This window comes from Salvelinus fontinalis, chromosome 30, assembly GCF_029448725.1.
Source record: "Salvelinus fontinalis isolate EN_2023a chromosome 30, ASM2944872v1, whole genome shotgun sequence".
Taxonomy (NCBI): Eukaryota; Metazoa; Chordata; class Actinopteri; order Salmoniformes; family Salmonidae; genus Salvelinus; species Salvelinus fontinalis.
In genome coordinates, this window is record NC_074694.1 from 398,012 (window position 1) to 542,190 (window position 144,179).

At 47.0% G+C, this 144,179-nt stretch overlaps 1 protein-coding gene across 2 annotated transcripts; it reads left to right on the forward strand.

Annotated features, from left to right (window-relative positions):
• Positions 1-17,090: 17,090 nt before the first annotated feature.
• LOC129828538 (uncharacterized) lies at positions 17,091-110,532 on the forward strand. 2 transcript variants are annotated; one of them, XM_055889555.1, is made up of 4 exons: positions 17,091-20,875; positions 25,759-25,847; positions 26,345-26,510; positions 107,938-110,532. In XM_055889555.1, exons 1-4 carry the CDS (start codon positions 19,249-19,251, stop codon positions 108,054-108,056), a joined length of 2,001 nt encoding a protein of 666 aa, XP_055745530.1. In that variant the 5' UTR covers positions 17,091-19,248; the 3' UTR covers positions 108,057-110,532. The 2 variants fall into 2 exon arrangements, with proteins under 2 accessions (XP_055745530.1, XP_055745531.1); XM_055889556.1 differs by having other exon boundaries at positions 17,094-20,875; positions 25,759-25,835.
• Positions 110,533-144,179: the final 33,647 nt, after the last annotated feature.

Below are 144,179 nucleotides of genomic sequence, written 5' to 3' on the forward strand. Positions count from 1 at the left end.
AGCAATCAGTCTTTAGGTTCTAGAACACAGAACCTTGAGCAATCAGTCTTTTAGGTTCTAGAACACAGAACCTTGAGCAATCAGTCTTTAGGTTCTAGAACACAGAACTTTGGGCAATCAGTCTTTAGGTTCTAGAACACAGAACCTTGAGCAATCAGTCTTTAGGTTCTAGAACACAGAACCTTGAGCAATCAGTCTTTAGGTTCTAGAACACCGAACCTTGAGCAATCAGTCTTTAGGTTCCAGAACACAGAACTTTGGGCAATCAGTCTTTAGGTTCTAGAACACAAAACCTTGGGCAATCAGTCTGTTTTTAGGCTTTCCTTGTAGCCTGGTCCCAGATCTGTTTGCGCTATCTTACCAACTAGAACAGTTCCTGAGTCAAGTCCAATGGCTGTTCTCTGCACAGAGTTCTTAACACGCAGAAGAGCAGGACAGACACACATTGATACAACATTTATTTAAAAAATCTATAGATATCGATTGATAGCCATAATATTGTCAAGATGGCCGACATAAGGAGTACAATCTTTATTTTCATTGCTTTACCCATTATGCATTTCACATACAGTATAATTTAGAATATGAAAACAAATATTCTGTGAAAAATAGTATATACCTCAATAACCTGAGATCGACAGTAATGTTCTTTGATATTTCCCTGACTATTTCCTGTTGTACTCATAAAACCGTTGATATACCTCAGTGGATAAAATGTCAGGATGCGATTTTTTTTTCCTTTTTTGCAAAGTTGTTTGCAATTCTCTGAAATTCAAACTGTTTTTGTAAAGAGCTGAGGGATGGGGCTGGAGAAATGTAACCACTCTCAATATAAGCAAAGACAGCTATATATGCAAGGACTGACCACCCATGATATGAAAATGATAGTATTAGACCTGTTTTTAGGCTATACAGTAAGATAAGCTACAATTTTGAGTTCTGAGGAGGGTACTACAGTTGAAGTAAACTCATGAGCCATTTACAACTAATATTCGTAAAGGATCAATGTATATACAGTGGCTTCGGAAAGTATTCAGACCCCTTGACTTTTTCCACATTTTGTTACGTTACAGCCTTATTCTAAAATGGATTAAATAAATAAAAAATCCTCATTAATCTGCACACAATACTCCATAATTTAAAAGCAAAAATATTTTTTTTTACATTTTTGAAAATGTATCAATAATACAAAACAGGAATAGCTTATTTACCTAAGTATTCAGCCCCTTTGCTATGAGACTCAACATTGAGGTCAGGTGTATCCTGTTTCCATTGATCATCCTTGAGATGTTTCTACAATGTGATTGGAGTCCACCTGTGGTAAATTCAATTGATTGAACATGATTTGGACATCCTTGTAAGGTCCCACAGTTGACAGTGCATGTCAGAACAAAAACCAAGCCATGAGGGACAGGATTGTGTCGAGGCACAGATCTGGGGAAGGTTACCAAAACATTTCTGCAGCATTGAAGGTCCACAAGAACACCGAGGCCTCCATCATTCTTAAATGGAAGAAGTTTGGAACCACCAAGACTCTTCCCAGAGCTGGTCACCTGGCCAAACTGAGCAATCGGGGGAGAAGGGCCTTGGGGGAGGTGACCAAGAACCAGATGGTCACTCTGACAGAGCTCTAGAGTTCCTCTGTGAAGATGGGAGAACCTTCCAGAAGGACAACCATCTCTGCAGCACTCCACCAATCAGGCCTTTATGGTAGACTGGCCAGACGGAAGCCACTCCTCAGTAAAAGGCACAGGACAGCCCGCTTGGAGTTTGCCAAAAGGCACCTGAGAAACAAGATTCTTTGGTCTGATGAAACCAAGATTGAAGTCTTTGGCCTGAATGCCAAGCGTCACTTCTGGAGGAAACCTGGCGCCATCCCTACGGTGAAGCATGGTGGCTGCAGATCCATGCTGTGGGAATGTTTTTCAGCAGCAGGGACTAGAAGACTAGTCAGGATCGAGGGAAAGATGAACGGAGCAAAGTACAGAGAGATCCTTGATGAAAACATGCTCCACAACCTGATCGAACATCTCTGGAGAGATCTGATCAGCAACACTCCCCTTCCAACCTGACAGAGCTTTGAGAGGATCTGCAGAGAAGAATGGGAGAAACTCCCCAAATACAGGTGTGCCAAGCTTGTAGCATCATACCCAAGAAGACTCGAGGCTGTAATCGCTGCCAAAGGTGTTTCAACAAAGTACTGAGTAAAGGGTCTGAATACTTATGTAAATGTGATATTTCAGTTTTTAGAATTTTTTATAAATTAGCAAAAAAATAATGTTTGTCATTATGGGGCATTGTGTGTAGATTGATGAGGGAAAAAAACGATTTCATCAATTTTAGAATAAGGCTGTAAAGTAACAAAATGTGGAAAAAGTCAAGCAGTCTGAATAATGTCTGAATGCACTGTAGATCAATATTTTAAATGTCCAAAAATGGATGTATCAATTACAGATTGCGCCTTTAAACACATAATTGGGAGGCTACTTGATCACAAATGGTAATTGACAATTAAATATTGAGGAGATGATTTGAAGCCAAATAGATGCATTACCACCACCATCACCACTACCACCATCACCACTACCACCATCACCACCATCACCACTATTACCATCACTACCACCATCACTACCACCATCATCACTACCACCATCGCCACTACCACCATCGCCACTACCACCATCACTACTACTACCACCATCACCACCATCACCACTATTACCATCACTACCACCATCACTACCACCATCATCACTACCACCATCGCCACTACCACCATCACTACTACTACCACCATCACCATCATCACTACCACCATCACTACTACCACCACCACCACTACTACCACCACCACCACCACCACCACCACTACTACCACCATCACTACCACCACCATCACTACCACCATCACTACTACCACCATCACTACCACCACCATCACTACCACCATCACTACTACCACCATCACTACCACCACCATCACTACCACCATCACTACTACCACCATCACTACTACCACCATCACTACTACCATCACCACTACCACCATCACTACTACCACCATCACTACCACCATCACTACCATCACTACTACCATCACCATCACCACCATCACTACCACCACCATCACTACCACCACCATCACTACCACCATCACTACTACCATCACCACTACCACCATCACTACCACCACCATCACCACTACCACCATCACTACTACCACCATCAGCACTACCACCATCACTACTACCACCACAACCACCATCACTACCACCATCACTACTACCATCACAACCACCATCACCACTACCACCATCACTACCATCACCACCATCACTACCATCACCACCATCACTACCATCACCACCATCACTACCATCACCACCATCACTACCATCACCACCATCACTACCACCATAACTACTACCACCACCACCACCACCACCACCACCACCATCACTATCACTACTACCATCATTACCACCATCACTGCTAAAGTTAACTAGCTAGCTAGCAGCTCAGTGTGCCTACAAAGTGGCCTACTAAAGCCAGCAAGCTAGCTGGCTAATAATAAATCGTTTTTTAATTAACATTAAAAAAATCTATTTAATTACTTGAATAGATTCTCCCACTGCCTCTGTTTTTTGGGGTCCTTACAAAAATAAAATAATGGGTAATATTCAGAATATTTTCGGTGGTAACAAAGTGCAGCCAGCAGCCATGTGGACAAATGGAGAAAAGTATTTGTCACCAGAGTGGTTTAAAACATGTTGAGACGTTTGACTTCACCAGCATAATCCACTTTAAATTGTATTAAATAAAAATTGCAGACTGTCGGCCACACTTGATAAATTGAAAACGAGCACTTGAAACCAGCATAGGCAACAACTACCCTGACGGAAAACAGGGACGCACATAAACCACAGCACTCCTTCTACGGGCGTGTAGGGGGAGGGTTCTTGAAGTGTACCGTCCAATCAAAATCTTGCCGCTGGGAGCCAGCAGCCCATTTAAACCGTTTTTGCAAAATAAAATTATCCTGACCTTCGAGGGAGGCACGATAACAAAATGATTATGGAGGTATGGCAACGCATGCCCTTGTACTCTACATCAAGTGTCCTTAATTGGACAATGATTTACTTGATTCTGGGCAGCTTTTAGCAGTGCAGAAATGCCAATTTGTGTTGGCCATATCACTTTCACGCTCATAAATCTGGTGGTTTAGCTCCCATTTTAGGCTGAGTCCCATTTGTTGTCACAGTGAAAGATTTTACAGTAATTTAAATCAGAATGACAGCAGCATACTGTAATTTTATAGAAATACCACATTCAAGTTATTTACAGTAACAGTCAAATGTTTGGACACACCTACTCATTCAAGGGTTTTTCTTTATTTTGACTATTTTCTACATTGTAGAATAATAGTGAAGACATCAAAACTATGAAATAACACCTATGGAATCATGTAGTAACCAAAAAAAGTGTTAAACAAATCAAAATATATTTTATATTTGAGATTCTTCAAAGTAGTCACTCTGACTTGATGACAGCTTTGCACACGGTTGGCATTCTCTCTTAATAATGAATCCAAACACTTGGATTCATTATTAAGAGGACAAGGTGACATCACCTTAATAGACCAATGGAAACATGATATTCTCTTACCTAATTTAAATAAGTACTGCCTTGTAACCAACATCGGAGAAGGCGTGTTTGCAAAGGGGCGTGGTTTATATAGCTAGATAGCTACTCTACTGTTGACAAAATTTGACTGTAGGATGTCAGCAAATATAATTAAAAGTTAACCCTAAAACATGGGGTGGGGGGGTTGTTCAAAACTTAGATTTAGCAGTTGTCAGGTCAACACATCCGTCAGTGAACCGCACCAAACGGGAGACGTATAAAAAAAACAAAATAATTTTAAAATGTATGTAGGTTTTGATGTTGATGTTGAGTTGCTTCACCAAATTTGTTAGAGATGATTTTACTGCATCTAAGTTGCTTTAAGTTGAGCTGTCAGTCAAGGAGAGCTCATGAATATAAGCTCCCCGCCCACTCAGCCTGTCTTTTAAAACGAGTTAGTCCGTGAGAGAAAAGGTTATTTTCAAAATGACTGTTCAGGACCTTTAAAACTCAAAATAACTTAAATTATGTTCTAAATGACACGTGACACCTGCGTTTTCACGTGCTCAAATGTTGTCGTGTGTAGTGTCATGGTATCACGTGTTGAAATTCTGCAGCTCCATGTTGTCACATTTATTTCACATGAGATCGTGCTTTCACATGTTATCACATTAACTTCACATTAAATCACAGTGATCACGTGAGACCACGTGTTCTGTAAGGAACTTCACTCTCTGTTGAGCTGAGATGAGGGCAATTTGACTCTGTTGAGCTGAGATGAGGGCAATTTGACTCTGTTGAGCTGAGATGAGGGCAATTTGACTCTGTTGAGCTGAGATGAAGGCAATTTGACTCTGTTGAGCTGAGATGAAGGCAATTTGACTCTGTTGAGCTGAGATGAAGGCAATTTGACTCTGTTGAGCTGAGATGAGGGCAATTTGACTCTGTTGAGCTGAGATGAGGGCAATTTGACTCTGTTGAGCTGAGATGAGGGCAATTTGACTCTGTTGAGCTGAGATGAGGGCAATTTGACTCTGTTGAGCTGAGATGAGGGCAATTTGACTCTGTTGAGCTGAGATGAGGGCAATTTGACTCTGTTGAGCTGAGATGAGGGCAATTTGACTCTGTTGAGCTGAGATGAGGGCAATTTGACTCTGTTGAGCTGAGATGAGGGCAATTTGACTCTGTTGAGCTGAGATGAGGGCAATTTGACTCTGTTGAGCTGAGATGAGGGCAATTTGACTCTGTTGAGCTGAGATGAGGGCAATTTGACTCTGTTGAGTTGAGATGAGGGCAATTTGACTCTGTTGAGCTGAGATGAGGGCAATTTGACTCTGTTGAGCTGAGATGAGGGCAATTTGACTCTGTTGAGCTGAGATGAGGGCAATTTGACTCTGTTGAGCTGAGATGAGGGCAATTTGACTCTGTTGAGCTGAGATGAGGGCAATTTGACTCTGTTGAGCTGAGATGAGGGCAATTTGACTCTGTTCAGCTGAGATGAGGGCAGTAGAAGGGAGGCCCCCCTAAATGGCAGGTAAATCCAAGAAAGAAACCAAGTAGGTGGCCAGTACAATGTGTACAGTCAGTCGCCACTGTTCTGTTCCTCCTATGAACATCTTCCTTTCCAAAAACCCTGAAATACCCGCTAACGTACTTATGGAAAGAGTAGTACTACTGTTGACCCAAAGCTGTGATTGAATGTACATTGTAATGAATGTTATTACGATGATAAATATATGGTTAATGATTCCCGGTGGTCTATATATCCTGATCCCAGATCTGTTCACCGGTATGCTGTCTTGCCTACTCCAATAGTTACTCTCCCATTGTCACACCAGCACAAACAGATCTGGGACCAGGCTAATGTGCAATAGGTGTTAAGACACCCATCAACTACAGAAACCTGCTGCGTTATAGCCTGAGTGCCAGTCTTTTTCTGTGCTATCATGCCAACTCCTGGTCAGTCGTTGTCATGCGACAATGAGCAATGGAGTTGGCATGAGCAACAAAACAAACAGATCTGGGACCAGGCTAGTAGCTGCGTTACTTTTCAGAAACTGCTTCCAGGACCTTTCAACCAAGAAGATCCACATCAATAGAATGGCTAGACCTAAACTGAACTGTAATGTTGGTCAGAGTTGGGGTCAAGTCCATTTTTGAATTCCAGTCAATTTAGGAAGCAAGCTGAAATGTCAATTCCAATTGTCTTCAATGCTATTCAAGTAGAAACATGTGGAATGGGAATTTGGTTTACATTTCTGAATTGACTGGGATTGCATTGGAATTGACCCCAGCGCTGTTTCTTATCTGATTTTAAATTTACACATTAATACGTGTATAATGGTGATAATGATTTTACACATTAATACGTGTATAATGGTGATAGTGATTTTACACAGTAATACGTGTATAATGGTGATAGTGATTTTACACAGTAATACGTGTATAATGCTAATGATTTTACACAGTAATACGTGTATAATGATAATGATTTTACACAGTAATATGTGTATAAATTGTGATAAAGATGATTTTACATTTACACAGTAATACGTGTATAATGATGATAATGCATACATGCTAGAATTGAATTAGGACAAAGTCCGCTGTATGCTTTATATGGTGCTAACTCACAACGGCAGTCATGCACTTTCTGACTCTGTGTACGCGTGTCTGTGTGTGTGTGTGTGTGTGTGTGTGTGTGTGTGAATGAGCATGTGTGTGTGTATGAGCATGTGTGTGTGTATGAGCATGTGTGTGTGTGTGTGTGAGCATGTGTGTGTGTGTGTGTGAGCATGTGTGTGTGTGAGCATGTGTGTGTGTGAGCATGTGTGTGTGTGTGAGCATGTGTGTGTGTGTGTGTGAGCATGTGTGTGTGTGTGTGAGCATGTGTGTGTGTGTGAGCATGTGTGTGTGTGAGCATGTGTGTGTGTGTGAGCATGTGTGTGTGTGTGTGTGAGCATGTGTGTGTGTATGAGCATGTGTGTGTGTGTGTGAGCATGTGTGTGTGTGTGTGTGAGCATGTGTGTGTGTGAGCATGTGTGTGTGTGAGCATGTGTGTGTGTGTGAGCATGTGTGTGTGTGTGTGTGAGCATGTGTGTGTGTGTGTGAGCATGTGTGTGTGTGTGAGCATGTGTGTGTGTGTGAGCATGTGTGTGTGTGTGAGAATGTGTGTGTGTGTGTGTGAGCATGTGTGTGTGTGTGTGTGAGCATGTGTGTGTGTGTGTGTGAGCATGTGTGTGTGTGAGCATGTGTGTGTGTGAGCATGTGTGTGTGTGAGCATGTGTGTGTGTATGAGCATGTGTGTGTGTGTGTGTAAGCATGTGTGTGTGTGAGCATGTGTGTGTGTGTGAGCATGTGTGTGTGTGTGTGTGAGCATGTGTGTGTGTGTGTGAGCATGTGTGTGTGTGAGCATGTGTGTGTGTGTGTGTGAGCATGTGTGTGTGTGTGTGTGAGCATGTGTGTGTGTGAGCATGTGTGTGTGTATGAGCATGTGTGTGTGTGTGTGAGCATGTGTGTGTGTGTGAGCATGTGTGGGTGTGTGTGTGAGCATGTGTGTGTGTGAGCATGTGTGTGTGTATGAGCATGTGTGTGTGAGCATGTGTGTGTGTGTGTGTGAGCATGTGTGTGTGTGTGTGTGAGCATGTGTGGGTGTGAGCATGTGTGTGTGTGTGAGCATGTGTGCATGAAAAAGTGTGTTTTGAGCTTTTGACTGCCCCCCCCCCCCCCCCCACCCCACACTCCCTCCCTCCACCCCCACGTTTTGTAAGTCGGTGAGGCCTCACTGCACTGTCCCTCCTTGCTTCCCCGAACCATCATCTACATCGTCTGTATCCCAAATGACACCCTATCCCATAGGGCTCTGGTCAAAGGTAGTGCACTATGTAGGGAAGAGTGTTCCATAGGGCTCTGGTCAAAGGTAGTGCACTATGTAGGGAAGAGTGTTCCATAGGGCTCTGGTCAAAGGTAGTGCACTATGTAGGGAAGAGTGTTCCATAGGGCTCTGGTCAAAGGTAGTGCACTGTATAGGGAATAGGGTTCCATTTGGGATACACAGCCTATTTCTGTTCAGTTTTTATCATCATTATTATCAATGTTATTATATTATTATTGCTATTGTTATTATGACTGTTATTTTCTTAGAGTTAAACATTTCAATTAACTTATATTTTTTTATACGAATAAATTGTTTTAAATGTTGGCCTTTTGGTTTTGTACAAAGTGAACATGAAGAGAAGCAGAATGGTCTAGACATGTTATAACTGTTATACGAATGGTCTAGACATGTTATAACTGTTATACGAATGGTCTAGACGTGTTATAACTGTTATACGAATGGTCTAGACATGTTATAACTGTTATACGAATGGTCTAGACATGTTATAACTGTTATACGAATGGTCTAGACATGTTATAACTGTTATACGAATGGTCTAGACATGTTATAACTGTTATACGAATGGTCTAGACATGTTATAACTGTTATACGAATGGTCTAGACATGTTATAACTGTTATACGAATGGTCTAGACATGTTATAACTGTTATACGAATGGTCTAGACATGTTATAACTGTTATATGAATGGTCTAGACATGTTATAACTGTTATACGAATGGTCTAGACATGTTATAACTGTTATACGAATGGTCTAGACATGTTATAACTGTTTTAAAAGAATGGTCTTAGATGTGTTATAACTGTTAGAATGGTCTAGACGTGTTATAACTGTTATAAGAAGGGTCTCAGACGTGGTATAACGGAGGAATGTCTCAGCTGTAAATGTAAGAGAGTATTAATGATGATGAGTTTTATAAAATATTCCTGAAAACACCAATGTATTCTACCTGTGTGAGCTTCCATGACTGTTTCACAGTGCTTCGGCATGGTATGTCTGTTTTAGCTACTAAAAGCCTAGAATGAGGCTGATAACAGCCTAATAGAAGAAAAAAACGAATTCCTTTCTGAGGACAATGAAGTCTCTATAAAGTATCCATTTTTAATTTCAGATTTGCTTATCATGGGGTGCTGCTCCTTTTAGGTAGGGGAATATTTTTTCCCTATGTTTGCCAGTAACGAATACAGAAAGACATACAAAGTACCATATCAATTATTTTACTTCTTGATTATAAATAATAGTTGATCCTCTGCCAAATCAATAGTTGTGTAAACCTTAGGAGGTGTTGTTGGCTAGCTTGTTGCGATGGCACGCATGGGTTCCTTCCGCCTCCGTGTGTTGACGCACGGTATCCCCTGACAACCATCTGGGGAAAAAACTATTTTCTTTTAAAGTTTATCTTTTGTCCTCCGGGAAAACAGGCGAGGGTGAATAGATTATGCTTCGGCAATATACTGATGGTGTGGTTATTTCTAGCGATGTATAGGATTCATATCATCTCTAGAAACGTTTATTATTGAAGCGCAAATAAATAGTAAACAAACGATATACGATAGCCTACACGTCAAAGAGTTGTGCGTAGCCCACATGGTCTGAATGTAGCTAAATGATGTAAACTCAAATCCATTTCACATGACCTGTATTACTGTGCTTGTTAGACAGTAACATCTACCATGAAAGATACTGTATTTATTGTCAGAGCAAAATTATAATAATGTTTCTATGTAGAGCTTTCAATAAGTTAGGCTACGTTATTTTTAATGAGGTATACCCTGGAGAAAATCTGACTCTCAAATGAAAATGGATGGCATTCCCTTCAGTAAAATATATGTTTACCCGACGCTCCCTGGATGCTTAAAAAAAAGTGACCCTCCCCTTACCCAAAATAATATTTAAAACATAAAGTGGATAGCAGAGAACATGCATACCGTTTACCCTCACTCCTGGGACAGACCAGAGCCTTAGATATGCAGTTTCAGAAACGTTTTGTAAGCGTTACATGGCAACCAGAAGGTTGTGGATTCTCAGACCACTGAGGACGAGGGTAGGGGTGAAAATATTTCCTTTATTATGATAAAAACACTGCATGAATCTATCATCTTATTTGCTGTCCGAGAAAATATATCCTTTTATAAATGCATTTCGTGCAGTTCTACCTTATTTTACATGCCTTGAGACAAGAGGAATCTTTAATACCACACAGAGCATGACAACGAATGAGGCATGCTGCAGCACCAGAGATGTTTTGATTTCGACACAGGCTATTCTACAAACTATACAAGTAGAACAGAATGGGGTTCACAGGATGACAGAATGGGGTTCACAGGATGACAGAATGGGGTTAACAGGATGACAGAATGGGGTTCACAGGATGACAGAATGGGGTCCACAGGATGACAGAATGGGGTCCACAGGATGACAGAATGGGGTTCACATAATAACAGATTGGGGTTCACAGGATGACAGAATGGGGTTCACAGGATGACAGAATGGGGTTCACAGGATGACAGAATGGGTTTCACAGGATGACAGAATGGGATTCACAGGATGACAGAATGGGGTCCACAGGATGACAGAATGGGGTCCACAGGATGACAGAATGGGGTCCACAGGATGACAGAATTGGGTTCACATAATAACAGATTGGGGTTCACAGGATGACAGAATGGGATTCACAGGATAACAGAATGGGGTTCACAGGATAACAGAAAGGGGTTCACAGGATGACAGAATGGGGTCCACAGGATGACAGAAAGGGGTTCACAGGATGACAGAATGGGATCCACAGGATGACAGAATGGGGGTCACAGGATGACAGAATGGGATTCACATAATAACAGAAAGGAAAGAGGATCAAGTTGGATGACAAAGCAAGCACTCATTCATATAGGAATTATCTTAATTTGCAATCAGTGAAAGTATTACGATGTTTATCTCTCAATAGCGCAAGTGAAGTTTAGTCTAGTGCTGTAGGTAGGTTATCTTTTTCAAAGTCATTAGAGGACATTTCATTGAGTCTCTATGCCAAATCTGGAGTCAATCTGATTTAGGGTTCACTAAAATATTTTTTAAGTATTTCTTTCATTAGCGTATAATAACGTGCATCTATAGGTACAGTACGTTCATATTTGAATGCAGCAATAATTGTTTCTCAAATATTTATTTTTTGCAGGTTCGCAACTGTCGGCCAGCATGCCGAATTTGGCCTGCGGTTGGTTTTACTTGGTTCCCCCCCTCCCCAAGTTTACTGGCAAAATAAATAAATATTTGTTGTTGTTGTTGTTGTTGTATATTACGGCTTTTTCCTCCCCAATTTCGATCTTGTTTCATCGCTGCAACTTCCCAATGGGCTCTGTAGAGGCGAAGGTTGAGTCATGCGTCCTCTGAAACATGACCTGCCAAACCGCGCTTCTTAACACCGGCTCGCTTAACCCGCAAGCAAGCCGCACCAATGTGTCAGAGGAAACACTGTTCACCTGACAACCGAGGTCAGCCTGCTGGTGCCTGGCCCACCACAAGGAGTCGCTAGAGCGCAGTGAGCCAAGTAAAGACCCCCCCGGCCAAACCCTCCCTTAACCCGGACGACACTGGGCTAAATGTGCGCCGCCCTATGGGACTTCCGATCACGGCCTGTTGTGACACAGCCTGGGATCGAACCCGGGTCTGATCCATGTAAGCTAACAGTACCCACAGTACCCTCAGTACCCTCGTATACCCTCACATACACCCTCAATTAAAACACTGGTTTTAACCTAACACAACAAGCCCTTCACTGACACTGAGACATTTAAGGAGTGGATGGTGACTGAAGGAATTGGCAGACAAAATCTATGGATAGTAATTTAGTCTGTCAAACAGGAAGGCCTACCTCTTATTTCTTGAACAGGAAGACATTACAACCAACACAAAGCCCTCCTGTTGTTAGTAGCCTAAAGTAAAATAAGCTTTAAAAAAAGTAAAAAAAAAATTAATTAATTAATTAGGCCTTCTCGAATTTGCTAACTTAACTTAACATAATGTAAGTTATGGAAATTATTTGAATATGGCTTATTGTCAATAACTGATAAATAGCTTCATTATGGGCAATGAAACATCTATATATTTTATTAAATATAGCAGTAGCAAGCTTACCTCCGTTCCTCCTTCCTCATCTCCCTCTCAAACTGAACAGGACATTGGTATAGCCTATAGTACAGGCGATGGATCATATGATTGAGACCATACTAGGCACACTTGATATTGCACTCCCAGCAGAGAATCGGGGATGAGGGGCAGCATTGGGGCATATATAAAAAGCAACTAATTCTCAAACACCGGGCGTAATGGCATTTAATCAATTACAAATTTACATGAACCTCCCCTTGACTAAATACAGAAAAAATACTAAACCCTCCCCTTGACTGAAATTGAAAAAGCATGACCCTCCCCCATTTTCAGTCTGGCGGAAAGCTCTGTAGGCTCATGGCAGACGGGCGGCGCTTGGCAGACTCTGGCCGGCTGAGACGCACTGTAGGCCTGGTGCGTGGTGCCGGAACTGGTGGCACCGGGCTGAGGGCACGCACATCAGGACGAGTACGGGGAGAAGGAACAGTGTGTACAGGGCTCTGGAGACGCACAGGTGGCTTAGTGCGTGGTGCCGGAACTGGAGGCACTGGGCTGGAGATACGCACCATAGGAAGAGTGCGTGGAGGAGGAACAGGGCTCTGAAAACGCACTGGAAGCCTGGTGCGTGGTGTAGGCACTGGTGGTACTGGGCTGGGGCGGGGAGGTAGCGCAGGAAATACCGGACCGTGCAAGCTTACTGGCTCCCTTGAGCATTGAGCCTGCCCAACCTTACCTGGTTGAATGCTCCCCGTCGCTGACCAGTGCAGGGAGGTGGAATAACCCGCACCAACCGGGGACACCATGCGTAAGGCTGGTGCCATGTATGCAGGCCCAAGGAGACGTACTGGTGGCCAGATATGTAGAGCCGGCTTCATGGCACTTGGCTCAATGCTCAATCTAGCCCTACCAGTGCGGGGAGGTGGAATAACCCGCACCGGGCTATGCACACGTACAGGAGACACCGTGCGCTCTACTGCGTAACACGGTGTCTGCCAGTACTGGTTAGCCTGGGAAGTGGGCGCAGGTCTCCTACCTGCCCTCAGCCCACTACCTCTTAGCCCCCCCCCCCCCCCCCCAAGAAATTTTTGGGGTTTCTTCTCGGGCTTCCTTGCTAGCCGTGTACCTTCATATCTCCGGTCTTGAGCTTGATTCTCCGGCTTCCAGCCACGTCTCCTAGCTGCCTCCTCATACCACCGCTGTTGGGCTCTGCTGCCTCCATCTCCTCACGAGCGCGGCGATATTCCCCAATGTGCGCCCAGTGTCCTTTTCCCTCTAATACTTCCTCCCAAGTCCATGAGTCCTGATCTCTTTGCCGCTGCTCGAACTTGCGCTGCTTGGTTCTGGAGAGGTGGGTGGTTCTGTAAGGAGCCTCCTCCTTCTCTTCATCCGAAGAGGAGGAGCAGGGATTGAACCAAACTGCAGCGTTGTGAAATGACATGATATTTATTCAAACAAGACAAAAAACGAACTATACTTGATAATAAACAAAATAACAAAACGAATGTAGACAAACCTGAACATACGAACTTACATAAAACACGAAGAACGCACAACAGGAAAAATGACTACATAAAACGATGAACGAACGAAACAGTCCCGTATGGTGCAACAAACACTGACACAGGAAACAACCACCACCCACAAACAAACAGTGTGAAAACACCTACCTTAATATGACTCTCAATCAGAGGAAATGAAAACCACCTGCCTCTAATTGAGAGCCATATCAGGTACCCATTAACCAACATAGAAACAGAAAACATAGACTGCCCACCCAAACTCACGTCCTGACCAACTAACACATACAAAAACTAACAGAAAACAGGTCAGGAACGTGACATAAGGTCAATGAATAGAATATGTGCAAGTTATAGGCTAGATATCCTGAGTAGGAAATATTTACTTTTATGTGTTAGTCATTTCTGCAAAAAGAGTGGATTCATCTGAAAGAGGCATTATCTACAGTGGATTCATCTGAAAGAGGCATTATCTACAGTGGATTCATCTGAAAGAGGCATTATCTACAGTGGATTCATCTGAAAGAGGCGTTATCTACAGTGCATTCATCTGAAAGAGGCATTATCTACAGTGGATTCATCTGAAAGAGGCATTATCTACAGTGGATTCATCTGAAAGAGGCATTATCGACAGTGGATTCATCTGAAAGAGGCATTATCTACAGTGGATTCATCTGAAAGAGGTGTTATCTACAGTGGATTCACCTGAAAGAGTCATTATCTACAGTGGATTCACCTGAAAGAGTCATTATCTACAGTGGATTCACCTGAAAGAGGCATTATCTACAGTGGATTCATCTGAAAGAGGCGTTATCTACAGTGGATTCATCTGAACGAGGCATTATCTACAGTGGATTCATCTGAAAGAGGCATTATCTACAGTGGATTCATCTGAAAGAGGCATTATCTACAGTGGATTCATCTGAAAGAGGCGTTATCTACAGTGGATTCATCTGAAAGAGGCATTATCTACAGTGGATTCATCTGAAAGAGGCATTATCTACAGTGGATTTGGAAAGTATTCAGACTCCTTCCCCTTTTCACACATTTTATTACGTTACAGCCTTATTCTAAAATGGATTCAATAAATTGTTTTCCTCATCGATTTACACACAATACCCCATAATGACATCACAATACCCCATAATGACATCACAATACCCCATAATGACATCACAATACCTTATAATGACAAACAGAAAACTGGAGTTTGCCAAAAGGCACCTAAAGGACTCTCAGACCATGAGAAACAAGATTCTCTGGTCTGATGAAACTAAGATTGAACCCCTTGGCCTGAATGCCAAGCGTCACGTCTGGAGGAAACCTGGCGCCATCCCTACGGTGAAGCATGGTGGTGGCAGTATCATGCTGTGGGGATGTTTTTCAGTGGCAGGAACTGGAAGACTACTCAGGATCGAGGGAAAGATGAACGGAGCAAAGTACAGAGAGATCCTTGATGAAAACCTGCTCCAGAGCGCTCAGGACATCAGACGGGGTCAAAGGTTCACCTTCCAACAGGCCAACGATCCTAAGCACACAGCCAAGACAACGCAGGAGTGGCTTTGGGACAAGTCTCTGAATGTCCTTGAGTGGCCCAGCCAGACCAGGGACTTGAACCTGATCAAACATCTCTGGAGAGATCTGAAAATAACTGTGCAGCAACGCTCCCCATCCAACCTGACAGAGGATCTGCAGAGAAGAATGGGAGAAACTCCCCAAATACAGGTGTGCCAAGCTTGTAGTGTCGTACCCAAGAAGACTCAAGGCTGTAATCGCTGCCAAAGGTGCTTCAACAAAGTACTGAGTAAAGGGTCTGAATAGTTATGTAAATGTCATATTTCATTTATTATTATTTTTGTTGCAAAAATGTAAAAAAAAACAGTTTTTGCTTTGTCATTATGAGGTATTGTGTGTAGAGTGATGAGGGGGAGAAAAACATATTTAATACGTTTTAGAATAAGGCTGTAACACAAAAATGTGGAAAAAGTAAAACGGTGTGCTGTCTGAATGCCACTGTATACCCCACCTGTTGCTGTCTTGGCCTGTATTCACAGAGCGTCTCAGTATAGGAGTGATAATCTTATTCATTTACGATCCTACTCTAACAGACGCTTTGTGGATACAGCCCAGGTCTCTCAAAGACATTTATTATCTCTACCGCTGAGACTATCTTGGTTAAATACATTTTTAAAAAATGGCCTAAATGATTAGCAAAGCCAGTCTCTCATTGTTGTTCTGTGATCTGGTTCTATTCACATGGAGGTGACAAAATATGGAGCACCCTAAGACACAACCACTAGTAAATTAGTCGTTTTTGGAACAGTGCTGCCTTTTGTCCACTAGGGGGTGCTCTCTGACAAGTTTATCTGAAGACCACTACTACACATTTTTATATTTATTTAACTAAGTCAGTTTAAGAACAAATTCTTATTTACAATGACGGCCTACCCCGGGCGACGCTGGGCCAATCGCGAGCCGCCCTATGGGACTCCCAATCACGGCGGGATGTGATGCAGCCTGGATTTGAACCAGGGACTGTAGTGACACCTCTTGCATTGTGATACTGCGCCACTCAGGAGCCCGTCTTCCATTCATGCTGGAAGACAGGATGATTAGCATTATCCAAGATGCACATCATCACTCTAAATCATTGTTATTCAATCTGACATTTTAATTCCTCTGATGATAACAGAAGTACAATGGCATTAGTTACACCAGCAACAACCACACATTAAAATGTAACATAGTCCGTCCAAGAGTCAAATACGCTGTATGACAAAATTGAAATATCTTATTTGACTTATACGACTATTTACCAGTGATATAATTGAGGCTTTTGTTAAGTATGGTGAGGATTATATTACAAGCAAACCACACAACCAGAAGTCCAAATATGGATTGAGGCACATTAAAGGCCCAGTGCAGTCAAAATTCAGTTTAACCTGTGTTTTAGATCATATGATGAAACTAACACTGTAAAATTGTGAAAAGATTTGATCAGTGTTATTTCCTGATAGCTGCTGGTTGAAAATACAGTCTACATAGGACTTTCCATGGCAACGTCAACATGGTTAATAGACCAATAAGAAAGAGAGTTCCAAACCTCTCTTGGCCAATAACAGCTAGTTTTCAGTTATCCCCTCCCCACTCAGACCACTCCCAGACAGTCCCAGCTAAGATCTTGCTTGAGAAGTCTGTTTTTTTTGTCTCTACTTTTACCTATTTTAATAGAAATCAATTACAGTAATGTACTTAACTGTTACCCAGAAATGATTTGATATTTATATACAAAATGGCTGCATTGAGCCTTGAATTGTTTTTATTTTATTTGATTGTTTATCCTTTTAATATATAAAGTAGATCACCTTCTTTGGCTCCCACCAGACATGACCTGTCCACGTCACCACACTTATCACTACCTGCAACCTACTACTGTACACAACACACACACACAACCAGACTTTACCCTCCCATATCATATCTTTCTCCACAGGAGCAGCATCTTGATACACTGTACTGTTGTCAAAGGTCTGCTATCTGACGTTCTGTCACCAAGGAAGCACCGAGCTGCTTGTAGATTCTAGGAATAAAAAAGGAATACAAATCATGTGTTAAATAATAGATATATGGGAATAGAAAGTACATACAGAATTAAAAAAACATTTTCAGAATGCCTGAAACCAAATGCAGTGAAGGACTATGTCTTAAACATAGAAATACACTGAGTTTACCAAACATTAGAAACACCTTCCTGATACCGAGTTGCCCTCAGAACAGTCCCAATTTGTCGTGTCGAAAGCGTTCCATAGGGATGCTGGTCCATGTTGACTCCAATGTGTCCCACAGTTGTGTCAAGGTGGCTGGATGTCCTTTGGGTGGTGGACCATTCTTGATACACACAGGAAACTGTTGAGTGTAAAAAACCCAGCAACGTTGCAGTTCTTGAAACAAACCGGGTGCGTCTAGCACCTACTACCATACCCTGTTCAAAGGCACATAAATATGTTGTCTTGCCCATTCACCCTCTGAATGGCACACATACACAATCCATGTCTCAATTGTCTCAAGGCTTAAAAATCCTTCTTTAACCCATCTCCTCCCCTTCATCTACACTGATTAAAGTGGATTTAACAAGTGGCATCAATAAGGGATCATAGCTTTCTCCTGGATTCACCTGGTCAGTCTATGTCATGGAAAGAGCAGGTGTTCCTAATGTTTTGTCCACTCTGTGTATAATCTAGTCATTCTACCTCTATGTTCTCAAAGACGTTGTGATCAGCTGCTCAGCTGATCTGAGATCACCTTATAACAAATGTGATTTTAGCACTGATGAATCTAAACATCTTAATTAGTTCCCTCTGATGACGTTTAAGCGATGGGATTACTGGTTAGATGAATTAAATATTTTCTAGGAGATGGAGTGAGCACTTGGTAAGAGGGGTTACCAGCAGAGGAGAAGATAGGATGTAACAGAGACAAGAGCTATGGTGAGCACGAACGTTCTCTCTCAACGGGAGATAACACGATTAGCAAAAAAAGGTGATTATGCACATCCCAAACTTGCTGAGCAAAAATATACCGTAGATAAAGAACAGAAAGACCTGGAAAAACCATGGTATCTAGGCTATGCAGTCATACAGGACAGCCCACTATACCAGCCCACTACAGTCGGTCCAGGCAGGCCGTTCCTTATCAACAGACCTTTGAACCTGGTGTCGATACTCCGTGCCTCGCTGTCTCCCTGGCCTAGTCAGCAGCCAAAGTCCTCTCTGTCTCTTACACAGCCTCAGTCAGTACTCTTGAGTCTTATTGATCCTCAGTGCCTCTCGTTCTCACACCTTGTCAACAACAGGCACCCTGATCCTCTCCTGTCCAGCTGTCCCAGAATCCTCTCCTGTCCAGCTGTCCCAGAATCCTCTCCTGTCCAGCTGTCCCAGACCTCCAGCGGAGTGTGAACGTCTTTCTCTGCCTACCAACCCCCCCCCCCCCCCCCCCTTCTGCTTCTGACTCCGTCTGCCTGGCCTGGAACCAAATGTGGATGTTTTCCTCTTAGACCTACCCGTCTAGATTGTGCTGTGACTTTCTCTCTGTCTATCCCGCCACCATGCTGCCTCGCATCTCAGCCTATCTCCTGCTTTCTCTCTGCCTCTCCTGGGGGATGTCTGCTTCTCTGGTCAGGAACATCACTCCTGAAGAGGAAGTCCCAGAAGCAGAAACCTTGTTCAAGGATGACACCGTTGCTGCTGCTGTAGATATCCGGGTGGAGGCTGATACCGGGGTGGCAGATAGCCTGGTTGTTGATGACACTCCTGCTGCTGTAGATATCCGGGTGGAGGCTGATACCGGGGTGGCAGATAGCCTGGTTGTTGATGATACTCCTGCTGCTGTAGATATCCGGGTGGAGGCTGATACCGGGGTGGCAGATAGCCTGGTTGTTGATGATATACCTGCTGCTGTAGATATCCGGGTGGAGGCTGATACCGGGGTGACAGATAGCCTGGTTGTTGATGATATACCTGCTGCTGTAGATATCCGGGTGGAGGCTGATACCGGGGTGACAGATAGCCTGGTTGTTGATGATACTCTTGCTGCTGTAGATATCTGGGTGGAGGCTGATACCGTGGTGGCAGATAGCCTGGTTGTTGATGATATACCTGCTGCTGTAGATATCCGGGTGGAGGCTGATACCGGGGTGACAGATAGCCTGGTTGTTGATGATACTCTTGCTGCTGTAGATATCCGGGTGGAGGCTGATACCGTGGTGGCAGATAGCCTGGTTGTTGATGATATACCTGCTGCTGTAGATATCCGGGTGGAGGCTGATACCGGGGTGACAGATAGCCTGGTTGTTGATGATATACCTGCTGCTGTAGATATCCGGGTGGAGGCTGATACCGGGGTGACAGATAGCCTGGTTGTTGATGATACTCTTGCTGCTGTAGATATCCGGGTGGAGGCTGATACCGTGGTGGCAGATAGCCTGGTTGTTGATGATATACCTGCTGCTGTAGATATCCGGGTGGAGGCTGATACCGGGGTGACAGATAGCCTGGTTGTTGATGATACTCTTGCTGCTGTAGATATCCGGGTGGAGGCTGATACCGTGGTGGCAGATAGCCTGGTTGTTGATGATACTCCTGCAGTGGAGGAACCTGTAGAAGACACCCCAGTGGCCGAAGACCTGGTGGCCAACAAGCCTGTTGCAGATACCGTTGTAGCTGGGGCATTTGTAGCCAAGGAACCAGTTGTGGACTCCCCTGTTGCTGATGCTCCACTAGTAGACGCCCCTGTCATGGCAGACGAAGTCCCAGATACAGAGGCCCTCATGGCGGACATGCCAGTGGTGGAAGACCCTGCTTACATGGATCTGGAGACCCTTGTTAAAGAGTCCCGGATAACAGAAGCCATGGTTAAAGAGTTGTCTGCCCAGGAGGAGGAAGACCTCATTAAAGAGACTGAGATTCAGGACGCCATCTTGAAAGATTTGGCTGACCAGGAGGCCCTTGAAAAAACGACGGAGCCCATTGAAGAGGCAGCAGAGGCAGAAGCAGAAGCTCCAGCGGAGGATCCAGCCAGCCCTGTGGTACCTGTCGTCGAAGCCCAGGAAGAGGACTCTGACTGGGGCTTGGTTTCCATCAGAGAGAGTCTTCAGACAACCAATGGATACTTTGGCTGCCTGGTAGAATTGATGGGGGGACGCAACGGATTGTGTCAGTACAAATGCAAATACGGTAAGGATGAGACCCGGGTTGTGTGTGTCTATCAGTGATTACAGTAACTTCTCAGTATGACTCCATGCTGTTGCCATGTCAAGCCTGGCTATAGACACCTAGGGCTCGATTCAATACGTATTTGCGGAAGTTCAGGGCTATAGCGCATTCTAAATGTAAAGGTAATTTCCGATTGAGCCGGCATATGCAGCCTGTACAGTAAATGCCATCTCCGCGAAAGCGACGACATTAAACTGAAATGCAGCTATAGCACTGAACGTCCACGATGTGGAATGAATCGAGCTCTGAACGGAACAGAACCTAGATACTGAGTGTTATCCTGAATGTAACAGAACCTAGATACTGAGTGTTATCCTGAATGTAACAGAACCTAGATACTGAGTGTTATAAGGAATGTAACAGAACCTAGATACTGAGTGTTATCCTGAATGTAATAGAACCTAGATACTGAGTGTTATCCTGAATGTAACAGAACCTAGATACTGAGTGTTATAAGGAACGTAACAGAACCTAGATACTGAGTGTTATAAGGAACGTAACAGAACCTAGATACTGAGTGCTATCCTGAATGTAATAGAACCTAGATACTGAGTGTTATCCTGAATGTAACAGAACCTAGATACTGAGTGTTATAAGGAACGTAACAGAACCTAGATACTGAGTGTTATCCTGAATGTAACAGAACCTAGATACTGAGTGTTATAAGGAATGTAACAGAACCCAGATACTGAGTGTTATCCTGAATGTAACAGAACCTAGATACTGAGTGTTATAAGGAGCGTAACAGAACCTAGATACTGAGTGTTATAAGGAATGTAACAGAACCTAGATACTGAGTGTTATCCTGAACGTAACAGAACCTAGATACTGAGTGTTATCCTGAATGTAACAGAACCTAGATACTGAGTGATATCCTGAATGTAACAGAACCTAGATACTGAGTGTTATAAGGAACGTAACAGAACCTAGATACTGAGTGTTATAAGGAACGTAACAGAACCTAGATACTGAGTGTTATAAGGAACGTAACAGAACCTAGATACTGAGTGTTATCCTGAATGTAACAGAACCTAGATACTGAGTGTTATCCTGAATGTAACAGAACCTAGATACTGAGTGTTATCCTGAATGTAACAGAACCTAGATACTGAGTGTTATAAGGAACGTAACAGAACCTAGATACTGAGTGTTATAAGGAACGTAACAGAACCTAGATACTGAGTGTTATAAGGAACGTAACAGAACCTAGATACTGTGTGTTATCCTGAATGTAACAGAACCTAGATACTGAGTGTTATCCTGAATGTAACAGAACCTAGATACTGAGTGTTATAAGGAACGTAACAGAACCTAGATACTGAGTGTTATCCTGAATGTAACAGAACCTAGATACTGAGTGTTATAAGGAATGTAACAGAACCTAGATACTGAGTGATATCCTGAATGTAACAGAACCTAGATACTGAGTGTTATCCTGAATGTAACAGAACCTAGATACTGAGTGTTATAGGGAACGTAACAGAACCTAGATACTGAGTGTTATCCTGAATGTAACAGAACCTAGATACTGAGTGTTATCCTGAATGTAACAGAACCTAGATACTGAGTGTTATCCTGAATGTAACAGAACCTAGATACTGAGTGTTATCCTGAATGTAACAAAACCTAGATACTGAGTGTTATCCTGAATGTAACAGAACCTAGATACTGAGTGTTATAAGGAATGTAACAGAACCTAGATACTGAGTGTTATCCTGAATGTAACAGAACCTAGATACTGAGTGTTATAAGGAATGTAACAGAACCCAGATACTGAGTGTTATCCTGAATGTAACAGAACCTAGATACTGAGTGTTATCCTGAATGTAACAGAACCTAGATACTGAGTGTTATCCTGAATGTAACAAAACCTAGATACTGAGTGTTATCCTGAATGTAACAGAACCTAGATACTGAGTGTTATAAGGAATGTACCAGAACCTAGATACTGAGTGTTATCCTGAATGTAACAGAACCTAGATACTGAGTGTTATAAGGAATGTAACAGAACCTAGATACTGAGTGTTATCCTGAATGTAACAGAACCTAGATACTGAGTGTTATCCTGAATGTAACAGAACCTAGATACTGAGTGTTATAAGGAATGTAACAGAACCTAGATACTGAGTGTTATCCTGAATGTAACAGAACCTAGATACTGAGTGTTATCCTGAATGTAACAGAACCTAGATACTGAGTGTTATAAGGAATGTAACAGAACCTAGATACTGAGTGGTATCCTGAATGTAACAGAACCTAGATACTGAGTGTTATAAGGAACGTAACAGAACCTAGATACTGAGTGTTATCCTGAATGTAACAGAACCTAGATACTGAGTGTTATCCTGAATGTAACAGAACCTAGATACTGAGTGTTATCCTGAATGTAACAGAACCTAGATACTGAGTGTTATCCTGAATGTAACAGAACCTAGATACTGAGTGTTATCCTGAATGTAACAGAACCTAGATACTGAGTGTTATCCTGAATGTAATAGAACCTAGATACTGAGTGTTATAAGGAACGTAACAGAACCTAGATACTGAGTGTTATCCTGAATGTAACAGAACCTAGATACTGAGTGTTATAAGGAACGTAACAGAACCTAGATACTGAGTGTTATAAGGAATGTAACAGAACCTAGATACTGAGTGTTATCCTGAATGTAACAGAACCTAGATACTGAGTGTTATCCTGAATGTAACAAAACCTAGATACTGAGTGTTATCCTGAATGTAACAAAACCTAGATACTGAGTGTTATCCTGAATGTAACAGAACCTAGATACTGAGTGTTATCCTGAATGTAACAGAACCCAGATACTGAGTGTTATCCTGAATGTAACAGAACCTAGATACTGAGTGTTATCCTGAATGTAACAAAACCTAGATACTGAGTGTTATCCTGAATGTAACAGAACCTAGATACTGAGTGTTATAAGGAACGTAACAGAACCTAGATACTGAGTGTTATAAGGAATGTAACAGAACCTAGATACTGAGTGTTATCCTGAATGTAACAGAACCTAGATACTGAGTGTTATCCTGAATGTAACAGAACCTAGATACTGAGTGTTATAAGGAATGTAACAGAACCTAGATACTGAGTGTTATCCTGAATGTAACAGAACCTAGATACTGAGTGTTATAAGGAATGTAACAGAACCTAGATACTGAGTGTTATAAGGAATGTAACAGAACCTAGATACTGAGTGTTATAAGGAACGTAACAGAACCTAGATACTGAGTGTTATAAGGAATGTAACAGAACCTAGATACTGAGTGTTATCCTGAATGTAACAGAACCTAGATACTGAGTGTTATCCTGAATGTAACAGAACCTAGATACTGAGTGTTATAAGGAATGTAACAGAACCTAGATACTGAGTGTTATCCTGAATGTAACAGAACCTAGATACTGAGTGTTATAAGGAATGTAACAGAACCTAGATACTGAGTGTTATAAGGAATGTAACAGAACCTAGATACTGAGTGTTATAAGGAACGTAACAGAACCTAGATACTGAGTGTTATATGGAATGTAACAGAACCTAGATACTGAGTGTTATCCTGAATGTAACAGAACCTAGATACTGAGTGTTATAAGGAATGTAACAGAACCTAGATACTGAGTGTTATAAGGAACGTAACAGAACCTAGATACTGAGTGTTATAAGGAACGTAACAGAACCTAGATACTGAGTGTTAACCTGAATGTAACAGAACCTAGATACTGAGTGTTATCCTGAATGTAACAGAACCCAGATACTGAGTGTTATCTTGAATGTAACAGAACCTAGATACTGAGTGTTATAAGGAACGTAACAGAACCTAGATACTGAGTGTTATCCTGAATGTAACAGAACCTAGATACTGAGTGTTATCCTGAATGTAACAGAACCTAGATACTGAGTGTTATAAGGAATGTAACAGAACCTAGATACTGAGTGTTATCCTGAATGTAACAGAACCTAGATACTGAGTGTTATAAGGAACGTAACAGAACCTAGATACTGAGTGTTATCCTGAATGTAACAGAACCTAGATACTGAGTGTTATCCTGAATGTAACAGAACCTAGATACTGAGTGTTATCCTGAATGTAACAGAACCTAGATACTGAGTGTTATAAGGAACGTAACAGAACCTAGATACTGAGTGGTATCCTGAATGTAACAGAACCTAGATACTGAGTGTTATAAAGAACGTAACAGAACCTAGATACTGAGTGTTATAAGGAACGTAACAGAACCTAGATACTGAGTGTTATCCTGAATGTAACAGAACCTAGATACTGAGTGTTATAAGGAACGTAACAGAACCTAGATACTGAGTGTTATCCTGAACGTAACAGAACCTAGATACTGAGTGTTATCCTGAACGTAACAGAACCTAGATACTGAGTGTTATCCTGAATGTAACAGAACCTAGATACTGAGTGTTATCCTGAATGTAAAAGAACCTAGATACTGAGTTCCCTGGCATGTTCTACATATAGGTGGAAAGGTCCTATACACTCTTAGAAATAAGGGTTCCAAAGGGGTTATTTGGCTCTCCAAATAGGAGAACCCTTTTTTGTTCCATGTGCATTAGAATCCTCTGTGGAAGGGGACAACCCAAAGTGATTCTACCTTGAACCATAAAGGGTTCTTCAAAGGGCAGAAACCCCATGTTAGGTTCTAGATAACACCTTTCTTCCAGTTTCGGTTGTTGTCAATAAACTTCACAATCGGGTGTTGAATGTTCAATTTGTGCTGATGGATAACAACCTATTGATTGATCTGTGGAGCTACGTAATTAACTGTGAATGAGTCTGAATTAGAGCTGTTCACCTTTCCTTCTCAGGTAAGACACCTGTGCATCGCGTTGGTTATGTGACCCCAGAGCCCAATGGTTGCAGCTCCGACCTCCTAGGATTCCAGGTACCAGATAGTGTATGTTTTAACTATCACTAACTATAGACAGCATATGATACTGTACTAATACCCAACTACCTAAACTGCAGACTGTTTTCTCATATAGTACATGCTATACTTATAGGGCCCTTATATATATCCCTCTATGGAAAGGGTTCTACATGGAACCCAAAAGGGTTCTACCTGGAACCAAAATGGTTCTACCTGGAACCAAAAGGGTTCTACCTGGAACCAAACGGGTTCTGCCTGGAACCAAAAAGGTTTTACCTGGAATTAAACGGGTTCTACCTGGAACCAAAAAGGTTTTACCTGGAACCAAAAGGGTTCTACCTGGAACCAAAAGGGTTCTACCTGGAACCAAATAGTGTTTTTCAAAGGGTTCTCCTATTGGGACAGCTGAAGTCCTTTAGGTTCTATAAAGCACCTTTTTTTTGTAAGAGTGTATATAAATCCTATGTTATATTATCCTATAACCTATTATATCTTTCTGTATTTGTATTATTATCCCAACACAGTTTGACATGGGCATCCCAGCCATGACTCAGTGCTGTAACCAGCTGGACAGTTGCTATGACACCTGTGGCTCCGACAAAAACCGCTGTGATTCCAAGTACCGCTCGTGTCTCCACGCTATTTGCTCTGACCTGAAGAAGAGCCTGGGGCTTGTGTCAAAGGTCAAAGGTGAGATAGCTACTGAATTATACTCTGTGACACTTTACCGTAGGTGCAGTGCTTAATTTGAGCCGGATCCTACCACAGGTTCTTATAAAATAAAAAAGCCTAGCTGTGTGTATCCCAATAACAAGGCCGGGAACGAGCGGCAAATCCGTCAATGAACGTATGCAGACAAAACAGGCTTTTCGCAATATTTCAAATACAATTGCGGGAAAACACAGGTTGGAAACCAAATGGCTTCTGTTGAAAAGAGAAGAGTCTAATCTGCTATAGGCCAACAAAATATTTTATCAACTTCCAAATATTGTTTTACAAAGTAAGAAAAGAGTGAGATATAGGATTTTGGCACGAACGCGCCGGCGGCGAGTGAGATGCAGATAATTATTTTTAGGACAATAATTTCCTCCTCATACCGTAGCCTACAATATGTGTCTCCACACACCTTGGCCTAGGTAGGATATTGATGGATTCAAGACAAGGTGGTTTTTATGGATCTCAGTTTGTCAAAGTAGCCTGTCATTTTGATAATTTGTGTGGTATTTTTTACATTTATTCTGCCAAAGCCTCCAGTCATGTAAAATGATGTAGAATTGCATGAAATGCGTTTATAAAATGCCAAATTTTTGCCGGACTTGAGGCTAATAAAATGTTCCCCATGTGTAAGTGCCTCTACTGCGCTATGTCACTATGTGATAATGTATGTGATGATAATACATGTGACGATAATGCACGTGGCAATAATGCATTTGACGATAATGCATACAGCGATAAGGCATGTGATGATAATACATGAGATGATAATGCATGCGACGATAATGCGTGCGACGATAATGCGTGTGATGACAATACATGCAGTGATAATGCATGTGATGATAATGCGTGTGCCGATAATGCATGCGACAATAATGCATGTGATGATAATACATGCGATGATAATGCATGTGATGATAATGCATGTGACAATAATACATGTGATGATAATGCATGCAATGATAATGCATGCAACGATAATACATGCGATGATAATGCATGCGATGATAATACATGCGACGATAATACATGTGACGATAATGCGTGCGATGATAATACGCAAAACGATAATGCATGCGCCGATAATGCACGCACCGATAATGCGTGCGACGATAATGCATGCGACGGTAGTGCATGTGATGATAATACATGCGATGACAATGCATGTGCCGATAATGCATGCGACGATAATGCATGCGACGGTAGTGCATGTGATGATAATACATGCGATGACAATGCATGTGCCGATAATGCATGCGACGATAATGCATGTGCCGATAATGCATGCGACGATAATGCATGCAATGCTTTATCATAAAGGTGATTTGTAATTTTCATGCGTTCTGGTACCTCAGAGCTCCCAAGGTCAAACCCCCCCCCCCCCCTCTCCCGATTTACAAATTAAGCACTGCATAGATGTTATTCTTTCTTGACTTGCTATAAGCATGTATGAACCTTTATAATGTCTTGTAATGAAGCATAACAAATACTGTACGGTGAGACTACAGGAGTAGGCTCAGACTCCACTATCCCTTTACTGTCCTCTTTGTAGCTAACTATCACGTTCCTGACCTATTTCTGTTAGTTTGTTATGTGTGTTAGTTGGTCAGGACGTGAGGTTGGGTGGGCATTCTATGTTTTCTGTTTCTGTGTTGGTTTTGGGTTGCCTGGTATGGCTCTTAATTAGAGGCAGGTGTTTGGCGTTCCTCTAATTAAGAGTCATATTTAGGTAGGCGTTGTCACAGTGTTCGTTGTGGGTGATTGTCTTCCGTGTCTGTGTCTGTACACCATGCTGGACTGTTTACGGTTTGTTCGGTTTGTGTAGTCTATGTTTCCTATTCGTGCGTTCTTCTTGTTTTATGTAAGTTCGTCGTTTAGGTCTGTCTACACCGTTTGTTGTTTTTGTTAGTTTAGTCAAGTTCGTGTTTTTTCGTTAATAAAATATGTCATTTCACTACGCTGCGCCTTGGTTCCCTCAATACTCCTCCTCTTCAGATGATGATGACTGCCGTTACACTAACCCGAACAGTATAACTGTCCTCCACTCTTCCCTTTCCTGTCCTCTTTGTAGCTAACTAGGACAGTATAACTGTCCACTCTTCCCTTTCCTGTCCTCTTCGTAGCTAACTAGGACAGTATAACTGTCCTCCACTCTTCCCTTTCCTGTCCTCTTCGTAGCTAACTAGGACAGTATAACTGTCCTCCACTCTTCCCTTTCCTGTCCTCTTCGTAGCTAACTAGGACAGTATAACTGTCCTCCACTCTTCCCTTTCCTGTCCTCTTCGTAGCTAACTAGGACAGTATAACTGTCCTCCACTCTTCCCTTTCCTGTCCTCTTTGTAGCTAACTAGGACAGTATAACTGTCCTCCACTCTTCCCTTTCCTGTCCTCTTTGTAGCTAACTAGGACAGTATAACTGTCCACTCTTCCCTTTCCTGTCCTCTTCGTAGCTAACTAGAACAGTATAACTGTCCTCCACTCTTCCCTTTCCTGTCCTCTTTGTAGCTAACTAGGACAGTATAACTGTCCACTCTTCCCTTTCCTGTCCTCTTCGTAGCTAACTAGGACAGTATAACTGTCCTCCACTCTTCCCTTTCCTGTCCTCTTTGTAGCTAACTAGGACAGTATAACTGTCCACTCTTCCCTTTCCTGTCCTCTTCGTAGCTAACTAGGACAGTATACTGTCCACTCTTCCCTTTCCTGTCCTCTTTGTAGCTAACTAGGACAGTATAACTGTCCTCCACTCTTCCCTTTCCTGTCCTCTTTGTAGCTAACTAGAACAGTATAACTGTCCTCCACTCTTCCCTTTCCTGTCCTCTTTGTAGCTAACTAGGACAGTATAACTGTCCCCCACTCTCCCCTTTCCTGTCCTCTTTGTAGCTAACTAGAACAGTTTAACTGTCCTCCACTCTCCCCTTTCCTGTCCTCTTCGTAGCTAACTAGGACAGTATAACTGTCCTCCACTCTCCCCTTTCCTGTCCTCTTCGTAGCTAACTAGGACAGTATAACTGTCCTCCACTCTTCCCTTTCCTGTCCTCTTCGTAGCTAACTAGGACAGTATAACTGTCCACTCTCCCCTTTCCTGTCCTCTTCGTAGCTAACTAGGACAGTTTAACTGTCCTCCACTCTCCCCTTTCCTGTCCTATTCGTAGCTAACTAGGACAGTATAACTGTCCACTCTCCCCTTTCCTGTCCTCTTCGTAGCTAACTAGGACAGTATAACTGTCCTCCACTCTCTCCTTTCCTGTCCTATTCGTAGCTAACTAGGACAGTATAACTGTCCACTCTCCCCTTTCCTGTCCTCTTCGTAGCTAACTAGGACAGTATAACTGTCCTCCACTCTCCCCTTTCCTGTCCTATTCGTAGCTAACTAGGAAGGTATAACTGTCCTCCACTCTTCCCTTTCCTGTCCTCTTCGTAGCTAACTAGGACAGTATAACTGTCCTCCACTCTTCCCTTTCCTGTCCTCTTCGTAGCTAACTAGGACAGTATAACTGTCCTCCACTCTTCCCTTTCCTGTCCTCTTCGTAGCTAACTAGAACAGTATAACTGTCCACTCTCCCCTTTCCTGTCCTCTTCGTAGCTAACTAGGACAGTATAACTGTCCTCCACTCTCCCCTTTCCTGTCCTCTTCGTAGCTAACTAGGACAGTATAACTGTCCACTCTCCCCTTTCCTGTCCTCTTCGTAGCTAACTAGGACAGTATAACTGTCCTCCACTCTCCCCTTTCCTGTCCTCTTCGTAGCTAACTAGGACAGTATAACTGTCCACTCTCCCCTTTCCTGTCCTCTTTGTAGCTAACTAGAACAGTATAACTGTCCTCCACTCTTCCCTTTCCTGTCCTCTTCGTAGCTAACTAGGACAGTATAACTGTCCACTCTCCCCTTTCCTGTCCTCTTTGTAGCTAACTAGGACAGTATAACTGTCCTCCACTCTCCCCTTTCCTGTTCTCTTTGTAGCTAACTAGAACAGTATAACTGTCCTCCACTCTCCCCTTTCCTGTCCTCTTCGTAGCTAACTAGGACAGTATAACTGTCCACTCTCCCCTTTCCTGTCCTCTTTGTAGCTAACTAGGACAGTATAACTGTCCTCCACTCTTCCCTTTCCTGTCCTCTTTGTAGCTAACTAGAACAGTATAACTGTCCTACAATCTCCCCTTTCCTGTCCTCTTCATAGCTAACCCGAACAGTATAACTGTCCTCCACTCTTCCCTTTCCTGTCCTCTTTGTAGCTAACTAGGACAGTATAACTGTCCTCCACTCTTCCCTTTCCTGTCCTCTTCGTAGCTAACTAGGACAGTATAACTGTCCACTCTCCCCTTTCCTGTCCTCTTTGTAGCTAACTAGGACAGTATAACTGTCCTCCACTCTTCCCTTTCCTGTCCTCTTCGTAGCTAACTAGGACAGTATAACTGTCCACTCTCCCCTTTCCTGTCCTCTTTGTAGCTAACTAGGACAGTATACCTGTCCTCCACTCTTCCCTTTCCTGTCCTCTTCGTAGCTAACTAGGACAGTATAACTGTCCTCCACTCTTCCCTTTCCTGTCCTCTTCGTAGCTAACTAGGACAGTATAACTGTCCACTCTCCCCTTTCCTGTCCTCTTCGTAGCTAACTAGGACAGTATAACTGTCCACTCTCCCCTTTCCTGTCCTCTTCGTAGCTAACTAGGACAGTATAACTGTCCTCTCTCTCCCCTTTCCTGTCCTCTTTGTAGCTAACTAGGACAGTATAACTGTCCACTCTTCCCTTTCCTGTCCTCTTCGTAGCTAACTAGGACAGTATAACTGTCCACTCTCCCCTTTCCTGTCCTCTTCGTAGCTAACTAGGACAGTATAACTGTCCTCTCTCTCCCCTTTCCTGTCCTCTTTGTAGCAAACTAGGACAGTATAACTGTCCACTCTTCCCTTTCCTGTCCTCTTCGTAGCTAACTAGGACAGTATAACTGTCCTCCACTCTTCCCTTTCCTGTCCTCTTCGTAGCTAACTAGGACAGTATAACTGTCCTCCACTCTTCCCTTTCCTGTCCTCTTTGTAGCTAACTAGGACAGTATAACTGTCCTCCACTCTTCCCTTTCCTGTCCTCTTCGTAGCCAACTAGGACAGTATAACTGTCCTCCACTCTTCCCTTTCCTGTCCTCTTCGTAGCTAACTAGGACAGTATAACTGTCCTCCACTCTTCCCTTTCCTGTCCTCTTCGTAGCTAACTAGGACAGTATAACTGTCCTCCACTCTCCCCTTTCCTGTCCTCTTTGTAGCTAACTAGGACAGTATAACTGTCCTCCACTCTTCCCTTTCCTGTCCTCTTCGTAGCTAACTAGGACAGTATAACTGTCCACTCTCCCCTTTCCTGTCCTCTTCGTAGCTAACTAGGACAGTATAACTGTCCACTCTCCCCTTTCCTGTCCTCTTCGTAGCTAACTAGGACAGTATAACTGTCCTCTCTCTCCCCTTTCCTGTCCTCTTTGTAGCTAACTAGGACAGTATAACTGTCCACTCTTCCCTTTCCTGTCCTCTTCGTAGCTAACTAGGACAGTATAACTGTCCACTCTTCCCTTTCCTGTCCTCTTCGTAGCTAACTAGGACAGTATAACTGTCCTCCACTCTTCCCTTTCCTGTCCTCTTTGTAGCTAACTAGAACAGTATAACTGTCCTCCACTCTCCCCTTTCCTGTCCTCTTTGTAGCTAACTAGGACAGTATAACTGTCCTCCACTCTTCCCTTTCCTGTCCTCTTTGTAGCTAACTAGAACAGTATAACTGTCCACTCTCCCCTTTCCTGTCCTCTTTGTAGCTAACTAGAACAGTATAACTGTCCTCCACTCTCCCCTTTCCTGTCCTCTTTGTAGCTAACTAGGACAGTATAACTGTCCTCCACTCTCCCCTTTCCTGTCCTCTTTGTAGCTAACTAGAACAGTATAACTGTCCTCCACTCTCCCCTTTCCTGTCCTCTTTGTAGCTAACTAGAACAGTATAACTGTCCTCCACTCTCCCCTTTCCTGTCCTCTTCGTAGCTAACTAGGACAGTATAACTGTCCACTCTCCCCTTTCCTGTCCTCTTTGTAGCTAACTAGAACAGTATAACTGTCCTCCACTCTCCCCTTTCCTGTCCTCTTTGTAGCTAACTAGAACAGTATAACTGTCCTCCACTCTCCCCTTTCCTGTCCTCTTTGTAGCTAACTAGGACAGTATAACTGTCCTCCACTCTTCCCTTTCCTGTCCTCTTCGTAGCTAACTAGGACAGTATAACTGTCCACTCTCCCCTTTCCTGTCCTCTTTGTAGCTAACTAGGACAGTATAACTGTCCACTCTTCCCTTTCCTGTCCTCTTTGTAGCTAACTAGGACAGTATAACTGTCCACTCTCCCCTTTCCTGTCCTCTTTGTAGCTAACTAGGACAGTATAACTGTCCACTCTCCCCTTTCCTGTCCTCTTTGTAGCTAACTAGGACAGTATAACTGTCCACTCTTCCCTTTCCTGTCCTCTTTGTAGCTAACTAGGACAGTATAACTGTCCTCCACTCTTCCCTTTCCTGTCCTCTTTGTAGCTAACTAGGACAGTATAACTGTCCTCCACTCTCCCCTTTCCTGTCCTCTTCGTAGCTAACTAGGACAGTATAACTGTCCTCCACTCTCCCCTTTCCTGTCCTCTTTGTAGCTAACTAGGACAGTATAACTGTCCACTCTTCCCTTTCCTGTCCTCTTCGTAGCTAACTAGGACAGTATAACTGTCCTCCACTCTTCCCTTTCCTGTCCTCTTCGTAGCTAACTAGGACAGTATAACTGTCCTCCACTCTTCCCTTTCCTGTCCTCTTTGTAGCTAACTAGGACAGTATAACTGTCCTCCACTCTCCCCTTTCCTGTCCTCTTCGTAGCCAACTAGGACAGTATAACTGTCCTCCACTCTCCCCTTTCCTGTCCTCTTCGTAGCTAACTAGGACAGTATAACTGTCCTCCACTCTTCCCTTTCCTGTCCTCTTCGTAGCTAACTAGGACAGTATAACTGTCCTCCACTCTCCCCTTTCCTGTCCTCTTTGTAGCTAACTAGGACAGTATAACTGTCCTCCACTCTTCCCTTTCCTGTCCTCTTCGTAGCTAACTAGGACAGTATAACTGTCCACTCTCCCCTTTCCTGTCCTCTTCGTAGCTAACTAGGACAGTATAACTGTCCACTCTCCCCTTTCCTGTCCTCTTCGTAGCTAACTAGGACAGTATAACTGTCCTCTCTCTCCCCTTTCCTGTCCTCTTTGTAGCTAACTAGGACAGTATAACTGTCCACTCTTCCCTTTCCTGTCCTCTTCGTAGCTAACTAGGACAGTATAACTGTCCACTCTTCCCTTTCCTGTCCTCTTCGTAGCTAACTAGGACAGTATAACTGTCCTCCACTCTTCCCTTTCCTGTCCTCTTTGTAGCTAACTAGAACAGTATAACTGTCCTACAATCTCCCCTTTCCTGTCCTCTTCATAGCTAACCCGAACAGTATAACTGTCCTCCACTCTTCCCTTTCCTGTCCTCTTTGTAGCTAACTAGGACAGTATAACTGTCCTCCACTCTTCCCTTTCCTGTCCTCTTCGTAGCTAACTAGGACAGTATAACTGTCCACTCTCCCCTTTCCTGTCCTCTTTGTAGCTAACTAGGACAGTATAACTGTCCTCCACTCTTCCCTTTCCTGTCCTCTTCGTAGCTAACTAGGACAGTATAACTGTCCACTCTCCCCTTTCCTGTCCTCTTCGTAGCTAACTAGGACAGTATAACTGTCCTCCACTCTCCCCTTTCCTGTCCTCTTCGTAGCTAACTAGGACAGTATAACTGTCCTCCACTCTTCCCTTTCCTGTCCTCTTCGTAGCTAACTAGGACAGTATAACTGTCCACTCTCCCCTTTCCTGTCCTCTTCGTAGCTAACTAGGACAGTATAACTGTCCACTCTCCCCTTTCCTGTCCTCTTCGTAGCTAACTAGGACAGTATAACTGTCCTCTCTCTCCCCTTTCCTGTCCTCTTTGTAGCTAACTAGGACAGTATAACTGTCCACTCTTCCCTTTCCTGTCCTCTTCGTAGCTAACTAGGACAGTATAACTGTCCACTCTCCCCTTTCCTGTCCTCTTCGTAGCTAACTAGGACAGTATAACTGTCCTCTCTCTCCCCTTTCCTGTCCTCTTTGTAGCTAACTAGGACAGTATAACTGTCCACTCTTCCCTTTCCTGTCCTCTTCGTAGCTAACTAGGACAGTATAACTGTCCTCCACTCTTCCCTTTCCTGTCCTCTTCGTAGCTAACTAGGACAGTATAACTGTCCTCCACTCTTCCCTTTCCTGTCCTCTTCGTAGCTAACTAGGACAGTATAACTGTCCTCCACTCTCCCCTTTCCTGTCCTCTTTGTAGCTAACTAGGACAGTATAACTGTCCTCCACTCTTCCCTTTCCTGTCCTCTTCGTAGCTAACTAGGACAGTATAACTGTCCACTCTCCCCTTTCCTGTCCTCTTCGTAGCTAACTAGGACAGTATAACTGTCCACTCTCCCCTTTCCTGTCCTCTTCGTAGCTAACTAGGACAGTATAACTGTCCTCTCTCTCCCCTTTCCTGTCCTCTTTGTAGCTAACTAGGACAGTATAACTGTCCACTCTTCCCTTTCCTGTCCTCTTCGTAGCTAACTAGGACAGTATAACTGTCCACTCTTCCCTTTCCTGTCCTCTTCGTAGCTAACTAGGACAGTATAACTGTCCTCCACTCTTCCCTTTCCTGTCCTCTTTGTAGCTAACTAGAACAGTATAACTGTCCTCCACTCTCCCCTTTCCTGTCCTCTTTGTAGCTAACTAGGACAGTATAACTGTCCTCCACTCTTCCCTTTCCTGTCCTCTTTGTAGCTAACTAGAACAGTATAACTGTCCACTCTCCCCTTTCCTGTCCTCTTTGTAGCTAACTAGAACAGTATAACTGTCCTCCACTCTCCCCTTTCCTGTCCTCTTTGTAGCTAACTAGGACAGTATAACTGTCCTCCACTCTCCCCTTTCCTGTCCTCTTTGTAGCTAACTAGAACAGTATAACTGTCCTCCACTCTCCCCTTTCCTGTCCTCTTTGTAGCTAACTAGAACAGTATAACTGTCCTCCACTCTCCCCTTTCCTGTCCTCTTCGTAGCTAACTAGGACAGTATAACTGTCCACTCTCCCCTTTCCTGTCCTCTTTGTAGCTAACTAGAACAGTATAACTGTCCTCCACTCTCCCCTTTCCTGTCCTCTTTGTAGCTAACTAGAACAGTATAACTGTCCTCCACTCTCCCCTTTCCTGTCCTCTTTGTAGCTAACTAGGACAGTATAACTGTCCTCCACTCTTCCCTTTCCTGTCCTCTTCGTAGCTAACTAGGACAGTATAACTGTCCACTCTCCCCTTTCCTGTCCTCTTTGTAGCTAACTAGGACAGTATAACTGTCCACTCTTCCCTTTCCTGTCCTCTTTGTAGCTAACTAGGACAGTATAACTGTCCACTCTCCCCTTTCCTGTCCTCTTTGTAGCTAACTAGGACAGTATAACTGTCCACTCTCCCCTTTCCTGTCCTCTTTGTAGCTAACTAGGACAGTATAACTGTCCACTCTTCCCTTTCCTGTCCTCCTTGTAGCTAACTAGGACAGTATAACTGTCCTCCACTCTTCCCTTTCCTGTCCTCTTTGTAGCTAACTAGGACAGTATAACTGTCCTCCACTCTCCCCTTTCCTGTCCTCTTCGTAGCTAACTAGGACAGTATAACTGTCCTCTCTCTCCCCTTTCCTGTCCTCTTTGTAGCTAACTAGGACAGTATAACTGTCCACTCTTCCCTTTCCTGTCCTCTTCGTAGCTAACTAGGACAGTATAACTGTCCACTCTCCCCTTTCCTGTCCTCTTCGTAGCTAACTAGGACAGTATAACTGTCCTCTCTCTCCCCTTTCCTGTCCTCTTTGTAGCTAACTAGGACAGTATAACTGTCCACTCTTCCCTTTCCTGTCCTCTTCGTAGCTAACTAGGACAGTATAACTGTCCTCCACTCTTCCCTTTCCTGTCCTCTTCGTAGCTAACTAGGACAGTATAACTGTCCTCCACTCTTCCCTTTCCTGTCCTCTTTGTAGCTAACTAGGACAGTATAACTGTCCTCCACTCTTCCCTTTCCTGTCCTCTTCGTAGCCAACTAGGACAGTATAACTGTCCTCCACTCTTCCCTTTCCTGTCCTCTTCGTAGCTAACTAGGACAGTATAACTGTCCTCCACTCTTCCCTTTCCTGTCCTCTTCGTAGCTAACTAGGACAGTATAACTGTCCTCCACTCTCCCCTTTCCTGTCCTCTTTGTAGCTAACTAGGACAGTATAACTGTCCTCCACTCTTCCCTTTCCTGTCCTCTTCGTAGCTAACTAGGACAGTATAACTGTCCACTCTCCCCTTTCCTGTCCTCTTCGTAGCTAACTAGGACAGTATAACTGTCCACTCTTCCCTTTCCTGTCCTCTTCGTAGCTAACTAGGACAGTATAACTGTCCTCCACTCTTCCCTTTCCTGTCCTCTTTGTAGCTAACTAGAACAGTATAACTGTCCTCCACTCTCCCCTTTCCTGTCCTCTTTGTAGCTAACTAGGACAGTATAACTGTCCTCCACTCTTCCCTTTCCTGTCCTCTTTGTAGCTAACTAGGACAGTATAACTGTCCACTCTCCCCTTTCCTGTCCTCTTCGTAGCTAACTAGAACAGTATAACTGTCCTCCACTCTCCCCTTTCCTGTCCTCTTTGTAGCTAACTAGGACAGTATAACTGTCCTCCACTCTCCCCTTTCCTGTCCTCTTCGTAGCTAACTAGAACAGTATAACTGTCCTCCACTCTCCCCTTTCCTGTCCTCTTTGTAGCTAACTAGGACAGTATAACTGTCCTCCACTCTCCCCTTTCCTGTCCTCTTCGTAGCTAACTAGGACAGTATAACTGTCCACTCTCCCCTTTCCTGTCCTCTTTGTAGCTAACTAGGACAGTATAACTGTCCTCCACTCTCCCCTTTCCTGTCCTCTTTGTAGCTAACTAGGACAGTATAACTGTCCTCCACTCTCCCCTTTCCTGTCCTCTTTGTAGCTAACTAGGACAGTATAACTGTCCTCCACTCTCCCCTTTCCTGTCCTCTTTGTAGCTAACTAGGACAGTATAACTGTCCTCCACTCTTCCCTTTCCTGTCCTCTTCGTAGCTAACTAGGACAGTATAACTGTCCACTCTCCCCTTTCCTGTCCTCTTCGTAGCTAACTAGGACAGTATAACTGTCCACTCTCCCCTTTCCTGTCCTCTTCGTAGCTAACTAGGACAGTATAACTGTCCACTCTCCCCTTTCCTGTCCTCTTTGTAGCTAACTAGGACAGTATAACTGTCCACTCTCCCCTTTCCTGTCCTCTTCGTAGCTAACTAGGACAGTATAACTGTCCACTCTCCCCTTTCCTGTCCTCTTCGTAGCTAACTAGGACAGTATAACTGTCCTCCACTCTCCCCTTTCCTGTCCTCTTTGTAGCTAACTAGGACAGTATAACTGTCCTCCACTCTCCCCTTTCCTGTCCTCTTCGTAGCTAACTAGGACAGTATAACTGTCCTCACTCTCCCCTTTCCTGTCCTCTTCGTAGCTAACTAGGACAGTATAACTGTCCTCCACTCTTCCCTTTCCTGTCCTCTTCGTAGCTAACTAGGACAGTATAACTGTCCTCCACTCTCCCCTTTCCTGTCCTCTTTGTAGCTAACTAGGACAGTATAACTGTCCTCCACTCTTCCCTTTCCTGTCCTCTTCGTAGCTAACTAGGACAGTATAACTGTCCACTCTCCCCTTTCCTGTCCTCTTCGTAGCTAACTAGGACAGTATAACTGTCCACTCTCCCCTTTCCTGTCCTCTTCGTAGCTAACTAGGACAGTATAACTGTCCTCTCTCTCCCCTTTCCTGTCCTCTTTGTAGCTAACTAGGACAGTATAACTGTCCACTCTTCCCTTTCCTGTCCTCTTCGTAGCTAACTAGGACAGTATAACTGTCCACTCTTCCCTTTCCTGTCCTCTTCGTAGCTAACTAGGACAGTATAACTGTCCTCCACTCTTCCCTTTCCTGTCCTCTTTGTAGCTAACTAGAACAGTATAACTGTCCTCCACTCTCCCCTTTCCTGTCCTCTTTGTAGCTAACTAGGACAGTATAACTGTCCTCCACTCTTCCCTTTCCTGTCCTCTTTGTAGCTAACTAGAACAGTATAACTGTCCACTCTCCCCTTTCCTGTCCTCTTTGTAGCTAACTAGAACAGTATAACTGTCCTCCACTCTCCCCTTTCCTGTCCTCTTTGTAGCTAACTAGGACAGTATAACTGTCCTCCACTCTCCCCTTTCCTGTCCTCTTTGTAGCTAACTAGAACAGTATAACTGTCCTCCACTCTCCCCTTTCCTGTCCTCTTTGTAGCTAACTAGAACAGTATAACTGTCCTCCACTCTCCCCTTTCCTGTCCTCTTCGTAGCTAACTAGGACAGTATAACTGTCCACTCTCCCCTTTCCTGTCCTCTTTGTAGCTAACTAGAACAGTATAACTGTCCTCCACTCTCCCCTTTCCTGTCCTCTTTGTAGCTAACTAGAACAGTATAACTGTCCTCCACTCTCCCCTTTCCTGTCCTCTTTGTAGCTAACTAGGACAGTATAACTGTCCTCCACTCTTCCCTTTCCTGTCCTCTTCGTAGCTAACTAGGACAGTATAACTGTCCACTCTCCCCTTTCCTGTCCTCTTTGTAGCTAACTAGGACAGTATAACTGTCCACTCTTCCCTTTCCTGTCCTCTTTGTAGCTAACTAGGACAGTATAACTGTCCACTCTCCCCTTTCCTGTCCTCTTTGTAGCTAACTAGGACAGTATAACTGTCCACTCTCCCCTTTCCTGTCCTCTTTGTAGCTAACTAGGACAGTATAACTGTCCACTCTTCCCTTTCCTGTCCTCTTTGTAGCTAACTAGGACAGTATAACTGTCCTCCACTCTTCCCTTTCCTGTCCTCTTTGTAGCTAACTAGGACAGTATAACTGTCCTCCACTCTCCCCTTTCCTGTCCTCTTCGTAGCTAACTAGGACAGTATAACTGTCCCACTCTCCCCTTTCCTGTCCTCTTTGTAGCTAACTAGGACAGTATAACTGTCCACTCTTCCCTTTCCTGTCCTCTTCGTAGCTAACTAGGACAGTATAACTGTCCTCCACTCTCCCCTTTCCTGTCCTCTTTGTAGCTAACTAGGACAGTATAACTGTCCTCCACTCTCCCCTTTCCTGTCCTCTTTGTAGCTAACTAGGACAGTATAACTGTCCTCCACTCTCCCCTTTCCTGTCCTCTTCGTAGCTAACTAGGACAGTATAACTGTCCTCCACTCTCCCCTTTCCTGTCCTCTTCGTAGCTAACTAGGACAGTATAACTGTCCTCACTCTTCCCTTTCCTGTCCTCTTTGTAGCTAACTAGGACAGTATAACTGTCCTCCACTCTCCCCTTTCCTGTCCTCTTCGTAGCTAACTAGGACAGTATAACTGTCCTCCACTCTTCCCTTTCCTGTCCTCTTCGTAGCTAACTAGGACAGTATAACTGTCCTCTCATCTCCCTTTCCTGTCCTCTTCGTAGCTAACTAGGACAGTATAACTGTCCTCCACTCTCCCCTTTCCTGTCCTCTTCGTAGCTAACTAGGACAGTATAACTGTCCTCCACTCTCCCCTTTCCTGTCCTCTTCGTAGCTAACTAGGACAGTATAACTGTCCACTCTCCCCTTTCCTGTCCTCTTCGTAGCTAACTAGGACAGTATAACTGTCCTCCACTCTTCCCTTTCCTGTCCTCTTCGTAGCTAACTAGGACAGTATAACTGTCCTCCACTCTCCCCTTTCCTGTCCTCTTCGTAGCTAACTAGGACAGTATAACTGTCCTCCACTCTCCCCTTTCCTGTCCTCTTCGTAGCTAACTAGGACAGTATAACTGTCCTCCACTCTTCCCTTTCCTGTCCTCTTCGTAGCTAACTAGGACAGTATAACTGTCCACTCTCCCCTTTCCTGTCCTCTTCGTAGCTAACTAGGACAGTATAACTGTCCTCCACTCTCCCCTTTCCTGTCCTCTTCGTAGCTAACTAGGACAGTATAACTGTCCACTCTCCCCTTTCCTGTCCTCTTTGTAGCTAACTAGGACAGTATAACTGTCCACTCTTCCCTTTCCTGTCCTCTTTGTAGCTAACTAGGACAGTATAACTGTCCTCCACTCTTCCCTTTCCTGTCCTCTTTGTAGCTAACTAGGACAGTATAACTGTCCTCCACTCTCCCCTTTCCTGTCCTCTTCGTAGCTAACTAGGACAGTATAACTGTCCACTCTCCCCTTTCCTGTCCTCTTTGTAGCTAACTAGGACAGTATAACTGTCCACCCTCTCCCTTTCCTGTCCTCTTCGTAGCTAACTAGGACAGTATAACTGTCCTCCACTCTCCCCTTTCCTGTCCTCTTTGTAGCTAACTAGGACAGTATAACTGTCCTCCACTCTCCCCTTTCCTGTCCTCTTTGTAGCTAACTAGGACAGTATAACTGTCCTCCACTCTCCCCTTTCCTGTCCTCTTTGTAGCTAACTAGGACAGTATAACTGTCCTCCACTCTCCCCTTTCCTGTCCTCTTTGTAGCTAACTAGGACAGTATAACTGTCCACTCTTCCCTTTCCTGTCCTCTTTGTAGCTAACTAGGACAGTATAACTGTCCTCCACTCTCCCCTTTCCTGTCCTCTTTGTAGCTAACTAGGACAGTATAACTGTCCTCCACTCTCCCCTTTCCTGTCCTCTTCGTAGCTAACTAGGACAGTATAACTGTCCTCTCACTCCTTTCCTGTCCTCTTCGTGGCTAACTAGGACAGTATAACTGTCCTCTCTCTCCTTTCCTGTCCTCTTCGTAGCTAACTAGAACAGTATAACTGTCCTCCACTCTCCCCTTTCCTGTCCTCTTCGTAGCTAACTAGGACAGTATAACTGTCCACTCTCCCCTTTCCTGTCCTCTTCGTAGCTAACTAGGACAGTATAACTGTCCTCCACTCTTCCCTTTCCTGTCCTCTTCGTAGCTAACTAGGACAGTATAACTGTCCTCCACTCTCCCCTTTCCTGTCCTCTTCGTAGCTAACTAGGACAGTATAACTGTCCTCCACTCTCCCCTTTCCTGTCCTCTTCGTAGCTAACTAGGACAGTATAACTGTCCTCCACTCTTCCCTTTCCTGTCCTCTTCGTAGCTAACTAGGACAGTATAACTGTCCACTCTCCCCTTTCCTGTCCTCTTCGTAGCTAACTAGGACAGTATAACTGTCCTCCACTCTCCCCTTTCCTGTCCTCTTCGTAGCTAACTAGGACAGTATAACTGTCCACTCTTCCCTTTCCTGTCCTCTTCGTAGCTAACTAGGACAGTATAACTGTCCACTCTCCCCTTTCCTGTCCTCTTCGTAGCTAACTAGGACAGTATAACTGTCCTCCACTCTCCCCTTTCCTGTCCTCTTCGTAGCTAACTAGGACAGTATAACTGTCCACTCTCCCCTTTCCTGTCCTCTTCGTAGCTAACTAGGACAGTATAACTGTCCTCCACTCTCCCCTTTCCTGTCCTCTTCGTAGCTAACTAGGACAGTATAACTGTCCTCCACTCTCCCCTTTCCTGTCCTCTTCGTAGCTAACTAGGACAGTATAACTGTCCTCCACTCTCCCCTTTCCTGTCCTCTTCGTAGCTAACTAGGACAGTATAACTGTCCTCCACTCTCCCCTTTCCTGTCCTCTTCGTAGCTAACTAGGACAGTATAACTGTCCACTCTCCCCTTTCCTGTCCTCTTCGTAGCTAACTAGGACAGTATAACTGTCCTCCACTCTCCCCTTTCCTGTCCTCTTCGTAGCTAACTAGGACAGTATAACTGTCCTCCACTCTCCCCTTTCCTGTCCTCTTCGTAGCTAACTAGGACAGTATAACTGTCCTCCACTCTCCCCTTTCCTGTCCTCTTCGTAGCTAACTAGGACAGTATAACTGTCCTCCACTCTCCCCTTTCCTGTCCTCTTCGTAGCTAACTAGGACAGTATAACTGTCCACTCTCCCCTTTCCTGTCCTCTTCGTAGCTAACTAGGACAGTATAACTGTCCACTCTCCCCTTTCCTGTCCTCTTTGTAGCTAACTAGGACAGTATAACTGTCCTCCACTCTTCCCTTTCCTGTCCTCTTCGTAGCTAACTAGGACAGTATAACTGTCCACTCTCCCCTTTCCTGTCCTCTTTGTAGCTAACTAGGACAGTATAACTGTCCTCCACTCTCCCCTTTCCTGTCCTCTTTGTAGCTAACTAGAACAGTATAACTGTCCTCCACTCTCCCCTTTCCTGTCCTCTTCGTAGCTAACTAGGACAGTATAACTGTCCACTCTCCCCTTTCCTGTCCTCTTTGTAGCTAACTAGGACAGTATAACTGTCCTCCACTCTTCCCTTTCCTGTCCTCTTTGTAGCTAACTAGGACAGTATAACTGTCCTCCACTCTTCCCTTTCCTGTCCTCTTTGTAGCTAACTAGGACAGTATAACTGTCCTCCACTCTCCCCTTTCCTGTCCTCTTTGTAGCTAACTAGGACAGTATAACTGTCCTCCACTCTTCCCTTTCCTGTCCTCTTCGTAGCTAACTAGGACAGTATAACTGTCCCCACTCTCCCCTTTCCTGTCCTCTTTGTAGCTAACTAGGACAGTATAACTGTCCTCCACTCTCCCCTTTCCTGTCCTCTTCGTAGCTAACTAGGACAGTATAACTGTCCTCCACTCTCCCCTTTCCTGTCCTCTTCGTAGCTAACTAGGACAGTATAACTGTCCTCCACTCTTCCCTTTCCTGTCCTCTTCGTAGCTAACTAGGACAGTATAACTGTCCACTCTCCCCTTTCCTGTCCTCTTCGTAGCTAACTAGGACAGTATAACTGTCCTCCACTCTCCCCTTTCCTGTCCTCTTCGTAGCTAACTAGGACAGTATAACTGTCCACTCTCCCCTTTCCTGTCCTCTTCGTAGCTAACTAGGACAGTATAACTGTCCTCCACTCTCCCCTTTCCTGTCCTCTTCGTAGCTAACTAGGACAGTATAACTGTCCACTCTCCCCTTTCCTGTCCTCTTCGTAGCTAACTAGGACAGTATAACTGTCCTCCACTCTCCCCTTTCCTGTCCTCTTCGTAGCTAACTAGGACAGTATAACTGTCCTCCACTCTTCCCTTTCCTGTCCTCTTCGTAGCTAACTAGGACAGTATAACTGTCCTCCACTCTTCCCTTTCCTGTCCTCTTCGTAGCTAACTAGGACAGTATAACTGTCCTCCACTCTTCCCTTTCCTGTCCTCTTCGTAGCTAACTAGGACAGTATAACTGTCCACTCTCCCCTTTCCTGTCCTCTTCGTAGCTAACTAGGACAGTATAACTGTCCTCCACTCTCCCCTTTCCTGTCCTCTTCGTAGCTAACTAGGACAGTATAACTGTCCACTCTCCCCTTTCCTGTCCTCTTCGTAGCTAACTAGGACAGTATAACTGTCCTCCACTCTCCCCTTTCCTGTCCTCTTCGTAGCTAACTAGGACAGTATAACTGTCCACTCTCCCCTTTCCTGTCCTCTTTGTAGCTAACTAGGACAGTATAACTGTCCTCCACTCTCCCCTTTCCTGTCCTCTTCGTAGCTAACTAGGACAGTATAACTGTCCACTCTCCCCTTTCCTGTCCTCTTTGTAGCTAACTAGGACAGTATAACTGTCCTCCACTCTCCCCTTTCCTGTCCTCTTTGTAGCTAACTAGAACAGTATAACTGTCCTCCACTCTCCCCTTTCCTGTCCTCTTCGTAGCTAACTAGGACAGTATAACTGTCCACTCTCCCCTTTCCTGTCCTCTTTGTAGCTAACTAGGACAGTATAACTGTCCTCCACTCTTCCCTTTCCTGTCCTCTTTGTAGCTAACTAGAACAGTATAACTGTCCTACACTCTCCCCTTTCCTGTCCTCTTCGTAGCTAACTAGGACAGTATAACTGTCCTCCACTCTTCCCTTTCCTGTCCTCTTTGTAGCTAACTAGGACAGTATAACTGTCCTCCACTCTTCCCTTTCCTGTCCTCTTCGTAGCTAACTAGGACAGTATAACTGTCCACTCTCCCCTTTCCTGTCCTCTTCGTAGCTAACTAGGACAGTATAACTGTCCTCCACTCTTCCCTTTCCTGTCCTCTTCGTAGCTAACTAGGACAGTATAACTGTCCACTCTCCCCTTTCCTGTCCTCTTCGTAGCTAACTAGGACAGTATAACTGTCCTCCACTCTCCCCTTTCCTGTCCTCTTCGTAGCTAACTAGGACAGTATAACTGTCCTCCACTCTTCCCTTTCCTGTCCTCTTCGTAGCTAACTAGGACAGTATAACTGTCCACTCTCCCCTTTCCTGTCCTCTTCGTAGCTAACTAGGACAGTATAACTGTCCACTCTCCCCTTTCCTGTCCTCTTCGTAGCTAACTAGGACAGTATAACTGTCCTCTCTCTCCCCTTTCCTGTCCTCTTTGTAGCTAACTAGGACAGTATAACTGTCCACTCTTCCCTTTCCTGTCCTCTTCGTAGCTAACTAGGACAGTATAACTGTCCACTCTCCCCTTTCCTGTCCTCTTCGTAGCTAACTAGGACAGTATAACTGTCCTCTCTCTCCCCTTTCCTGTCCTCTTTGTAGCTAACTAGGACAGTATAACTGTCCACTCTTCCCTTTCCTGTCCTCTTCGTAGCTAACTAGGACAGTATAACTGTCCTCCACTCTTCCCTTTCCTGTCCTCTTCGTAGCTAACTAGGACAGTATAACTGTCCTCCACTCTTCCCTTTCCTGTCCTCTTTGTAGCTAACTAGGACAGTATAACTGTCCTCCACTCTCCCCTTTCCTGTCCTCTTCGTAGCTAACTAGGACAGTATAACTGTCCTCCACTCTTCCCTTTCCTGTCCTCTTCGTAGCTAACTAGGACAGTATAACTGTCCTCCACTCTTCCCTTTCCTGTCCTCTTCGTAGCTAACTAGGACAGTATAACTGTCCTCCACTCTCCCCTTTCCTGTCCTCTTTGTAGCTAACTAGGACAGTATAACTGTCCTCCACTCTTCCCTTTCCTGTCCTCTTCGTAGCTAACTAGGACAGTATAACTGTCCACTCTCCCCTTTCCTGTCCTCTTCGTAGCTAACTAGGACAGTATAACTGTCCACTCTCCCCTTTCCTGTCCTCTTCGTAGCTAACTAGGACAGTATAACTGTCCTCACTCTCCCCTTTCCTGTCCTCTTTGTAGCTAACTAGGACAGTATAACTGTCCACTCTTCCCTTTCCTGTCCTCTTCGTAGCTAACTAGGACAGTATAACTGTCCACTCTTCCCTTTCCTGTCCTCTTCGTAGCTAACTAGGACAGTATAACTGTCCTCCACTCTCCCCTTTCCTGTCCTCTTTGTAGCTAACTAGAACAGTATAACTGTCCTCCACTCTCCCCTTTCCTGTCCTCTTTGTAGCTAACTAGGACAGTATAACTGTCCTCCACTCTTCCCTTTCCTGTCCTCTTTGTAGCTAACTAGAACAGTATAACTGTCCTCCACTCTCCCCTTTCCTGTCCTCTTTGTAGCTAACTAGGACAGTATAACTGTCCTCCACTCTCCCCTTTCCTGTCCTCTTCGTAGCTAACTAGGACAGTATAACTGTCCACTCTCCCCTTTCCTGTCCTCTTTGTAGCTAACTAGGACAGTATAACTGTCCTCCACTCTCCCCTTTCCTGTCCTCTTTGTAGCTAACTAGAACAGTATAACTGTCCTCCACTCTCCCCTTTCCTGTCCTCTTTGTAGCTAACTAGGACAGTATAACTGTCCTCCACTCTCCCCTTTCCTGTCCTCTTCGTAGCTAACTAGGACAGTATAACTGTCCACTCTCCCCTTTCCTGTCCTCTTCGTAGCTAACTAGGACAGTATAACTGTCCACTCTCCCCTTTCCTGTCCTCTTTGTAGCTAACTAGGACAGTATAACTGTCCACTCTCCCCTTTCCTGTCCTCTTTGTAGCTAACTAGGACAGTATAACTGTCCTCCACTCTTCCCTTTCCTGTCCTCTTCGTAGCTAACTAGGACAGTATAACTGTCCTCCACTCTCCCCTTTCCTGTCCTCTTCGTAGCTAACTAGGACAGTATAACTGTCCACTCTCCCCTTTCCTGTCCTCTTCGTAGCTAACTAGGACAGTATAACTGTCCTCCACTCTCCCCTTTCCTGTCCTCTTTGTAGCTAACTAGGACAGTATAACTGTCCTCCACTCTCCCCTTTCCTGTCCTCTTTGTAGCTAACTAGGACAGTATAACTGTCCTCCACTCTCCCCTTTCCTGTCCTCTTTGTAGCTAACTAGGACAGTATAACTGTCCTCCACTCTCCCCTTTCCTGTCCTCTTTGTAGCTAACTAGGACAGTATAACTGTCCACTCTCCCCTTTCCTGTCCTCTTTGTAGCTAACTAGGACAGTATAACTGTCCTCCACTCTTCCCTTTCCTGTCCTCTTCGTAGCTAACTAGGACAGTATAACTGTCCACTCTCCCCTTTCCTGTCCTCTTTGTAGCTAACTAGGACAGTATAACTGTCCTCCACTCTCCCCTTTCCTGTCCTCTTCGTAGCTAACTAGAACAGTATAACTGTCCTCCACTCTCCCCTTTCCTGTCCTCTTCGTAGCTAACTAGGACAGTATAACTGTCCACTCTCCCCTTTCCTGTCCTCTTCGTAGCTAACTAGGACAGTATAACTGTCCTCCACTCTTCCCTTTCCTGTCCTCTTTGTAGCTAACTAGGACAGTATAACTGTCCTCCACTCTCCCCTTTCCTGTCCTCTTTGTAGCTAACTAGGACAGTATAACTGTCCTCCACTCTCCCCTTTCCTGTCCTCTTTGTAGCTAACTAGGACAGTATAACTGTCCTCCACTCTTCCCTTTCCTGTCCTCTTTGTAGCTAACTAGGACAGTATAACTGTCCACCACTCTCCCCTTTCCTGTCCTCTTTGTAGCTAACTAGAACAGTATAACTGTCCTCCACTCTCCCCTTTCCTGTCCTCTTCGTAGCTAACTAGGACAGTATAACTGTCCTCCACTCTCCCCTTTCCTGTCCTCTTCGTAGCTAACTAGGACAGTATAACTGTCCTCCACTCTTCCCTTTCCTGTCCTCTTCGTAGCTAACTAGGACAGTATAACTGTCCACTCTCCCCTTTCCTGTCCTCTTCGTAGCTAACTAGGACAGTATAACTGTCCTCCACTCTCCCCTTTCCTGTCCTCTTCGTAGCTAACTAGGACAGTATAACTGTCCACTCTCCCCTTTCCTGTCCTCTTCGTAGCTAACTAGGACAGTATAACTGTCCTCCACTCTCCCCTTTCCTGTCCTCTTCGTAGCTAACTAGGACAGTATAACTGTCCACTCTCCCCTTTCCTGTCCTCTTCGTAGCTAACTAGGACAGTATAACTGTCCTCCACTCTCCCCTTTCCTGTCCTCTTCGTAGCTAACTAGGACAGTATAACTGTCCTCCACTCTTCCCTTTCCTGTCCTCTTCGTAGCTAACTAGGACAGTATAACTGTCCTCCACTCTCCCCTTTCCTGTCCTCTTCGTAGCTAACTAGGACAGTATAACTGTCCTCCACTCTTCCCTTTCCTGTCCTCTTCGTAGCTAACTAGGACAGTATAACTGTCCACTCTCCCCTTTCCTGTCCTCTTCGTAGCTAACTAGGACAGTATAACTGTCCTCCACTCTCCCCTTTCCTGTCCTCTTCGTAGCTAACTAGGACAGTATAACTGTCCACTCTCCCCTTTCCTGTCCTCTTCGTAGCTAACTAGGACAGTATAACTGTCCTCCACTCTCCCCTTTCCTGTCCTCTTCGTAGCTAACTAGGACAGTATAACTGTCCACTCTCCCCTTTCCTGTCCTCTTTGTAGCTAACTAGAACAGTATAACTGTCCTCCACTCTTCCCTTTCCTGTCCTCTTCGTAGCTAACTAGGACAGTATAACTGTCCACTCTCCCCTTTCCTGTCCTCTTTGTAGCTAACTAGGACAGTATAACTGTCCTCCACTCTCCCCTTTCCTGTTCTCTTTGTAGCTAACTAGAACAGTATAACTGTCCTCCACTCTCCCCTTTCCTGTCCTCTTCGTAGCTAACTAGGACAGTATAACTGTCCACTCTCCCCTTTCCTGTCCTCTTTGTAGCTAACTAGGACAGTATAACTGTCCTCCACTCTTCCCTTTCCTGTCCTCTTTGTAGCTAACTAGAACAGTATAACTGTCCTACAATCTCCCCTTTCCTGTCCTCTTCATAGCTAACCCGAACAGTATAACTGTCCTCCACTCTTCCCTTTCCTGTCCTCTTTGTAGCTAACTAGGACAGTATAACTGTCCTCCACTCTTCCCTTTCCTGTCCTCTTCGTAGCTAACTAGGACAGTATAACTGTCCACTCTCCCCTTTCCTGTCCTCTTTGTAGCTAACTAGGACAGTATAACTGTCCTCCACTCTTCCCTTTCCTGTCCTCTTCGTAGCTAACTAGGACAGTATAACTGTCCACTCTCCCCTTTCCTGTCCTCTTTGTAGCTAACTAGGACAGTATAACTGTCCTCCACTCTTCCCTTTCCTGTCCTCTTCGTAGCTAACTAGGACAGTATAACTGTCCTCCACTCTTCCCTTTCCTGTCCTCTTCGTAGCTAACTAGGACAGTATAACTGTCCACTCTCCCCTTTCCTGTCCTCTTCGTAGCTAACTAGGACAGTATAACTGTCCACTCTCCCCTTTCCTGTCCTCTTCGTAGCTAACTAGGACAGTATAACTGTCCTCTCTCTCCCCTTTCCTGTCCTCTTTGTAGCTAACTAGGACAGTATAACTGTCCACTCTTCCCTTTCCTGTCCTCTTCGTAGCTAACTAGGACAGTATAACTGTCCACTCTCCCCTTTCCTGTCCTCTTCGTAGCTAACTAGGACAGTATAACTGTCCTCTCTCTCCCCTTTCCTGTCCTCTTTGTAGCTAACTAGGACAGTATAACTGTCCACTCTTCCCTTTCCTGTCCTCTTCGTAGCTAACTAGGACAGTATAACTGTCCTCCACTCTTCCCTTTCCTGTCCTCTTCGTAGCTAACTAGGACAGTATAACTGTCCTCCACTCTTCCCTTTCCTGTCCTCTTTGTAGCTAACTAGGACAGTATAACTGTCCTCCACTCTTCCCTTTCCTGTCCTCTTCGTAGCCAACTAGGACAGTATAACTGTCCTCCACTCTTCCCTTTCCTGTCCTCTTCGTAGCTAACTAGGACAGTATAACTGTCCTCCACTCTTCCCTTTCCTGTCCTCTTCGTAGCTAACTAGGACAGTATAACTGTCCTCCACTCTCCCCTTTCCTGTCCTCTTTGTAGCTAACTAGGACAGTATAACTGTCCTCCACTCTTCCCTTTCCTGTCCTCTTCGTAGCTAACTAGGACAGTATAACTGTCCACTCTCCCCTTTCCTGTCCTCTTCGTAGCTAACTAGGACAGTATAACTGTCCACTCTCCCCTTTCCTGTCCTCTTCGTAGCTAACTAGGACAGTATAACTGTCCTCTCTCTCCCCTTTCCTGTCCTCTTTGTAGCTAACTAGGACAGTATAACTGTCCACTCTTCCCTTTCCTGTCCTCTTCGTAGCTAACTAGGACAGTATAACTGTCCACTCTTCCCTTTCCTGTCCTCTTCGTAGCTAACTAGGACAGTATAACTGTCCTCCACTCTCCCCTTTCCTGTCCTCTTTGTAGCTAACTAGAACAGTATAACTGTCCTCCACTCTCCCCTTTCCTGTCCTCTTTGTAGCTAACTAGGACAGTATAACTGTCCTCCACTCTCCCCTTTCCTGTCCTCTTTGTAGCTAACTAGAACAGTATAACTGTCCTCCACTCTCCCCTTTCCTGTCCTCTTTGTAGCTAACTAGAACAGTATAACTGTCCTCCACTCTCCCCTTTCCTGTCCTCTTCGTAGCTAACTAGGACAGTATAACTGTCCACTCTCCCCTTTCCTGTCCTCTTTGTAGCTAACTAGAACAGTATAACTGTCCTCCACTCTCCCCTTTCCTGTCCTCTTTGTAGCTAACTAGAACAGTATAACTGTCCTCCACTCTCCCCTTTCCTGTCCTCTTCGTAGCTAACTAGGACAGTATAACTGTCCACTCTCCCCTTTCCTGTCCTCTTTGTAGCTAACTAGGACAGTATAACTGTCCACTCTCCCCTTTCCTGTCCTCTTTGTAGCTAACTAGGACAGTATAACTGTCCACTCTTCCCTTTCCTGTCCTCTTTGTAGCTAACTAGGACAGTATAACTGTCCTCCACTCTTCCCTTTCCTGTCCTCTTTGTAGCTAACTAGAACAGTATAACTGTCCTCCACTCTCCCCTTTCCTGTCCTCTTCGTAGCTAACTAGGACAGTATAACTGTCCACCCTCCCCTTTCCTGTCCTCTTCGTAGCTAACTAGAACAGTATAACTGTCCTCCACTCTCCCCTTTCCTGTCCTCTTTGTAGCTAACTAGGACAGTATAACTGTCCTCCACTCTCCCCTTTCCTGTCCTCTTTGTAGCTAACTAGGACAGTATAACTGTCCTCCACTCTCCCCTTTCCTGTCCTCTTTGTAGCTAACTAGGACAGTATAACTGTCCTCCACTCTCCCCTTTCCTGTCCTCTTTGTAGCTAACTAGGACAGTATAACTGTCCACTCTTCCCTTTCCTGTCCTCTTTGTAGCTAACTAGGACAGTATAACTGTCCTCCACTCTCCCCTTTCCTGTCCTCTTTGTAGCTAACTAGGACAGTATAACTGTCCTCCACTCTCCCCTTTCCTGTCCTCTTCGTAGCTAACTAGGACAGTATAACTGTCCTCTCACTCCTTTCCTGTCCTCTTCGTGGCTAACTAGGACAGTATAACTGTCCTCTCTCTCCTTTCCTGTCCTCTTCGTAGCTAACTAGAACAGTATAACTGTCCTCCACTCTCCCCTTTCCTGTCCTCTTCGTAGCTAACTAGGACAGTATAACTGTCCACTCTCCCCTTTCCTGTCCTCTTCGTAGCTAACTAGGACAGTATAACTGTCCTCCACTCTTCCCTTTCCTGTCCTCTTCGTAGCTAACTAGGACAGTATAACTGTCCTCCACTCTCCCTTTCCTGTCCTCTTCGTAGCTAACTAGGACAGTATAACTGTCCTCCACTCTCCCCTTTCCTGTCCTCTTCGTAGCTAACTAGGACAGTATAACTGTCCTCCACTCTTCCCTTTCCTGTCCTCTTCGTAGCTAACTAGGACAGTATAACTGTCCACTCTCCCCTTTCCTGTCCTCTTCGTAGCTAACTAGGACAGTATAACTGTCCTCCACTCTCCCCTTTCCTGTCCTCTTCGTAGCTAACTAGGACAGTATAACTGTCCACTCTTCCCTTTCCTGTCCTCTTCGTAGCTAACTAGAACAGTATAACTGTCCACTCTCCCCTTTCCTGTCCTCTTCGTAGCTAACTAGGACAGTATAACTGTCCTCCACTCTCCCCTTTCCTGTCCTCTTCGTAGCTAACTAGGACAGTATAACTGTCCACTCTCCCCTTTCCTGTCCTCTTCGTAGCTAACTAGGACAGTATAACTGTCCTCCACTCTCCCCTTTCCTGTCCTCTTCGTAGCTAACTAGGACAGTATAACTGTCCTCCACTCTCCCCTTTCCTGTCCTCTTCGTAGCTAACTAGGACAGTATAACTGTCCTCCACTCTCCCCTTTCCTGTCCTCTTCGTAGCTAACTAGGACAGTATAACTGTCCTCCACTCTCCCCTTTCCTGTCCTCTTCGTAGCTAACTAGGACAGTATAACTGTCCACTCTCCCCTTTCCTGTCCTCTTCGTAGCTAACTAGGACAGTATAACTGTCCTCCACTCTCCCCTTTCCTGTCCTCTTCGTAGCTAACTAGGACAGTATAACTGTCCTCCACTCTCCCCTTTCCTGTCCTCTTCGTAGCTAACTAGGACAGTATAACTGTCCACTCTCCCCTTTCCTGTCCTCTTCGTAGCTAACTAGGACAGTATAACTGTCCTCCACTCTCCCCTTTCCTGTCCTCTTCGTAGCTAACTAGGACAGTATAACTGTCCTCCACTCTCCCCTTTCCTGTCCTCTTCGTAGCTAACTAGGACAGTATAACTGTCCTCCACTCTCCCCTTTCCTGTCCTCTTCGTAGCTAACTAGGACAGTATAACTGTCCTCCACTCTCCCCTTTCCTGTCCTCTTCGTAGCTAACTAGGACAGTATAACTGTCCACTCTCCCCTTTCCTGTCCTCTTCGTAGCTAACTAGGACAGTATAACTGTCCTCCACTCTCCCCTTTCCTGTCCTCTTCGTAGCTAACTAGGACAGTATAACTGTCCTCCACTCTCCCCTTTCCTGTCCTCTTCGTAGCTAACTAGGACAGTATAACTGTCCTCCACTCTCCCCTTTCCTGTCCTCTTCGTAGCTAACTAGGACAGTATAACTGTCCTCCACTCTCCCCTTTCCTGTCCTCTTCGTAGCTAACTAGGACAGTATAACTGTCCACTCTCCCCTTTCCTGTCCTCTTCGTAGCTAACTAGGACAGTATAACTGTCCACTCTCCCCTTTCCTGTCCTCTTTGTAGCTAACTAGAACAGTATAACTGTCCTCCACTCTTCCCTTTCCTGTCCTCTTCGTAGCTAACTAGGACAGTATAACTGTCCACTCTCCCCTTTCCTGTCCTCTTTGTAGCTAACTAGGACAGTATAACTGTCCTCCACTCTCCCCTTTCCTGTCCTCTTTGTAGCTAACTAGAACAGTATAACTGTCCTCCACTCTCCCCTTTCCTGTCCTCTTCGTAGCTAACTAGGACAGTATAACTGTCCACTCTCCCCTTTCCTGTCCTCTTTGTAGCTAACTAGGACAGTATAACTGTCCTCCACTCTTCCCTTTCCTGTCCTCTTTGTAGCTAACTAGAACAGTATAACTGTCCTACAATCTCCCCTTTCCTGTCCTCTTCATAGCTAACTAGAACAGTATAACTGTCCTACAATCTCCCCTTTCCTGTCCTCTTCATAGCTAACCCGAACAGTATAACTGTCCTCCACTCTTCCCTTTCCTGTCCTCTTTGTAGCTAACTAGGACAGTATAACTGTCCTCCACTCTTCCCTTTCCTGTCCTCTTCGTAGCTAACTAGGACAGTATAACTGTCCACTCTCCCCTTTCCTGTCCTCTTTGTAGCTAACTAGGACAGTATAACTGTCCTCCACTCTTCCCTTTCCTGTCCTCTTCGTAGCTAACTAGGACAGTATAACTGTCCTCCACTCTTCCCTTTCCTGTCCTCTTCGTAGCTAACTAGGACAGTATAACTGTCCACTCTCCCCTTTCCTGTCCTCTTCGTAGCTAACTAGGATAGTATAACTGTCCACTCTCCCCTTTCCTGTCCTCTTCGTAGCTAACTAGGACAGTATAACTGTCCTCTCTCTCCCCTTTCCTGTCCTCTTTGTAGCTAACTAGGACAGTATAACTGTCCACTCTTCCCTTTCCTGTCCTCTTCGTAGCTAACTAGGACAGTATAACTGTCCACTCTCCCCTTTCCTGTCCTCTTCGTAGCTAACTAGGACAGTATAACTGTCCTCTCTCTCCCCTTTCCTGTCCTCTTTGTAGCTAACTAGGACAGTATAACTGTCCACTCTTCCCTTTCCTGTCCTCTTCGTAGCTAACTAGGACAGTATAACTGTCCTCCACTCTTCCCTTTCCTGTCCTCTTCGTAGCTAACTAGGACAGTATAACTGTCCTCCACTCTTCCCTTTCCTGTCCTCTTTGTAGCTAACTAGGACAGTATAACTGTCCTCCACTCTTCCCTTTCCTGTCCTCTTCGTAGCCAACTAGGACAGTATAACTGTCCTCCACTCTTCCCTTTCCTGTCCTCTTCGTAGCTAACTAGGACAGTATAACTGTCCTCCACTCTTCCCTTTCCTGTCCTCTTCGTAGCTAACTAGGACAGTATAACTGTCCTCCACTCTCCCCTTTCCTGTCCTCTTTGTAGCTAACTAGGACAGTATAACTGTCCTCCACTCTTCCCTTTCCTGTCCTCTTCGTAGCTAACTAGGACAGCATAACTGTCCACTCTCCCCTTTCCTGTCCTCTTCGTAGCTAACTAGGACAGTATAACTGTCCACTCTCCCCTTTCCTGTCCTCTTCGTAGCTAACTAGGACAGTATAACTGTCCACTCTCTCCCCTTTCCATTCCTCTTTGTAGCTAACTAGGACAGTATAACTGTCCACTCTTCCCTTTCCTGTCCTCTTTGTAGCTAACTAGGACAGTATAACTGTCCTCCACTCTCCCCTTTCCTGTCCTCTTTGTAGCTAACTAGGACAGTATAACTGTCCTCCACTCTCCCCTTTCCTGTCCTCTTCGTAGCTAACTAGGACAGTATAACTGTCCTCTCACTCCTTTCCTGTCCTCTTCGTGGCTAACTAGGACAGTATAACTGTCCTCTCTCTCCTTTCCTGTCCTCTTCGTAGCTAACTAGAACAGTATAACTGTCCTCCACTCTCCCCTTTCCTGTCCTCTTCGTAGCTAACTAGGACAGTATAACTGTCCACTCTCCCCTTTCCTGTCCTATTCGTAGCTAACTAGGAAGGTATAACTGTCCTCCACTCTTCCCTTTCCTGTCCTCTTCGTAGCTAACTAGGACAGTATAACTGTCCTCCACTCTCCCCTTTCCTGTCCTCTTCGTAGCTAACTAGGACAGTATAACTGTCCTCCACTCTCCCCTTTCCTGTCCTCTTCGTAGCTAACTAGGACAGTATAACTGTCCTCCACTCTTCCCTTTCCTGTCCTCTTCGTAGCTAACTAGGACAGTATAACTGTCCACTCTCCCCTTTCCTGTCCTCTTCGTAGCTAACTAGGACAGTATAACTGTCCTCCACTCTCCCCTTTCCTGTCCTCTTCGTAGCTAACTAGGACAGTATAACTGTCCACTCTTCCCTTTCCTGTCCTCTTCGTAGCTAACTAGAACAGTATAACTGTCCACTCTCCCCTTTCCTGTCCTCTTCGTAGCTAACTAGGACAGTATAACTGTCCTCCACTCTCCCCTTTCCTGTCCTCTTCGTAGCTAACTAGGACAGTATAACTGTCCACTCTCCCCTTTCCTGTCCTCTTCGTAGCTAACTAGGACAGTATAACTGTCCTCCACTCTCCCCTTTCCTGTCCTCTTCGTAGCTAACTAGGACAGTATAACTGTCCTCCACTCTCCCCTTTCCTGTCCTCTTCGTAGCTAACTAGGACAGTATAACTGTCCTCCACTCTCCCCTTTCCTGTCCTTTTCGTAGCTAACTAGGACAGTATAACTGTCCTCCACTCTCCCCTTTCCTGTCCTCTTCGTAGCTAACTAGGACAGTATAACTGTCCACTCTCCCCTTTCCTGTCCTCTTCGTAGCTAACTAGGACAGTATAACTGTCCTCCACTCTCCCCTTTCCTGTCCTCTTCGTAGCTAACTAGGACAGTATAACTGTCCTCCACTCTCCCCTTTCCTGTCCTCTTCGTAGCTAACTAGGACAGTATAACTGTCCTCCACTCTCCCCTTTCCTGTCCTCTTCGTAGCTAACTAGGACAGTATAACTGTCCTCCACTCTCCCCTTTCCTGTCCTCTTCGTAGCTAACTAGGACAGTATAACTGTCCACTCTCCCCTTTCCTGTCCTCTTCGTAGCTAACTAGGACAGTATAACTGTCCACTCTCCCCTTTCCTGTCCTCTTTGTAGCTAACTAGAACAGTATAACTGTCCTCCACTCTTCCCTTTCCTGTCCTCTTCGTAGCTAACTAGGACAGTATAACTGTCCACTCTCCCCTTTCCTGTCCTCTTTGTAGCTAACTAGGACAGTATAACTGTCCTCCACTCTCCCCTTTCCTGTTCTCTTTGTAGCTAACTAGAACAGTATAACTGTCCTCCACTCTCCCCTTTCCTGTCCTCTTCGTAGCTAACTAGGACAGTATAACTGTCCACTCTCCCCTTTCCTGTCCTCTTTGTAGCTAACTAGGACAGTATAACTGTCCTCCACTCTTCCCTTTCCTGTCCTCTTTGTAGCTAACTAGAACAGTATAACTGTCCTACAATCTCCCCTTTCCTGTCCTCTTCATAGCTAACCCGAACAGTATAACTGTCCTCCACTCTTCCCTTTCCTGTCCTCTTTGTAGCTAACTAGGACAGTATAACTGTCCTCCACTCTTCCCTTTCCTGTCCTCTTCGTAGCTAACTAGGACAGTATAACTGTCCACTCTCCCCTTTCCTGTCCTCTTTGTAGCTAACTAGGACAGTATAACTGTCCTCCACTCTTCCCTTTCCTGTCCTCTTCGTAGCTAACTAGGACAGTATAACTGTCCTCCACTCTTCCCTTTCCTGTCCTCTTCATAGCTAACTAGGACAGTATAACTGTCCACTCTCCCCTTTCCTGTCCTCTTCGTAGCTAACTAGGATAGTATAACTGTCCACTCTCCCCTTTCCTGTCCTCTTCGTAGCTAACTAGGACAGTATAACTGTCCTCTCTCTCCCCTTTCCTGTCCTCTTTGTAGCTAACTAGGACAGTATAACTGTCCACTCTTCCCTTTCCTGTCCTCTTCGTAGCTAACTAGGACAGTATAACTGTCCACTCTCCCCTTTCCTGTCCTCTTCGTAGCTAACTAGGACAGTATAACTGTCCTCTCTCTCCCCTTTCCTGTCCTCTTTGTAGCTAACTAGGACAGTATAACTGTCCACTCTTCCCTTTCCTGTCCTCTTCGTAGCTAACTAGGACAGTATAACTGTCCTCCACTCTTCCCTTTCCTGTCCTCTTCGTAGCTAACTAGGACAGTATAACTGTCCACTCTCCCCTTTCCTGTCCTCTTCGTAGCTAACTAGGACAGTATAACTGTCCACTCTCTCCCCTTTCCATTCCTCTTTGTAGCTAACTAGGACAGTATAACTGTCCACTCTTCCCTTTCCTGTCCTCTTTGTAGCTAACTAGGACAGTATAACTGTCCTCCACTCTCCCCTTTCCTGTCCTCTTTGTAGCTAACTAGGACAGTATAACTGTCCTCCACTCTCCCCTTTCCTGTCCTCTTCGTAGCTAACTAGGACAGTATAACTGTCCTCTCACTCCTTTCCTGTCCTCTTCGTGGCTAACTAGGACAGTATAACTGTCCTCTCTCTCCTTTCCTGTCCTCTTCGTAGCTAACTAGAACAGTATAACTGTCCTCCACTCTCCCCTTTCCTGTCCTCTTCGTAGCTAACTAGGACAGTATAACTGTCCACTCTCCCCTTTCCTGTCCTATTCGTAGCTAACTAGGAAGGTATAACTGTCCTCCACTCTTCCCTTTCCTGTCCTCTTCGTAGCTAACTAGGACAGTATAACTGTCCTCCACTCTCCCCTTTCCTGTCCTCTTCGTAGCTAACTAGGACAGTATAACTGTCCTCCACTCTCCCCTTTCCTGTCCTCTTCGTAGCTAACTAGGACAGTATAACTGTCCTCCACTCTTCCCTTTCCTGTCCTCTTCATAGCTAACTAGGACAGTATAACTGTCCACTCTCCCCTTTCCTGTCCTCTTCGTAGCTAACTAGGACAGTATAACTGTCCTCCACTCTCCCCTTTCCTGTCCTCTTCGTAGCTAACTAGGACAGTATAACTGTCCACTCTTCCCTTTCCTGTCCTCTTCGTAGCTAACTAGAACAGTATAACTGTCCACTCTCCCCTTTCCTGTCCTCTTCGTAGCTAACTAGGACAGTATAACTGTCCTCCACTCTCCCCTTTCCTGTCCTCTTCGTAGCTAACTAGGACAGTATAACTGTCCACTCTCCCCTTTCCTGTCCTCTTCGTAGCTAACTAGGACAGTATAACTGTCCTCCACTCTCCCCTTTCCTGTCCTCTTCGTAGCTAACTAGGACAGTATAACTGTCCTCCACTCTCCCCTTTCCTGTCCTCTTCGTAGCTAACTAGGACAGTATAACTGTCCACTCTCCCCTTTCCTGTCCTCTTCGTAGCTAACTAGGACAGTATAACTGTCCTCTCTCTCCCCTTTCCTGTCCTCTTTGTAGCTAACTAGGACAGTATAACTGTCCACTCTTCCCTTTCCTGTCCTCTTCGTAGCTAACTAGGACAGTATAACTGTCCTCCACTCTTCCCTTTCCTGTCCTCTTCGTAGCTAACTAGGACAGTATAACTGTCCTCCACTCTTCCCTTTCCTGTCCTCTTTGTAGCTAACTAGGACAGTATAACTGTCCTCCACTCTTCCCTTTCCTGTCCTCTTCGTAGCCAACTAGGACAGTATAACTGTCCTCCACTCTTCCCTTTCCTGTCCTCTTCGTAGCTAACTAGGACAGTATAACTGTCCTCCACTCTTCCCTTTCCTGTCCTCTTCGTAGCTAACTAGGACAGTATAACTGTCCTCCACTCTCCCCTTTCCTGTCCTCTTTGTAGCTAACTAGGACAGTATAACTGTCCTCCACTCTTCCCTTTCCTGTCCTCTTCGTAGCTAACTAGGACAGCATAACTGTCCACTCTCCCCTTTCCTGTCCTCTTCGTAGCTAACTAGGACAGTATAACTGTCCACTCTCTCCCCTTTCCATTCCTCTTTGTAGCTAACTAGGACAGTATAACTGTCCACTCTTCCCTTTCCTGTCCTCTTTGTAGCTAACTAGGACAGTATAACTGTCCTCCACTCTCCCCTTTCCTGTCCTCTTTGTAGCTAACTAGGACAGTATAACTGTCCTCCACTCTCCCCTTTCCTGTCCTCTTCGTAGCTAACTAGGACAGTATAACTGTCCTCTCACTCCTTTCCTGTCCTCTTCGTGGCTAACTAGGACAGTATAACTGTCCTCTCTCTCCTTTCCTGTCCTCTTCGTAGCTAACTAGAACAGTATAACTGTCCTCCACTCTCCCCTTTCCTGTCCTCTTCGTAGCTAACTAGGACAGTATAACTGTCCACTCTCCCCTTTCCTGTCCTATTCGTAGCTAACTAGGAAGGTATAACTGTCCTCCACTCTTCCCTTTCCTGTCCTCTTCGTAGCTAACTAGGACAGTATAACTGTCCTCCACTCTCCCCTTTCCTGTCCTCTTCGTAGCTAACTAGGACAGTATAACTGTCCTCCACTCTCCCCTTTCCTGTCCTCTTCGTAGCTAACTAGGACAGTATAACTGTCCTCCACTCTTCCCTTTCCTGTCCTCTTCGTAGCTAACTAGGACAGTATAACTGTCCACTCTCCCCTTTCCTGTCCTCTTCGTAGCTAACTAGGACAGTATAACTGTCCTCCACTCTCCCCTTTCCTGTCCTCTTCGTAGCTAACTAGGACAGTATAACTGTCCACTCTTCCCTTTCCTGTCCTCTTCGTAGCTAACTAGAACAGTATAACTGTCCACTCTCCCCTTTCCTGTCCTCTTCGTAGCTAACTAGGACAGTATAACTGTCCTCCACTCTCCCCTTTCCTGTCCTCTTCGTAGCTAACTAGGACAGTATAACTGTCCACTCTCCCCTTTCCTGTCCTCTTCGTAGCTAACTAGGACAGTATAACTGTCCTCCACTCTCCCCTTTCCTGTCCTCTTCGTAGCTAACTAGGACAGTATAACTGTCCTCCACTCTCCCCTTTCCTGTCCTCTTCGTAGCTAACTAGGACAGTATAACTGTCCTCCACTCTCCCCTTTCCTGTCCTTTTCGTAGCTAACTAGGACAGTATAACTGTCCTCCACTCTCCCCTTTCCTGTCCTCTTCGTAGCTAACTAGGACAGTATAACTGTCCACTCTCCCCTTTCCTGTCCTCTTCGTAGCTAACTAGGACAGTATAACTGTCCTCCACTCTCCCCTTTCCTGTCCTCTTCGTAGCTAACTAGGACAGTATAACTGTCCTCCACTCTCCCCTTTCCTGTCCTCTTCGTAGCTAACTAGGACAGTATAACTGTCCTCCACTCTCCCCTTTCCTGTCCTCTTCGTAGCTAACTAGGACAGTATAACTGTCCTCCACTCTCCCCTTTCCTGTCCTCTTCGTAGCTAACTAGGACAGTATAACTGTCCACTCTCCCCTTTCCTGTCCTCTTCGTAGCTAACTAGGACAGTATAACTGTCCACTCTCCCCTTTCCTGTCCTCTTTGTAGCTAACTAGAACAGTATAACTGTCCTCCACTCTTCCCTTTCCTGTCCTCTTCGTAGCTAACTAGGACAGTATAACTGTCCACTCTCCCCTTTCCTGTCCTCTTTGTAGCTAACTAGGACAGTATAACTGTCCTCCACTCTCCCCTTTCCTGTTCTCTTTGTAGCTAACTAGAACAGTATAACTGTCCTCCACTCTCCCCTTTCCTGTCCTCTTCGTAGCTAACTAGGACAGTATAACTGTCCACTCTCCCCTTTCCTGTCCTCTTTGTAGCTAACTAGGACAGTATAACTGTCCTCCACTCTTCCCTTTCCTGTCCTCTTTGTAGCTAACTAGAACAGTATAACTGTCCTACAATCTCCCCTTTCCTGTCCTCTTCATAGCTAACCCGAACAGTATAACTGTCCTCCACTCTTCCCTTTCCTGTCCTCTTTGTAGCTAACTAGGACAGTATAACTGTCCTCCACTCTTCCCTTTCCTGTCCTCTTCGTAGCTAACTAGGACAGTATAACTGTCCACTCTCCCCTTTCCTGTCCTCTTTGTAGCTAACTAGGACAGTATAACTGTCCTCCACTCTTCCCTTTCCTGTCCTCTTCGTAGCTAACTAGGACAGTATAACTGTCCTCCACTCTTCCCTTTCCTGTCCTCTTCATAGCTAACTAGGACAGTATAACTGTCCACTCTCCCCTTTCCTGTCCTCTTCGTAGCTAACTAGGATAGTATAACTGTCCACTCTCCCCTTTCCTGTCCTCTTCGTAGCTAACTAGGACAGTATAACTGTCCTCTCTCTCCCCTTTCCTGTCCTCTTTGTAGCTAACTAGGACAGTATAACTGTCCACTCTTCCCTTTCCTGTCCTCTTCGTAGCTAACTAGGACAGTATAACTGTCCACTCTCCCCTTTCCTGTCCTCTTCGTAGCTAACTAGGACAGTATAACTGTCCTCTCTCTCCCCTTTCCTGTCCTCTTTGTAGCTAACTAGGACAGTATAACTGTCCACTCTTCCCTTTCCTGTCCTCTTCGTAGCTAACTAGGACAGTATAACTGTCCTCCACTCTTCCCTTTCCTGTCCTCTTCGTAGCTAACTAGGACAGTATAACTGTCCACTCTCCCCTTTCCTGTCCTCTTCGTAGCTAACTAGGACAGTATAACTGTCCACTCTCTCCCCTTTCCATTCCTCTTTGTAGCTAACTAGGACAGTATAACTGTCCACTCTTCCCTTTCCTGTCCTCTTTGTAGCTAACTAGGACAGTATAACTGTCCTCCACTCTCCCCTTTCCTGTCCTCTTTGTAGCTAACTAGGACAGTATAACTGTCCTCCACTCTCCCCTTTCCTGTCCTCTTCGTAGCTAACTAGGACAGTATAACTGTCCTCTCACTCCTTTCCTGTCCTCTTCGTGGCTAACTAGGACAGTATAACTGTCCTCTCTCTCCTTTCCTGTCCTCTTCGTAGCTAACTAGAACAGTATAACTGTCCTCCACTCTCCCCTTTCCTGTCCTCTTCGTAGCTAACTAGGACAGTATAACTGTCCACTCTCCCCTTTCCTGTCCTATTCGTAGCTAACTAGGAAGGTATAACTGTCCTCCACTCTTCCCTTTCCTGTCCTCTTCGTAGCTAACTAGGACAGTATAACTGTCCTCCACTCTCCCCTTTCCTGTCCTCTTCGTAGCTAACTAGGACAGTATAACTGTCCTCCACTCTCCCCTTTCCTGTCCTCTTCGTAGCTAACTAGGACAGTATAACTGTCCTCCACTCTTCCCTTTCCTGTCCTCTTCATAGCTAACTAGGACAGTATAACTGTCCACTCTCCCCTTTCCTGTCCTCTTCGTAGCTAACTAGGACAGTATAACTGTCCTCCACTCTCCCCTTTCCTGTCCTCTTCGTAGCTAACTAGGACAGTATAACTGTCCACTCTTCCCTTTCCTGTCCTCTTCGTAGCTAACTAGAACAGTATAACTGTCCACTCTCCCCTTTCCTGTCCTCTTCGTAGCTAACTAGGACAGTATAACTGTCCTCCACTCTCCCCTTTCCTGTCCTCTTCGTAGCTAACTAGGACAGTATAACTGTCCACTCTCCCCTTTCCTGTCCTCTTCGTAGCTAACTAGGACAGTATAACTGTCCTCCACTCTCCCCTTTCCTGTCCTCTTCGTAGCTAACTAGGACAGTATAACTGTCCTCCACTCTCCCCTTTCCTGTCCTCTTCGTAGCTAACTAGGACAGTATAACTGTCCACTCTCCCCTTTCCTGTCCTCTTCGTAGCTAACTAGGACAGTATAACTGTCCTCTCTCTCCCCTTTCCTGTCCTCTTTGTAGCTAACTAGGACAGTATAACTGTCCACTCTTCCCTTTCCTGTCCTCTTCGTAGCTAACTAGGACAGTATAACTGTCCTCCACTCTTCCCTTTCCTGTCCTCTTCGTAGCTAACTAGGACAGTATAACTGTCCTCCACTCTTCCCTTTCCTGTCCTCTTTGTAGCTAACTAGGACAGTATAACTGTCCTCCACTCTTCCCTTTCCTGTCCTCTTCGTAGCCAACTAGGACAGTATAACTGTCCTCCACTCTTCCCTTTCCTGTCCTCTTCGTAGCTAACTAGGACAGTATAACTGTCCTCCACTCTTCCCTTTCCTGTCCTCTTCGTAGCTAACTAGGACAGTATAACTGTCCTCCACTCTCCCCTTTCCTGTCCTCTTTGTAGCTAACTAGGACAGTATAACTGTCCTCCACTCTTCCCTTTCCTGTCCTCTTCGTAGCTAACTAGGACAGCATAACTGTCCACTCTCCCCTTTCCTGTCCTCTTCGTAGCTAACTAGGACAGTATAACTGTCCACTCTCTCCCCTTTCCATTCCTCTTTGTAGCTAACTAGGACAGTATAACTGTCCACTCTTCCCTTTCCTGTCCTCTTCGTAGCTAACTAGGACAGTATAACTGTCCACTCTCCCCTTTCCTGTCCTCTTCGTAGCTAACTAGGACAGTATAACTGTCCTCTCTCTCCCCTTTCCTGTCCTCTTTGTAGCTAACTAGGACAGTATAACTGTCCACTCTTCCCTTTCCTGTCCTCTTCGTAGCTAACTAGGACAGTATAACTGTCCTCCACTCTTCCCTTTCCTGTCCTCTTCGTAGCTAACTAGGACAGTATAACTGTCCACTCTCCCCTTTCCTGTCCTCTTCGTAGCTAACTAGGACAGTATAACTGTCCACTCTCTCCCCTTTCCATTCCTCTTTGTAGCTAACTAGGACAGTATAACTGTCCACTCTTCCCTTTCCTGTCCTCTTTGTAGCTAACTAGGACAGTATAACTGTCCTCCACTCTCCCCTTTCCTGTCCTCTTTGTAGCTAACTAGGACAGTATAACTGTCCTCCACTCTCCCCTTTCCTGTCCTCTTCGTAGCTAACTAGGACAGTATAACTGTCCTCTCACTCCTTTCCTGTCCTCTTCGTGGCTAACTAGGACAGTATAACTGTCCTCTCTCTCCTTTCCTGTCCTCTTCGTAGCTAACTAGAACAGTATAACTGTCCTCCACTCTCCCCTTTCCTGTCCTCTTCGTAGCTAACTAGGACAGTATAACTGTCCACTCTCCCCTTTCCTGTCCTATTCGTAGCTAACTAGGAAGGTATAACTGTCCTCCACTCTTCCCTTTCCTGTCCTCTTCGTAGCTAACTAGGACAGTATAACTGTCCTCCACTCTCCCCTTTCCTGTCCTCTTCGTAGCTAACTAGGACAGTATAACTGTCCTCCACTCTCCCCTTTCCTGTCCTCTTCGTAGCTAACTAGGACAGTATAACTGTCCTCCACTCTTCCCTTTCCTGTCCTCTTCATAGCTAACTAGGACAGTATAACTGTCCACTCTCCCCTTTCCTGTCCTCTTCGTAGCTAACTAGGACAGTATAACTGTCCTCCACTCTCCCCTTTCCTGTCCTCTTCGTAGCTAACTAGGACAGTATAACTGTCCACTCTTCCCTTTCCTGTCCTCTTCGTAGCTAACTAGAACAGTATAACTGTCCACTCTCCCCTTTCCTGTCCTCTTCGTAGCTAACTAGGACAGTATAACTGTCCTCCACTCTCCCCTTTCCTGTCCTCTTCGTAGCTAACTAGGACAGTATAACTGTCCACTCTCCCCTTTCCTGTCCTCTTCGTAGCTAACTAGGACAGTATAACTGTCCTCCACTCTCCCCTTTCCTGTCCTCTTCGTAGCTAACTAGGACAGTATAACTGTCCTCCACTCTCCCCTTTCCTGTCCTCTTCGTAGCTAACTAGGACAGTATAACTGTCCACTCTCCCCTTTCCTGTCCTCTTCGTAGCTAACTAGGACAGTATAACTGTCCTCTCTCTCCCCTTTCCTGTCCTCTTTGTAGCTAACTAGGACAGTATAACTGTCCACTCTTCCCTTTCCTGTCCTCTTCGTAGCTAACTAGGACAGTATAACTGTCCTCCACTCTTCCCTTTCCTGTCCTCTTCGTAGCTAACTAGGACAGTATAACTGTCCTCCACTCTTCCCTTTCCTGTCCTCTTTGTAGCTAACTAGGACAGTATAACTGTCCTCCACTCTTCCCTTTCCTGTCCTCTTCGTAGCCAACTAGGACAGTATAACTGTCCTCCACTCTTCCCTTTCCTGTCCTCTTCGTAGCTAACTAGGACAGTATAACTGTCCTCCACTCTTCCCTTTCCTGTCCTCTTCGTAGCTAACTAGGACAGTATAACTGTCCTCCACTCTCCCCTTTCCTGTCCTCTTTGTAGCTAACTAGGACAGTATAACTGTCCTCCACTCTTCCCTTTCCTGTCCTCTTCGTAGCTAACTAGGACAGCATAACTGTCCACTCTCCCCTTTCCTGTCCTCTTCGTAGCTAACTAGGACAGTATAACTGTCCACTCTCTCCCCTTTCCATTCCTCTTTGTAGCTAACTAGGACAGTATAACTGTCCACTCTTCCCTTTCCTGTCCTCTTTGTAGCTAACTAGGACAGTATAACTGTCCTCCACTCTCCCCTTTCCTGTCCTCTTTGTAGCTAACTAGGACAGTATAACTGTCCTCCACTCTCCCCTTTCCTGTCCTCTTCGTAGCTAACTAGGACAGTATAACTGTCCTCTCACTCCTTTCCTGTCCTCTTCGTGGCTAACTAGGACAGTATAACTGTCCTCTCTCTCCTTTCCTGTCCTCTTCGTAGCTAACTAGAACAGTATAACTGTCCTCCACTCTCCCCTTTCCTGTCCTCTTCGTAGCTAACTAGGACAGTATAACTGTCCACTCTCCCCTTTCCTGTCCTATTCGTAGCTAACTAGGAAGGTATAACTGTCCTCCACTCTTCCCTTTCCTGTCCTCTTCGTAGCTAACTAGGACAGTATAACTGTCCTCCACTCTCCCCTTTCCTGTCCTCTTCGTAGCTAACTAGGACAGTATAACTGTCCTCCACTCTCCCCTTTCCTGTCCTCTTCGTAGCTAACTAGGACAGTATAACTGTCCTCCACTCTTCCCTTTCCTGTCCTCTTCGTAGCTAACTAGGACAGTATAACTGTCCACTCTCCCCTTTCCTGTCCTCTTCGTAGCTAACTAGGACAGTATAACTGTCCTCCACTCTCCCCTTTCCTGTCCTCTTCGTAGCTAACTAGGACAGTATAACTGTCCACTCTTCCCTTTCCTGTCCTCTTCGTAGCTAACTAGAACAGTATAACTGTCCACTCTCCCCTTTCCTGTCCTCTTCGTAGCTAACTAGGACAGTATAACTGTCCTCCACTCTCCCCTTTCCTGTCCTCTTCGTAGCTAACTAGGACAGTATAACTGTCCACTCTCCCCTTTCCTGTCCTCTTCGTAGCTAACTAGGACAGTATAACTGTCCTCCACTCTCCCCTTTCCTGTCCTCTTCGTAGCTAACTAGGACAGTATAACTGTCCTCCACTCTCCCCTTTCCTGTCCTCTTCGTAGCTAACTAGGACAGTATAACTGTCCTCCACTCTCCCCTTTCCTGTCCTTTTCGTAGCTAACTAGGACAGTATAACTGTCCTCCACTCTCCCCTTTCCTGTCCTCTTCGTAGCTAACTAGGACAGTATAACTGTCCACTCTCCCCTTTCCTGTCCTCTTCGTAGCTAACTAGGACAGTATAACTGTCCTCCACTCTCCCCTTTCCTGTCCTCTTCGTAGCTAACTAGGACAGTATAACTGTCCTCCACTCTCCCCTTTCCTGTCCTCTTCGTAGCTAACTAGGACAGTATAACTGTCCTCCACTCTCCCCTTTCCTGTCCTCTTCGTAGCTAACTAGGACAGTATAACTGTCCTCCACTCTCCCCTTTCCTGTCCTCTTCGTAGCTAACTAGGACAGTATAACTGTCCACTCTCCCCTTTCCTGTCCTCTTCGTAGCTAACTAGGACAGTATAACTGTCCACTCTCCCCTTTCCTGTCCTCTTTGTAGCTAACTAGGACAGTATAACTGTCCTCCACTCTCCCCTTTCCTGTTCTCTTTGTAGCTAACTAGAACAGTATAACTGTCCTCCACTCTCCCCTTTCCTGTCTGCTTCGTAGCTAACTAGGACAGTATAACTGTCCACTCTCCCCTTTCCTGTCCTCTTTGTAGCTAACTAGGACAGTATAACTGTCCTCCACTCTTCCCTTTCCTGTCCTCTTTGTAGCTAACTAGAACAGTATAACTGTCCTACAATCTCCCCTTTCCTGTCCTCTTCATAGCTAACCCGAACAGTATAACTGTCCTCCACTCTTCCCTTTCCTGTCCTCTTTGTAGCTAACTAGGACAGTATAACTGTCCTCCACTCTTCCCTTTCCTGTCCTCTTCGTAGCTAACTAGGACAGTATAACTGTCCACTCTCCCCTTTCCTGTCCTCTTTGTAGCTAACTAGGACAGTATAACTGTCCTCCACTCTTCCCTTTCCTGTCCTCTTCGTAGCTAACTAGGACAGTATAACTGTCCTCCACTCTTCCCTTTCCTGTCCTCTTCATAGCTAACTAGGACAGTATAACTGTCCACTCTCCCCTTTCCTGTCCTCTTCGTAGCTAACTAGGATAGTATAACTGTCCACTCTCCCCTTTCCTGTCCTCTTCGTAGCTAACTAGGACAGTATAACTGTCCTCTCTCTCCCCTTTCCTGTCCTCTTTGTAGCTAACTAGGACAGTATAACTGTCCACTCTTCCCTTTCCTGTCCTCTTCGTAGCTAACTAGGACAGTATAACTGTCCACTCTCCCCTTTCCTGTCCTCTTCGTAGCTAACTAGGACAGTATAACTGTCCTCTCTCTCCCCTTTCCTGTCCTCTTTGTAGCTAACTAGGACAGTATAACTGTCCACTCTTCCCTTTCCTGTCCTCTTCGTAGCTAACTAGGACAGTATAACTGTCCTCCACTCTTCCCTTTCCTGTCCTCTTCGTAGCTAACTAGGACAGTATAACTGTCCACTCTCCCCTTTCCTGTCCTCTTCGTAGCTAACTAGGACAGTATAACTGTCCACTCTCTCCCCTTTCCATTCCTCTTTGTAGCTAACTAGGACAGTATAACTGTCCACTCTTCCCTTTCCTGTCCTCTTTGTAGCTAACTAGGACAGTATAACTGTCCTCCACTCTCCCCTTTCCTGTCCTCTTTGTAGCTAACTAGGACAGTATAACTGTCCTCCACTCTCCCCTTTCCTGTCCTCTTCGTAGCTAACTAGGACAGTATAACTGTCCTCTCACTCCTTTCCTGTCCTCTTCGTGGCTAACTAGGACAGTATAACTGTCCTCTCTCTCCTTTCCTGTCCTCTTCGTAGCTAACTAGAACAGTATAACTGTCCTCCACTCTCCCCTTTCCTGTCCTCTTCGTAGCTAACTAGGACAGTATAACTGTCCACTCTCCCCTTTCCTGTCCTATTCGTAGCTAACTAGGAAGGTATAACTGTCCTCCACTCTTCCCTTTCCTGTCCTCTTCGTAGCTAACTAGGACAGTATAACTGTCCTCCACTCTCCCCTTTCCTGTCCTCTTCGTAGCTAACTAGGACAGTATAACTGTCCTCCACTCTCCCCTTTCCTGTCCTCTTCGTAGCTAACTAGGACAGTATAACTGTCCTCCACTCTTCCCTTTCCTGTCTTCTTCATAGCTAACTAGGACAGTATAACTGTCCACTCTCCCCTTTCCTGTCCTCTTCGTAGCTAACTAGGACAGTATAACTGTCCTCCACTCTCCCCTTTCCTGTCCTCTTCGTAGCTAACTAGGACAGTATAACTGTCCACTCTTCCCTTTCCTGTCCTCTTCGTAGCTAACTAGAACAGTATAACTGTCCACTCTCCCCTTTCCTGTCCTCTTCGTAGCTAACTAGGACAGTATAACTGTCCTCCACTCTCCCCTTTCCTGTCCTCTTCGTAGCTAACTAGGACAGTATAACTGTCCACTCTCCCCTTTCCTGTCCTCTTCGTAGCTAACTAGGACAGTATAACTGTCCTCCACTCTCCCCTTTCCTGTCCTCTTCGTAGCTAACTAGGACAGTATAACTGTCCTCCACTCTCCCCTTTCCTGTCCTCTTCGTAGCTAACTAGGACAGTATGACTGTCCTCCACTCTCCCCTTTCCTGTCCTCTTCGTAGCTAACTAGGACAGTATAACTGTCCTCCACTCTCCCCTTTCCTGTCCTCTTCGTAGCTAACTAGGACAGTATAACTGTCCACTCTCCCCTTTCCTGTCCTCTTCGTAGCTAACTAGGACAGTATAACTGTCCTACACTCTCCCCTTTCCTGTCCTCTTCGTAGCTAACTAGGACAGTATAACTGTCCTCCACTCTCCCCTTTCCTGTCCTCTTCGTAGCTAACTAGGACAGTATAACTGTCCTCCACTCTCCCCTTTCCTGTCCTCTTCGTAGCTAACTAGGACAGTATAACTGTCCTCCACTCTCCCCTTTCCTGTCCTCTTCGTAGCTAACTAGGACAGTATAACTGTCCACTCTCCCCTTTCCTGTCCTCTTCGTAGCTAACTAGGACAGTATAACTGTCCACTCTCCCCTTTCCTGTCCTCTTTGTAGCTAACTAGAACAGTATAACTCTCCTCCACTCTTCCCTTTCCTGTCCTCTTCGTAGCTAACTAGGACAGTATAACTGTCCACTCTCCCCTTTCCTGTCCTCTTTGTAGCTAACTAGGACAGTATAACTGTCCTCCACTCTCCCCTTTCCTGTCCTCTTTGTAGCTAACTAGAACAGTATAACTGTCCTACAATCTCCCCTTTCCTGTCCTCTTCATAGCTAACCCGAACAGTATAACTGTCCTCCACTCTTCCCTTTCCTGTCCTCTTTGTAGCTAACTAGGACAGTATAACTGTCCTCCACTCTTCCCTTTCCTGTCCTCTTCGTAGCTAACTAGGACAGTATAACTGTCCACTCTCCCCTTTCCTGTCCTCTTTGTAGCTAACTAGGACAGTATAACTGTCCTCCACTCTTCCCTTTCCTGTCCTCTTCGTAGCTAACTAGGACAGTATAGCTGTCCTCCACTCTTCCCTTTCCTGTCCTCTTCATAGCTAACTAGGACAGTATAACTGTCCACTCTCCCCTTTCCTGTCCTCTTCGTAGCTAACTAGGATAGTATAACTGTCCACTCTCCCCTTTCCTGTCCTCTTCGTAGCTAACTAGGACAGTATAACTGTCCTCTCTCTCCCCTTTCCTGTCCTCTTTGTAGCTAACTAGGACAGTATAACTGTCCACTCTTCCCTTTCCTGTCCTCTTCGTAGCTAACTAGGACAGTATAACTGTCCACTCTCCCCTTTCCTGTCCTCTTCGTAGCTAACTAGGACAGTATAACTGTCCTCTCTCTCCCCTTTCCTGTCCTCTTTGTAGCTAACTAGGACAGTATAACTGTCCACTCTTCCCTTTCCTGTCCTCTTCGTAGCTAACTAGGACAGTATAACTGTCCTCCACTCTTCCCTTTCCTGTCCTCTTCGTAGCTAACTAGGACAGTATAACTGTCCTCCACTCTTCCCTTTCCTGTCCTCTTTGTAGCTAACTAGGACAGTATAACTGTCCTCCACTCTTCCCTTTCCTGTCCTCTTCGTAGCCAACTAGGACAGTATAACTGTCCTCCACTCTTCCCTTTCCTGTCCTCTTCGTAGCTAACTAGGACAGTATAACTGTCCTCCACTCTTCCCTTTCCTGTCCTCTTCGTAGCTAACTAGGACAGTATAACTGTCCTCCACTCTCCCCTTTCCTGTCCTCTTTGTAGCTAACTAGGACAGTATAACTGTCCTCCACTCTTCCCTTTCCTGTCCTCTTCGTAGCTAACTAGGACAGCATAACTGTCCACTCTCCCCTTTCCTGTCCTCTTCGTAGCTAACTAGGACAGTATAACTGTCCACTCTCCCCTTTCCTGTCCTCTTCGTAGCTAACTAGGACAGTATAACTGTCCACTCTCTCCCCTTTCCATTCCTCTTTGTAGCTAACTAGGACAGTATAACTGTCCACTCTTCCCTTTCCTGTCCTCTTCGTAGCTAACTAGGACAGTATAACTGTCCACTCTCCCCTTTCCTGTCCTCTTCGTAGCTAACTAGGACAGTATAACTGTCCTCTCTCTCCCCTTTCTGTCCTCTTTGTAGCTAACTAGGACAGTATAACTGTCCACTCTTCCCTTTCCTGTCCTCTTCGTAGCTAACTAGGACAGTATAACTGTCCTCCACTCTTCCCTTTCCTGTCCTCTTTGTAGCTAACTAGAACAGTATAACTGTCCTCCACTCTCCCTTTTCCTGTCCTCTTTGTAGCTAACTAGGACAGTATAACTGTCCTCCACTCTCCCCTTTCCTGTCCTCTTTGTAGCTAACTAGAACAGTATAACTGTCCTCCACTCTTCCCTTTCCTGTCCTCTTTGTAGCTAACTAGAACAGTATAACTGTCCACTCTCCCCTTTCCTGTCCTCTTTGTAGCTAACTAGAACAGTATAACTGTCCTCCACTCTCCCCTTTCCTGTCCTCTTTGTAGCTAACTAGAACAGTATAACTGTCCTCCACTCTCCCCTTTCCTGTCCTCTTTGTAGCTAACTAGGACAGTATAACTGTCCTCCACTCTCCCCTTTCCTGTCCTCTTTGTAGCTAACTAGAACAGTATAACTGTCCTCCACTCTCCCCTTTCCTGTCCTCTTTGTAGCTAACTAGAACAGTATAACTGTCCTCCACTCTCCCCTTTCCTGTCCTCTTCGTAGCTAACTAGGACAGTATAACTGTCCACTCTCCCCTTTCCTGTCCTCTTTGTAGCTAACTAGAACAGTATAACTGTCCTCCACTCTCCCCTTTCCTGTCCTCTTCGTAGCTAACTAGAACAGTATAACTGTCCTCCACTCTCCCCTTTCCTGTCCTCTTTGTAGCTAACTAGGACAGTATAACTGTCCTCCACTCTTCCCTTTCCTGTCCTCTTCGTAGCTAACTAGGACAGTATAACTGTCCACTCTCCCCTTTCCTGTCCTCTTTGTAGCTAACTAGGACAGTATAACTGTCCACTCTTCCCTTTCCTGTCCTCTTTGTAGCTAACTAGGACAGTATAACTGTCCACTCTTCCCTTTCCTGTCCTCTTTGTAGCTAACTAGGACAGTATAACTGTCCACTCTCCCCTTTCCTGTCCTCTTTGTAGCTAACTAGAACAGTATAACTGTCCACTCTTCCCTTTCCTGTCCTCTTTGTAGCTAACTAGGACAGTATAACTGTCCTCCACTCTTCCCTTTCCTGTCCTCTTTGTAGCTAACTAGAACAGTATAACTGTCCTCCACTCTCCCCTTTCCTGTCCTCTTCGTAGCTAACTAGGACAGTATAACTGTCCACTCTCCCCTTTCCTGTCCTCTTTGTAGCTAACTAGGACAGTATAACTGTCCACCCTCCCCTTTCCTGTCCTCTTCGTAGCTAACTAGAACAGTATAACTGTCCTCCACTCTCCCCTTTCCTGTCCTCTTTTTGTAGCTAACTAGGACAGTATAACTGTCCTCCACTCTCCCCTTTCCTGTCCTCTTTGTAGCTAACTAGGACAGTATAACTGTCCTCCACTCTCCCCTTTCCTGTCCTCTTTGTAGCTAACTAGGACAGTATAACTGTCCTCCACTCTCCCCTTTCCTGCCCTCTTTGTAGCTAACTAGGACAGTATAACTGTCCACTCTTCCCTTTCCTGTCCTCTTTGTAGCTAACTAGGACAGTATAACTGTCCTCCACTCTCCCCTTTCCTGTCCTCTTTGTAGCTAACTAGGACAGTATAACTGTCCTCCACTCTCCCCTTTCCTGTCCTCTTCGTAGCTAACTAGGACAGTATAACTGTCCTCTCTCTCCTTTCCTGTCCTCTTCGTGGCTAACTAGGACAGTATAACTGTCCTCTCTCTCCTTTCCTGTCCTATTCGTAGCTAACTAGAACAGTATAACTGTCCTCCACTCTTCCCTTTCCTGTCCTCTTCGTAGCTAACTAGGACAGTATAACTGTCCTCTCTCTCCTTTCCTGTCCTCTTCGTAGCTAACTAGAACAGTATAACTGTCCTCCACTCTTCCCTTTCCTGTCCTCTTCGTAGCTAACTAGAACAGCATAACTGTCCACTCTCCCCTTTCCTGTCCTCTTCGTAGCTAACTAGAACAGCATAACTGTCCACTCTCCCCTTTCCTGTCCTCTTCGTAGCTAACTAGGACAGTATAACTGTCCACTCTTCCCTTTCCTGTCCTCTTCGTAGCTAACTAGAACAGTATAACTGTCCACTCTCCCCTTTCCTGTCCTCTTCGTAGCTAACTAGGACAGTGTAACTGTCCTCCACTCTTCCCTTTCCTGTCCTCTTCGTAGCTAACTAGGACAGTATAACTGTCCACTCTTCCCTTTCCTGTCCTCTTTGTAGCTAACTAGAACAGTATAACTGTCCACTCTTCCCTTTCCTGTCCTCTTTGTAGCTAACTAGAACAGTATAACTGTCCTCCACTCTTCCCTTTCCTGTCCTCTTCGTAGCTAACTAGGACAGTATAACTGTCCACTCTCCCCTTTCCTGTCCTCTTCGTAGCTAACTAAGACAGTATAACTGTCCACTCTTCCCTTTCCTGTCCTCTTCGTAGCTAACTAGGACAGTATAACTGTCCTCCACTCTTCCCTTTCCTGTCCTCTTCGTAGCTAACTAGGACAGTATAACTGTCCTCCACTCTTCCCTTTCCTGTCCTCTTCGTAGCTAACTAGGACAGTATAACTGTCCTCCACTCTTCCCTTTCCTGTCCTCTTCGTAGCTAACTAGGACAGTATAACTGTCCTCCACTCTTCCCTTTCCTGTCCTCTTTGTAGCTAACTAGGACAGTATAACTGTCCACTCTCCCCTTTCCTGTCCTCTTCGTAGCTAACTAGGACAGTATAACTGTCCACTCTCCCCTTTCCTGTCCTCTTCGTAGCTAACTAGGACAGTATAACTGTCCACTCTTCCCTTTCCTGTCCTCTTCGTAGCTAACTAGGACAGTATAACTGTCCTCCACTCTTCCCTTTCCTGTCCTCTTCGTAGCTAACTAGGACAGTATAACTGTCCTCCACTCTTCCCTTTCCTGTCCTCTTCGTAGCTAACTAGGACAGTATAACTGTCCACTCTTCCCTTTCCTGTCCTCTTTGTAGCTAACTAGGACAGTATAACTGTCCACTCTTCCCTTTCCTGTCCTCTTTGTAGCTAACTAGAACAGTATAACTGTCCACTCTTCCCTTTCCTGTCCTCTTCGTAGCTAACTAGGACAGTATAACTGTCCACTCTTCCCTTTCCTGTCCTCTTTGTAGCTAACTAGGACAGTATAACTGTCCTCCACTCTTCCCTTTCCTGTCCTCTTCGTAGCTAACTAGAACAGTATAACTGTCCACTCTTCCCTTTCCTGTCCTCTTCGTAGCTAACTAGAACAGTATAACTGTCCACTCTCCCCTTTCCTGTCCTCTTCGTAGCTAACTAGGAAGGTATAACTGTCCTCCACTCTTCCCTTTCCTGTCCTCTTCGTAGCTAACTAGGACAGTATAACTGTCCTCCACTCTCCCCTTTCCTGTCCTCTTCGTAGCTAACTAGGAAGGTATAACTGTCCTCCACTCTCCCCTTTCCTGTCCTCTTCGTAGCTAACTAGGAAGGTATAACTGTCCTCTCTCTCCCCTTTCCTGTCCTCTTCGTAGCTAACTAGGACAGTATAACTGTCCACTCTTCCCTTTCCTGTCCTCTTTGTAGCTAACTAGAACAGTATAACTGTCCACTCTTCCCTTTCCTGTCCTCTTTGTAGCTAACTAGGACAGTATAACTGTCCACTCTTCCCTTTCCTGTCCTCTTCGTAGCTAACTAGAACAGTATAACTGTCCTCCACTCTCACCTTTCCTGTCCTCTTCGTAGCTAACTAGGACAGTATAACTGTCCTCTCTCTCCTTTCCTGTCCTCTTCGTAGCTAACTAGGACAGTATAACTGTCCTCCACTCTTCCCTTTCCTGTCCTCTTCGTAGCTAACTAGGACAGTATAACTGTCCACTCTCCCCTTTCCTGTCCTCTTCGTAGCTAACTAGGACAGTATAACTGTCCTCCACTCTTCCCTTTCCTGTCCTCTTCGTAGCTAACTAGGACAGTATAACTGTCCACTCTTCCCTTTCCTGTCCTCTTTGTAGCTAACTAGGACAGTATAACTGTCCTCCACTCTTCCCTTTCCTGTCCTCTTCGTAGCTAACTAGGACAGTATAACTGTCCACTCTTCCCTTTCCTGTCCTCTTCGTAGCTAACTAGGACAGTATAACTGTCCACTCTCCCCTTTCCTGTCCTCTTCGTAGCTAACTAGGACAGTATAACTGTCCACTCTTCCCTTTCCTGTCCACTTCGTAGCTAACTAGGACAGTATAACTGTCCACTCTCCCCTTTCCTGTCCTCTTCGTAGCTAACTAGGACAGTATAACTGTCCTCCACTCTCCCCTTTCCTGTCCTCTTTGTAGCTAACTAGGACAGTATAACTGTCCTCCACTCTTCCCTTTCCTGTCCTCTTCGTAGCTAACTAGGACAGTATAACTGTCCTCCACTCTTCCCTTTCCTGTCCTCTTCGTAGCTAACTAGGACAGTATAACTGTCCTCCACTCTTCCCTTTCCTGTCCTCTTCGTAGCTAACTAGGACAGTATAACTGTCCACTCTTCCCTTTCCTGTCCTCTTCGTAGCTAACTAGAACAGTATAACTGTCCTCCACTTTTCCCTTTCCTGTCCTCTTTGTAGCTAACTAGGACAGTATAACTGTCCACTCTCCCCTTTCCTGTCCTCTTCGTAGCTAACTAGGACAGTATAACTGTCCTCCACTCTTCCCTTTCCTGTCCTCTTCGTAGCTAACTAGGACAGTATAACTGTCCTCCACTTTTCCCTTTCCTGTCCTCTTTGTAGCTAACTAGGACAGTATAACTGTCCACTCTCCCCTTTCCTGTCCTCTTTGTAGCTAACTAGGACAGTATAACTGTCCACTCTCCCCTTTCCTGTCCTCTTCGTAGCTAACTAGAACAGTATAACTGTCCACTCTCCCCTTTCCTGTCCTCTTCGTAGCTAACTAGGACAGTATAACTGTCCTCCACTCTTCCCTTTCCTGTCCTCTTCGTAGCTAACTAGGACAGTATAACTGTCCACTCTTCCCTTTCCTGTCCTCTTTGTAGCTAACTAGGACAGTATAACTGTCCTCCACTCTTCCCTTTCCTGTCCTCTTCGTAGCTAACTAGAACAGTATAACTGTCCACTCTTCCCTTTCCTGTCCTCTTCGTAGCTAACTAGAACAGTATAACTGTCCACTCTCCCCTTTCCTGTCCTCTTCGTAGCTAACTAGAACAGTATAACTGTCCACTCTCCCCTTTCCTGTCCTCTTCGTAGCTAACTAGGACAGTATAACTGTCCTCCACTCTTCCCTTTCCTGTCCTCTTCGTAGCTAACTAGGACAGTATAACTGTCCACTCTTCCCTTTCCTGTCCTCTTCGTAGCTAACTAGGACAGTATAACTGTCCACTCTTCCCTTTCCTGTCCTCTTTGTAGCTAACTAGAACAGTATAACTGTCCTCCACTCTTCCCTTTCCTGTCCTCTTCGTAGCTAACTAGAACAGTATAACTGTCCTCCACTCTTCCCTTTCCTGTCCTCTTCGTAGCTAACTAGGACAGTATAACTGTCCTCCACTCTTCCCTTTCCTGTCCTCTTCGTAGCTAACTAGGACAGTATAACTGTCCACTCTCCCCTTTCCTGTCCTCTTCGTAGCTAACTAGGACAGTATAACTGTCCACTCTTCCCTTTCCTGTCCTCTTCGTAGCTAACTAGGACAGTATAACTGTCCTCCACTCTTCCCTTTCCTGTCCTCTTCGTAGCTAACTAGAACAGTATAACTGTCCACTCTTCCCTTTCCTGTCCTCTTCGTAGCTAACTAGGACAGTATAACTGTCCACTCTTCCCTTTCCTGTCCTCTTTGTAGCTAACTAGGACAGTATAACTGTCCACTCTTCCCTTTCCTGTCCTCTTCGTAGCTAACTAGAACAGTATAACTGTCCTCCACTCTTCCCTTTCCTGTCCTCTTCGTAGCTAACTAGGACAGTATAACTGTCCTCCACTCTTCCCTTTCCTGTCCTCTTCGTAGCTAACTAGGACAGTATAACTGTCCTCCACTCTTCCCTTTCCTGTCCTCTTCGTAGCTAACTAGGACAGTATAACTGTCCTCCACTCTTCCCTTTCCTGTCCTCTTCGTAGCTAACTAGGACAGTATAACTGTCCACTCTCCCCTTTCCTGTCCTCTTCGTAGCTAACTAGGACAGTATAACTGTCCACTCTCCCCTTTCCTGTCCTCTTCGTAGCTAACTAGAACAGTATAACTGTCCACTCTCCCCTTTCCTGTCCTCTTCGTAGCTAACTAGGACAGTATAACTGTCCTCCACTCTTCCCTTTCCTGTCCTCTTCGTAGCTAACTAGGACAGTATAACTGTCCTCCACTCTTCCCTTTCCTGTCCTCTTCGTAGCTAACTAGGACAGTATAACTGTCCTCCACTCTTCCCTTTCCTGTCCTCTTCGTAGCTAACTAGGACAGTATAACTGTCCACTCTTCCCTTTCCTGTCCTCTTCGTAGCTAACTAGGACAGTATAACTGTCCTCCACTCTTCCCTTTCCTGTCCTCTTCGTAGCTAACTAGGACAGTATAACTGTCCACTCTTCCCTTTCCTGTCCTCTTCGTAGCTAACTAGGACAGTATAACTGTCCTCCACTCTTCCCTTTCCTGTCCTCTTCGTAGCTAACTAGGACAGTATAACTGTCCACTCTCCCCTTTCCTGTCCTCTTCGTAGCTAACTAGGACAGTATAACTGTCCTCCACTCTTCCCTTTCCTGTCCTCTTCGTAGCTAACTAGGACAGTATAACTGTCCTCCACTCTTCCCTTTCCTGTCCTCTTTGTAGCTAACTAGGACAGTATAACTGTCCACTCTCCCCTTTCCTGTCCTCTTCGTAGCTAACTAGGACAGTATAACTGTCCACTCTCCCCTTTCCTGTCCTCTTCGTAGCTAACTAGAACAGTATAACTGTCCACTCTCCCCTTTCCTGTCCTCTTCGTAGCTAACTAGGACAGTATAACTGTCCTCCACTCTTCCCTTTCCTGTCCTCTTCGTAGCTAACTAGGACAGTATAACTGTCCACTCTTCCCTTTCCTGTCCTCTTCGTAGCTAACTAGGACAGTATAACTGTCCTCCACTCTTCCCTTTCCTGTCCTCTTCGTAGCTAACTAGGACAGTATAACTGTCCACTCTTCCCTTTCCTGTCCTCTTCGTAGCTAACTAGAACAGTATAACTGTCCACTCTCCCCTTTCCTGTCCTCTTCGTAGCTAACTAGGACAGTATAACTGTCCTCCACTCTTCCCTTTCCTGTCCTCTTCGTAGCTAACTAGGACAGTATAACTGTCCACTCTTCCCTTTCCTGTCCTCTTTGTAGCTAACTAGGACAGTATAACTGTCCACTCTTCCCTTTCCTGTCCTCTTCGTAGCTAACTAGGACAGTATAACTGTCCTCCACTCTTCCCTTTCCTGTCCTCTTCGTAGCTAACTAGGACAGTATAACTGTCCTCCACTCTTCCCTTTCCTGTCCTCTTCGTAGCTAACTAGGACAGTATAACTGTCCACTCTCCCCTTTCCTGTCCTCTTCGTAGCTAACTAGGACAGTATAACTGTCCACTCTTCCCTTTCCTGTCCTCTTCGTAGCTAACTAGGACAGTATAACTGTCCTCCACTCTTCCCTTTCCTGTCCTCTTCGTAGCTAACTAGGACAGTATAACTGTCCACTCTTCCCTTTCCTGTCCTCTTCGTAGCTAACTAGAACAGTATAACTGTCCTCCACTCTTCCCTTTCCTGTCCTCTTCGTAGCTAACTAGGACAGTATAACTGTCCTCCACTCTTCCCTTTCCTGTCCTCTTCGTAGCTAACTAGGACAGTATAACTGTCCTCCACTCTTCCCTTTCCTGTCCTCTTCGTAGCTAACTAGGACAGTATAACTGTCCTCCACTTTTCCCTTTCCTGTCCTCTTTGTAGCTAACTAGGACAGTATAACTGTCCACTCTCCCCTTTCCTGTCCTCTTCGTAGCTAACTAGGACAGTATAACTGTCCACTCTCCCCTTTCCTGTCCTCTTCGTAGCTAACTAGAACAGTATAACTGTCCACTCTCCCCTTTCCTGTCCTCTTCGTAGCTAACTAGGACAGTATAACTGTCCTCCACTCTTCCCTTTCCTGTCCTCTTCGTAGCTAACTAGGACAGTATAACTGTCCACTCTTCCCTTTCCTGTCCTCTTTGTAGCTAACTAGGACAGTATAACTGTCCTCCACTCTTCCCTTTCCTGTCCTCTTTGTAGCTAACTAGAACAGTATAACTGTCCACTCTTCCCTTTCCTGTCCTCTTCGTAGCTAACTAGAAAAGTATAACTGTCCACTCTCCCCTTTCCTGTCCTCTTCGTAGCTAACTAGAACAGCATAACTGTCCACTCTCCCCTTTCCTGTCCTCTTCGTAGCTAACTAGGAAGGTATAACTGTCCTCCACTCTTCCCTTTCCTGTCCTCTTCGTAGCTAACTAGGACAGTATAACTGTCCACTCTTCCCTTTCCTGTCCTCTTCGTAGCTAACTAGGACAGTATAACTGTCCACTCTTCCCTTTCCTGTCCTCTTTGTAGCTAACTAGAACAGTATAACTGTCCTCCACTCTTCCCTTTCCTGTCCTCTTCGTAGCTAACTAGAACAGTATAACTGTCCTCCACTCTTCCCTTTCCTGTCCTCTTCGTAGCTAACTAGGACAGTATAACTGTCCTCCACTTTTCCCTTTCCTGTCCTCTTCGTAGCTAACTAGGACAGTATAACTGTCCACTCTCCCCTTTCCTGTCCTCTTCGTAGCTAACTAGGACAGTATACTGTCCACTCTTCCCTTTCCTGTCCTCTTCGTAGCTAACTAGGACAGTATAACTGTCCTCCACTCTTCCCTTTCCTGTCCTCTTCGTAGCTAACTAGAACAGTATAACTGTCCACTCTTCCCTTTCCTGTCCTCTTCGTAGCTAACTAGGACAGTATAACTGTCCACTCTTCCCTTTCCTGTCCTCTTTGTAGCTAACTAGAACAGTATAACTGTCCACTCTTCCCTTTCCTGTCCTCTTCGTAGCTAACTAGAACAGTATAACTGTCCTCCACTCTTCCCTTTCCTGTCCTCTTCGTAGCTAACTAGGACAGTATAACTGTCCTCCACTCTTCCCTTTCCTGTCCTCTTCGTAGCTAACTAGGACAGTATAACTGTCCTCCACTCTTCCCTTTCCTGTCCTCTTCGTAGCTAACTAGGACAGTATAACTGTCCTCCACTTTTCCCTTTCCTGTCCTCTTTGTAGCTAACTAGGACAGTATAACTGTCCACTCTCCCCTTTCCTGTCCTCTTCGTAGCTAACTAGGACAGTATAACTGTCCACTCTCCCCTTTCCTGTCCTCTTCGTAGCTAACTAGAACAGTATAACTGTCCACTCTCCCCTTTCCTGTCCTCTTCGTAGCTAACTAGGACAGTATAACTGTCCTCCACTCTTCCCTTTCCTGTCCTCTTCGTAGCTAACTAGGACAGTATAACTGTCCTCCACTCTCCCCTTTCCTGTCCTCTTTGTAGCTAACTAGGACAGTATAACTGTCCTCCACTCTTCCCTTTCCTGTCCTCTTCGTAGCTAACTAGGACAGTATAACTGTCCACTCTTCCCTTTCCTGTCCTCTTCGTAGCTAACTAGGACAGTATAACTGTCCTCCACTCTTCCCTTTCCTGTCCTCTTCGTAGCTAACTAGGACAGTATAACTGTCCACTCTTCCCTTTCCTGTCCTCTTCGTAGCTAACTAGAACAGTATAACTGTCCTCCACTTTTCCCTTTCCTGTCCTCTTTGTAGCTAACTAGGACAGTATAACTGTCCACTCTCCCCTTTCCTGTCCTCTTCGTAGCTAACTAGGACAGTATAACTGTCCTCCACTCTTCCCTTTCCTGTCCTCTTCGTAGCTAACTAGGAAAGTATAACTGTCCTCCACTTTTCCCTTTCCTGTCCTCTTTGTAGCTAACTAGGACAGTATAACTGTCCACTCTCCCCTTTCCTGTCCTCTTCGTAGCTAACTAGGACAGTATACCTGTCCACTCTCCCCTTTCCTGTCCTCTTCGTAGCTAACTAGAACAGTATAACTGTCCACTCTCCCCTTTCCTGTCCTCTTCGTAGCTAACTAGGACAGTATAACTGTCCTCCACTCTTCCCTTTCCTGTCCTCTTCGTAGCTAACTAGGACAGTATAACTGTCCACTCTTCCCTTTCCTGTCCTCTTTGTAGCTAACTAGGACAGTATAACTGTCCTCCACTCTTCCCTTTCCTGTCCTCTTCGTAGCTAACTAGAACAGTATAACTGTCCACTCTTCCCTTTCCTGTCCTCTTCGTAGCTAACTAGAACAGTATAACTGTCCACTCTCCCCTTTCCTGTCCTCTTCGTAGCTAACTAGGAAGGTATAACTGTCCTCCACTCTTCCCTTTCCTGTCCTCTTCGTAGCTAACTAGGACAGTATAACTGTCCACTCTTCCCTTTCCTGTCCTCTTTGTAGCTAACTAGAACAGTATAACTGTCCACTCTTCCCTTTCCTGTCCTCTTCGTAGCTAACTAGAACAGTATAACTGTCCTCCACTCTTCCCTTTCCTGTTCTCTTCGTAGCTAACTAGGACAGTATAACTGTCCTCCACTTTTCCCTTTCCTGTCCTCTTCGTAGCTAACTAGGACAGTATAACTGTCCACTCTCCCCTTTCCTGTCCTCTTCGTAGCTAACTAGGACAGTATACTGTCCACTCTTCCCTTTCCTGTCCTCTTCGTAGCTAACTAGGACAGTATAACTGTCCTCCACTCTTCCCTTTCCTGTCCTCTTCGTAGCTAACTAGGACAGTATAACTGTCCACTCTTCCCTTTCCTGTCCTCTTCGTAGCTAACTAGAACAGTATAACTGTCCTCCACTCTTCCCTTTCCTGTCCTCTTCGTAGCTAACTAGGACAGTATAACTGTCCTCCACTCTTCCCTTTCCTGTCCTCTTCGTAGCTAACTAGGACAGTATAACTGTCCTCCACTCTTCCCTTTCCTGTCCTCTTCGTAGCTAACTAGGACAGTATAACTGTCCTCCACTTTTCCCTTTCCTGTCCTCTTTGTAGCTAACTAGGACAGTATAACTGTCCACTCTCCCCTTTCCTGTCCTCTTCGTAGCTAACTAGGACAGTATAACTGTCCACTCTCCCCTTTCCTGTCCTCTTCGTAGCTAACTAGAACAGTATAACTGTCCACTCTCCCCTTTCCTGTCCTCTTCGTAGCTAACTAGGACAGTATAACTGTCCTCCACTCTTCCCTTTCCTGTCCTCTTCGTAGCTAACTAGGACAGTATAACTGTCCACTCTTCCCTTTCCTGTCCTCTTTGTAGCTAACTAGGACAGTATAACTGTCCTCCACTCTTCCCTTTCCTGTCCTCTTCGTAGCTAACTAGGACAGTATAACTGTCCACTCTTCCCTTTCCTGTCCTCTTCGTAGCTAACTAGGACAGTATAACTGTCCTCCACTCTTCCCTTTCCTGTCCTCTTCGTAGCTAACTAGGACAGTATAACTGTCCACTCTTCCCTTTCCTGTCCTCTTCGTAGCTAACTAGGACAGTATAACTGTCCACTCTCCCCTTTCCTGTCCTCTTCGTAGCTAACTAGGACAGTATAACTGTCCACTCTCCCCTTTCCTGTCCTCTTCGTAGCTAACTAGGACAGTATAACTGTCCTCCACTCTTCCCTTTCCTGTCCTCTTCGTAGCTAACTAGGACAGTATAACTGTCCACTCTTCCCTTTCCTGTCCTCTTTGTAGCTAACTAGGACAGTATAACTGTCCACTCTTCCCTTTCCTGTCCTCTTCGTAGCTAACTAGGACAGTATAACTGTCCTCCACTCTTCCCTTTCCTGTCCTCTTCGTAGCTAACTAGGACAGTATAACTGTCCACTCTCCCCTTTCCTGTCCTCTTCGTAGCTAACTAGGACAGTATAACTGTCCACTCTTCCCTTTCCTGTCCTCTTCGTAGCTAACTAGGACAGTATAACTGTCCTCCACTCTTCCCTTTCCTGTCCTCTTCGTAGCTAACTAGGACAGTATAACTGTCCACTCTTCCCTTTCCTGTCCTCTTTGTAGCTAACTAGAACAGTATAACTGTCCACTCTTCCCTTTCCTGTCCTCTTCGTAGCTAACTAGAACAGTATAACTGTCCTCCACTCTTCCCTTTCCTGTCCTCTTCGTAGCTAACTAGGACAGTATAACTGTCCTCCACTCTTCCCTTTCCTGTCCTCTTCGTAGCTAACTAGGACAGTATAACTGTCCTCCACTCTTCCCTTTCCTGTCCTCTTCGTAGCTAACTAGGACAGTATAACTGTCCTCCACTCTTCCCTTTCCTGTCCTCTTTGTAGCTAACTAGGACAGTATAACTGTCCACTCTCCCCTTTCCTGTCCTCTTCGTAGCTAACTAGGACAGTATAACTGTCCACTCTCCCCTTTCCTGTCCTCTTCGTAGCTAACTAGAACAGTATAACTGTCCACTCTCCCCTTTCCTGTCCTCTTCGTAGCTAACTAGGACAGTATAACTGTCCTCCACTCTTCCCTTTCCTGTCCTCTTCGTAGCTAACTAGGACAGTATAACTGTCCACTCTTCCCTTTCCTGTCCTCTTTGTAGCTAACTAGGACAGTATAACTGTCCTCCACTCTTCCCTTTCCTGTCCTCTTCGTAGCTAACTAGGACAGTATAACTGTCCACTCTTCCCTTTCCTGTCCTCTTCGTAGCTAACTAGGACAGTATAACTGTCCTCCACTCTTCCCTTTCCTGTCCTCTTCGTAGCTAACTAGGACAGTATAACTGTCCTCCACTCTTCCCTTTCCTGTCCTCTTCGTAGCTAACTAGAACAGTATAACTGTCCTCCACTCTTCCCTTTCCTGTCCTCTTCGTAGCTAACTAGGACAGTATAACTGTCCACTCTCCCCTTTCCTGTCCTCTTCGTAGCTAACTAGGACAGTATAACTGTCCACTCTTCCCTTTCCTGTCCTCTTCGTAGCTAACTAGGACAGTATAACTGTCCTCCACTCTCCCCTTTCCTGTCCTCTTCGTAGCTAACTAGGACAGTATAACTGTCCACTCTTCCCTTTCCTGTCCTCTTCGTAGCTAACTAGGACAGTATAACTGTCCTCCACTCTTCCCTTTCCTGTCCTCTTCGTAGCTAACTAGGACAGTATAACTGTCCACTCTTCCCTTTCCTGTCCTCTTCGTAGCTAACTAGGACAGTATAACTGTCCTCCACTCTTCCCTTTCCTGTCCTCTTCGTAGCTAACTAGGACAGTATAACTGTCCTCCACTCTTCCCTTTCCTGTCCTCTTCGTAGCTAACTAGGACAGTATAACTGTCCTCCACTCTTCCCTTTCCTGTCCTCTTCGTAGCTAACTAGGACAGTATAACTGTCCACTCTTCCCTTTCCTGTCCTCTTCGTAGCTAACTAGGACAGTATAACTGTCCTCCACTCTTCCCTTTCCTGTCCTCTTTGTAGCTAACTAGGACAGTATAACTGTCCACTCTTCCCTTTCCTGTCCTCTTCGTAGCTAACTAGGACAGTATAACTGTCCTCCACTCTCCCCTTTCCTGTCCTCTTCGTAGCTAACTAGGACAGTATAACTGTCCACTCTCCCCTTTCCTGTCCTCTTCGTAGCTAACTAGGACAGTATAACTGTCCACTCTTCCCTTTCCTGTCCTCTTCGTAGCTAACTAGGACAGTATAACTGTCCTCCACTCTTCCCTTTCCTGTCCTCTTCGTAGCTAACTAGGACAGTATAACTGTCCTCCACTCTTCCCTTTCCTGTCCTCTTCGTAGCTAACTAGGACAGTATAACTGTCCACTCTTCCCTTTCCTGTCCTCTTCGTAGCTAACTAGGACAGTATAACTGTCCTCCACTCTTCCCTTTCCTGTCCTCTTCGTAGCTAACTAGGACAGTATAACTGTCCACTCTTCCCTTTCCTGTCCTCTTCGTAGCTAACTAGGACAGTATAACTGTCCTCCACTCTTCCCTTTCCTGTCCTCTTTGTAGCTAACTAGGACAGTATAACTGTCCACTCTCCCCTTTCCTGTCCTCTTCGTAGCTAACTAGGACAGTATAACTGTCCACTCTCCCCTTTCCTGTCCTCTTCGTAGCTAACTAGAACAGTATAACTGTCCACTCTCCCCTTTCCTGTCCTCTTCGTAGCTAACTAGGACAGTATAACTGTCCTCCACTCTTCCCTTTCCTGTCCTCTTCGTAGCTAACTAGGACAGTATAACTGTCCACTCTTCCCTTTCCTGTCCTCTTTGTAGCTAACTAGGACAGTATAACTGTCCTCCACTCTTCCCTTTCCTGTCCTCTTCGTAGCTAACTAGGACAGTATAACTGTCCACTCTTCCCTTTCCTGTCCTCTTCGTAGCTAACTAGGACAGTATAACTGTCCTCCACTCTTCCCTTTCCTGTCCTCTTCGTAGCTAACTAGAACAGTATAACTGTCCACTCTTCCCTTTCCTGTCCTCTTCGTAGCTAACTAGGACAGTATAACTGTCCACTCTCCCCTTTCCTGTCCTCTTCGTAGCTAACTAGGACAGTATAACTGTCCACTCTTCCCTTTCCTGTCCTCTTCGTAGCTAACTAGGACAGTATAACTGTCCTCCACTCTTCCCTTTCCTGTCCTCTTCGTAGCTAACTAGGACAGTATAACTGTCCACTCTTCCCTTTCCTGTCCTCTTTGTAGCTAACTAGAACAGTATAACTGTCCACTCTTCCCTTTCCTGTCCTCTTCGTAGCTAACTAGGACAGTATAACTGTCCTCCACTCTTCCCTTTCCTGTCCTCTTCGTAGCTAACTAGGACAGTATAACTGTCCACTCTCCCCTTTCCTGTCCTCTTCGTAGCTAACTAGGACAGTATAACTGTCCACTCTTCCCTTTCCTGTCCTCTTCGTAGCTAACTAGGACAGTATAACTGTCCTCCACTCTTCCCTTTCCTGTCCTCTTCGTAGCTAACTAGGACAGTATAACTGTCCACTCTTCCCTTTCCTGTCCTCTTTGTAGCTAACTAGAACAGTATAACTGTCCACTCTTCCCTTTCCTGTCCTCTTCGTAGCTAACTAGAACAGTATAACTGTCCTCCACTCTTCCCTTTCCTGTCCTCTTCGTAGCTAACTAGGACAGTATAACTGTCCTCCACTCTTCCCTTTCCTGTCCTCTTCGTAGCTAACTAGGACAGTATAACTGTCCTCCACTCTTCCCTTTCCTGTCCTCTTCGTAGCTAACTAGGACAGTATAACTGTCCTCCACTCTTCCCTTTCCTGTCCTCTTTGTAGCTAACTAGGACAGTATAACTGTCCACTCTCCCCTTTCCTGTCCTCTTCGTAGCTAACTAGGACAGTATAACTGTCCACTCTCCCCTTTCCTGTCCTCTTCGTAGCTAACTAGGACAGTATAACTGTCCACTCTTCCCTTTCCTGTCCTCTTCGTAGCTAACTAGGACAGTATAACTGTCCTCCACTCTTCCCTTTCCTGTCCTCTTCGTAGCTAACTAGGACAGTATAACTGTCCACTCTTCCCTTTCCTGTCCTCTTTGTAGCTAACTAGGACAGTATAACTGTCCTCCACTCTTCCCTTTCCTGTCCTCTTCGTAGCTAACTAGGACAGTATAACTGTCCACTCTTCCCTTTCCTGTCCTCTTCGTAGCTAACTAGGACAGTATAACTGTCCTCCACTCTTCCCTTTCCTGTCCTCTTTGTAGCTAACTAGGACAGTATAACTGTCCTCCACTCTCCCCTTTCCTGTCCTCTTCGTAGCTAACTAGAACAGTATAACTGTCCTCCACTCTTCCCTTTCCTGTCCTCTTCGTAGCTAACTAGGACAGTATAACTGTCCACTCTCCCCTTTCCTGTCCTCTTCGTAGCTAACTAGGACAGTATAACTGTCCACTCTTCCCTTTCCTGTCCTCTTCGTAGCTAACTAGGACAGTATAACTGTCCTCCACTCTCCCCTTTCCTGTCCTCTTCGTAGCTAACTAGGACAGTATAACTGTCCTCCACTCTTCCCTTTCCTGTCCTCTTCGTAGCTAACTAGGACAGTATAACTGTCCTCCACTCTCCCCTTTCCTGTCCTCTTTGTAGCTAACTAGGACAGTATAACTGTCCTCCACTCTTCCCTTTCCTGTCCTCTTCGTAGCTAACTAGGACAGTATAACTGTCCTCCACTCTCCCCTTTCCTGTCCTCTTCGTAGCTAACTAGGACAGTATAACTGTCCTCCACTCTTCCCTTTCCTGTCCTCTTCGTAGCTAACTAGGACAGTATAACTGTCCACTCTTCCCTTTCCTGTCCTCTTCGTAGCTAACTAGGACAGTATAACTGTCCTCCACTCTTCCCTTTCCTGTCCTCTTTGTAGCTAACTAGGACAGTATAACTGTCCACTCTCCCCTTTCCTGTCCTCTTCGTAGCTAACTAGGACAGTATAACTGTCCACTCTCCCCTTTCCTGTCCTCTTCGTAGCTAACTAGAACAGTATAACTGTCCACTCTTCCCTTTCCTGTCCTCTTCGTAGCTAACTAGGACAGTATAACTGTCCTCCACTCTTCCCTTTCCTGTCCTCTTCGTAGCTAACTAGGACAGTATAACTGTCCTCCACTCTTCCCTTTCCTGTCCTCTTCGTAGCTAACTAGGACAGTATAACTGTCCTCCACTCTTCCCTTTCCTGTCCTCTTCGTAGCTAACTAGGACAGTATAACTGTCCACTCTCCCTTTCCTGTCCTCTTCGTAGCTAACTAGGACAGTATAACTGTCCTCCACTCTCCCCTTTCCTGTCCTCTTTGTAGCTAACTAGGACAGTATAACTGTCCACTCTTCCCTTTCCTGTCCTCTTTGTAGCTAACTAGGACAGTATAACTGTCCTCCACTCTCCCCTTTCCTGTCCTCTTTGTAGCTAACTAGGACAGTATAACTGTCCACTCTCCCCTTTCCTGTCCTCTTTGTAGCTAACTAGGACAGTATAACTGTCCACTCTTCCCTTTCCTGTCCTCTTCGTAGCTAACTAGGACAGTATAACTGTCCTCCACTCTCCCCTTTCCTGTCCTCTTTGTAGCTAACTAGGACAGTATAACTGTCCTCCACTCTTCCCTTTCCTGTCCTCTTTGTAGCTAACTAGGACAGTATAACTGTCCACTCTTCCCTTTCCTGTCCTCTTTGTAGCTAACTAGGACAGTATAACTGTCCTCCACTCTTCCCTTTCCTGTCCTCTTCGTAGCTAACTAGAACAGTATAACTGTCCACTCTTCCCTTTCCTGTCCTCTTCGTAGCTAACTAGAACAGTATAACTGTCCACTCTTCCCTTTCCTGTCCTCTTTGTAGCTAACTAGGACAGTATAACTGTCCTCCACTCTTCCCTTTCCTGTCCTCTTCGTAGCTAACTAGGACAGTATAACTGTCCTCCACTCTTCCCTTTCCTGTCCTCTTCGTAGCTAACTAGGACAGTATAACTGTCCTCCACTCTTCCCTTTCCTGTCCTCTTTGTAGCTAACTAGGACAGTATAACTGTCCTCCACTCTTCCCTTTCCTGTCCTCTTCGTAGCTAACTAGGACAGTATAACTGTCCTCCACTCTCCCCTTTCCTGTCCTCTTTGTAGCTAACTAGGACAGTATAACTGTCCTCCACTCTTCCCTTTCCTGTCCTCTTCGTAGCTAACTAGGACAGTATAACTGTCCTCCACTCTCCCCTTTCCTGTCCTCTTCGTAGCTAACTAGAACAGTATAACTGTCCTCCACTCTTCCCTTTCCTGTCCTCTTCGTAGCTAACTAGGACAGTATAACTGTCCACTCTTCCCTTTCCTGTCCTCTTCGTAGCTAACTAGGACAGTATAACTGTCCTCCACTCTTCCCTTTCCTGTCCTCTTTGTAGCTAACTAGGACAGTATAACTGTCCACTCTCCCCTTTCCTGTCCTCTTCGTAGCTAACTAGGACAGTATAACTGTCCACTCTCCCCTTTCCTGTCCTCTTCGTAGCTAACTAGAACAGTATAACTGTCCACTCTTCCCTTTCCTGTCCTCTTCGTAGCTAACTAGGACAGTATAACTGTCCTCCACTCTTCCCTTTCCTGTCCTCTTCGTAGCTAACTAGGACAGTATAACTGTCCTCCACTCTTCCCTTTCCTGTCCTCTTCGTAGCTAACTAGGACAGTATAACTGTCCTCCACTCTTCCCTTTCCTGTCCTCTTCGTAGCTAACTAGGACAGTATAACTGTCCACTCCTCCCTTTCCTGTCCTCTTCGTAGCTAACTAGGACAGTATAACTGTCCTCCACTCTCCCCTTTCCTGTCCTCTTTGTAGCTAACTAGGACAGTATAACTGTCCACTCTTCCCTTTCCTGTCCTCTTTGTAGCTAACTAGGACAGTATAACTGTCCTCCACTCTCCCCTTTCCTGTCCTCTTTGTAGCTAACTAGGACAGTATAACTGTCCACTCTCCCCTTTCCTGTCCTCTTTGTAGCTAACTAGGACAGTATAACTGTCCACTCTTCCCTTTCCTGTCCTCTTCGTAGCTAACTAGGACAGTATAACTGTCCTCCACTCTCCCCTTTCCTGTCCTCTTTGTAGCTAACTAGGACAGTATAACTGTCCTCCACTCTTCCCTTTCCTGTCCTCTTTGTAGCTAACTAGGACAGTATAACTGTCCACTCTTCCCTTTCCTGTCCTCTTTGTAGCTAACTAGGACAGTATAACTGTCCTCCACTCTTCCCTTTCCTGTCCTCTTCGTAGCTAACTAGAACAGTATAACTGTCCACTCTTCCCTTTCCTGTCCTCTTCGTAGCTAACTAGAACAGTATAACTGTCCACTCTTCCCTTTCCTGTCCTCTTTGTAGCTAACTAGGACAGTATAACTGTCCTCCACTCTTCCCTTTCCTGTCCTCTTCGTAGCTAACTAGGACAGTATAACTGTCCTCCACTCTTCCCTTTCCTGTCCTCTTCGTAGCTAACTAGGACAGTATAACTGTCCTCCACTTTTCCCTTTCCTGTCCTCTTTGTAGCTAACTAGGACAGTATAACTGTCCTCCACTCTTCCCTTTCCTGTCCTCTTCGTAGCTAACTAGGACAGTATAACTGTCCTCCACTCTCCCCTTTCCTGTCCTCTTTGTAGCTAACTAGGACAGTATAACTGTCCTCCACTCTTCCCTTTCCTGTCCTCTTCGTAGCTAACTAGGACAGTATAACTGTCCTCCACACTCCCCTTTCCTGTCCTCTTCGTAGCTAACTAGAACAGTATAACTGTCCTCCACTCTTCCCTTTCCTGTCCTCTTCGTAGCTAACTAGGACAGTATAACTGTCCACTCTTCCCTTTCCTGTCCTCTTCGTAGCTAACTAGGACAGTATAACTGTCCTCCACTCTTCCCTTTCCTGTCCTCTTTGTAGCTAACTAGGACAGTATAACTGTCCACTCTCCCCTTTCCTGTCCTTTTCGTAGCTAACTAGGACAGTATAACTGTCCACTCTCCCCTTTCCTGTCCTCTTCGTAGCTAACTAGAACAGTATAACTGTCCACTCTTCCCTTTCCTGTCCTCTTCGTAGCTAACTAGGACAGTATAACTGTCCTCCACTCTTCCCTTTCCTGTCCTCTTCGTAGCTAACTAGGACAGTATAACTGTCCTCCACTCTTCCCTTTCCTGTCCTCTTCGTAGCTAACTAGGACAGTATAACTGTCCTCCACTCTTCCCTTTCCTGTCCTCTTCGTAGCTAACTAGGACAGTATAACTGTCCACTCCTCCCTTTCCTGTCCTCTTCGTAGCTAACTAGGACAGTATAACTGTCCTCCACTCTCCCCTTTCCTGTCCTCTTTGTAGCTAACTAGGACAGTATAACTGTCCACTCTTCCCTTTCCTGTCCTCTTTGTAGCTAACTAGGACAGTATAACTGTCCTCCACTCTCCCCTTTCCTGTCCTCTTTGTAGCTAACTAGGACAGTATAACTGTCCACTCTCCCCTTTCCTGTCCTCTTTGTAGCTAACTAGGACAGTATAACTGTCCACTCTTCCCTTTCCTGTCCTCTTCGTAGCTTACTAGGACAGTATAACTGTCCTCCACTCTCCCCTTTCCTGTCCTCTTTGTAGCTAACTAGGACAGTATAACTGTCCTCCACTCTTCCCTTTCCTGTCCTCTTTGTAGCTAACTAGGACAGTATAACTGTCCACTCTTCCCTTTCCTGTCCTCTTTGTAGCTAACTAGGACAGTATAACTGTCCTCCACTCTTCCCTTTCCTGTCCTCTTCGTAGCTAACTAGAACAGTATAACTGTCCACTCTTCCCTTTCCTGTCCTCTTCGTAGCTAACTAGAACAGTATAACTGTCCACTCTCCCCTTTCCTGTCCTCTTCGTAGCTAACTAGAACAGCATAACTGTCCACTCTCCCCTTTCCTGTCCTCTTCGTAGCTAACTAGGACGGTATAACTGTCCTCCACTCTTCCCTTTCCTGTCCTCTTCGTAGCTAACTAGGACAGTATAACTGTCCACTCTTCCCTTTCCTGTCCTCTTCGTAGCTAACTAGGACAGTATAACTGTCCACTCTTCCCTTTCCTGTCCTCTTTGTAGCTAACTAGAACAGTATAACTGTCCACTCTTCCCTTTCCTGTCCTCTTCGTAGCTAACTAGGACAGTATAACTGTCCTCCACTCTTCCCTTTCCTGTCCTCTTCGTAGCTAACTAGGACAGTATAACTGTCCTCCACTCTTCCCTTTCCTGTCCTCTTCGTAGCTAACTAGGACAGTATAACTGTCCACTCTCCCCTTTCCTGTCCTCTTCGTAGCTAACTAGGACAGTATAACTGTCCACTCTTCCCTTTCCTGTCCTCTTCGTAGCTAACTAGGACAGTATAACTGTCCTCCACTCTTCCCTTTCCTGTCCTCTTCGTAGCTAACTAGGACAGTATAACTGTCCACTCTTCCCTTTCCTGTCCTCTTTGTAGCTAACTAGGACAGTATAACTGTCCACTCTTCCCTTTCCTGTCCTCTTCGTAGCTAACTAGAACAGTATAACTGTCCTCCACTCTTCCCTTTCCTGTCCTCTTCGTAGCTAACTAGGACAGTATAACTGTCCTCCACTCTTCCCTTTCCTGTCCTCTTCGTAGCTAACTAGGACAGTATAACTGTCCTCCACTCTTCCCTTTCCTGTCCTCTTCGTAGCTAACTAGGACAGTATAACTGTCCTCCACTCTTCCCTTTCCTGTCCTCTTTGTAGCTAACTAGGACAGTATAACTGTCCACTCTCCCTTTCCTGTCCTCTTCGTAGCTAACTAGGACAGTATAACTGTCCACTCTCCCCTTTCCTGTCCTCTTCGTAGCTAACTAGAACAGTATAACTGTCCACTCTCCCCTTTCCTGTCCTCTTCGTAGCTAACTAGGACAGTATAACTGTCCTCCACTCTTCCCTTTCCTGTCCTCTTCGTAGCTAACTAGGACAGTATAACTGTCCACTCTTCCCTTTCCTGTCCTCTTTGTAGCTAACTAGGACAGTATAACTGTCCTCCACTCTTCCCTTTCCTGTCCTCTTCGTAGCTAACTAGGACAGTATAACTGTCCACTCTTCCCTTTCCTGTCCTCTTCGTAGCTAACTAGGACAGTATAACTGTCCTCCACTCTTCCCTTTCCTGTCCTCTTTGTAGCTAACTAGGACAGTATAACTGTCCTCCACTCTCCCCTTTCCTGTCCTCTTCGTAGCTAACTAGAACAGTATAACTGTCCTCCACTTTTCCCTTTCCTGTCCTCTTCGTAGCTAACTAGGACAGTATAACTGTCCACTCTCCCCTTTCCTGTCCTCTTCGTAGCTAACTAGGACAGTATACTGTCCACTCTTCCCTTTCCTGTCCTCTTCGTAGCTAACTAGGACAGTATAACTGTCCTCCACTCTCCCCTTTCCTGTCCTCTTCGTAGCTAACTAGGACAGTATAACTGTCCTCCACTCTTCCCTTTCCTGTCCTCTTCGTAGCTAACTAGGACAGTATAACTGTCCTCCACTCTCCCCTTTCCTGTCCTCTTTGTAGCTAACTAGGACAGTATAACTGTCCTCCACTCTTCCCTTTCCTGTCCTCTTCGTAGCTAACTAGGACAGTATAACTGTCCACTCTCCCCTTTCCTGTCCTCTTCGTAGCTAACTAGGACAGTATAACTGTCCTCCACTCTTCCCTTTCCTGTCCTCTTTGTAGCTAACTAGGACAGTATAACTGTCCTCCACTCTCCCCTTTCCTGTCCTCTTCGTAGCTAACTAGAACAGTATAACTGTCCTCCACTCTTCCCTTTCCTGTCCTCTTCGTAGCTAACTAGGACAGTATAACTGTCCACTCTTCCCTTTCCTGTCCTCTTCGTAGCTAACTAGGACAGTATAACTGTCCTCCACTCTTCCCTTTCCTGTCCTCTTTGTAGCTAACTAGGACAGTATAACTGTCCACTCTCCCCTTTCCTGTCCTCTTCGTAGCTAACTAGGACAGTATAACTGTCCACTCTCCCCTTTCCTGTCCTCTTCGTAGCTAACTAGAACAGTATAACTGTCCACTCTTCCCTTTCCTGTCCTCTTCGTAGCTAACTAGAACAGTATAACTGTCCTCCACTCTCCCCTTTCCTGTCCTCTTTGTAGCTAACTAGGACAGTATAACTGTCCACTCTCCCCTTTCCTGTCCTCTTTGTAGCTAACTAGGACAGTATAACTGTCCTCCACTCTCCCCTTTCCTGTCCTCTTTGTAGCTAACTAGGACAGTATAACTGTCCACTCTCCCCTTTGCTGTCCTCTTTGTAGCTAACTAGGACAGTATAACTGTCCACTCTTCCCTTTCCTGTCCTCTTCGTAGCTAACTAGAACAGTATAACTGTCCTCCACTCTTCCCTTTCCTGTCCTCTTCGTAGCTAACTAGGACAGTATAACTGTCCTCCACTTTTCCCTTTCCTGTCCTCTTCGTAGCTAACTAGGACAGTATAACTGTCCACTCTCCCCTTTCCTGTCCTCTTCGTAGCTAACTAGGACAGTATACTGTCCACTCTTCCCTTTCCTGTCCTCTTCGTAGCTAACTAGGACAGTATAACTGTCCTCCACTCTTCCCTTTCCTGTCCTCTTTGTAGCTAACTAGAACAGTATAACTGTCCACTCTTCCCTTTCCTGTCCTCTTCGTAGCTAACTAGAACAGTATAACTGTCCTCCACTCTTCCCTTTCCTGTCCTCTTCGTAGCTAACTAGGACAGTATAACTGTCCTCCACTCTTCCCTTTCCTGTCCTCTTCATAGCTAACTAGGACAGTATAACTGTCCTCCACTCTTCCCTTTCCTGTCCTCTTCGTAGCTAACTAGGACAGTATAACTGTCCTCCACTCTCCCCTTTCCTGTCCTCTTTGTAGCTAACTAGGACAGTATAACTGTCCACTCTTCCCTTTCCTGTCCTCTTTGTAGCTAACTAGGACAGTATAACTGTCCTCCACTCTCCCCTTTCCTGTCCTCTTTGTAGCTAACTAGGACAGTATAACTGTCCACTCTTCCCTTTCCTGTCCTCTTTGTAGCTAACTAGGACAGTATAACTGTCCTCCACTCTCCCCTTTCCTGTCCTCTTTGTAGCTAACTAGGACAGTATAACTGTCCACTCTTCCCTTTCCTGTCCTCTTCGTAGCTAACTAGGACAGTATAACTGTCCTCCACTCTCCCCTTTCCTGTCCTCTTTGTAGCTAACTAGGACAGTATAACTGTCCACTCTTCCCTTTCCTGTCCTCTTCGTAGCTAACTAGGACAGTATAACTGTCCACTCTTCCCTTTCCTGTCCTCTTTGTAGCTAACTAGGACAGTATAACTGTCCTCCACTCTTTCCTTTCCTGTCCTCTTTGTAGCTAACTAGGACAATATAACTGTCCACTCTTCCCTTTCCTGTCCTCTTTGTAGCTAACTAGAACAGTATAACTGTCCTCCACTCTCCCCTTTCATGTCCTCTTCGTAGCTAACTAGGACAGTATAACTGTCCTCCACTCTCCCCTTTCCTGTCCTCTTCGTAGCTAACTAGGACAGTATAACTGTCCACTCCTCCCTTTCCTGTCCTCTTCGTAGCTAACTAGGACAGTATAACTGTCCTCCACTCTCCCCTTTCCTGTCCTCTTTGTAGCTAACTAGGACAGTATAACTGTCCACTCTTCCCTTTCCTGTCCTCTTTGTAGCTAACTAGGACAGTATAACTGTCCTCCACTTTCCCCTTTCCTGTCCTCTTTGTAGCTAACTAGGACAGTATAACTGTCCACTCTCCCCTTTCCTGTCCTCTTTGTAGCTAACTAGGACAGTATAACTGTCCACTCTTCCCTTTCCTGTCCTCTTCGTAGCTAACTAGGACAGTATAACTGTCCTCCACTCTCCCCTTTCCTGTCCTCTTTGTAGCTAACTAGGACAGTATAACTGTCCACTCTTCCCTTTCCTGTCCTCTTTGTAGCTAACTAGGACAGTATAACTGTCCACTCTTCCCTTTCCTGTCCTCTTTGTAGCTAACTAGGACAGTATAACTGTCCACTCTCCCCTTTCCTGTCCTCTTTGTAGCTAACTAGGACAGTATAACTGTCCACTCTTCCCTTTCCTGTCCTCTTCGTAGCTAACTAGGACAGTATAACTGTCCTCCACTCTCCCCTTTCATGTCCTCTTCGTAGCTAACTAGAACAGTATAACTGTCCTCCACTCTTCCCTTTCCTGTCCTCTTCGTAGCTAACTAGGACAGTATAACTGTCCACTCTTCCCTTTCCTGTCCTCTTTGTAGCTAACTAGGACAGTATAACTGTCCTCCACTCTTCCCTTTCCTGTCCTCTTTGTAGCTAACTAGGACAGTATAACTGTCCTCCAATCTTCCCTTTCCTGTCCTCTTCGTAGCTAACTAGGACAGTATAACTGTCCTCCACTCTCCCCTTTCATGTCCTCTTCGTAGCTAACTAGAACAGTATAACTGTCCACTCTTCCCTTTCCTGTCCTCTTCGTAGCTAACTAGGACAGTATAACTGTCCTCCACTCTCCCCTTTCATGTCCTCTTCGTAGCTAACTAGAACAGTATAACTGTCCTCCACTCTTCCCTTTCCTGTCCTCTTCGTAGCTAACTAGGACAGTATAACTGTCCACTCTTCCCTTTCCTGTCCTCTTTGTAGCTAACTAGGACAGTATAACTGTCCTCCACTCTTCCCTTTCCTGTCCTCTTCGTAGCTAACTAGGACAGTATAACTGTCCTCCACTCTTCCCTTTCCTGTCCTCTTTGTAGCTAACTAGGACAGTATAACTGTCCACTCTTCGCTTTCCTGTCCTCTTTGTAGCTAACTAGGACAGTATAACTGTCCTCCACTCTTCCCTTTCCTGTCCTCTTCGTAGCTAACTAGAACAGTATAACTGTCCACTCTCCCCTTTCCTGTCCTCTTCGTAGCTAACTAGAACAGCATAACTGTCCACTCTCCCCTTTCCTGTCCTCTTCGTAGCTAACTAGGAAGGTATAACTGTCCTCCACTCTTCCCTTTCCTGTCCTCTTCGTAGCTAACTAGGACAGTATAACTGTCCACTCTTCCCTTTATTGTCCTCTTCGTAGCTAACTAGAACAGCATAACTGTCCACTCTTCCCTTTCCTGTCCTCTTTGTAGCTAACTAGAACAGTATAACTGTCCACTCTTCCCTTTCCTGTCCTCTTTGTAGCTAACTAGAACAGTATAACTGTCCTCCACTCTTCCCTTTCCTGTCCTCTTCGTAGCTAACTAGGACAGTATAACTGTCCTCCACTTTTCCCTTTCCTGTCCTCTTCGTAGCTAACTAGGACAGTATAACTGTCCACTCTCCCCTTTCCTGTCCTCTTCGTAGCTAACTAGGACAGTATACAGTCCACTCTTCCCTTTCCTGTCCTCTTCGTAGCTAACTAGGACAGTATAACTGTCCTCCACTCTTCCCTTTCCTGTCCTCTTCGTAGCTAACTAGGACAGTATAACTGTCCACTCTTCCCTTTCCTGTCCTCTTTGTAGCTAACTAGAACAGTATAACTGTCCACTCTTCCCTTTCCTGTCCTCTTCGTAGCTAACTAGAACAGTATAACTGTCCTCCACTCTTCCCTTTCCTGTCCTCTTCGTAGCTAACTAGGACAGTATAACTGTCCTCCACTCTTCCCTTTCCTGTCCTCTTCGTAGCTAACTAGGACAGTATAACTGTCCTCCACTCTTCCCTTTCCTGTCCTCTTCGTAGCTAACTAGGACAGTATAACTGTCCTCCACTTTTCCCTTTCCTGTCCTCTTTGTAGCTAACTAGGACAGTATAACTGTCCACTCTCCCCTTTCCTGTCCTCTTCGTAGCGAACTAGGACAGTATAACTGTCCACTCTCCCCTTTCCTGTCCTCTTCGTAGCTAACTAGAACAGCATAACTGTCCACTCTCCCCTTTCCTGTCCTCTTCGTAGCTAACTAGGACAGTATAACTGTCCTCCACTCTTCCCTTTCCTGTCCTCTTCGTAGCTAACTAGGACAGTATAACTGTCCACTCTTCCCTTTCCTGTCCTCTTTGTAGCTAACTAGGACAGTATAACTGTCCTCCACTCTTCCCTTTCCTGTCCTCTTCGTAGCTAACTAGGACAGTATAACTGTCCACTCTTCCCTTTCCTGTCCTCTTCGTAGCTAACTAGGACAGTATAACTGTCCTCCACTCTTCCCTTTCCTGTCCTCTTTGTAGCTAACTAGGACAGTATAACTGTCCTCCACTCTCCCCTTTCCTGTCCTCTTCGTAGCTAACTAGAACAGTATAACTGTCCTCCACTTTTCCCTTTCCTGTCCTCTTCGTAGCTAACTAGGACAGTATAACTGTCCACTCTCCCCTTTCCTGTCCTCTTCGTAGCTAACTAGGACAGTATACTGTCCACTCTTCCCTTTCCTGTCCTCTTCGTAGCTAACTAGGACAGTATAACTGTCCTCCACTCTCCCCTTTCCTGTCCTCTTCGTAGCTAACTAGGACAGTATAACTGTCCTCCACTCTTCCCTTTCCTGTCCTCTTCGTAGCTAACTAGGACAGTATAACTGTCCTCCACTCTCCCCTTTCCTGTCCTCTTTGTAGCTAACTAGGACAGTATAACTGTCCTCCACTCTTCCCTTTCCTGTCCTCTTCGTAGCTAACTAGGACAGTATAACTGTCCACTCTCCCCTTTCCTGTCCTCTTCGTAGCTAACTAGGACAGTATAACTGTCCTCCACTCTTCCCTTTCCTGTCCTCTTTGTAGCTAACTAGGACAGTATAACTGTCCTCCACTCTCCCCTTTCCTGTCCTCTTCGTAGCTAACTAGGACAGTATAACTGTCCTCCACTCTTCCCTTTCCTGTCCTCTTCGTAGCTAACTAGGACAGTATAACTGTCCACTCTTCCCTTTCCTGTCCTCTTTGTAGCTAACTAGGACAGTATAACTGTCCTCCACTCTTCCCTTTCCTGTCCTCTTCGTAGCTAACTAGGACAGCATAACTGTCCACTCTTCCCTTTCCTGTCCTCTTCGTAGCTAACTAGGACAGTATAACTGTCCTCCACTCTTCCCTTTCCTGTCCTCTTTGTAGCTAACTAGGACAGTATAACTGTCCTCCACTCTCCCCTTTCCTGTCCTCTTCGTAGCTAACTAGAACAGTATAACTGTCCTCCACTTTTCCCTTTCCTGTCCTCTTCGTAGCTAACTAGGACAGTATAACTGTCCACTCTCCCCTTTCCTGTCCTCTTCGTAGCTAACTAGGACAGTATACTGTCCACTCTTCCCTTTCCTGTCCTCTTCGTAGCTAACTAGGACAGTATAACTGTCCTCCACTCTCCCCTTTCCTGTCCTCTTCGTAGCTAACTAGGACAGTATAACTGTCCTCCACTCTTCCCTTTCCTGTCCTCTTCGTAGCTAACTAGGACAGTATAACTGTCCTCCACTCTCCCCTTTCCTGTCCTCTTTGTAGCTAACTAGGACAGTATAACTGTCCTCCACTCTTCCCTTTCCTGTCCTCTTCGTAGCTAACTAGGACAGTATAACTGTCCACTCTCCCCTTTCCTGTCCTCTTCGTAGCTAACTAGGACAGTATAACTGTCCTCCACTCTTCCCTTTCCTGTCCTCTTTGTAGCTAACTAGGACAGTATAACTGTCCTCCACTCTCCCCTTTCCTGTCCTCTTCGTAGCTAACTAGGACAGTATAACTGTCCTCCACTCTTCCCTTTCCTGTCCTCTTTGTAGCTAACTAGGACAGTATAACTGTCCTCCACTCTCCCCTTTCCTGTCCTCTTCGTAGCTAACTAGGACAGTATAACTGTCCTCCACTCTTCCCTTTCCTGTCCTCTTTGTAGCTAACTAGGACAGTATAACTGTCCACTCTCCCCTTTCCTGTCCTCTTCGTAGCTAACTAGGACAGTATAACTGTCCACTCTCCCCTTTCCTGTCCTCTTCGTAGCTAACTAGAACAGTATAACTGTCCACTCTTCCCTTTCCTGTCCTCTTCGTAGCTAACTAGAACAGTATAACTGTCCTCCACTCTCCCCTTTCCTGTCCTCTTTGTAGCTAACTAGGACAGTATAACTGTCCACTCTTCCCTTTCCTGTCCTCTTCGTAGCTAACTAGGACAGTATAACTGTCCTCCACTCTTCCCTTTCCTGTCCTCTTCGTAGCTAACTAGGACAGTATAACTGTCCACTCTTCCCTTTCCTGTCCTCTTTGTAGCTAACTAGGACAGTATAACTGTCCTCCACTCTTCCCTTTCCTGTCCTCTTCGTAGCTAACTAGGACAGTATAACTGTCCACTCTTCCCTTTCCTGTCCTCTTCGTAGCTAACTAGGACAGTATAACTGTCCTCCACTCTTCCCTTTCCTGTCCTCTTTGTAGCTAACTAGGACAGTATAACTGTCCTCCACTCTCCCCTTTCCTGTCCTCTTCGTAGCTAACTAGAACAGTATAACTGTCCTCCACTTTTCCCTTTCCTGTCCTCTTCGTAGCTAACTAGGACAGTATAACTGTCCACTCTCCCCTTTCCTGTCCTCTTCGTAGCTAACTAGGACAGTATACTGTCCACTCTTCCCTTTCCTGTCCTCTTCGTAGCTAACTAGGACAGTATAACTGTCCTCCACTCTCCCCTTTCCTGTCCTCTTCGTAGCTAACTAGGACAGTATAACTGTCCTCCACTCTTCCCTTTCCTGTCCTCTTCGTAGCTAACTAGGACAGTATAACTGTCCTCCACTCTCCCCTTTCCTGTCCTCTTTGTAGCTAACTAGGACAGTATAACTGTCCTCCACTCTTCCCTTTCCTGTCCTCTTCGTAGCTAACTAGGACAGTATAACTGTCCACTCTCCCCTTTCCTGTCCTCTTCGTAGCTAACTAGGACAGTATAACTGTCCTCCACTCTTCCCTTTCCTGTCCTCTTTGTAGCTAACTAGGACAGTATAACTGTCCTCCACTCTCCCCTTTCCTGTCCTCTTCGTAGCTAACTAGAACAGTATAACTGTCCTCCACTCTTCCCTTTCCTGTCCTCTTCGTAGCTAACTAGGACAGTATAACTGTCCACTCTTCCCTTTCCTGTCCTCTTCGTAGCTAACTAGGACAGTATAACTGTCCTCCACTCTTCCCTTTCCTGTCCTCTTTGTAGCTAACTAGGACAGTATAACTGTCCACTCTCCCCTTTCCTGTCCTCTTCGTAGCTAACTAGGACAGTATAACTGTCCACTCTCCCCTTTCCTGTCCTCTTCGTAGCTAACTAGAACAGTATAACTGTCCACTCTTCCCTTTCCTGTCCTCTTCGTAGCTAACTAGAACAGTATAACTGTCCTCCACTCTCCCCTTTCCTGTCCTCTTTGTAGCTAACTAGGACAGTATAACTGTCCACTCTTCCCTTTCCTGTCCTCTTTGTAGCTAACTAGGACAGTATAACTGTCCTCCACTCTCCCCTTTCCTGTCCTCTTTGTAGCTAACTAGGACAGTATAACTGTCCACTCTCCCCTTTCCTGTCCTCTTTGTAGCTAACTAGGACAGTATAACTGTCCACTCTTCCCTTTCCTGTCCTCTTCGTAGCTAACTAGAACAGTATAACTGTCCTCCACTCTTCCCTTTCCTGTCCTCTTCGTAGCTAACTAGGACAGTATAACTGTCCTCCACTTTTCCCTTTCCTGTCCTCTTCGTAGCTAACTAGGACAGTATAACTGTCCACTCTCCCCTTTCCTGTCCTCTTCGTAGCTAACTAGGACAGTATACTGTCCACTCTTCCCTTTCCTGTCCTCTTCGTAGCTAACTAGGACAGTATAACTGTCCTCCACTCTTCCCTTTCCTGTCCTCTTTGTAGCTAACTAGAACAGTATAACTGTCCACTCTTCCCTTTCCTGTCCTCTTCGTAGCTAACTAGAACAGTATAACTGTCCTCCACTCTTCCCTTTCCTGTCCTCTTCGTAGCTAACTAGGACAGTATAACTGTCCTCCACTCTTCCCTTTCCTGTCCTCTTCGTAGCTAACTAGGACAGTATAACTGTCCACTCTCTCCTTTCCTGTCCTCTTCGTAGCTAACTAGTACAGTATAACTGTCCTCCACTCTTCCCTTTCCTGTCCTCTTCGTAGCTAACTAGGACAGTATAACTGTCCTCCACTCTTCCCTTTCCTGTCCTCTTCGTAGCTAACTAGGACAGTATAACTGTCCACTCTCTCCTTTCCTGTCCTCTTCGTAGCTAACTAGGACAGTATAACTGTCCTCCACTCTTCCCTTTCCTGTCCTCTTCGTAGCTAACTAGGACAGTATAACTGTCCTCCACTCTCCCCTTTCCTGTCCTCTTTGTAGCTAACTAGGACAGTATAACTGTCCACTCTTCCCTTTCCTGTCCTCTTTGTAGCTAACTAGGACAGTATAACTGTCCACTCTTCCCTTTCCTGTCCTCTTTGTAGCTAACTAGGACAGTATAACTGTCCTCCACTCTCCCCTTTCCTGTCCTCTTTGTAGCTAACTAGGACAGTATAACTGTCCACTCTTCCCTTTCCTGTCCTCTTCGTAGCTAACTAGGACAGTATAACTGTCCTCCAATCTCCCCTTTCCTGTCCTCTTTGTAGCTAACTAGGACAGTATAACTGTCCACTCTTCCCTTTCCTGTCCTCTTCGTAGCTAACTAGGACAGTATAACTGTCCACTCTTCCCTTTCCTGTCCTCTTTGTAGCTAACTAGGACAGTATAACTGTCCTCCACTCTTTCCTTTCCTGTCCTCTTTGTAGCTAACTAGGACAATATAACTGTCCACTCTTCCCTTTCCTGTCCTCTTTGTAGCTAACTAGAACAGTATAACTGTCCTCCACTCTCCCCTTTCATGTCCTCTTCGTAGCTAACTAGAACAGTATAACTGTCCTCCACTCTTCCCTTTCCTGTCCTCTTCGTAGCTAACTAGGACAGTATAACTGTCCACTCTCCCCTTTCCTGTCCTCTTCGTAGCTAACTAGGACAGTATAACTGTCCTCCACTCTCCCCTTTCCTGTCCTCTTCGTAGCTAACTAGGACAGTATAACTGTCCTCCACTCTTCCCTTTCCTGTCCTCTTTGTAGCTAACTAGGACAGTATAACTGTCCACTCTCCCCTTTCCTGTCCTCTTCGTAGCTAACTAGGACAGTATAACTGTCCTCCACTCTTCCCTTTCCTGTCCTCTTTGTAGCTAACTAGGACAGTATAACTGTCCTCCACTCTCCCCTTTCCTGTCCTCTTCGTAGCTAACTAGAACAGCATAACTGTCCACTCTCCCCTTTCCTGTCCTCTTCGTAGCTAACTAGGACAGTATAACTGTCCTCCACTCTTCCCTTTCCTGTCCTCTTTGTAGCTAACTAGGACAGTATAACTGTCCACTCTCCCCTTTCCTGTCCTCTTCGTAGCTAACTAGGACAGTATAACTGTCCTCCACTCTTCCCTTTCCTGTCCTCTTTGTAGCTAACTAGAACAGTATAACTGTCCTCCACTCTCCCCTTTCCTGTCCTCTTCGTAGCTAACTAGGACAGTATAACTGTCCACTCTCCCCTTTCCTGTCCTCTTTGTAGCTAACTAGGACATTATAACGTTATTTCACTGAGACACCCTGGTCGATGTTAATTTCCAGTTTAATTCAGTTAATACAGAAAGTACACTGACATTTATTTGGAATGTATGCTTACTTCCTAAATTAACAATGTCCAACCATATTTCAATGTCAACCTGTTATTCTGGGACAAGTCATGTGTATTTTAATATTTCCTAAATACATACAGTACCAGTCAAAAGTTTGGACACACCTACTCATTCCAGGGTTTTTCTTTATTTTTACCATTTTCTACATTGTAGAATAATAGTGAAGACATCAAATCTGTGAAATAACACATATGGAATCATGAATTTACCAGAAATATATTTTAGGTTCTTCAAAGTAGCCACCCTTTGCCTTGATGACAGCTCTGTATCTCTTTCTGCTGTCCTGTGAGTCGTTGGGATTTTCTCAACATTGCCGTTGACACATATTCCACGGTAGTTATTGGGGTCAAATTCCACTTTTGTGGATTGGGGTTATTATTCAGAGCTGAGGACGATGTTAAAGTTTAAAAAGTATAGCCAATTGGAATTTGTGGTCTGTGTATTGGATAATTTCTTGTAGGATACCATCAACAGCACAGGCATTTTTGGGTTGGAGGGTTTGTATTTTGTCCTGTAGTTCATTCAATATAATTGGAGAATCCAGTGCGTTCTGGTAGTCTTTAAAAAACTTTTTAAGGATCGGTGTCCCGTCGGACAACTTCCGGTGAAACTGAACGGCGTGCAATTCAAATAAGTAATCATAAATATTACGGATTTTAAACATTTAGGGTCGTATAAGTGTCTTATATCGGCTGAAAGCTTACATTTTTGTTCATCTATATGCACTGTCCAATTTACCGTAGCTATTACAGTGAAAACATGCCATGTGATTGTTTGAGGAGGAGCCGCACATCAAAATATTTTTTCACCGGCACATACATTCATATATAACGATTAAATATTCACTTACTTTTTGAAAAACTTCCTATGATTTGTCATCCAAAGGGTCCCAGCTATAACATGTAGTGTCGTTTTGTTAGATAAAATCCTTCTGTAACGGCTTTCTTCCTCCTCTTCATCCGAAGAGGAGGAGCAGGGATTTGACCAAAACGCAGCGTTTGAATATGACATAATTTATTTATTTAACAACGAAGACGAACACGAAAAACACTTGGAAAATTACAAAACAAATAAACGATGTAGACAGACCTGAACGACGAACTCACATGAAACACGAAGAACGCATGAACACGAAAACTGCCTACATAAAACGAACGAACAAACAAACAAAACCGAAACAGTCCCATGTGGCGCAACGACATACACAGACACAGGAGACAACCACCCACAACAAACAGTGTGAAAACACCTACCTTAATATGACTCTCAATTAGAGGAAACGCCAAACACCTGCCTCTAATTGAGAGCCATACCAGGCAACCCTTAAACGAACATAGAAACAGAAAACATAGACTGCCCACCCAAACTCACATCCTGACCAACTAACACATACAAAAACTAACAGAAACAGGTCAGGAACGTGACACCTTCTTTATATCCCAAAAAGTTAGTTTAGATGGCGCCATCGATTTGAGTTATCCACTCCTTCAATTTGCAGAGAAAGGAATCCGAAAATGTACCCTTAAACTTTGTTTCAACAAGTCATAATACATTTCTATTGACTCCGCAGATACCCTAAAATGTAATCAAACTATAATATTTCTACCAGAAAGGAGTATGTTCAATTGGAAACCGATTTTAGCAGGTGCGTAATGTCTTCATGGCACTCGCAAACACAAATTTCCAAGACTGTGTCCTTCTACTAAAACGGATATTTCTTATTCGTTTTTGAAGTTACAAGCCTGAAACCTTGAACATAGACTGCTGACACCCCGTGGAATTGCATCCAGGGAGCTCATTTTCAATATGACCTTTCTCTTTCATTTCTAAGAGGATGGTCTCTCTCAAAAACAAATACTAGTTGGTTTTTCTTTGGATTTTCTCCTACCATATCTATTGTGTTATATTCTCCTACATTATTTTAACATTTCTACAAACTTCAATGGTGTTCCAATGGTACCAATTATATGGATATCCTGGCTTCAGGGCCTGAGCTACAGGCAGTTTACTTTGGGCACGTCATTCAGACAGGAAGTGGAGTAAAAAGGGGCCTATCCCTTAATAGCTGATTCTAAGATTTATTTTTGATCATGTATATGCTTTCACTGTTTTTTTGTTGTTATAGAGCCAAAAAGATTAGAGAAGGGGTTTATCTCCATTTTGGATAGATAACTCTTCGTGTTGTTGTTTGTTTGTTCATTTTCCCAGCAGTGGCTTTAGAATCTATTACATAGAGCTGATATCTGACGTGCTGTTCCTTCTTTTTCCGTAGTGTATTTCTGTATTGTTTTAGTGATTCACCGTAGTGAAGGTGTTGACTCAGGTTTTCTGGGTCTCTATGTTGTTGATTGAACAGGTTTCTCAATTTCTTTCTTAGGTGTTTGTATTCTTCATCAAACCATTTATCATTGTTGTTCATTTTCTTAGGTTGTCATTTTTAGATTTGAAAGGGAAGCTGAAAGGTCAAATATACTGTTAGGCTTTCTACTGCCAAGTTACTGAGGATTTGATGCTTCATGATTGAGTATTGCTCTGTTCAGGTAGACTGTGATTTTTCTGTGATCTGATAGGGGTGTTAGTGGGCTGACTGTGAACGCTCTAAGAGACTCTGGGTTGAGGTCAGTGATAAAGTGGTCTACAGTACTACTGCCAAGAGATGAGCTATAGGTGTACCTACCATAGGAGTCTTCTCGAAGCCTACAATTGGCTATGTACATACCCAGCGTGGGAAAGAGCTGCAGGAGTTGTGACCTGTTTTTGTTGGTTATGTTGTCATAGTTGTGTCAGGGGGAGCATATGGGGGAGGGAATGCTGTCACCTCCAGGTAGGTGTTTGTCCCCCTGTGTGCTGAGGTTGTCAGGTTCTTGTCCGGTTCTGGAATTTAGGTAGCCACAGACTAATACATGTCCCAGGGCCTGAATATGGTTGATCTCCTGGTCAAGGATGGAGAAGCTGTCATCGTTAAAGTATGGGGATTCTGGGGGATACAGATATAGGAGGCCATTTTTCTCTGTTGAGATTATTTCCTTACTAATTTCTAGTCAGGGTAAAGGCTTCTCAAATCCAGGGTGGAGTGGTGGGCCAGGTAGACATTAGGTTTTGAGGCACAGTCCTGGGAAATGCTTGGATTCACACGCTGTATGGTGGCAGGATGATAGTCTTTTTGTGGTAGCAGAGTGGAGATAACCGATTGTGTGTTGGAGAAAGTATAAGAAGCTTTTTCAATCACTCCTTTGAGTGTTGTGGCCAGCCTTTCCTGCTGGGCCCTCAGGTCGTTTGTTCCCGTGTGAATTATGATGTGGCTGGGGGACCCTTGTCTGTCCTCTGACAACAGCTCCAGGACATGCCTAGTGTTTGGGTACCAGAGTTTAGCCACTTTGTGTTTTGTTTATTCTCTTGATTGTATTTTCCATTTGAGTCAATGAGGAGCAACAATCTCTGGCTTGTGTGTCCTCAGTGGATGTGGGAGGGTTGTCAGGAGGGCTATCGGGGGAGCTGACAGAGGGACTGTTAGGAGGGGGTGGGGTCTGTTAGGAGGGGGTGAGGTCTGTTGGGAGAGGGTGGGGTCTGTTAGGAGGGGGTGGGGCCTGGTAGGAGGTGGTGGGGTCTGTTGGGAGGGGGTGGGGTCTGTTAGAAGGGGGTGGGGCCTGTTAGAAGGGGGTGGGGTCTGTTCGGAGGGGGTGGGGTCTGTTCGGAGGGGGTGGGGTCTGTTCGGAGGGGGTGGGGTCTGTTAGGAGGGGGTGGGGTCTGTTATAAGGGGGTGGGGTCTGTTAGGAGGGGGTGAGGTCTGTTGGGAGAGGGTGGGGTCTGTTAGAAGGGGGTGGGGTCTGTTAGAAGGGGGTGGGGTCTGATAGGAGGGGGTGAGGTCTGTTGGGAGAGGGTGGGGTCTGTTAGAAGGGGGTGGGGTCTGTTGGGAGAGGGTGGGGTCTGTTGGGAGAGGGTGGGGTCTGTTGGGTTGGTGGATCCTGTGTTGTCTGTCCCATTGTGGTGTTGAGGTTATGGTCTGGGTCTGAGGTGGTCTGCTCTGCTGGCTTCTCTGGGGGAGTGTCCTGCTCTCTGTCACACCTCTCTGGGGGAGTGTCCTGCTCTCTGTCACACCTCTCTGGGGGAGTGTCCTGCTCTCTGTCACACCTCAGCTTTCTGTCCTCCTCCTTCACTGATGTTAGCTGTTCCATGTGTTCCTCTCCCTCCTTCACTGCTGTTAGCTGTCCCATGTGTTCCTCTCCCTCCTCCTTCACTGCTGTTAGCTGTTCCATGTGTTCCTCTCCCTCCTTCACTGCTGTTAGCTGTCCCATGTGTTCCTCTCTCCCTCCTCCTTCACTGCTGTTAGCTCTGCCATGTGTTCCTCTCCCTCCTCCTTCACTGCTGTTAGCTGTCCCATGTGTTCCTCTCTCCCTCCTCCTTCACTGCTGTTAGCTCTGCCATGTGTTCCTCTCCCTCCTTCACTGCTGTTAGCTCTGCCATGTGTTCCTCTCCCTCCTCCTTCACTGCTGTTAGCTCTGCCATGTGTTCCTCTCTCTCCTCCTTCACTGCTGTTAGCTGTTCCATGTGTTCCTCTCTCTCCTCCTTCACTGCTGTTAGCTGTCTCTCTCTCTCTCTCTCTCTCTCTCTCTCTCTCTCTCTCTCTCTCTCTCTCTCTCTCTCTCTCTCTCTCTCTCTCTCTCTCAACCCTAACCCTGTCTCTTTCTCTCCCATCCTCCCAGCCTGTGAGTCTGTAGCAGATGCCCTGTACAACACAGTGTGGACGCTGGGATGCAGATCCTTCATGAACAGCCAGAGGGAAGCATGTCACTGTGAGGGAGAAGAGAGGGACGAGCTGTAGAGGACCAGGCTGGGACACTACACTACACAGCACTAGACCAACCTGGGACACTACCCAACACAACACAAGACCAACCTGGGAAGAGAGGGACTAGCTGTAGAGGACATGCATGTACATAGGACAATATCCTCTTGCAAGAATCATCAATAGAGCAGGTGTAAGAAGCCATCAGTCACTTGTATCAAAAGGAAGGATAAAGAAAGGACAAGCACTCACTTGATTCAGTTGAACTTCAAGTCAACATGGATTCACACTATATAGCCACTCCTATTTGTCATATCTTTCATCTGAGTCTGGAGAAAAATAATTGTCCTCAGAACTGGAGGGAAGCCAAAGTAATTCCGCCACCCAAGAATGGTAAAGCACAATTTACTGGTTCTAACAGCTGACCAATCAGCTTGCTGCCGACTCTTAGCAAACAATTTTTTATTTTTTAAAATGGTGATTGACCAAATACAATGCTATTTCTCTGTAAACAAATTAACAACAGACTTTCAGCATGCTTATAGAGAAGGGCACTCAACATGTACAGTACTGCATTGACACAAATGACTGATGATTGATTGAAAAAAAAAAAAAATGTATAACAAGAACATTGTGTGGAGCTGTATTGTTAGATTTCGGTGCAGCCTTTGATATTATTGACCATGTCTTATTATTGAAAAAACGTATGTCCTATGGCTTTTCAACCTCTGCCATATCATGGATTCAGAGCAATCTATCTAATAGAACACAGAGGGTTTTCTTTAATGGAAGCGTCTCTAATGTCAAACATGTAAAGTGTGGTGTACCGCAGGGCAGCTCTCTAGGCCCACTACTCTTTTCAATTTTTTTTTTTTACTAATCAATCAAATGTATTTATAAAGCCCTTTTTACATCAACGGATGTCACAAAGTGTTATACAGAAACCAAGACTAAATGACCTGCCACGAGTTTTAAGTTCAGCATGTGTGTCTATGTATGCTGATGATTCAACATTATGTCAGCAACCACGGCTAATGAAATTACTGCAACACTTAACAAAGAGTTGCAGTCAGTTTTAGAATGGGTGGCCAGTAATACATTAGTCCTGAGCATCTCTACAACTAAAAGCATTGTATTTGGTACAAGTAATTCCCTACGTTCAGGACCTCAGCTGAGTCTGATAATGAATAATTTGGCTGTTGAGCAAGTTGAGGAGACTAAATTACTTGGCATTACCTTGGATTGTAAACTGTCATGGTCAAAACATATTCAGATGGGGAGAGGTCTGTCCTTGATTTAGGCCTAGATTCAATCAGATCAAGCGTTAACCAACGATAGCAGACACATGCATAGCGGGTGTTTTGGCTGTGTCTGAGGTGGAACTGCGTTGGAACCGTCAAATCGGTGAGCAGCTGCACATGTGATCATTGTCATGAAGCAACACCCGCCCCACTAGAAGACACACCCATCCCACTAGAAGCCACACCCTCCCCACTAGAAGCCACACCCCCCCCACTAGAAGCCACACCCACCCCACTCGAAGCCACACCCACCCCACTAGAAACCACACCCTCCCCACTCGAAGCCACACCCTCCCCACTCGAAGCCACACCCTCCCCACTCGAAGACACACCCTCCCCACTAGAAGCCACACCCTCCCCACTAGAAGCCACACCCTCCCCACTAGAAGCCACACCCTCCCCACTCAAAGCCACACCCTCCCCACTCGCGTTAGAAGTTCAGAACGTATAGGCTACATAGAAATAATTACGCATTAAACAAAATAATGAAGATTTCAATTATCAAGGTGGAGATTACATATCACATTGCAGTGTTCCAACTTGTAAACAAATCTGCATGGGATTTTCTGTTCATGCAGCCAGTGGCAATGTTCGCTTTAGGTATAATGCCGGGAGCCACTTGTGGATTTAACAGCTCAGTTCCACCTCGGACACCATCAAAATAACCGCTATGAGGATGTTGAAACTACCAAAGTGTTTGCATAGTCAACTTACACACAACTCTGACACACACACTTACCCCACCGGACATGCCACCAGGGGTCTTTTCACAGTCCCCAAATCCAGAATGAATTCAAGAAAACGTACAGTATGATATAGAGCCATGATTGAATGGAAATCCCTTTCATCTCAGATTGCTCAAGTGAACAGTAAACCTGGCTTTAAGAAACACAACGCCTCTCCCCTATTTGACCTAAATATGTTGTGTGTACTGATAGATCCTACTGAATTCATATGTTATATATGAAAATGTAAATGATAAATGTGGGACTAGAATAATTGGTATCTCCGTGTTTTTTCCCTCAGTATTGAGTCAGTACAGAACATTTTAGTAATATTTTTCTGGGTTTAAAAGCATGTAGATCTATTCTTGAGCTGTTCTTGTCTATTAATGTTCTGTATCGTGTTTCATGTTTTGTGTGGACACCAGGAAGAGTAGCTGCTGCTTTTGTAACAGCCAATGGGGATCCTAATAAAATACCAACAGCTAATGGGGATCCTAATGAAATACCAACAGCCAATGGGGATCCTAATGAAATACCAACAGCCAATGGGGACCCTAATAAAATACCAACAGCCAATGGGGATCCTAATGAAATACCAACAGCCAATGGGGATCCTAATAAAATACCAACAGCCAATGGGGATCCTAATAAAATACCAACAGCCAATGGGGATCCTAATGAAATACCAACAGCCAATGGGGATCCTAATGAAATACCAACAGCCAATGGGGATCCTAATGAAATACCAACAGCCAATGGGGATCCTAATGAAATACCAAAAGCCAATGGGGATCCTAATGAGACTACATTTTTTTATTAGCCTGGGTGCCAGTCTGTTTCTGCTCTCTTGTCAATTCCTTATGAAATGATGAAGCCAGTCATGACCAATGCCTAAGGAGTTGGCAAATAGAGCAGAAACAGATGGGATCCAGGCTAGCGCTCCATTTTGTTGGTAGTATAAAATGACACCATGTTTGTTAAACTCTCTGTCTTATATAAAACGCCAGTACATTGACGTGAAATATAAACCACTTTCATAAATATAGATGAATCGGTAAGCGAGTCATTAGGCGTGACACATGCCTTCTGCAACACTCGCTAACCTACTATGGAATCTCTCATCTTGTATTACGACTGACAAAATGAACACAGCAGCACTCGACTCCTCAAACGATTTCTAATAGAACTGCCAATCACGTTAATAGGTGAGCAGATTGTGCTGGAGGGTAAAGATAAAGAGATGTGTCCTACATGACACCCTATTCCCTATGGGCCCTGATCTAATGTAGTGCACTATATAGGGAATAGGGTGCCATAGGGCTCTGGCCTAAATTAGTGCACTATAAATAGGGAATAGGGTGCCATAGGGCTCTGGTCTAAAGTAGTGCACTATAAATAGGGAATAGGGTGCCATAGGGCTCTGGTCTAAAGTAGTGCTCTATAAATAGGGAATAGGGTGCCATAGGGCTCTGGTCTAAAGTAGTGCACTATATAGGGAATAGGGTGCCATATGGAATGCATCCCTTTGTAAACGTGGATGTACAGTCAGGTCCAGAAATATTGGCACCCATGACAAAGATGAGCAACAAATACTAAACAATACTGTATGTAAAATGTGGAAAAAGTCAAGGGGTCTGAATACTTTCTGATTGTAGCTGAGTGTTTGTATTAGTTAACCTATACAGTCGTTTTTTTCCTCTCATCTTTATAAAGGGTGTCAATAATTATGGACATGACTGAATATACCAGATTCTAGTCAACCACAGCACTGTGAGACAGGGTGACTGACACTGGAGAGATAGAGGACATCTAGTCAACCACAGCACTGTGAGACAGGGTGACTGACACTGGGGAGATAGAATATATCTAGTCAACCACAGCACTGAGAGACAGGGTGACTGACACTGGGGAGATAGAGGACATCTAGTCAACCACAGCACTGTGAGACAGGGTGACTGACACTGGGGAGATAGAGGACATCTAGTGTCAACCACAGCACTGAGAGACAGGGTGACTGACACTGGAGAGATAGAGGACATCTAGTCAACCACAGCACTGTGAGACAGGGTGACTGACACTGGAGAGATAGAGGACATCTAGTAAACCACAGCACTGTGAGACAGGGTGACTGACACTGGAGAGATAGAGGACATCTAGTCAACCATAGCACTGTGAGACAGGGTGACTGACACTGGAGAGATAGAGGACATCTAGTCAACCATAGCACTGTGAGACAGGGTGACTGACACTGGAGAGATAGAGGACATCTAGTCAACCATAGCACTGTGAGACAGGGTGACTGACACTGGAGAGATAGAGGACATCTAGTCAACCACAGCACTGTGAGACAGGGTGACTGACACTGGAGAGATAGAGGATATCTAGTCAACCACAGCACTGAGAGACAGGGTGACTGACACTGGGGAGATAGAGGATATCTAGTCAACCACAGCACTGAGAGACAGGGTGACTGACACTGGGGAGATAGAGGACATCTAGTCAACCACAGCACTGTGAGACAGGGTGACTGACACTGGAGAGATAGAGGACATCTAGTCAACCACAGCACTGTGAGACAGGGTGACTGACACTAAAGAGATAGAGGACATCTAGTAAACCACAGCACTGTGAGACAGGGTGACTGACACTGGGGAGATAGAGGACATCTAGTGTCAACCACAGCACTGAGAGACAGGGTGACTGACACTGGAGAGATAGAGGACATCTAGTCAACCACAGCACTGTGAGACAGGGTGACTGACACTGGAGAGATAGAGGACATCTAGTCAACCACAGCACTGTGAGACAGGGTGACTGACACTGGAGAGATAGAGGATACCTAGTAAACCACAGCACTGTGAGACAGGGTGACTGACACTGGGGAGATAGAGGACATCTAGTCAACCACAGCACTGTGAGACAGGGTGACTGACACTGGAGAGATAGAGGACATCTAGTCAACCACAGCACTGTGAGACAGGGTGACTGACACTGGAGAGATAGAGGACATCTAGTCAACCATAGCACTGTGAGACAGGGTGACTGACACTGGGGAGATAGAGGACATCTAGTGTCAACCACAGCACTGAGAGACAGGGTGACTGGCACTGGGGAGATAGAGGACATCTAGTCAACCATAGCACTGTGAGACAGGGTGACTGACACTGGAGAGATAGAGGATATCTAGTCAACTACAGCACTGAGAGACAGGGTGACTGACACTGGAGAGATAGAGGACATCTAGTCAACCACAGCACTGTGAGACAGGGTGACTGACACTGGAGAGATAGAGGACATCTAGTCAACCACAGCACTGTGAGACAGGGTGACTGACACTGGAGAGATAGAGGACATCTAGTCAACCACAGCACTGTGAGACAGGGTGACTGACACTGGGGAGATAGAGGACATCTAGTGTCAACCACAGCACTGAGAGACAGGGTGACTGACACTGGAGAGATAGAGGACATCTAGTCAACCACAGCACTGTGAGACAGGGTGACTGACACTGGAGAGATAGAGGACATCTAGTCAACCACAGCATCGTGAGACAGGGTGACTGACACTGGAGAGATAGAGGACATCTAGTCAACCACAGCACTGTGAGACAGGGTGACTGACACTGGAGAGATAGAGGACATCTAGTCAACCACAGCACTGTGAGACAGGGTGACTGACACTGGAGAGATAGAGGACATCTAGTCAACCACAGCACTGTGAGACAGGGTGACTGACACTGGGGAGATAGAGGACATCTAGTGTCAACCACAGCACTGAGAGACAGGGTGACTGACACTGGAGAGATAGAGGACATCTAGTCAACCACAGCACTGTGAGACAGGGTGACTGACACTGGAGAGATAGAGGACATCTAGTCAACCACAGCATCGTGAGACAGGGTGACTGACACTGGAGAGATAGAGGACATCTAGTCAACCATAGCACTGTGAGACAGGGTGACTGACACTGGAGAGATAGAGGACATCTAGTCAACCATAGCACTGTGAGACAGGGTGACTGACACTGGAGAGATAGAGGACATCTAGTCAACCATAGCACTGTGAGACAGGGTGACTGACACTGGAGAGATAGAGGACATCTAGTCAACCACAGCACTGTGAGACAGGGTGACTGACACTGGGGAGATAGAGGACATCTAGTCAACCACAGCACTGAGAGACAGGGTGACTGACACTGGGAAGATAGAGGATATCTAGTCAACCACAGCACTGAGAGACAGGGTGACTGACACTGGGGAGATAGAGGACATCTAGTCAACCACAGCACTGTGAGACAGGGTGACTGACACTGGAGAGATAGAGGACATCTAGTCAACCACAGCACTGTGAGACAGGGTGACTGACACTGGGGAGATAGAGGACATCTAGTCAACCACAGCACTGTGAGACAGGGTGACTGACACTGGGGAGATAGAATATATCTAGTAAACCACAGCACTGTGAGACAGGGTGACTGACACTAAAGAGATAGAGGACATCTAGTAAACCACAGCACTGTGAGACAGGGTGACTGACACTGGAGAGATAGAGGATATCTAGTCAACCACAGCACTGTGAGACAGGGTGACTGACACTAAAGAGATAGAGGACATCTAGTAAACCACAGCACTGTGAGACAGGGTGACTGACACTGGAGAGATAGAATATATCTAGTAAACCACAGCACTGTGAGACAGGGTGACTGACACTGGGGAGATAGAGGACATCTAGTCAACCACAGCACTGTGAGACAGGGTGACTGACACTGGGGAGATAGAGGACATCTAGTCAACCATAGCACTGTGAGACAGGGTGACTGACACTGGGGAGATAGAGGACATCTAGTGTCAACCACAGCACTGAGAGACAGGGTGACTGACACTGGAGAGATAGAGGACATCTAGTCAACCACAGCACTGTGAGACAGGGTGACTGACACTGGAGAGATAGAGGACATCTAGTCAACCACAGCACTGTGAGACAGGGTGACTGACACTGGAGAGATAGAGGATACCTAGTAAACCACAGCACTGTGAGACAGGGTGACTGACACTGGGGAGATAGAGGACATCTAGTCAACCACAGCACTGTGAGACAGGGTGACTGACACTGGGGAGATAGAGGACATCTAGTCAACCACAGCACTGTGAGACAGGGTGACTGACACTGGAGAGATAGAATATATCTAGTAAACCACAGCACTGTGAGACAGGGTGACTGACACTGGGGAGATAGAGGACATCTAGTCAACCACAGCACCGTGAGACAGGGTGACTGGCACTGGAGAGATAGAGGACATCTAGTCAACCACAGCACTGTGAGACAGGGTGACTGACACTGGAGAGATAGAGGATATCTAGTCAACTACAGCACTGTGAGACAGGGTGACTGACACTGGGGAGATAGAGGACATCTAGTCAACCATAGCACTGTGAGACAGGGTGACTGACACTGGGGAGATATAATATATCTAGTAAACCACAGCACTGTGAGACAGGGTGACTGACACTGGAGAGATAGAGGACATCTAGTCAACCACAGCACTGTGAGACAGGGTGACTGACACTGGAGAGATAGAGGACATCTAGTCAACCATAGCACTGTGAGACAGGGTGACTGACACTGGAGAGATAGAGGACATCTAGTAAACCACAGCACTGTGAGACAGGGTGACTGGCACTGGGGAGATAGAGGACATCTAGTCAACCATAGCACTGTGAGACAGGGTGACTGACACTAAAGAGATAGAGGACATCTAGTAAACCACAGCACTGTGAGACAGGGTGACTGGCACTGGGGAGATAGAGGACATCTAGTCAACCATAGCACTGTGAGACAGGGTGACTGACACTGGGGAGATAGAATATATCTAGTAAACCACAGCACTGTGAGACAGGGTGACTGACACTAAAGAGATAGAGGACATCTAGTAAACCACAGCACTGTGAGACAGGGTGACTGGCACTGGGGAGATAGAGGACATCTAGTCAACCATAGCACTGTGAGACAGGGTGACTGACACTGGAGAGATAGAGGATATCTAGTCAACTACAGCACTGAGAGACAGGGTGACTGACACTGGAGAGATAGAGGACATCTAGTCAACCACAGCACTGTGAGACAGGGTGACTGACACTGGAGAGATAGAGGACATCTAGTCAACCACAGCACTGTGAGACAGGGTGACTGACACTGGAGAGATAGAGGATACCTAGTAAACCACAGCACTGTGAGACAGGGTGACTGACACTGGAGAGATAGAATATATCTAGTAAACCACAGCACTGTGAGACAGGGTGACTGACACTGGGGAGATAGAGGACATCTAGTCAACCACAGCACTGTGAGACAGGGTGACTGACACTGGGGAGATAGAATATATCTAGTAAACCACAGCACTGTGAGACAGGGTGACTGACACTGGAGAGATAGAGGATATCTAGTCAACCACAGCACTGTGAGACAGGGTGACTGACACTGGAGAGATAGAGGATATCTAGTCAACCACAGCACTGTGAGACAGGGTGACTGACACTGGAGAGATAGAATATATCTAGTAAACCACAGCACTGTGAGACAGGGTGACTGACACTGGGGAGATAGAGGACATCTAGTCAACCACAGCACTGTGAGACAGGGTGACTGACACTGGGGAGATAGAATATATCTAGTAAAGCACAGCACTGTGAGACAGGGTGACTGACACTGGAGAGATAGAGGATATCTAGTCAACCACAGCACTGTGAGACAGGGTGACTGACACTGGAGAGATAGAATATATCTAGTCAACCACAGCACTGTGAGACAGGGTGACTGACACTAAAGAGATAGAGGACATCTAGTAAACCACAGCACTGTGAGACAGGGTGACTGACACTGGAGAGATAGAGGATATCTAGTCAACCACAGCACTGTGAGACAGGGTGACTGACACTAAAGAGATAGAGGACATCTAGTAAACCACAGCACTGTGAGACAGGGTGACTGACACTGGAGAGATAGAATATATCTAGTAAACCACAGCACTGTGAGACAGGGTGACTGACACTGGGGAGATAGAGGACATCTAGTCAACCACAGCACTGTGAGACAGGGTGACTGACACTGGGGAGATAGAGGACATCTAGTCAACCATAGCACTGTGAGACAGGGTGACTGACACTGGGGAGATAGAGGACATCTAGTGTCAACCACAGCACTGAGAGACAGGGTGACTGACACTGGAGAGATAGAGGACATCTAGTCAACCACAGCACTGTGAGACAGGGTGACTGACACTGGAGAGATAGAGGACATCTAGTCAACCACAGCACTGTGAGACAGGGTGACTGACACTGGAGAGATAGAGGATACCTAGTAAACCACAGCACTGTGAGACAGGGTGACTGACACTGGGGAGATAGAGGACATCTAGTCAACCACAGCACTGTGAGACAGGGTGACTGACACTGGGGAGATAGAGGACATCTAGTCAACCACAGCACTGTGAGACAGGGTGACTGACACTGGAGAGATAGAATATATCTAGTAAACCACAGCACTGTGAGACAGGGTGACTGACACTGGGGAGATAGAGGACATCTAGTCAACCACAGCACCGTGAGAAAGGGTGACTGGCACTGGAGAGATAGAGGACATCTAGTCAACCACAGCACTGTGAGACAGGGTGACTGACACTGGAGAGATAGAGGATATCTAGTCAACTACAGCACTGTGAGACAGGGTGACTGACACTGGGGAGATAGAGGACATCTAGTCAACCACAGCACTGTGAGACAGGGTGACTGACACTGGGAAGATAGAGGACATCTAGTCAACCATAGCACTGTGAGACAGGGTGACTGACACTGGGGAGATAGAATATATCTAGTAAACCACAGCACTGTGAGACAGGGTGACTGACACTGGAGAGATAGAGGACATCTAGTCAACCACAGCACTGTGAGACAGGGTGACTGACACTGGAGAGATAGAGGACATCTAGTCAACCATAGCACTGTGAGACAGGGTGACTGACACTGGAGAGATAGAGGACATCTAGTAAACCACAGCACTGTGAGACAGGGTGACTGGCACTGGGGAGATAGAGGACATCTAGTCAACCATAGCACTGTGAGACAGGGTGACTGACACTAAAGAGATAGAGGACATCTAGTAAACCACAGCACTGTGAGACAGGGTGACTGGCACTGGGGAGATAGAGGACATCTAGTCAACCATAGCACTGTGAGACAGGGTGACTGACACTGGGGAGATAGAATATATCTAGTAAACCACAGCACTGTGAGACAGGGTGACTGACACTAAAGAGATAGAGGACATCTAGTAAACCACAGCACTGTGAGACAGGGTGACTGGCACTGGGGAGATAGAGGACATCTAGTCAACCATAGCACTGTGAGACAGGGTGACTGACACTGGAGAGATAGAGGATATCTAGTCAACTACAGCACTGAGAGACAGGGTGACTGACACTGGAGAGATAGAGGACATCTAGTCAACCACAGCACTGTGAGACAGGGTGACTGACACTGGAGAGATAGAGGACATCTAGTCAACCACAGCACTGTGAGACAGGGTGACTGACACTGGAGAGATAGAGGATACCTAGTAAACCACAGCACTGTGAGACAGGGTGACTGACACTGGAGAGATAGAATATATCTAGTAAACCACAGCACTGTGAGACAGGGTGACTGACACTGGGGAGATAGAGGACATCTAGTCAACCACAGCACTGTGAGACAGGGTGACTGACACTGGGGAGATAGAATATATCTAGTAAACCACAGCACTGTGAGACAGGGTGACTGACACTGGAGAGATAGAGGATATCTAGTCAACCACAGCACTGTGAGACAGGGTGACTGACACTGGAGAGATAGAGGATATCTAGTCAACCACAGCACTGTGAGACAGGGTGACTGACACTGGAGAGATAGAATATATCTAGTAAACCACAGCACTGTGAGACAGGGTGACTGACACTGGGGAGATAGAGGACATCTAGTCAACCACAGCACTGTGAGACAGGGTGACTGACACTGGGGAGATAGAATATATCTAGTAAACCACAGCACTGTGAGACAGGGTGACTGACACTGGAGAGATAGAGGATATCTAGTCAACCACAGCACTGTGAGACAGGGTGACTGACACTGGAGAGATAGAGGACATCTAGTCAACCATAGCACTGTGAGACAGGGTGACTGACACTGGAGAGATAGAGGATATCTAGTCAACCACAGCACTGTGAGACAGGGTGACTGACACTGGAGAGATAGAATATATCTAGTCAACCACAGCACTGTGCGCACGCACCAGATGGACAAATACACACACACGCACGCACGCGCACACACGCACGCACGCGCGCGCACGCACACACACACACACACACACACACACACACACACACACACACACACACACACACACACACACACACACACACACACACACACACACACACACACACACACACACACACACACACACACACACACACACACACACACACACACACAGCCATGTTGTTTGTTATATCTGTGGATTGATGTCACCACAGCCATCATTCTCTATGATCAACCCTTCCATTCCACTGTCCAGTCCATCTAGCCATGTGTGTGTTTGTCGATCTGGTGTGTGTGTGTGTGTGTGTGTGTGTGTGTGTGTGTGTGTGTGTGTGTGTGTGTGTGTGTGTGTGTGTGTGTGTGTGTGTGTGTGTGTGTGTGTGTGCATTTGTCCATCTGGTGTGTGTGTGTTAGTCCATCTGATGTGTGTGCCTATGTTAGTCCATCTGGTGTGTGTGTGTATGTTTGTCCATCTGGTGTGTGTGTGTGTGTAAGTAATTTTTTTACGTGGTTGCGTCATATTTCTGTGCGTACTTCCTGTTGATGCTTCAAAATATTTACAAACGTAGTACGCATTAGTGAAGTGGCCTCCGTGCTCCGTTTCACATACTCCGACCCTCCGCTGCTCAAGTTTGGGTGCTTGGAGGACGGTAGTACGCATACTGAGAACCACCCTAGTTCAAGCTAAGAGTCTGTCCGTGTGTCCGACCTGTCTCTGTATGTGTGAGGTGGCAGAGCCTTCTATAGACGTCTTATCTGTATATACATATAGATGAGGGTGTGTCCGTCTGTCTCTGTGTGTGTGAGGTGGCAGAGCCTTCTATAGACGTCTTATCTGTATATGCATATAGATGAGGGTGTGTCCGTCTGTCTCTGTGTGTGTGTGGTGGCAGAGCCTTCTATAGACATCTTATCTGTATATACATATAGATGAGGGTGTGTCCGTCTGTCTCTGTGTGTGTGAGGTGGCAGAGCCTTCTATAGACGTCTTATCTGTATATACATATAGATGAGGGTGTGTCCGACCTGTCTCTGTGTGTGTGTGGTGGCAGAGCCTTCTATAGACGTCTTATCTGTATATATACATAGATGAGGGTGTGTCCGACCTGTCTCTGTATGTGTGAGGTGGCAGAGCCTTCTATAGACGTCTTATCTGTATATACATATAGATGAGGGTGTGTCTGTCTGTCTCTGTGTGTGTGTGGTGGCAGAGCCTTCTATAGACGTCTTATCTGTATATACATGTAGATGAGGGTGTGTCCGACCTGTCTCTGTGTGTGTGAGGTGTCAGAGCCTTCTATAGACGTCTTATCTGTATATACATATAGATGAGGGTGTGTCCGTCTGTCTCTGTGTGTGTGAGGTGGCAGAGCCTTCTATAGACGTCTTATCTGTATATACATATAGATGAGGGTGTGTCCGACCTGTCTCTGTATGTGTGAGGTGGCAGAGCCTTCTATAGACGTCTTATCTGTATATATACATAGATGAGGGTGTGTCTGTCTGTCTCTGTGTGTGTGAGGTGTCAGAGCCTTCTATAGACGTCTTATCTGTATATATACATATAGATGAGGGTGTGTCTGTCTGTCTCTGTGTGTGTGAGGTGGCAGAGCCTTCTATAGACGTCTTATCTGTATATATTTGTACATAGATGAGGGTGTGTCCGTCTGTCTCTGTATGTGTGAGGTGGCAGAGCCTTCTATAGACGTCTTATCTGTATATACATATAGATGAGGGTGTGTCCGACCTGTCTCTGTGTGTGTGAGGTGTCAGAGCCTTCTATAGACGTCTTATCTGTATATGCATATAGATGAGGGTGTGTCCGACCTGTCTCTGTGTGTGTGTGGTGGCAGAGCCTTCTATAGACGTCTTATCTGTATATATACATAGATGAGGGTGTGTCCGACCTGTCTCTGTGTGTGTGAGGTGGCAGAGCCTTCTATAGACGTCTTATCTGTATATGCATATAGATGAGGGTGTGTCCGTCTGTCTCTGTGTGTGTGTGGTGGCAGAGCCTTCTATAGACATCTTATCTGTATATACATGTAGATGAGGGTGTGTCCGTCTCACCTTGACCTGATTGGGTTCAGTGACAACAACATCCTCCCCTTGTTCCAAACAGGCTCATCTCATCCACAGAACCAGCCTGTCACGCCCTGACCATAGTTTGCGTTGAATGTTTCTATGTTTTGTTTGGTCAGGGTGTGATCTGAGTGGGCGTTCTATGTTGTATTGTCTAGTTTGTCTGTTTCTATGTGTTTGGCTTGATATGGTTCTCACTCAGAGGCTGGTGTTAGTCGTTGTCTCTGATTGGGAGCCATATTTAGGTAGCCTGTTTTGTCATTGTGGGTTGTGGGTGATTGTTCCTGTTACTGTGTTCCTGTGTCTAACCATTACAGGACTGTTTCGTCTTCGTTCATTTTTGTCGGGTTTATTGTTTTTGTTCGTTGTTAAAGTATCCTTATTAAAATGGATAATCACCACGCTGCATTTTGGTCCTCCTCTCTTTCGCCCGACGAAGAACGTTACACAGCCCTTAGATTACACACACCACAAACCACAAACAAGTTTACAATTTACAATTGGCTCATTCATCCCCCTCCTCTCCCCTGTAACTACTCCCCAGGTCGTTGCTGCAAATGAGAACGTGTTCTCAGTCAACTTACCTGGTAAAATAACGGTAAAATAAAATAAATAAAAAAACACCCACGCATCCACACAAACTCCCCTTTCCTCCGGCACTCGCCCTTCCCTACCCTCAACTTTCTTCTTCAGGATCTCTTCTCCTCCCTCCCTCTCCTCTAATTTATCCTCTCGTTCATTCTCTCCCTCCACAGGAAACAGTATTGCCGTTGATCAGAAACAGAACATGAATTCTCTGTCTCCTTCCAACTCTCTCCATGGCAACTGTGTCCATCTGCTTTGATAATATCTCTTTCTCTCGCTCCTCTTTCTTATACTCCAAGCCGTCTATCAATCCATATCACATTCATTTCTGTTTATCATTTGCCGTTCGTTCTCATCCTTTAAAGACTTTTCTCCTTCCGTTTTTATTAAAAAGGCCCGGGAAAGACGGAACAATGATCTATTCAGGAAGTAGCATTAGTGGAGACAGTGTGATGTTTCTGTGTGCCGTCTCTCTCTCTCTCTGAACCACGTCGCTCTATCTCTCTGGACCTTACAAACAGAGCAAAGGGCTGATCCAGGATCTTATAAAAGGCATTTTTATACGAGTCCTAATTCTCCCCCTTAGAAGTGTGTACTTGTTGACTCCCTCCCCTGGAATGGACAGGTGCAAGAAACATTGGGGAGTGAGGAAGAGCACACTTGAGGAAGAAAAGTTGGGAAATATCTCTTGTCTTCTGCTGAATTACATCCATCTTTGTGCTGTGTCACTGGGAAGTAGTTCTAGAAGCTTACGGTAGGTCCCTCATTAAGGATACATCCTATTCTCTACCTCTCTTACAGTAGGTCCCTAAGGATACTTCCTATTCTCTGCCTCTCTTACAGTAGGTCCCTAAGGATACATCTTATTCTCTACCCCTCTTACAGTAGGTCCCTCATTAAGGATACTTCCTATTCTCTACCCCTCTTACAGTAGGTCCCTCATTAAGGATACTTCCTATTCTCTACCTCTCTTACAGTAGGTCCCTCAGTAAGGATACATCCTATTCTCTACCCCTCTTACAGTAGTTCCCTCATTAAGGATACTTCCTATTCTCTACCTCTCTTACAGTAGGTCCCTCATTAAGGATACATCCTATTCTCTACCTCTCTTACAGTAGGTCCCTCATTAAGGATACATCCTATTCTCTACCTCTCTTACAGTAGGTCCCTCAGTAAGGATACATCCTATTCTCTACCCCTCTTACAGTAGGTCCCTCATTAAGGATACATCCTATTCTCTACCCCTCTTACAGTAGGTCCCTCATTAAGGATACATCCTATTCTCTACCTCTCTTACAGTAGGTCCCTCAGTAAGGATACTTCCTATTCTCTACCCCTCTTACAGTAGGTCCCTCAGTAAGGATACATCCTATTCTCTACCTCTCTTACAGTAGGTCCCTCATTAAGGATACATCCTATTCTCTACCCCTCTTACAGTAGGTCCCTCAGTAAGGATACATCCTATTCTCTACCTCTCTTACAGTAGGTCCCTCGTTAAGGATACTTCCTATTCTCTACCTCTCTGTACCCCATGAGCACTTGCTCACTCCCCCTCATGCATTTAAAAGTATTGGATTGGTGCAAGTAAGGCTGGAGTTACCACATTTTCTTTACCCCAGTCCATTATCTTCAGTCCATTACCTTCACCCCCAGTTCATTATCTTCAGTCCATTACCTTCACCCCCAGTTCATTATCTTCAGTTCATTACCTTCACCCCAGTCCATTACCTTCACCCCAGTCCATTATCTTCAGTCAATTACATTCACCACCCGTCCATTATCTTCAGTCCATTACCTTCACCCCAGTCCATTATCTTCACCCCAGTCTATTACCTTCACCCCAGTCCATTATCTTCACCCCAGTCCATTACCTTCACCCCAGTCCATTATCTTCAGTCCATTATCTTTACCCCAGTCCATTATCTTTACCCCAGTCCATTATCTTTACCCCAGTCCATTATCTTTACCCCAGTCCATTACCTTCACCCCAGTCCATTATCTTCAGTCCATTATCTTTACCCCAGTCCATTATCTTTACCCCAGTCCATTATTTTTACCCCAGTCCATTGCCTTTACCACAGTCCATTATCTTTACCCCAGTCCATTGCCTTTACCACAGTCCATTATCTTTACCCCAGTCCATTATCTTTACCCCAGTCCATTGCCTTTACCACAGTCCATTGTGTTTACCCCAGTCCATTGCCTTTACCACAGTCCATTATTTTTACCCCAGTCCATTGCCTTTACCCCAGTCCATTATCTTTACCCCAGTCCATTATCTGTACCCCAGTCCATTACCTTCACCCCAGTCCATTACCTTCACCCCAGTCCATTACCTTCACCCCAGTCCATTACCTTCACCCCAGTCCATTACCTTCACCCCAGTCCATTGCCTTTACCCCAGTCCATTACCTTCACCCCAGTCCATTATCTTTACCCCAGTCCATTATCTGTACCCCAGTCCATTGCCTTTACCCCAGTCCATTTGCCTTTACCCCAGTCCATTACCTTCACCCCAGTCCATTATCTTTACTCCAGTCCATTATCTTTACCCCAGTCCATTATCTTTACCCCAGTCCATTACCTTTACCCCAGTCCATTATCTTTACCCCAGTCCATTATCTTTACCCCAGTCCATTATCTTTACTCCAGTCCATTATCTTTACCAAAGTCCATTACCTTCACCCCAGTCCTCAGGGTCCATGGTGTTATAATAAGACCTCAGGGTCCGTGGTGGTATAATAAAACCTCAGGGTCCGTGGTGTTATAATAAGACCTCAGGGTCCGTGGTGGTATAATAAAACCTCAGGGTCCGTGGTGTTATAATAAGACCTCAGGGTCCGTGGTGTTATAATAAGACCTCAGGGTCCGTGGTGGTCTAATAAGACCTCAGGCAGAGACAGAGACATACCGGGCCAGACTGGGCCAGACAGAGACATACCGGGCTAGACCGGGCCAGACAGAGACATACCGGACCAGACAGAGACATACCGGACTAGACCGGGCCAGACAGAGACATACCGGACCAGACAGAGACATACCGGACTAGACCGGGCCAGACAGAGACATACCGGGCTAGACCGGGCCAGACAGAGACATACCGGACCAGACAGAGACATACCGGACTAGACCGGGCCAGACAGAGACATACCGGGCTAGACCGGGCCAGACAGAGACATATCAGACCAGACAGAGACATACCGGACTAGACCGGGCCATACATAGACATACCGGGCTAGACCGGGCCAGACAGAGACACACCGGACCAGACAGAGACATACCGGACTAGACCGGGCCAGACAGAGACATACCGGACCAGACAGAGACATACCGGACCAGACAGAGACATACCAGACTAGACCGGGCCAGACAGAGACATACCGGACTAGACCGGGCCAGACAGAGACATACCGGACCAGACAGAGACATACCAGACTAGACCGGGCCAGACAGAGACATACCGGACCAGACAGAGACATACCAGACTAGACCGGGCCAGACAGAGACATACCGGGCCAGACAGAGACATACCGGGCCATACAGACACATACAGAAAGGGCCGACAGACAGAAGTCAGGCTCATGTCAGAAGTATGTCCAGCCGATACAGTGAGGGCAGGAGGCCCAGGTCAAGGACGTGCTGTATAAAACTGGTAGTAAACCAGGTATGAGAGACCTAGTTCACATCCACCACTACGCTACGCTACAGCATCATACACAACAAAAGTTTGATGGGGGACCTACTTAAAGATGCATAACATAAGCATCATCCTCACATGACGCTTTCATTAGCAGTACACAACAACCACAAAATACTGTAAAGTGTTACTCGAAAGTCTGCTATGATACTGGGGATATCTTTTCTCCAATGAGCAATGGACAAACGGTTTCCAAAAAGGGATTTTTATTGATAACTGAATTCATATCTCTTTCAAACGTATCTCATAAACTATACAGGATTTCTACACTTTGCCTTGTTGTCAACATCTGATGTCAACATTACAGCATCTGTTGTCAACATTACAGCATCTGTTGTCAACATTACAGCATCTGATGTCAACATTACAGAATCTGATGTCAACATTTCAGAATCTGATGTCAACATTACAGCATCTGATGTCAACATTACAGCCTCTGATGTCAACATTACAGCCTCTGATGTCAACATTACAGCATCTGATGTCAACATTACAGCCTCTGATGTCAACATTACAGCCTCTGATGTCAACATTACAGCCTCTGATGTCAACATTACAGCATCTGATGTCAACATTACAGCATCTGATGTCAACATTACAGCCTCTGATGTCAACATTACAGCATCTGATGTCAACATTACAGCATCTGATGTCAACATTACAGCCTCTGATGTCAACATTACAGCCTCTGATGTCAACATTACAGCATCTGATGTCAACATTACAGCATCTGATGTCAACATTACAGCCTCTGATGTCAACATTACAGCATCTGATGTCAACATTACAGCATCTGATGTCAACATTACAGCATCTGATGTCAACATTACAGCGGAATGGAAACGGAAATGAAAAATAAATAGGTCTGAATGGATGGAGAAACAAATTCAATCATTGAAATTAGGACATTCTATCTCACTCCTCTTTCAGGGTGGATTAGGACATTCTATCTCACTCCTCTTTCAGGGTGGATTAGGACATTCTATCTCACTCCTCTTTCAGGGTGGATTAGGACATTCTATCTCACTCCTCTTTCAGGGTGGATTAGGACATTCTATCTCACTCCTCTTTCATGGTGGATTAGGACATTCTATCTCACTCCTCTTTCAGGGTGGATTAGGACATTCTATCTCACTCCTCTTTCAGGGTGGATTAGGACATTCTATCTCACTCCTCTTTCAGGGTGGATTAGGACATTCTATCTCACTCCTCTTTCAAGGTGGATTAGGACATTCTATCTCACTCCTCTTTCAGGGTGGATTAGGACATTCTATCTCACTCCTCTTTCAGGGTGGATTAGGACATTCTATCTCACTCCTCTTTCAGGGTGGATTAGGACATTCTATCTCACTCCTCTTTCAGGGTGGATTAGGACATTCTATCTCACTCCTCTTTCAGGGTGGATTAGGACATTCTATCTCACTCCTCTTTCAGGGTGGATTAGGACATTCTATCTCACTCCTCTTTCAGGGTGGATTAGGACATTCTATCTCACTCCTCTTTCAGGGTGGATTAGGACATTCTATCTCACTCCTCTTTCAGGGTGGATTAGGACATTCTATCTCACTCCTCTTTCAGGGTGGATTAGGACATTCTATCTCACTCCTCTTTCAGGGTGGATTAGGACATTCTATCTCACTCCTCTTTCAGGGTGGATTAGGACATTCTATCTCACTCCTCTTTCAGGGTGGATTAGGACATTCTATCTCACTCCTCTTTCAGGGTGGATTAGGACATTCTATCTCACTCCTCTTTCAGGGTGGATTAGGACATTCTATCTCACTCCTCTTTCAGGGTGGATAAAACCCTCAAAAACAACAATGCACACGTTACAAAACAGAATAAATGACAAATAGATCAGGCAAGATGAACAGAGTAATAAATGTGACTGGGGGAGAATGACAAATAGATCAGGCAAGATGAACAGAGTAGTAAATGTGACTGGGGGAGAATGACAAATAGATCAGGCAAGATGAACAGAGTAGTAAATGTGACTGGGGGAGAATGACAAATAGATCAGGCAAGATGAACAGAGTAGTAAATGTGACTAAATGACAAATAGATCAGGCAAGATGAACAGAGTAATAAATGTGACTGGGGGAGAATGACAAATAGATCAGGCAAGATGAACAGAGTAGTAAATGTGACTGGGGGAGAATGACAAGTAGATCAGGCAAGATGAACAGAGTAGTAAATGTGACTGGGGAGAATGACAAATAGATCAGGCAAGATGAACAGAGTAATAAATGTGACTGGGGGAGAATGACAAATAGATCAGGCAAGATGAACAGAGTAGTAAATGTGACTGGGGAGAATGACAAATAGATCAGGCAAGATGAACAGAGTAATAAATGTGACTGGGGGAGAACGACAAATAGATCAGGCAAGATGAATAGAGTAGTAAATGTGACTGGGGGAGAATGACAAATAGATCAGGCAAGATGAACAGAGTAGTAAATGTGACTGGGGAGAATGACAAATAGATCAGGCAAGATGAACAGAGTAATAAATGTGACTGGGGGAGAACGACAAATAGATCAGGCAAGATGAATAGAGTAGTAAATGTGACTGGGGGAGAATGACAAATAGATCAGGCAAGATGAACAGAGTAGTAAATGTGACTGGGGGAGAATGACAAATAGATCAGGCAAGATGAACAGAGTAATAAATGTGACTGGGGGAGAATGACAAATAGATCAGGCAAGATGAATAGAAGAAAAAAAAGAAGAGAAAAAAAAGGACTGGCATGGTGTTTATTATAGTTACCAAATGGAAGAAAACGGACCCTGCCCAATAAGAAACGTTCATTTTTGCTTTCCGTTTCACGTTTTCAGTTGCATGCCTTGATGAACACGACCCTCGACTGTTGCTACGTCTCAGAACGCTAGGTGCAGAGGGGAGGAGAGTGGTGACAGGGGTTGCTACATCTCAGGACACTAGGTGCAGAGGGGAGGAGAGTGGTGACAGGGGTTGCTACATCTCAGGACACTAGGTGCAGAGGGGAGGAGAGTGGCGACAGGGGTTGCTACATCTCAGGACACTAGGTGCAGAGGGGAGGAGAGTGGCGACAGGGGTTGCTACATCTCAGAACACGAGGTGCAGAGGGGAGGAGAGTGGCGACAGGGGTTGCTACATCTCAGAACACGAGGTGGCAGAGGGGAGGAGAGTGGCCACAGGGGTTGCTACATCTCAGGACACTAGGTGCAGAGGGGAGGAGAGTGGCGACAGGGGTTGCTACATCTCAGAACACTAGGTGCAGAGGGGAGGAGAGTGGCCACAGGGGTTGCTACATCTCAGGACGCTAGGTGGGGAGGGGAGGAGAGTGGCCACAGGGGTTGCTACATCTCAGAACACTAGGTGCAGAGGGGAGGAGAGTGGCCACAGGGGTTGCTACATCTCAGGACGCTAGGTGGGGAGCAGAGGAGAGTGGCAACAGGGGTTGCTACATCTCAGAACACGAGGTGCAGAGGGGAGGAGAGTGGCCACAGGGGTTGCTACATCTCAGGACGCTAGGTGGGGAGCAGAGGAGAGTGGCGACAGGGGTTGCTACATCTCGGAACACTTGGAGGGGAGGAGAGTGGTGACAGGGGTTGCTACATCTCGGAACACTTGGAGGGGAGGAGAGTGGTGACAGGGGTTGCTACATCTCAGGACACTAGGTGGGGAGGAGAGTGGCGACAGGGGTTGCTACATCTCGGAACACTTGGAGGGGAGGAGAGTGGTGACAGGGGTTGCTACATCTCGGAACACTTGGAGGGGAGGAGAGTGGTGACAGGGGTTGCTACATCTCAGGACACTAGGTGGGGAGGAGAGTGGCGACAGGGGTTGCTACATCTCAGAACACTAGGTGGCAGAGGGGAGGAGAGTGGCGACAGGGGTTGCTACATCTCAGAACACTAGGTGGGGAGGAGAGTGGCGACAGGGGTTGCTACATCTCAGAACACTAGGTGGGGAGGAGAGTGGCGACAGGGGTTGCTACATCTCAGAACACTAGGTGGGGAGGAGAGTGGCCACAGGGGTTGCTACATCTCAGAACACTAGGTGGGGAGGAGAGTGGCGACAGGGGTTGCTACATCTCAGAACACTAGGTGGGGAGGAGAGTGGCGACAGGGGTTGCTACATCTCAGGACACTAGGTGAGGAGGGGAGGAGAGTGGTGACAGGGGTTGCTACATCTCAGGACACTAGGTGGGGAGGAGAGTGGCGACAGGGGTTGCTACATCTCAGGACACTAGGTGAGGAGGGGAGGAGAGTGGTGACAGGGGTTGCTACATCTCAGGACACTAGGTGGGGAGGAGAGTGGCCACAGGGGTTGCTACGTCTCAGGACACTAGGTGGCAGAGGGGAGGAGAGTGGCGACAGGGGTTGCTACATCTCAGGACACTAGGTGCAGAGGGGAGGAGAGTGGCGACAGGGGTTGCTACATCTCAGAACACGAGGTGCAGAGGGGAGGAGAGTGGCGACAGGGGTTGCTACATCTCAGAACACGAGGTGGCAGAGGGGAGGAGAGTGGCCACAGGGGTTGCTACATCTCAGGACACTAGGTGCAGAGGGGAGGAGAGTGGCGACAGGGGTTGCTACATCTCAGAACACTAGGTGCAGAGGGGAGGAGAGTGGCCACAGGGGTTGCTACATCTCAGGACGCTAGGTGGGGAGGGGAGGAGAGTGGCCACAGGGGTTGCTACATCTCAGAACACTAGGTGCAGAGGGGAGGAGAGTGGCCACAGGGGTTGCTACATCTCAGGACGCTAGGTGGGGAGCAGAGGAGAGTGGCAACAGGGGTTGCTACATCTCAGAACACGAGGTGCAGAGGGGAGGAGAGTGGTGACAGGGGTTGCTACATCTCGGAACACTTGGAGGGGAGGAGAGTGGTGACAGGGGTTGCTACATCTCGGAACACTTGGAGGGGAGGAGAGTGGTGACAGGGGTTGCTACATCTCAGGACACTAGGTGGGGAGGAGAGTGGCGACAGGGGTTGCTACATCTCGGAACACTTGGAGGGGAGGAGAGTGGTGACAGGGGTTGCTACATCTCGGAACACTTGGAGGGGAGGAGAGTGGTGACAGGGGTTGCTACATCTCAGGACACTAGGTGGGGAGGAGAGTGGCGACAGGGGTTGCTACATCTCAGAACACTAGGTGGCAGAGGGGAGGAGAGTGGCGACAGGGGTTGCTACATCTCAGAACACTAGGTGGGGAGGAGAGTGGCGACAGGGGTTGCTACATCTCAGAACACTAGGTGGGGAGGAGAGTGGCGACAGGGGTTGCTACATCTCAGAACACTAGGTGGGGAGGAGAGTGGCCACAGGGGTTGCTACATCTCAGAACACTAGGTGGGGAGGAGAGTGGCGACAGGGGTTGCTACATCTCAGAACACTAGGTGGGGAGGAGAGTGGCGACAGGGGTTGCTACATCTCAGGACACTAGGTGAGGAGGGGAGGAGAGTGGTGACAGGGGTTGCTACATCTCAGGACACTAGGTGGGGAGGAGAGTGGCGACAGGGGTTGCTACATCTCAGGACACTAGGTGAGGAGGGGAGGAGAGTGGTGACAGGGGTTGCTACATCTCAGGACACTAGGTGGGGAGGAGAGTGGCCACAGGGGTTGCTACGTCTCAGGACACTAGGTGGCAGAGGGGAGGAGAGTGGCGACAGGGGTTGCTACATCTCAGGACACTAGGTGGCAGAGGGGAGGAGAGCAGCGACAGGGGTTGCTACATCTCAGGACACTAGGTGGCAGAGGGGAGGAGAGTGGCGACAGGGGTTGCTACATCTCAGGACACTAGGAGCAGAGGGGAGGAGAGTGGCGACAGGGGTTGCTACATCTCAGGACACTAGGAGCAGAGGGGAGGAGAGTGGCGACAGGGGTTGCTACATCTCAGGACACTAGGTGGGGAGGAGTGTGGCGACAGGGGTTGCTACATCTCAGGACACTAGGTGGCAGAGGGGAGGAGAGTGGCGACAGGGGTTGCTACATCTCAGGACACTAGGTGGGGAGGAGTGTGGCGACAGGGGTTGCTACATCTCAGGACACTAGGTGGCAGAGGGGAGGAGAGTGGCGACAGGGGTTGCTACATCTCAGGACACTAGGTGGCAGAGGGGAGGAGAGTGGCGACAGGGGTTGCTACATCTCAGGACACTAGGAGCAGAGGGGAGGAGAGTGGCGACAGGGGTTGCTACATCTCAGGACACTAGGTGGGGAGGAGTGTGGCGACAGGGGTTGCTACATCTCAGGACACTAGGTGGGGAGGAGAGTGGCGGCAGGGGTTGCTACGTCTCAGGACGCTAGGTGAGGACGGGAGGAGAGTGGCGACAGGGGTTGCTACATCTCAGGACACTAGGTGCAGAGGGGAGGAGAGTGGCGACAGGGGTTGCTACATCTCAGGACACTAGGTGGGGAGGAGAGTGGCCACAGGGGTTGCTACATCTCAGAACACTAGGTGGCAGAGGAGAGGAGAGCGGCGACAGGGGTTGCTACATCTCAGGACACTAGGTGGCAGAGGGGAGGAGAGTGGCCACAGGGGTTGCTACATCTCAGAACACTAGGTGGGGAGGGGAGGAGAGTGGCGACAGGGGTTGCTACATCTCAGAACACTAGGTGCAGAGGGGAGGAGAGTGGTGACAGGGGTTGCTACATCTCAGGACACTAGGTGGCAGAGGGGAGGAGAGTGGTGACAGGGGTTGCTACATCTCAGGACACTAGGTGGCAGAGGGGAGGAGAGTGGCGACAGGGGTTGCTACATCTCAGGACACTAGGTGGGGAGGGGAGGAGAGTGGTGACAGGGGTTGCTACATCTCAGAACACTAGGTGGGGAGGAGAGTGGCGACAGGGGTTGCTACATCTCAGGACACTAGGTGGCAGAGGGGAGGAGAGTGGCGACAGGGGTTGCTACATCTCAGGACACTAGGTGGCAGAGGGGAGGAGAGTGGCGACAGGGGTTGCTACATCTCAGGACACTAGGTGGCAGAGGGGAGGAGAGTGGTGACAGGGGTTGCTACATCTCAGAACACTAGGTGGCAGAGGGGAGGAGAGTGGCGACAGGGGTTGCTACGTCTCAGGACACTAGATGGGGAGGAGTGTGGCGACAGGGGTTGCTACATCTCAGGACACTAGGTGGCAGAGGGGAGGAGAGTTGTGACAGGGGTTGCTACATCTCAGGACACTAGGTGGCAGAGGGGAGGAGAGTGTTGACATGGGTTGCTACATCTCAGGACACTAGGTGGCAGAGGGGAGGAGAGTGGTGACAGGGGTTGCTACATCTCAGAACACTAGGTGGGGAGGAGAGTGGTGACAGGGGTTGCTACATCTCAGAACACTAGGTGGGGAGGAGAGTGGCCACAGGGGTTGCTACATCTCAGAACACTAGGTGGGGAGGAGAGTGGCGACAGGGGTTGCTACATCTCAGGACACTAGGAGGGGAGGAGAGTGGCGACAGGGGTTGCTACATCTCAGAACACTAGGTGGGGAGGAGAGTGGCGACAGGGGTTGCTACGTCTCAGGACACTAGGTGGGGAGGAGAGTGGCGACAGGGGTTGCTACATCTCAGGACACTAGGTGGGGAGGAGAGTGGCGACAGGGGTTGCTACATCTCAGAACACTAGGTGGCAGAGGGGAGGAGAGTGGCGACAGGGGTTGCTACATCTCAGGACACTAGGTGGCAGAGGGGAGGAGAGTGGCGACAGGGGTTGCTACATCTCAGGACACTAGGTGGCAGAGGGGAGGAGAGTGGCGACAGGGGTTGCTACATCTCAGGACACTAGGAGGAGAGGAGAGGAGAGTGGTGACAGGGGTTGCTACATCTCAGGACACTAGGTTGCAGAGTGGAGGAGAGTGGCGACAGGGGTTGCTACATCTCAGGACACTAGGTGGCAGAGGGGAGGAGAGTGGCGACAGGGGTTGCTACATCTCAGGACACTAGGTGGCAGAGGGGAGGAGAGTGGCGACAGGGGTTGCTACATCTCAGGACACTAGGTGGCAGAGGGGAGGAGAGTGGCGACAGGGGTTGCTACATCTCAGGACACTAGGAGGAGAGGAGAGGAGAGTGGCGACAGGGGTTGCTACATCTCAGAACACTAGGTGGCAGAGGGGAGGAGAGTGGCGACAGGGGTTGCTACATCTCAGGACACTAGGTGGCAGAGGGGAGGAGAGTGGCGACAGGGGTTGCTACATCTCAGGACACTAGGTGGCAGAGGGGAGGAGAGTGGCGACAGGGGTTGCTACATCTCAGGACACTAGGAGGAGAGGAGAGGAGAGTGGTTACAGGGGTTGCTACATCTCAGGACACTAGGTGGGGAGGAGAGTGGCGACAGGGGTTGCTACATCTCAGAACACTAGGTGGGGAGGAGAGTGGCCACAGGGGTTGCTACATCTCAGGACACTAGGTGGCAGAGGGGAGGAGAGTGGCGACAGGGGTTGCTACATCTCAGGACACTAGGTGGCAGAGGGGAGGAGAGTGGTGACAGGGGTTGCTACGTCTCAGGACACTAGATGGGGAGGAGAGTGGCGACAGGGGTTGCTACATCTCAGGACACTAGGTGGCAGAGGGGAGGAGAGTTGTGACAGGGGTTGCTACATCTCAGGACACTAGGTGGCAGAGGGGAGGAGAGTGTTGACATGGGTTGCTACATCTCAGGACACTAGGTGGCAGAGGGGAGGAGAGTGGTGACAGGGGTTGCTACATCTCAGAACACTAGGTGGGGAGGAGAGTGGCCACAGGGGTTGCTACATCTCAGAACACTAGGTGGGGAGGAGAGTGGCGACAGGGGTTGCTACATCTCAGGACACTAGGAGGGGAGGAGAGTGGCGACAGGGGTTGCTACATCTCAGGACACTAGGTGGGGAGGAGAGTGGCGACAGGGGTTGCTACATCTCAGGACACTAGGAGGGGAGGAGAGTGGCGACAGGGGTTGCTACATCTCAGAACACTAGGTGGGGAGGAGAGTGGCGACAGGGGTTGCTACATCTCAGGACACTAGGTGGGGAGGAGAGTGGCGACAGGGGTTGCTACATCTCAGGACACTAGGTGGGGAGGAGAGTGGCGACAGGGGTTGCTACATCTCAGAACACTAGGTGGCAGAGGGGAGGAGAGTGGCGACAGGGGTTGCTACATCTCAGGACACTAGGTGGCAGAGGGGAGGAGAGTGGCGACAGGGGTTGCTACATCTCAGGACACTAGGTGGCAGAGGGGAGGAGAGTGGCGACAGGGGTTGCTACATCTCAGGACACTAAGAGGAGAGGAGAGGAGAGTGGTGACAGGGGTTGCTACATCTCAGGACACTAGGTTGCAGAGTGGAGGAGAGTGGCGACAGGGGTTGCTACATCTCAGGACACTAGGTGGCAGAGGGGAGGAGAGTGGCGACAGGGGTTGCTACATCTCAGGACACTAGGTGGCAGAGGGGAGGAGAGTGGCGACAGGGGTTGCTACATCTCAGGACACTAGGAGGAGAGGAGAGGAGAGTGGCGACAGGGGTTGCTACATCTCAGAACACTAGGTGGCAGAGGGGAGGAGAGTGGCGACAGGGGTTGCTACATCTCAGGACACTAGGTGGCAGAGGGGAGGAGAGTGGCGACAGGGGTTGCTACATCTCAGGACACTAGGTGGCAGAGGGGAGGAGAGTGGCGACAGGGGTTGCTACATCTCAGGACACTAGGTGGCAGAGGGGAGGAGAGTGGCGACAGGGGTTGCTACATCTCAGGACACTAGGAGGAGAGGAGAGGAGAGTGGTGACAGGGGTTGCTACATCTCAGGACACTAGGTGGGGAGGAGAGTGGCGACAGGGGTTGCTACATCTCAGGACACTAGGAGGGGAGGAGAGTGGCGACAGGGGTTGCTACGTCTCAGGACACTAGGTGGGGAGGAGAGTGGCGACAGGGGTTGCTACATCTCAGGACACTAGGTGGGGAGGAGAGTGGCGACAGGGGTTGCTACATCTCAGAACACTAGGTGGCAGAGGGGAGGAGAGTGGCGACAGGGGTTGCTACATCTCAGGACACTAGGTGGCAGAGGGGAGGAGAGTGGCGACAGGGGTTGCTACATCTCAGGACACTAGGTGGCAGAGGGGAGGAGAGTGGCGACAGGGGTTGCTACATCTCAGGACACTAGGAGGAGAGGAGAGGAGAGTGGTGACAGGGGTTGCTACATCTCAGGACACTAGGTGGCAGAGGGGAGGAGAGTGGCGACAGGGGTTGCTACATCTCAGGACACTAGGAGCAGAGGGGAGGAGAGTGGCGACAGGGGTTGCTAGATCTCAGGACACTAGGTGGGGAGGAGTGTGGCGACAGGGGTTGCTACATCTCAGGACACTAGGTGGCAGAGGGGAGGAGAGTGGCGACAGGGGTTGCTACATCTCAGGACACTAGGTGGCAGAGGGGAGGAGAGTGGCGACAGGGGTTGCTACATCTCAGGACACTAGGAGCAGAGGGGAGGAGAGTGGCGACAGGGGTTGCTACATCTCAGGACACTAGGTGGGGAGGAGTGTGGCGACAGGGGTTGCTACATCTCAGGACACTAGGTGGGGAGGAGAGTGGCGGCAGGGGTTGCTACGTCTCAGGACGCTAGGTGAGGACGGGAGGAGAGTGGCGACAGGGGTTGCTACATCTCAGGACACTAGGTGCAGAGGGGAGGAGAGTGGCGACAGGGGTTGCTACATCTCAGGACACTAGGAGGAGAGGGGAGGAGAGTGGCCACAGGGGTTGCTACATCTCAGAACACTAGGTGGCAGAGGAGAGGAGAGCGGCGACAGGGGTTGCTACATCTCAGGACACTAGGTGGCAGAGGGGAGGAGAGTGGCCACAGGGGTTGCTACATCTCAGAACACTAGGTGGGGAGGGGAGGAGAGTGGCGACAGGGGTTGCTACATCTCAGAACACTAGGTGCAGAGGGGAGGAGAGTGGTGACAGGGGTTGCTACATCTCAGGACACTAGGTGGCAGAGGGGAGGAGAGTGGTGACAGGGGTTGCTACATCTCAGGACACTAGGTGGCAGAGGGGAGGAGAGTGGCGACAGGGGTTGCTACATCTCAGAACACTAGGTGGGGAGGAGAGTGGCGACAGGGGTTGCTACATCTCAGGACACTAGGTGGCAGAGGGGAGGAGAGCGGCGACAGGGGTTGCTACATCTCAGGACACTAGGTGGCAGAGGGGAGGAGAGTGGTGACAGGGGTTGCTACGTCTCAGGACACTAGATGGGGAGGAGAGTGGCGACAGGGGTTGCTACATCTCAGGACACTAGGTGGCAGAGGGGAGGAGAGTTGTGACAGGGGTTGCTACATCTCAGGACACTAGGTGGCAGAGGGGAGGAGAGTGTTGACATGGGTTGCTACATCTCAGGACACTAGGTGGCAGAGGGGAGGAGAGTGGTGACAGGGGTTGCTACATCTCAGAACACTAGGTGGGGAGGAGAGTGGCCACAGGGGTTGCTACATCTCAGAACACTAGGTGGGGAGGAGAGTGGCGACAGGGGTTGCTACATCTCAGGACACTAGGAGGGGAGGAGAGTGGCGACAGGGGTTGCTACATCTCAGAACACTAGGTGGGGAGGAGAGTGGCGACAGAGGTTGCTACGTCTCAGGACACTAGGTGGGGAGGAGAGTGGCGACAGGGGTTGCTACATCTCAGGACACTAGGTGGGGAGGAGAGTGGCGACAGGGGTTGCTACATCTCAGAACACTAGGTGGCAGAGGGGAGGAGAGTGGCGACAGGGGTTGCTACATCTCAGGACACTAGGTGGCAGAGGGGAGGAGAGTGGCGACAGGGGTTGCTACATCTCAGGACACTAGGTGGCAGAGGGGAGGAGAGTGGCGACAGGGGTTGCTACATCTCAGGACACTAGGAGGAGAGGAGAGGAGAGTGGTGACAGGGGTTGCTACATCTCAGGACACTAGGTGGCAGAGGGGAGGAGAGTGGCGACAGGGGTTGCTACATCTCAGGACACTAGGTGGCAGAGGGGAGGAGAGTGGCGACAGGGGTTGCTACATCTCAGGACACTAGGTGGCAGAGGGGAGGAGAGTGGCGACAGGGGTTGCTACATCTCAGGACACTAGGAGGAGAGGAGAGGAGAGTGGCGACAGGGGTTGCTACATCTCAGAACACTAGGTGGCAGAGGGGAGGAGAGTGGCGACAGGGGTTTCTACATCTCAGGACACTAGGTGGCAGAGGGGAGGAGAGTGGCGACAGGGGTTGCTACATCTCAGGACACTAGGTGGCAGAGGGGAGGAGAGTGGCGACAGGGGTTGCTACATCTCAGGACACTAGGAGGAAAGGAGAGGAGAGTGGTGACAGGGGTTGCTACATCTCAGGACACTAGGTGGGGAGGAGAGTGGCGACAGGGGTTGCTACATCTCAGGACACTAGGAGGGGAGGAGAGTGGCGACAGGGGTTGCTACATCTCAGAACACTAGGTGGGGAGGAGAGTGGCGACAGGGGTTGCTACGTCTCAGGACACTAGGTGGGGAGGAGAGTGGCGACAGGGGTTGCTACATCTCAGGACACTAGGTGGGGAGGAGAGTGGCGACAGGGGTTGCTACATCTCAGAACACTAGGTGGCAGAGGGGAGGAGAGTGGCGACAGGGGTTGCTACATCTCAGGACACTAGGTGGCAGAGGGGAGGAGAGTGGCGACAGGGGTTGCTACATCTCAGGACACTAGGTGGCAGAGGGGAGGACAGTGGCGACAGGGGTTGCTACATCTCAGGACACTAGGAGGAGAGGAGAGGAGAGTGGTGACAGGGGTTGCTACATCTCAGGACACTAGGTGGCAGAGGGGAGGAGAGTGGCGACAGGGGTTGCTACATCTCAGGGCGCTAGGTGGCAGAGGGGAGGAGCGTGGCGACAGGGGTTGCTACATCTCAGGACACTAGGTGGGGAGGAGTGTGGCGACAGGGGTTGCTACATCTCAGGACACTAGGTGGCAGAGGGGAGGAGAGTGGCGACAGGGGTTGCTACATCTCAGGACACTAGGTGGCAGAGGGGAGGAGAGTGGCGACAGGGGTTGCTACATCTCAGAACACTAGGTGGCAGAGGGGAGGAGAGTGGCGACAGGGGTTGCTACATTTCAGGACACTAGGTGGCAGAGGGGAGGAGAGTGGCGACAGGGGTTGCTACATCTCAGGACACTAGGTGGGGAGGAGAGTGGCGACAGGGGTTGCTACGTCTCAGGGCGCTAGGTGGCAGAGGGGAGGAGCGTGGCGACAGGGTTTGCTACATCTCAGGACACTAGGTGGCAGAGGGGAGGAGAGTGGCGACAGGGGTTGCTACATCTCAGGACACTAGGAGGAGAGGAGAGGAGAGCGGCGACAGGGGTTGCTACATCTCAGGAAACTAGGTGGCAGAGGGGAGGAGAGTGGTGACAGGGGTTGCTACATCTCAGGACACTAGGTGGCAGAGGGGAGGAGCGTGGCGACAGGGGTTGCTACATCTCAGAACACTAGGTGCAGAGGGGAGGAGAGTGGCGACAGGGGTTGCTACATCTCAGGACACTAGGTGGCAGAGGGGAGGAGAGTGGTGACAGGGGTTGCTACATCTCAGGACGCTAGGTGGCAGAGGGGAGGAGAGGGGCAACAGGGGTTGCTACATCTCAGGACACTAGGTGGCAGAGGGGAGGAGAGTGGCGACAGGGGTTGCTACATCTCAGGACACTAGGTGGCAGAGGAGAGGAGAGTGGCGACAGGGGTTGCTACATCTCAGAACACTTGGAGGAGAGGAGAGTGGTGACAGGGGTTGCTACATCTCAGGACACTAGGTGGGGAGGAGAGTGGCGACAGGGGTTGCTACGTCTCAGGACACTAGGTGCAGAGGGGAGGAGAGTGGCGACAGGGGTTGCTACATCTCAGGACACTAGGTGAGGAGGGGAGGAGAGTGGCGACAGGGGTTGCTACATCTCAGGACACTAGGTGGCAGAGGGGAGGAGAGTGGTGACAGGGGTTGCTACATCTCAGGACGCTAGGTGGCAGAGGGGAGGAGAGTGGCCAAAGGGGTTGCTACATCTCAGAACGCTAGGAGCAGAGGGGAGGAGAGTGGTGACAGGGGTTGCTACATCTCAGAACACGAGGTGAGGAGGGGAGGAGAGTGGTGACAGGGGTTGCTACATCTCAGAACGCTAGGAGCAGAGGGGAGGAGAGTGGCGACAGGGGTTGCTACATCTCAGGACACTAGGTGGCAGAGGGGAGGAGAGTGGCGACAGGGGTTGCTACATCTCAGGGCGCTAGGTGGCAGAGGGGAGGAGAGTGGTGACAGGGGTTGCTACATCTCAGAACACTAGGAGGGGAGGAGAGGAGAGTGGTGACAGGGGTTGCTACATCTCAGGACACTAGGTGAGGAGGGGAGGAGAGTGGTGACAGGGGTTGCTACATCTCAGGACACTAGGTGGGGAGGAGAGTGGCGACAGGGGTTGCTACATCTCAGGACACTAGGTGGCAGAGGGGAGGAGAGCGGCGACAGGGGTTGCTACATCTCAGAACACGAGGTGCAGAGGGGAGGAGAGTGGCGACAGGGGTTGCTACATCTCAGGACACTAGGTGGCAGAGGGGAGGAGAGTGGCGACAGGGGTTGCTACATCTCAGAACGCTAGGAGCAGAGGGGAGGAGAGTGGCGACAGGGGTTGCTACATCTCAGAACGCTAGGTGGCAGAGGGGAGGAGAGTGGTGACAGGGGTTGCTACATCTCAGGACACTAGGTGCAGAGGGGAGGAGAGTGGCGACAGGGGTTGCTACATCTCAGGACACTAGGTGCAGAGGGGAGGAGAGTTGCGACAGGGGTTGCTACATCTCAGAACGCTAGGTGGCAGAGGGGAGGAGATTGGTGACAGGGGTTGCTACATCTCAGAACACTAGGTGCAGAGGGGAGGAGAGTGGCCACAGGGGTTGCTACATCTCAGGACGCTAGGTGGGGAGGGGAGGAGAGTGGCCACAGGGGTTGCTACATCTCAGAACACTAGGTGCAGAGGGGAGGAGAGTGGCCACAGGGGTTGCTACATCTCAGAACACGAGGTGCAGAGGGGAGGAGAGTGGCGACAGGGGTTGCTACATCTCAGGACACTAGGTGGCAGAGGAGAGGAGAGTGGCCACAGGGGTTGCTACATCTCAGGACACTAGGTGCAGAGGGGAGGAGAGTGGCGACAGGGGTTGCTACATCTCAGAACACTAGGTGGCAGAGGAGAGGAGAGTGGTGACAGGGGTTGCTACATCTCAGAACACTAGGTGCAGAGGGGAGGAGAGTGGCGACAGGGGTTGCTACATCTCAGGACACTAGGTGGCAGAAGAGAGGAGAGTGGTGACAGGGGTTGCTACATCTCAGGACACTAGGTGGCAGAGGGGAGGAGAGCGGCGACAGGGGTTGCTACATCTCAGAACACGAGGTGCAGAGGGGAGGAGAGTGGCGACAGGGGTTGCTACATCTCAGGACACTAGGTGGCAGAGGGGAGGAGAGTGGCGACAGGGGTTGCTACATCTCAGAACGCTAGGAGCAGAGGGGAGGAGAGTGGCGACAGGGGTTGCTACATCTCAGAACGCTAGGTGGCAGAGGGGAGGAGAGTGGTGACAGGGGTTGCTACATCTCAGGACACTAGGTGCAGAGGGGAGGAGAGTGGCGACAGGGGTTGCTACATCTCAGGACACTAGGTGCAGAGGGGAGGAGAGTTGCGACAGGGGTTGCTACATCTCAGAACGCTAGGTGGCAGAGGGGAGGAGATTGGTGACAGGGGTTGCTACATCTCAGAACACTAGGTGCAGAGGGGAGGAGAGTGGCCACAGGGGTTGCTACATCTCAGGACGCTAGGTGGGGAGGGGAGGAGAGTGGCCACAGGGGTTGCTACATCTCAGAACACTAGGTGCAGAGGGGAGGAGAGTGGCCACAGGGGTTGCTACATCTCAGAACACGAGGTGCAGAGGGGAGGAGAGTGGCGACAGGGGTTGCTACATCTCAGGACACTAGGTGGCAGAGGAGAGGAGAGTGGCCACAGGGGTTGCTACATCTCAGGACACTAGGTGGCAGAGGGGAGGAGAGTGGCGACAGGGGTTGCTACATCTCAGAACACTAGGTGGCAGAGGAGAGGAGAGTGGTGACAGGGGTTGCTACATCTCAGGACGCTAGGTGGGGAGGGGAGGAGAGTGGTGACAGGGGTTGCTACATCTCAGGACACTAGGTGGCAGAGGGGAGGAGAGTGGCGACAGGGGTTGCTACATCTCAGGAAACTAGGTGGAAGAGGGGAGGAGAGTGGCGACAGGGGTTGCTACATCTCAGGACACTAGGTGGCAGAGGGGAGGAGAGTGGTGACAGGGGTTGCTACATCTCAGAACACTAGGTGCAGAGGGGAGGAGAGTGGCGACAGGGGTTGCTACATCTCAGGACACTAGGTGGCAGAGGGGAGGAGAGTGGTGACAGGTGTTGCTACATCTCAGGACAATAGGTGCAGAGGGGAGGAGAGTGGCGACAGGGGTTGCTACATCTCAGGACACTAGGTGGGGAGGGGAGGAGAGTGGCGACAGGGGTTGCTACATCTCAGGACACTAGGTGAGGAGGGGAGGAGAGTGGCGACAGGGGTTGCTACATCTCAGAACACTAGGTGGCAGAGGGGAGGAGAGTGACGACAGGGGTTGCTACATCTCAGGACGCTAGGTGGCAGAGGGGAGGAGAGTGGTGACAGGGGTTGCTACATCTCAGGACACTAGGTGGCAGAGGGGAGGAGAGTGGCGACAGGGGTTGCTACATCTCAGAACACTAGGTGGCAGAGGGGAGGAGAGTGGCGACAGGGGTTGCTACATCTCAGGACACTAGGAGGGGAGGAGAGTGGCGACAGGGGTTGCTACATCTCAGGACACTAGGAGGGGAGGAGAGTGGCGACAGGGGTTGCTACATCTCAGAACACTAGGTGGGGAGGAGAGTGGCGACAGAGGTTGCTACGTCTCAGGACACTAGGTGGGGAGGAGAGTGGCGACAGGGGTTGCTACATCTCAGGACACTAGGTGGGGAGGAGAGTGGCGACAGGGGTTGCTACATCTCAGAACACTAGGTGGCAGAGGGGAGGAGAGTGGCGACAGGGGTTGCTACATCTCAGGACACTAGGTGGCAGAGGGGAGGAGAGTGGCGACAGGGGTTGCTACATCTCAGGACACTAGGTGGCAGAGGGGAGGAGAGTGGCGACAGGGGTTGCTACATCTCAGGACACTAGGAGGAGAGGAGAGGAGAGTGGTGACAGGGGTTGCTACATCTCAGGACACTAGGTGGCAGAGGGGAGGAGAGTGGCGACAGGGGTTGCTACATCTCAGGACACTAGGTGGCAGAGGGGAGGAGAGTGGCGACAGGGGTTGCTACATCTCAGGACACTAGGTGGCAGAGGGGAGGAGAGTGGCGACAGGGGTTGCTACATCTCAGGACACTAGGAGGAGAGGAGAGGAGAGTGGCGACAGGGGTTGCTACATCTCAGAACACTAGGTGGCAGAGGGGAGGAGAGTGGCGACAGGGGTTTCTACATCTCAGGACACTAGGTGGCAGAGGGGAGGAGAGTGGCGACAGGGGTTGCTACATCTCAGGACACTAGGTGGCAGAGGGGAGGAGAGTGGCGACAGGGGTTGCTACATCTCAGGACACTAGGAGGAAAGGAGAGGAGAGTGGTGACAGGGGTTGCTACATCTCAGGACACTAGGTGGGGAGGAGAGTGGCGACAGGGGTTGCTACATCTCAGGACACTAGGAGGGGAGGAGAGTGGCGACAGGGGTTGCTACATCTCAGAACACTAGGTGGGGAGGAGAGTGGCGACAGGGGTTGCTACGTCTCAGGACACTAGGTGGGGTGGAGAGTGGCGACAGGGGTTGCTACATCTCAGGACACTAGGTGGGGAGGAGAGTGGCGACAGGGGTTGCTACATCTCAGAACACTAGGTGGCAGAGGGGAGGAGAGTGGCGACAGGGGTTGCTACATCTCAGGACACTAGGTGGCAGAGGGGAGGAGAGTGGCGACAGGGGTTGCTACATCTCAGGACACTAGGTGGCAGAGGGGAGGACAGTGGCGACAGGGGTTGCTACATCTCAGGACACTAGGAGGAGAGGAGAGGAGAGTGGTGACAGGGGTTGCTACATCTCAGGACACTAGGTGGCAGAGGGGAGGAGAGTGGCGACAGGGGTTGCTACATCTCAGGGCGCTAGGTGGCAGAGGGGAGGAGCGTGGCGACAGGGGTTGCTACATCTCAGGACACTAGGTGGCAGAGGGGAGGAGAGTGGCGACAGGGGTTGCTACATCTCAGGACACTAGGTGGCAGAGGGGAGGAGAGTGGCGACAGGGGTTGCTACATCTCAGGACACTAGGTGGGGAGGAGAGTGGCGACAGGGGTTGCTACGTCTCAGGGCGCTAGGTGGCAGAGGGGAGGAGCGTGGCGACAGGGTTTGCTACATCTCAGGACACTAGGTGGCAGAGGGGAGGAGAGTGGCGA

Excerpts from the sequence above, each read along its gene's own strand:
- LOC129828538 (XM_055889555.1), top strand. The coding sequence starts at position 19,249 with ATGCTGCCTCGCATCTCAGCCTATCTCCTGCTTTCTCTCTGCCTCTCC. Across the intron at positions 25,848-26,344 it reads GATTCCAGGTACCAGATAGT|TTTGACATGGGCATCCCAGC; the intron begins GTATGTTTTAAC and ends ATCCCAACACAG. Across the intron at positions 26,511-107,937 it reads GCTTGTGTCAAAGGTCAAAG|CCTGTGAGTCTGTAGCAGAT; the intron begins GTGAGATAGCTA and ends CCATCCTCCCAG.